Here is a 121,896-nt window from a genome sequence, read left to right on the forward strand (position 1 = left end):
AGATTCCTGGGGTCTCCCTGGCCCAGGGCCAGGCTTCCCGCCGACCAGACTCCATCATGTCCCACGTGCTCATCCAGCTCCTTTGGCTGTAATAGTTTGCATAGGAGTGAAAAGGCCTAATCTAGATTCTGAGTATGTTTCAGTGGACCCTCTGGTCCCCAAAGCCAAACAGGTTATGCCGAAAAAACCTGAGAAGTCTTAACTCCCTCAAAGGGGAGCTTCCATGCAGCTCTTTGTATGCGTTGCCGAGTTATTGTCTCCCCTGCATTAAACTAAGAAAGCTTTGTCCATAATTTTTATGTCTTTTTCCCCCACAGAAATCTCTTAATACTCATTCCTTGAATATCTTACAAGCCCATTTCCCCAGTCATGTAAATTCCTCAACTCAGCCTTTTAAAAGCCTTTTATATCAGATTTTAGTTTGACATGGAAAATTGTTTAAGATAGTTATTAACTGGCAGAGGTAACTGGGAAAAAATAATCAACACAGATTATTCAAGAGATACAGCAATAACATCTAATTTTTAATATTTCTAACTTCAACTGATATCACCTAAATTTAGTTCTCTAGTACATCAGTTCCTCTCAGTTGGCATACATTTTTACAGAATATAAAAGAAACATACTGAAACAAAAATGTCTCCTGACTCCCTGCTTCAGCTGGTGGTTTATAGCAGTCTGAGGGAGTAACAATAGAGCATCTGGAAGTTTTTCAATCCCTAATGATGGGTCTCCCCAGGATGGTAATTTATCTTCAAGTTCCAAATCAGCTACAAGATATGAGAGGAGAGTCACTCTGCTAGGAACCTGAGGACAGTGGGTGATTGGTGACTCTGACCTGCCCTTGAGATTAAAAGAGGAGAATGAAGACATGAGCAGAAAAGCTCTGAACCAAAACGCACACTGTGTGCTGCTAGAGTGATGCGCGCTCTGGGAGACCAGGAAATAGAGAGGTGGCTCCTGGCCAAGGGAATCTTGCAGGAGATGACAATCCACAAGGGGCCTGATGGGCTGGGACTGAAGTGGGAAAGGCACAGACAGGAAAGCTAAGTTCACACCAGGAAATGCAAAGAGAACACTTTGCTTGGAGTGGAAACTTTATGTCAGAGTACAGAGTGACCATGGTGTTTAAGTAACAGTTGTCCAGACAACAAGTTCTGACTGTATAGCACAGGGAAATATATTCAACATCCTGGGATAAACAATAACAGAAAAGAGTATAAAAAAGAATCTATGTATAACTGAGTCACTTTGCTGTACAGCAAAAAATTAACACAACATTGTAATTCCACTATACTTCAATTAAAAAAAAAACTAGTAAAAACAAAATAGTCGGCCCATCTCAGTATCAGTGAGCTCACCAAGTACCCAAATCCTGGTTTCTAATGCCATTCTGCAATCAGAGGAACCAAGGCTCCTGTTGGTGCCAGAACTGAGACATGTGTTAGGGAAATTAAATGAACAGTCTCCTTTAGGCCTCAGAGACAAAGCAGAGCAGACCTCTGACCTGGCTTCTAGCCTGCCTGGACACTGCCCTAACTGGGAGGGGGTGGGAGCAACTGCCTGCTGTGAGCGCAAAACTCGAAGCACCTTAGATAAGATGGGGGAGAGATCTTGAGATTGTTGAGACCCTGGAGGACTCCTGGCCAACCAAGACCCAGGCTTAACTGTATTCCAAGTTTCACAAGAAAAAACAAACAGCATTAACATGAAACCAGAGCTGTAATTTGGTTACAGATTGATGATATCAGCTTGCGACCATCCTGGGATTATAAACGGGAACCCAGAACGCCAATCTTTGAAGTCTCACCCATGGAGCGGATGTGTTGCCTGGGACCCTTTCCCAATTGGGACTCCAGACGTGCTGTGACACGGGACTTCCCAGAGCTGTTTAAGTCTGGATGTTGGTCAATACCCAATTTGGTGATGTATTCTCTGATCTATTTCTCTTTCCTTTTAATGTTACTATGTTGAAAGTAAGCTAGATAATTCTCTAGTAAATATCTGTATTATTTATTTGTATATAATGAGTGGCTCATTTTGTTAACAAATCCTTCGAACCTGAGACAAAAGTGAAAACTTTCAGCGAAACAGCAGGAAATACACGAGATGGACCCATTGCATCTCATCTTGTTAGAATGTAAAGAAGGCTGAAAACAAAACATGTACATTTTCATTAAAAAATACTTCATTGCTAAAAGACACTAACCATCATCTGACAAGAGTTGCCACAAACTTTCAATATGTAAAAAAAAGAAAAAAAAAAAAAAAAAAAAAAAACCTCAGTATCTGCAAAGCACAATAACTGAAAAACAATAAAACAAGATATACCCATATTTTATGTCCTGTTCCTTTCAGTACTCAAATTTTTATGTAAATATGTACAGCTGAATATCCCTTGATTTGTTTATCCTGGTGCTATGCTGGGGCAAAAGAACTGCCCCTTACAGCATAAGAAATTTAGAGACATCAGTTACTAACAGATTACGTGGAAGCAGAAGTGCTCCCAGATAGTTCCATTTTCTAGACAGAAAAAGTCAACAGATCAGAATGGAAAAGTTAATGTACACACCCCTAACTGCTGTCTCTGATGAGTTTTCCACCCAAAGCAGAGATGTTACACTTGCTGTGATTCAAATGCTGCTAAGTGTGCTATACCTTGAAACTCACTATCTCAAAATGGGAACATCAGCCTGCTCCTAAGCATCTGGGTCATCAACTGTGTCTCTGAGAAACTGGCCAGTCAGGCCTGACATGATCAATTTAGAGCATTAAAAACTAAAGAACAAAACAAAACCCTTAAACCATTAACATCGTAAGGTTGATTTTTTTTCTCTTTTCTTTTTTTTTTTTTCTTTTTGAGACCTCACCACTTAAATGGGTTGGTGACAACAGCCTACTAGATACTTGCTTGGGAACTGAGGCGACTCATCTCTCAGCAGACTAAATGCCTCAACATCCAAATTTCCAAGAGGCATTCTGTGTGGGTGGTATTTCACAAAGCCCCAGTCCACACCCCGTCTCCCGCTTTTGAGTTGTGCTTTCGAACAGGGCCACTTTGATGACCTTCTCCCCAGATGGGCGCACTTTGAGGGGAGGAATAGGAGGTCAGCGAGCAAAATGTAGTTTTTCAGATGTCAAACCGGTTACCATAAACAGTTTAGAAAAGAAAAGGGTAGTTTTCTGGGCCTGGACTAGGCACACAGAAGGGAGATTGAACAACGCTGCAAAGGTGGGCAGTAGCAGGAAGGCCAAGATCTGATTTGGGACAAAACCAAGATGCCCAGGGCAGGCTGCAGGCTGCAAATCATAGCCTTCATACTCCTCTAAGTCCCTCTTCTCCTCCCGGCGACTCGTTTCACAGGGGAGGAGGGGGAGTGATAGGTAGGACCGGACTCCGCAGGCACCCCAGCCTCCAACTGCCATCTGGCGCCCACAGCCCCGCCTGTTATTGTGCGCTGGAGGACCAGGAACTGTTCCCAGCCCTGCACATTCTGGAAATGGCAGTCAAGCAGCCCCACAAGACTGGGAGTTGACTGTGGCTCAGTTAAAGAATAAATTTTTCAAATTAAGAGATCTTCAGAAAACTCATTCCATCTGCTACATTTCATGAAATCAGCTGAGTAACAGTCAGGATTTTCTCCTTTCCTTTCTGCAAACCAATTTTCCAGGACAAAAAAAAAAAAAAAGGTATGATCCAGTGAAGACTCACAGCTGACTTGTGGCAGCAACTACGCCAAAGCTTAAGAGGAGCCTAGCAGCCACGGCTATACAAAAGGCCTAATTACAGATCAGCCCTGCAACCGCCATTCCACCTTCAACAAGGCTGCTAAAAGGCTTCCCCAGTCCCCACAACCAGAGATACTACAGTACTACCAGACAGGTGGGGGGATGCAAAAGTCTCTGTGCTCTCTCACCTCTCTAGACCCATCCATGCCAGGGTCACGATATAGAACCCTGCTTTGGGGAAACTGTCTCCTAAGGTGTCTGGTTACATGGGCCAGGGCCCTCGGTCTTATGTGCCCTCTAACAAACTAAGGGCACCCCAGCCGGAATCATGACTGCCCATCATGCCCTGCAATAGCGGGAGCCAACAGAAGAGTCACTTAAGGTCATTCACCTCACCCCTATGCCCTACCAAGGCACCCGGCCCCTAAACCAACCAACAAGCAAAGGATCTGGCCCCAAGTTGGCAGCAGGCCCTTTAGTTCGCTAAGGAGAGCAGGATAGCAACTTAAGGAGCAACTCCAGGAAGCCAAAGCCAGTGAAAGATGGCCAACCATAGCACGTGTAAGAGGCCGGGGCCAGAGGAAGTGTTGGGGGAGTGTGTAATTTCCTTGGTTCTGTTTCATCACAACAAAAATTTGAACCGACAGACCAGCATTGCAGCCCTCAGATGGACCAGCGTTAAAGCTCTCTGACAGACCAGTGTTACAGCTCCGTGTTACACCTCAGTTTTATTTAGAAAACAAAAAGGCGTGAGGGCATGCCGACCCAAAAGACGCGAAGACGAGAGAGAGAGAGAGATCCCTGGTCCTCTGACTCCTCTTTTTATATGTTTTTCTCCTCCCCCTGGGCCTGCCCTATGTGAATTGGGCTAGCCCTGAATGCTTTGTTTTACCTGAGGTTCTTACTCTGGTCCTTGGACCTTCAGTTCAGTTCAGTTCAGTCGCTCAGTCGTGTCCAACTCTGCAATCCCATGAATCGCAGCACCCCAGGCCTCCCTATCCATCACCAACTCCCGGAGTTCACTCAAACTCATGCCCATCGAGTCGGTGATGCCATCCAGCCATCTCATCCTCTGTCATCCCCTTCTCCTCCTGCCCCCAATCCCTCCCAGCATCAGGGTCTTTTCCAATGAGTCAACTCTTCACATGAGGTGGCCAAAGTATTGGAGTTTCAGCTTCAGCATCAGTCCATCCAATGAACACCCAGGACTGATCTCCTTTACGATGGACTGTTTGGATCTCCTTGCAGTCCAAGGGACTCTCAAGAGTCTTCTCCAACACCACAGTTGCTGAGCTGGGATGGTGAGGGGCATTGGGCCTCCCCCTCTTGCTAATCTCAGGCCACAGAGTCCTTATAACAATGTCCATCTAAGGGTGAGTGATATTTTCCATGGTCGGCTATAGTTTTATATATCCTTGTTGAACTGGCAATGCATGTTGTTGCTTGTTGACCTGGGCAGAGACAAAATGGGCTAGACAATTGATAATACATGGAGCAATCATAAGCAGCATCAATATGGTATAACAAGGATTAGTAGAGGCATTAGCCAACTCCAAATTCCCATCACCAGGAAGATTGTAGCCACCCAGAGAACTCTCCAGCTCATTCTTTGAGATCCTGTAGGGTCTGAATGTTTTTCTTGAGGACTGTGAGACTTTCTTTAACTTAGCTGGAGGTATTTACCCAGAAACAACACTTCTCATTCAAGATGGCTCAAGTCCCTCCTTGTTCAGGGATCAGAAGATCTATCTCCTGTCTCTTCTGGAGTACAACCCCTGCCAAGCTGTGTTGGCTCTTTAGAGCTGTCCTGAGAAATCTTATCCCCAGAAACTTAATTTTGGGGTGTTCATTAGAATGGCACTCATTTGTGGTCCTGAATAGGTATCTGAGATCTCCCAGGGGCTCACAGGTGTATTGAGTGTCCTCTTCTGTTTTCTTCCATGGCTTGACTGGTGAGTAGTGAATCCAGGAGTTGTGTCCTGGTACCTTGACTGCTGTGGGGGTAGAAAGTATTACAGAGTAGGGGTCCTTCCATGTGGGATGGGAGCCTTTGGGCACCCATCTTTCCGGACTTTAATAGGGCTTGAGTCCCTGGACCATATAGTAGTGACTCTTTAGTATCTTTTGGGTCCTGGTTGACACCCTCACAAGTGTATATCCTGTTGGAGTTGCCCAATGGCATGGTGTAAGACTGGCGGGTCTGAACCTCTGGATCTAGGAAGAGGTCACTGACATAAACAAAAGGTCTCCCATATAGCGTTCTATAAGGACTAAGACCAACCTGTTCCTTAGGGGCAATACAGGTGTGGAGGAGAGCTATCGGTAAAGCCTCCTTCCATCCCAGGGAGGTCTCCTGGGTTATCTTTTTTATCGCTGATTTTAAGAATTCATTGGCTCTTTCTACTTTTCCTGAAAACTGAGGCCTGTGGGCACAATGGAGATAATAAGTAATGCCCAATGCTTTATAGACCCCTTGGGTGACCTTAGAAGTAAATGATGCCCCATTGTCACTTTGTAATGACCTGGGCAGACCAAATCTCAGGATGATTTCATGGGCCAATTTTTTTACCACCTCCTCAGCCTTCTCAGTCTGGGTGGGAAAGCCTTCAATCCATCCTGTGAATGTATCTATCATGACTAATAGGTATTTATACACTTGAGAAACTGGCATCTGGGTGAAGTCCATCTGCCAGTCCTCTCCTGGGTAGGTCCCACATCATTGGATGGGCTGGGCCAGCTGGGGTCTTCAAGCTCCTTGGGGGTTGTTTAATTGGCAAGTGGGAGAAGAGGAGACCACCTGCCTTATAGTCGTTTGGAGGCCTGTTCCTCTGAAGGAACTTTCTAGGAATCTTTGGAGGGCCTTCTCCCCTAAATGAGTGGTGGCATTTAAGGAGTTAACCAACTTCCATTGAAGATTCTCAGGCAGAAAAAGGAGTCCCTCCTTTGGGAACCACCCCACATGATCTTCTTGAAAGCCCTCACTCTTAGCTTTAAGAGTCTCACTTTCAGTATATGAAGGAGTTTCTGGAAAATTAGTCTGTGCAACTAAGGTGGCAACCCCTATTTGGTCATGGTTCTGTAACGCTGCTTGTTTAGCTGTCTGATCAGCTGCTTGGTTCCCTCATGCCACTTCCATGCTCCCTTTTTGGTGTCCTTTACAGCGGGAGACTGAAACCTCAGCGGGCAGATGGACTGCTTCCAAGAGTCTAAGGATTTGATCACCATGTTTGATTGGGGACCCTCGGGTGGTCAAGTGGCCTCTTTCTTTCCAATAGCAGCATATACATGTAGCATCAGAAAGGCATACTTGGAGTCGGTGTAAATAGCTACTCTTTTTCCTGTTCCCAGCTTTAAAGCTCGAGTCAGGACTATGAGCTCAGCTAACTGGGTTGAAGTACCTGGTGGCAAAGGTTTAGCCTCTATGGTCTCAAAATTGTAGACTACTGCATATCCAGCTCTTCTTTTTCCATCTAAGAAGACAAAGCTGCTTCCATCAATGTACCAGATTTCCTCAGGATTGGCCAGAGGATCTTCTGACTATCCCTCTCGGGGTTTTGACCAGTGGTCCAAGGTTTCTAGGCAAGAGTGAAAAGGGAGAGAGCCCTCGGTGTAGGCAGGAGGGTGACTGGGTTAAGAACCTCAAAAGGTGATATAGTGAGGCCTGGATTTTCCATCAGCACTACTTGATATCTGAGGATTCTTTGATCAGACATCCATAAATGGCCTCTCCCATTTAGGAGTTTTTTTCACTTGGTGGCTGGTAAAAACAGTTATTTTACCCTCAAAAGAGAGTTTCAAAGCATCTTCTATCAAGACTACAGTGGCTGGTTAAAACAGTTATTTTACCCTCAAAAGAGAGTTTCAAAGCATCTTCTATCAAGACTACAATAGCTACAAGATTTCAAAGGCAGGGAGAGATTTCTTCCCAATAAAGGAGGACAGTCAGGGACCACTAGAAACTGGTGGGAAAATATTTGTCCATCCCAGCAACAAAGTGCTCAGGTGAATTTTTTGGTAATTCTTTTTCCTGTAGCACCCAAAATGGTAAAGGTTTGGGAGGAGAAGGCTCTGGAGTAGGAGATCAGGACAGAGTAGGTAGCCCCTGTGTCGACCAAGAAATTCTCGGACCTACCTGCCACATCCAGTTGCACCCTTGGCTCCAGCCCTGTGATGGTTATCTGTGACAGGCGGGCTGGCTAGAGCGGGCCGCTTCAGTCCTATTGAACCATTGTGAGGGAAGGCTTGGCGCTTGACCTTGAGGCTCTTGGGTCCCGAGGGCAGAATGCTGCCCACTGTCCCAGTTTATGGCATTTGTAGCAAGCCATTTTAGGTAACTTGTCATGGTTTTGGCACTCTTTGGCCCAGTGCCCCATCTGTCTACAAATTAGGCATTTGCCTGGTGCCTTGTCCTTCAAGGACTTGGGGTTTACCGTAGGGTTTCCCTGGAGGGTGGCCAGCATCTGGGCATACCTTGTCTCTTTCCTTCTGTCTCTCCTGGGCCTTGGCCTCCCTCTCCTGTTCTGTTATAAAAGGTGTTGGTGGCTGTCTGGACCATCTCATCTAAAGAGGCAGCACGGTCCTGCTGCTGTAGCTGTTGTAACTTTATTCTGATGTCTGATGTGCATTGGGACAGGAATTTGTCCTTTAAAATCACCTGTCCCTCGTAAGAGTCTAAGTCCAGATTGGTAAACTTTTAGAGGGCCTCTTTTAGCCTTTCCAGAAAGGTAATGGGGTTCTCATTGGGCTCCTGAGTTATTGCTGAGACTGGGCACAGTCCCACAAGTAATAGGCTTCCTTCTATTTCCAAGGGTGGATGGACTTCCTTAGGGGTGAGTCTTTCTGAAGCTTATCCTACCCAGTACTGTTGCAACCTGAGAGCTAGGCATTCCTGGATCAGGGTGCAGATCCCCAGGCAAGCCGAGATGTGACAGCCTCCTGGAGATGAAATCTCTGGGCAGGTTGAGGCATGTCGACCTCCTGGGACCCCTGGACTGGTGGATCCCCAAGTAGGTTAAGGCATGACAACCTTTCGAGGACCAGATTCCTAGGCAGGTGGAGGCAGGTAGACTTCCTGGGACCCCCAGACTGGAGTTGGGCATCCCCAAGGTCTCCAGCATGACCAGTGCTGGGTAGGATTAAGAGGTTGTAATTTTAACTCAATGCCAGTTTGTTCACCACAGATGGGAATAGATATCATGAGTAAAGCAATCCAAGCCTGTGCCCTGAGACTGGGAACCTGGTGAAACAGTCAGAAGCCTTATCCTCTTACTGCTCTGAGGGAATGTAAGTCACTGATTTCCTCCCCTAGTCCTCCATAAGAGCAGCTTAGCGTGTTTCAAATGGTAAACATTCCATTGTCATAGACCCACTTTAGGTAATAACATAAGTAATGACAAAGGAGTGGGTTATCTGGCCCTGTTGGAGGCATTTGAGTATTTTAATAATAGGCTGGGTGGAGCAATGCTGCCTACAAGGGGGGCAGGTCCTGGTTGTAGGAGTTAGTAAGTGGCTTAAGAACAAACTGATGAGAGGCAACAGACCAGATGTTCCATAAAAGTGGAGTGGAGATTTGATCCAGGAGTATGTGTGTAACTTTAGGAGAAGGGTGGTAAGGGTTTGGGCCCAAACGGCCTGCAGGACTAACTCCCAAAGTGGCAAACATTATCCCTGGAAGCCCAGTTGCCTCTGAAGGGATGCCAACACATGGACTTCTAGCAGGCATTGTGTGCCTGTCACCCGCCTGGTGCATTCACTGAGAGATGCTGATGTTGTACATGTAGGAAACATGGAAGATGAAAGCCTGAACATCTAGAGGGATTGGATATTATATAGTATTTCCCTCCCAAGGGCCAGCTATATTCTGGTTGTCCCTCCAGAAGATTGTAGAGGCAACATTGTGGGTCCAGATAGGACCCAGGGAAAGAGCATGAAACAGGAGGGAAGAGGGGCAGGGCACAAATTTTGAAAGAATCACATAGCACAAGGGCATAACATAAACCAATTAAAATCAAATGGGTCCAAAATGACAAGTCAAATTCAACTAAACTTTGATCCCCAATCCGTAAGCTAAATGACACACCCAGAGGTGGCAGGACAGCTCCAGTTCAGTTCAGTTCAGTTCAGGAGCTCAGTCCTGTCCGACTCTGCGATCCCATGAATCGCAGCACCCCAGGCCTCCCTGTCCATCACCAACTCCTGCAGTTTACTCAAACTCATGTCCATCGAGTCGGTGATGCCATCCAGCCATCTCATCCTCTGTCGTCCCCTTCTCCTCCTGCCCCCAATCCCTCCCAGCATCAGGGTCTTTTCCAATGAGTCAACTCTTCGCATCAGGTGGCCAAAGTATTGGAGTTTCAGCTTCAGCATCAGTCCTTTCAATGAACACCCAGGACTTATCTCCTTTAGGATGGACTGTTTGGATCTCCCTGCAGTCCAAGGGACTCTCAAGAGTCTTCTCCAACACCATAGTTCAAAAGTATCAATTTTTCGGCGCTCAGCTTTCTTCACAGTCCAACTCTCACATCCATACATGACTACTGGAAAAACCATAGCCTTGACTAGATGGAACTTTGCTGACAAAGTAATGTCTCTGCTTTTAAATATGCTATCTAGGTTGGTCATAACTTTCCTTCCAAGGGGTAAGCATCTTTTAACTTCATGGCTGCAATCACCATCTGCAGTGATTTTGGAGCCCAGAAAAATAAAGTCTGCCACTCTTTCCACTGTTTCCCCATCTATTTCCCATGAAGTGATGGGTCCAGATGCCATGATCTTAGTTTTCTGAATGTTGAGCTTTAGGCCAACTTTTTCACTCTCGTCTTTCACTTTCAACAAGAGGCTTTTTAGTTCCTCTTCACTTTCTGCCATAAGGCACTGTCAAAAGACAGAGGAGTGGGTGGTTCCCCAATGGTTGGAACGATCCTCCCACTTACTAGCATATGAATTCACGCAGCAAAAACCAGCCACACCACATCCCATGGCCAAAACATGTGCCCTCTGCAATGGCCCACACCCTGCAGACTGTGCTGCTCTCCGAATCCAAACAAATCCCCCTCTTACCTATTGCTGTGTCTCTGATTTTTTGCAATAAGACATCAGAGCCTGAGCCTCATTAGGTCCTGAAGCCAGGCACCATGGGTTTTGGCCAGGCTCAAGTCCTGGGAGAGAGGAGCTGAAGGACGGGAGGAAAAAGCAGCGGGGAACATGTGCTAAGGAATTCTTTTCAGAACCTGCTGGAAAATCTGCTAAATTCCTAACCTGTGCTCAGTTCTCACTGGCCTGATCCTTGGCACAAACAAGATTAAGGACAGAAGAACCCCTACCAGCTTGCAGAACAGCTACTGGGGCCCAGCAGATAGTGGAGCCTTTGGGACATACTGAGTGGGCCCTGCCATAGTCCCTCACTTCACACACTGCTGCTTGCCTGTTCACAGGAGGCTCGAGGAAAAGAGAAACAGGAGATTGTAAAAGAATTCAGATTTTTGTTAGGCATATGTCCTTCTAGCCGTAGGAGTGAGGACACTTCCTACCTTAACTGGAGCTCTTTTGGAATCTGAGCGTGAGCCACGTGAGCTTTCTGCTGAGTTTGTTTTTCACTGTTTCAGTTCCCAGCACTCTGGACTTCCTGTCACTTCCCCTCTGCTGGGTTTTCTTCGCGTTCAGCTTCCACTGTGGGAGCGTTCACTGAGTTGGGCTTGTGCTGAGCTTGGCATCTTCCTTGCGGGGACCATGCCGAGGTTGTTTCAGCCAGGTAAAATCTGAGAAAGGACACCACAGATGTCCGGGGAGTTTGTAATTTCCTCGGTTCTGTCTTGTCACAACAAACATTTGAAGCGACTGACCAGCTTTACAGCCCTCAGACGGGCCAGTGTTACTGCTCTCGGACAGACCAATGATACAACTCCATGTTATGACTCACTTTTTTTAAGAAAATAAAGGAAAATACGTCCTCTAGGCATGAGGGCATGCTGGCCCAACAGAGGTGAAGAGAAGAGACACAGAGATGCACGGCCCCTTGACTCCTCTTTTTATATGTTTTCTCTCCTCCCCATGAGCCTTAACTACCTAAATTGGATTAGCCAGTACTGTTTGTTCTACCTGAGGTTCTCATTCTCCTCCTCAGACCTCCTTTGTTCTATTTTCCCGGCTTTCCCTTCCTTGTCTTTAGTCACCATCATTCTGGACTCCTTTTCTCTATTATCATTACATAACAGAAGAGACGGGAAGCCAGGTGTAAGGAGAGAGAGACAGAAAGAGACCAAGGATCACAGACAGACTCCGAGACGGCAAGAGGGAGATGCAGACACACAGACAGACAGGCACACACAACGCTCGCGCGCGTATACACACACACACACACACACACACACACACACACACACACACACACACACACACGGAGGCGGAGACAGACAGAGGGAGACAGATCGACTGACAGACGGCAAACGGGAGACAGACACAGGAGAGAGGATGGCATCCGATCCGAGACAGACACACTGGCACAACCGTGACCACCTCAGAGAGAGGCCCTGCGGAAGAAGCCGCTTCCCCAAGGGAGGGGGCGTCCACCTTGGGCCGGGGCCCTGGGGCTGGCAGTCCCCCGTGGGGTCCCCAAGACTTCCTCGCAGCCGAGGTCTCAAAGGTCCCCTTCAGCTTGGCTCCCTAAGGCAAGACCCAGCCCCTACCCCCAGACCAGAGGGTGAGAGTGTGAGAATGTGTGTGTGAGTGTGTTGGTGGGCGAGGGTGTGGTCAGGCCGACTGGGGGCCGGGTGCATACCCACGATGGACGGGGGAGGGTGTGGAGGCGGGGGTTGGGAGCCTGTGTGGTCCTCTTGCTGTCTCTCTCTCCCTCTTTCTCAGTCTCCTTTACCTGTGGTTTCCGGCTCTTCACCTGTCGCGGGGAGGGGGGGGGGGGGGGGCGCGGTGTCTGTGTGTGTGCACGGTCGCGTATGGGGCTGGGGCTGAGGGTTGGGTAGCCCCCAGGATTGCCTGAGGTGTGCCGAGGGAGCCCCAGACTGGTTTCCTGGAAGCTGAATGTGGAGGGGCTCGCAGGCCGCGCGGAGGCAACCCAGGTCTGCAGCAGAAGTTGGAACCCCAGCCACCCACCCCGGGAGGGGTTGGGGCTGCAGGGGCCCAAGAGTTGGGACGCCGCTGCCTGCGAGGGACGCCTGCTGACTGGCCGGCCGGCCGGCTGACAGGCAGGCGACAGCTCTGAGCGCAGTGGGGTGCGAGGGGCCAAGGGCAGGTGGGGCTTGCGGGAGGCCGGGGGCTAAAAGAGAGGGGCGGCAAGAAGCCTACCGCACCCGGTATTCCCAGGCGGTCTCCCATCCAAGTACTAACCAAGCCCGACCCTGCTTAGCTTCCGAGATCAGACGAGATCCGGCGCGTTCAGGGTGGTATGGCCAGTAGAGGAGGCGGCTGCCGCTGGATGCCCTAATAGCCCTGCACTGTGCCTCCCTTTCGCTCTGACCTGCCGGTCGGGCCAGCCGGCCGCACCTCTCCACGGGCCTCGCGCTGTACTTGAGCCGCACGACCAGGGCCGGCAACCTGGCGGCCAACCAATGCAGCCCAGCCCCCGCACAAGGACACCCCAGGCCAGCAGCTGCCTGGCCCAGCCCGGGGTCCTGAGGGCTTCCGGGACCCCGAGCGCCGGCCGGGCGTGCGTGCGGGGGCTGGGGGTTGGGGTGAGGGGCGCGGAGGTCTCGGCGCCCTCCCACCCTGGGCCTCTCCAGGCCCGCCCCCGCTCGGCGCCCCGCCCCCCCCCCATCCCGTTCGCTGCTCAGGGCCACAAGGCCCCAGAGGTGTCTGGCTTCAGGGCCGCCGCTGCCCGCGGCCGGCGGTCCTCTGAGCCTCCTGGGGGCATGGGCGCAGCCCAGCCGGGGCCCTGAGCCCTCATCCTGCCCGAGGTTTCCCTTGCCCCCACGCCGTCTTGGAGTCTGCTTCTGAACCTTCGTCTCTTTCTGCCTGTGAGTCTCCTGACACCCGGCTTCTCACGGTTGCTATGGCTCCGGCTCTGGCTGACGAGCGTGCGCCGGCCGGCTGTCTCCCTTCGCCTGGGTGCGTGCGAGTGTCTGTGTGTGTCCGTGTCCGTGCGCCTGCCTGTCGCTCGTCCGCTCTCTCAGGAAGGTCCCGTGCTTGGCGGGCGGCGTGGGGACAAGGGGGGCCGCGGTCGGGCGAAGGGGCGGGGCTGAGGCGCTCGGGTGGACCGCGCTGGTGGCTCCCCGTGGGTTTGGGCCCCCGGCAGGTGCCGGGCAGGCCCCCCGCAGAAGCCTCAGAGGACCGCGGGGTTGTGGGCCGCGGCGGGCCAGAAGCCAGACACTTCCGGGGCCTCGTCGCCCCGAGCAGCGAAGGGGCGGGGAGGGGTGGGGGCGCCGCCGAGCGGGGGCGGCCTGGAGAGGCCCAGGGTAGGAGGGCGCCGAGACCTCCGCGCCACTCTTTTGAGTCGTGTCCGACTCTTTGTAACCCCATGGACTGTAGTCCGCCAGGCTCCTCTGTCCATGGAATTCTCCAAGTAAGAACACTGGGGTGGATTGCCGTTCCCTTCTCCAGGGGATCTTCCCGACTCAGGGATCAAACCTGGGTCTCCTGCATCGCAGGCAGATTCTTTACTGTCTGAGCCACCAGGGAAGCCCAGCTTATTTTTAAAGGAGTGTAAACAGCTGTGTTTTATGGACACACAACGTATACAACGTATGTTTACATTGTCATGTTTCTTTAAGAACATTTTACTATCAGTTCTGCTATCAGTTCCGCCTACAATATTAATGCCTTTATGATTCAAGTACTTCTTTAATAAATGATAGGACTCACTTTATATTTTGAATGGCTTTTATTTTTAGGTCAAAATCACATAAAATGAATAATTGTGAGAATTATTGTGATTTTACAATGTATAGAAATATCAAATTGTTGTTGTACAATTAAACTAATATGTGCCAATTATACCTCAAATTTTTTAATTAAAAAAAATTCCATGGCATTTAGCATATTCACAGTGTTGTACAACCACCACATCTACCCGGTTCCAACACATTTCCATCATCACAAAAGTCCACATTCGTTAAGCAGTTGCTCCCTTTTCCCCAACTCAAAACAACCTTGGCTACCACCAATCTGTTTCTATGAATTTACCTATCTTGGATATTTCATACTAGTTAAACATACAATATATGAATTTTTGCATCTGACTTCTTTCACTTAGCTTTTTTTTTTTCAAGGTTTATCCACACAGTAGCAGGTTTCAGCACTACATTGGAGCATTCCTTTAGTGCTTAGCTGCTGCTGCCAAGTCACTTCAGTCCTGACTGACTCTGTGCGACCCCATAGACGGCAGCCCACCAGGCTCCCCCATCCCTGGGATTCTCCAGGCAAGAACACTGGAGTGGGTTGCCATTTCCTTCTCCAATGCATGAAAGTGAAAAATGAAAGTGAAGTTGCTCAGTCGTGTTCATCTCTTACAAACCCCATGGACTGCTGACTACCAGGCTCCTCCATCCATGGGATTTTCCAGGCAAGAGTACTGGAGTGGGGTGCCATTGCCTTCTCCGAGTGCTTAGCTAGATCATTTTACAATCTCCTTAGCCTTCACTTCCTACTTGTGCTCAGCCCAGGGTTCAGCCAGCAGTGAACACTTAGGTCTTCTCAGGTCTTATCTAAGCATGCAGCAACTTGCCCTAAATATAGATTGGCTTTCTCAGTTCCCTAGTATACACTATTGTTTTTGAATAGCCTGATTTCCCTAGGAAATTCTCTCCCATTATTTCCTCTCAGGCTTTGGGCACACCTTTATTTACCTCAGCTGTAATCTTTTGCGAAACGTGGCAGCAGGTTATTTGCCTTACAATATTTTCGAGAAATGCCTACCATCTTCCAACCTGAGTTCAGAGTTAGCTGAACAAAGGAAAGTGCCTTGCTTCAGTCCTTCATGTTGGCCTAAACAGATTTCAACAACTTTTTGAGATTAAAACTGCCTCAGCTTCTTCAGGACCAGGGAACAAGGTCCCATTCTGAGAACCATGGGCTTCTGCCTGTCTTCAAGACTACCACAGAGCTGGAAAGGGGGATGGATCAGGGCAAGTAAAACACCAAAAGGCTTTCCTAATTTTAGGTGACTCTGTTCCTGATGCAAATTTGCTTGGTTCTATAAACTTCTGTTTTTCCAAGTTATGAAAAAATTATTTCTGAATGTTTTCATCTCTGAGGAGGAATGATGGGTCCTTGAAGCTACCTACTCTATTTTTGCTGAGGGTTACTTTTTGAGTGCTTCACACTGCTTATTAAAATGTACCAGGTTAATTTAAGGCTCTAGCTGTTAAAATTCTCCTGATTTCTTTTGACTTTTGTAGGCTGTTCAACCAGCTGCATTAGCATTCCTAGATAACCTTAGAACAGTTTGGGAATGAGATGACTTAAAGCTGGACTTCAGGCCCTGTGAGGGCCAATCTGTTTCTCCTTCATCTCACACTAAGGTGTAGCCCCGTGGAGTGCAACTGAAAGCTGGGATGTTTACCAAGGCCTTTCTTCCTTGCTAGTACCTGTGCAGAAGTTTATTTTAGGAGTTTTAATACAACTTGCTTAACTCTGTAAACATACCCACTGCAAAGTAAGAAATAATGAGACAAGCAAGTTAATGTAGAGATCAAGCTTATTAATCATGGATTTACCAAGGGTAGCTTATTTTTATTAGATATTATTCATAGCTAGCGTGTTGACATCTGATTTTGCAGAGAAATTATAAGATCATTTTTATTACGATAATTAATACTCTGCAAGGCAAATTGAATTCCTTGAAGTAGCACATTTTCTAATTCTTCAACAGGGTTTGGTTTTACTTAGTTATCAAAATCAAACTCTGAATTTCTACACTTAACTTGATGTGGGCACAAAATTTATTCTTTGCATATATTCTAAGTGCTCTGGTTCTTCATGCTGAAACATTCCGACTTCCAGAAATTTGGCTGCCAGATCAAAAAAATATCAGGGATCTTCAATTAAGGGTTAAGATTTCAGTAGAGAAAAATATATACACACATATTTTATTATATACAAAGAACAACAAAAAGTTTCACCAAGTAAACAAAAGAATATAAATTACACTCATAATCAATAGCTTCAAAAAGCCTTTAAATCGGTGTGACCTTTTGCACAAGATATAGGCCTCAAAATGGGGTCACACAGCCATTAATCAGAACTCAGGTTTTCCTCCCTTAATAGCAGTTATATTCTGGAGAGGGTGGCTTTCTGTGAACTCTGTAGGAGCTAATGTGTTAGGCTTCATAAAGGAATGAAATGCTTTTTCATATCTAGGGGAAACAAAAATATTGACCGGATATTTCCAGGGTTATGTTTACTGTTGACAGTGATTTTAGAGATAACCATAGAAAAGTGTCAAAGATTTCTAGATAAAACTCCAGCTATCTCATAACAATAATGGATAGATACCATTTTCTAGCTCTACAAATGGTTTAGTGACAAATAAAAAGGGAGAAAGTGAGCTGAGCAGGCAGAATGAAAAAGTCTAGGGAAGGAGGCAAGGAGAGATAAACATAATTCAATCATAGCAAGAAGAGAAAGGGTATGGCCTTCCTAAGACTAACTGCTGGTGACATTTACCCATATAAGTTCAAGCCTAAAAGAACACTGCAGCGTCTATCTATCTGCTGTTTAGTAATATACAGGAAAACATTTTTCATTTGTTCTAAAAGAGCTATTTTATATCAAAAGCTAGAAATACATATTTACTCCATGAAAATCCTAAATGAAATCCAACTACATTTGGATTTGGAGGGAACTACAGCAATGACAGAAAAATAGGTAGACAGTAAATTCAACTACATTTACAGTACTGCCTTGATATTTTCTACTCGTTTTTAATCTACACACAAGGCTCAAGTTCTGGGGTTACAGGTTTTATTTTTCATTCTCCTTAAAAAGTGAAATTACCAATCCTCAAGTTAACTAAAAATTGTTCTGGGCTCGTAGAGGTAATCTGCTCTTCATAACAGATTGCTCTGTGATTTCTTCTACTTTAGACTCTCCAGTGGGTTAGTGCCTCTAATTTCTTTGTCTTTTCCATGTGATTTTTTATGCTGTGGATTTAAGGGAGAAAATTAAATCAATATAAAGTAACGTGACACATATTAATCATATTCTGTTTTCAAAATTCTCTGGGATATAGGGAAGAAATTAGGTGTGGAAAACTTTAGAAATACTCAGCACAAATTTGAGCCAACACTGCCTGGAAAGTAGAAATGAATGCCTTCTTATTTTATCACCAAGTCGGGGATGTATGTGAGAAGGAAGTGTTAATTTTCTGTATGGTCTTCCAAAAAAAAATAATTACAGATTTTACTGTAGGGCCATGGTTATCAACAGGGAGACTTGTGCCTCTCGGGACATTTGCTTCTGTCTGAAGACATTTTTGGTTGTTAAAGCTAGAGGGGTACTGCTGGCTTCCAGTGGAGAGAAGCTGGGGAAGCTGCTAATTAAACACCACATAATACACAGGCCAGGTCACCACAACAAAGAATTAGCCAGCTCAAAATGTCAATAGTGCTGCTGCTAGAAATCTTGCTCTAGGGAAACAAAGATGGGCTATTGTACAAAAATGGCAATTCTGGGACTTCCCTGGCAGTCCAGGGGTTAGGACTCTGTGCTTTCACTGCCAGGGCCAGGGTTCAATCCCTGGTCAGGGAACTAAGATCCCACGGGCTGCAAGATGCAGCCAAAAAAAAAAAAAGAGGTAATTCTATTTTAAGCATAGGTCTATAGGCTATCTCAAGATACTTTTTATTTAACCTATATTTTATCTTTTAAAAAACTTACTTCATGTTTCTCATTTGGAAATACTTCATTGGAATCCTTGTACTTGCCCTTAGAGAACTTTAGGTAACTGATGACTTTCCTTTCAGACCCACTCATCAATTCTTAGACAAATTGTAAAGCAACTTTAGAGTTTCTAACCTAGAAAACTTCACCAAATCAGATAGACATGAGAGAAAAAAATAATTTCTGGACTTTAGCTAAAGGTCTAAAATCCAATCCCAAGTCTTTTCTGGTACTGTAGGAACTTCCTTGCTATAACTGAACCACTAAGCCTGGCCTTCAGAACATCATATGCTGTAAGAATGAAAGAATTTTCAAATAGGGATTAAGCAGTCACTAAAGTTTTCTTAACTTTCCCTCTTTTCTTAATTTTATAAGATAGAAGAGAGAGTTGAAAAACAGACATATATCTAGTGTTTTCTAATAGTAAAGAATAAAGCAAAAGGTAGGAAGATTTGGGGGATAAAATTGCCTTGATGCAGAGAGAGAGGAATTTAATAGACTCTGAGCTAGAAGTTTTAATAGCTTAATAGGAATGGAGAATCTTTAGATCATGATGGAAGCATAGACACATCATAAGCAGCACTTCAACTATATAAAATATAGACATCAACATCCTATGTAAGGAAATTCTTACTTCATACACTCTGTCTAGGCTTATGCCTTTAAATGAGTGGGAAATATTAGACAGTTTAGAGTGTCATACTCCCAAAAGTGGTGAAAAGGGGGAAGGAGAGGGCACAGGATGTAAATGCTCAAGATCAAGGCAGGTGAGAAGTGCAGGCTACCTGGGGGAATAGTTAATAGGAGAAAAGCCTCAGGCAGGAGACTCAGCCATTAAACTAGAGAGGCATTCAGTCTCAATTTAAATGTCTTAGCCTTCAAAGTCTGACTGTGGGCAGAGATAGGCTCCAGGACATCCACGTCAAAGGTGGAGGGAAGAGAGAAATGATTGCTTTTAGTATTATTCTGAGTATGGAGGAAGTGGAAAAGGGGTAAGGATAAAAACAGAAGATTACCAGCCAAGGATGGGAATAAGTCAAATTTTGCTTTTATTTATCCTACCAAAAAAACCCTAATCAATTATCATACTTGTGTAAATTCTTTAAACCAGAAAAGTTAACAAGCCATCCCAATAGAATGACTGAAATAGTTTTCCTGTTCCATCCATCAAGAGCAATGCCTTTATGCTGAATAGCAAATGACAGATTTACATTAGATGTGGAAAGGTTATCTAACAAGATACAATCAGGTACCTGGAAAAATGGAACCCCACCACTTGATGAACAATCCAAACTAGTATCTACAGATGGTTCCTGAGTTACAGGTTCTTCAACAGTGAGCACAAGAACCGCATTTTCTTCATCCAAGTCCTAAAATAAGAAGCTAGATGAAATGATAAATTCCCAGGGCTTAAAACTCTTCACATGGTGGGGGCGGGGTTAAAAAAAAAATCACACAAGGCAGTTTTATTCTTTGAGAAATAACACAATGTCCATTACTTAAAAGTTAAACCTCAACAAAATTAGCAGAAAGTCTACAAAATAGTAAAAATAATTCCTGTTATGTTTTCACATAGAGAAGGACCTATAATAAAGTGTTAAATGTGATAATCTCAGAATAAAGAGATTATAGCTTACTTTTTACTTTCTTCTTTGTTACTTTCCAATTTCCCAACTTTTCTATAATTACTATAGTTAAATGCACAGATTGTGGAGATTCTCTAGGTTCTACTTCCAGCTCCATCCTTGTGATTTGGGACAATGTGATTTAGTTTGTGATTTCGTTTCCGCACCTGTTAAAATGGAGATAGCACTAGCATTCACCTTATGGAGTTACTGAGAGAATTAACTGAGTAAATATATATATGTAAAATGCTCAGAACAATGTCAAGCACATGAATAAACACAACATAAACATTGTCTAGCGCTTCCCTGGGTGGTCCAGTGGCTAGGAGTCCGCCTTGCAATGCAGGGACACAGGGTGGATCCCTGGTTCAGGAAGATCCTGCATGCCAATGAGCAACTAAGCCCATGTGCGCCAGCTCTTGAAGACCATGCACCTAGAGCCTGGCTCTGCGACAAGAGAAGCCATCGCAACTAGAGGGCAGCCCCTGACTGTCACAACTGGAGAGAGCCCTCATGTAGCAACGATGACCTAGGACAGCCAAAATGAGTAACACAATAAATAAATAAAGGTAAATTAAAAAAAGTTTATGAGAGAATTCTAAAATTATGAGGCCTAAAATAAATCTTACCTGGCTAGTCTCTTTGTTGTTTTCTGAACAGTTTAGCGTCATTAACAGCTCAGGCTGTTTCATTTTCAACTGATCAAGGAGCTGTTCACAGGGCTGGGTTCTCACCAGTGTTGATGGGTATGCATAATTTTTCCTCTGTGGGGTCGTACCTTTAGTGGATATAAGTGGTAAAAATCGAAATGTGGCATATGAGTAAAGGTTGTTTTTAATTGAAAAATAACTTTTTATAATATTGTATTGGTTTCTGCCATACATCAACATGAATCAGTCATAGTTATACATATGTCCCCTCCCTCTTGAACTACTCCCAGCATTTTTTTTTAATGCTAAAACTTATACTTCCCAGTAAGTCTTTGTCTTCCAAAAATATAACCACTGCCACATAAGAGAATCAATTTTGTTATCTGTCAGGTATAGATTGCTTAAAATGTTTCCTAAATTGACAACTCAACCAATTGCAAGATCCAACCTATGCCAAAACATGAAATTTTCCACCTACAAAAGATGTATTATAGGCTCTAAAAGGATTCAGAGCATTCTGGAAAAAATGGCAATATTATTGGAATAAGACACAATTTTCTCAGCATGATCAGTTAGATAGGAATAATCATTTTACTGTAAGTTTGGCGGAAAGTAAATATTAACCAGTTACACTTCTTTACAATAATTCATGTTCTCATAATTTACACAGGCTCTGACCTTTTCCCTTAACACTTATATTCCTAATTTCATTGAAAAATGGATAATAAACATCAAGAGTCTTGGGGGAAAAAATTAACTAGCATCCATTAGTGCCATCTCCTTTTATAAATGCTTAAAAAAAAAAAAAAAACAAGAACAACTTTAAAGTATAATTTACATACTGCAGAAAAAACTCAATGATTTTTAGTAAATTTACAGAGTGTCACCACTACTGCAACCTAATGAATAACTCAATTACTCAGCCTGTGTTAAATACTTTGTTACACCTTCTTTCATGAAGGCTTCCCTAAATACATTATAGCTTATACTGCTGAGGTCCCAAAATGGTAATTCTTGAATGGCAATCTAAACGGTCCATGACAAAAGGAGAGGTACACATAAAAAATGCACAATGTGGTAAACCTTGCATTAAACTAGATTTATTGAATTACATTCCTCCATTTTTGGTATTAAAATGTCCTTTAAAAACAGTGCTAGATAGATGGTCGGCTTTCTTTTTGTGCTTTCTTTAGCACATTTCTAAAATATGCTCTCTTAATAAAGCCAGTTCCCTGAATGTTTGTAAACTTTTACTGAATTATGCTTGCCCAAATTTCTGGGAGCATATGCCATGTATATCATCTAATGCTTGATTAAACCTAGTTTAGGATTCCAGTTCTTCCATATTTGAGTTAATCAGCATGAGATGGTAAATCTGTGTCAGGGAATGGCAGGACCTAGTTTCCAGGAACAACTAGCACTGTATACAGTTGAATTCAACTTCAAAATCTTTTTAATTCAATTTCCCTTTAAAAGTACCTGTTGGGATATCCAGTTTCAGATCCTGTTGTAGAAAGCAGTTAAGTTTAGTCAAACCTATTTTTACAGTTTTATTAAGTTCTTGACTTCGTGTCATTAATTCTTCTTCATCAATAATTATCTGACCGAGAAAAAAGTTTTTCTGGTTCTCATCAGCTGCTTTATGCCCACTTAATTGTTGAGTAATCGCTAAACTTGGAAGTGTCACATCCTTGGTTCATAACCTGTAAATGATGCAAATGAGATTTCATTACTAAGATCAAAGTTGCCAGTCCTTTATGCAACATTTTAACTTCTCCTTACCTTGAAGTTTTCCATAACAGAGGTTTTAGAAACACACGTCAAAGTATAAATAGTAATACTAATAACCCCTTTATATTCACTACCCAGCCTCACTGTTTATTACTACATGGGATATAGATCAATTAAGACTGGCCCATTACTCCTGCTCTCCACCAAGACAGTTCTGAAGCAATTTCTGTATCATTTTGTCCTTTTACACTGCATACTTCTCTAAGAGTTAAGAACTTCTTAAGACCACTCTCACATCTAAATGGCATCACCAACTCAAGGGACATGAGTTTCGGTAAACTCCAGGAGTTGGTGACGGACAGGGACGCCTGGCATGCTGTGGTCCATGGGGTCACAAAGAGTCGGACATGACTGAGCGACTGAACTGAACTAAACTCACATCTAAAGAATTTAACATTCCTTTCTTTACATCAAATGTCTAGTTAGTATTTAAATTTCACGAGTTCTCTCATGTTTTTCAGGCTTGTTTGAATCAGAATTCATCATTAGATTTGGTTGATATGTCTTATCAGATTGATTATATTCTTTGCAGCCAAAGATGGAGAAGCTCTATACAGTCAGCGAAAACAAGACTGGGAGCTGACTGTGGCTCAGATCATGAACTCCTTATTGCCAAATTCAGACTTAAATTGAAGAAAGTAGGGAAAACCACTAGACCATTCAGGTATGACCTAAATCAAATCCCTTATGATTATACAGTGGAAATGACAAATAGATTTAAGGGACTAGATCTGATAGACAGAGTGCCTGATGAACTATGGACGGAGGTTCGTGACATTGTACAGGAGACAGGGATTAAGACCATCCCCATGGAAAAGAAATGCAAAAAGGCAAAATGGTTGTCTGAGGAGGCCTTACAAATAGCTGTGAAAAGAAGAGAAGCGAAAAGCAAAGGAGAAAAGGAAAGATATTCCCATCTGAATGCAGAGTTCCAAAGAATAGCAAGGAGAGATAAGAAAGCCTTCCTCAGCAATCAGTGCAAAGAAATAGAGGAAAATAACAGAATGGGGAAGACTAGAGATCTCTTCAAGAAAATTAGAGATACCAAGGGATCATTTCATGCAAAGATGGGCTCAATAAAGGACAGAAATGGTATGGACCTAACAGAAGCAGAAGATATTAAGAAGAGGTGGCAAGAATACACAGAAGAACTGTACAAAAAAGATCTTCATGACCCAGATAATCATGATGGTGTGATCACTCACCTAGAGCCAAGACATCCTGGAATGTGAGGTCAAGTAGACCTTAGAAAGCATCACTATAAACAAAGCTAGTGGAGGTGATGGAATTCCAGTTGAGCTATTTCAAATCCTGAAAAATGATGTTGTGAAAGTGCTGCACTCAATATGCCAGCAAATTTGGAAAACTCAGCAGTGGCCACAGGACTGGAAAAGGTCAGTTTTCATTCCAATCCCAAAGAAAGGCAATCCCAAAGAATGCTCAAACTACCGCACAATTGCACTCATCTCACATGCTAGTAAAGGAATGCTCAAAATTCTCCAAGCCAGGTTTCAGCAATACATGAACCGTGAACTTCCAGATGTTCTAGATGGATTTAGAAAAGGCAGAGGAACCAGAGATCAAATTGCCAATATCTGCTGGATCATCAAAAAAGCAAGAGAGTTCCAGAAAAACATCTACTTCTGCTTTATTGACTATGCCAAAGCCTTTGACTGTATGGATCACAATCAACTGTGGAAAATTCTGAAAGAGATAGGAATACCAGACCACCTGACCTGCCTCTTGAGAAACCTATATGCAGGTCAGGAAACAACAGTTAGAACTGGACATGGAACAACTGACTGGTTCCAAATAGGAAAAGGAGTACATCAAGGCTGTATATTGTCACCATTTAACTTATATGCAGAGCACATCATGAGAAACCCTAGGGTGGAAGAAGCCCAAGCTGGAATCAAGATTGCCGGGAGAAATATCAATAATCTCAGATATGCAGATGACACCACCCTTACGGCAGAAAGTGAAGAAGAACTAAAGAGACTCTTGATGAAAGTGAGAGAGGAGAGTGAAAAAGTTGGCTTAAAGCTCAACATTCAGAAAACTAAGATCATGGCATCTGTTCCCATCACTTCATGGGAAATAGATGGGGAAACAGTGGAAACAATGGCAGACTATTTTTTGGGGCTCCCAAATCACTGCAGATGGTGATTGCAGCCTTGAAATTAGAAGACGCTTACTCCTTGGAAGGAAAGTTATGACCAACCTAGATAGCATATTTAAAAGCAGAGACATTACTTTGTCAGCAAAGGTCTGTCTAGTCAAGGCTATGGTTTTTCCAGTGGTCATGTATGGATGTGAGAGTTGGACGGCGAAGAAAGCTGAGCACCGAAGAAATGATGCTTTTGAGCTGTGGTGTTGGAGAAGACTCTTGAGAGTCCCTTGGACTGCAAGGAGATCCAACCAGTCCATCCTAAAGGAGATCAGTCCTGGGTGTTCATTGGAAGGACTGATGTTGAAGCTGAAACTCCAGTACTTTGGCCACCTCATGCGAAGAGTTGACTCATTGGAAAAGACCCTGATGCTGGGAAGGATTGGGGGCAGGAGGAGAAGGGGATGACAGAGGATGAGATGGTTGGATGGCAGCACCGACTTGATGTACATGGCTTTGGGTAGACTCCAGGAGTTGGTGATGGACAGGGAGGCATGGTGTGCTGGGATTCATGGGTCACAAAGAGTCAGACACGACTGAGTGACTGAACTGAACTGACATGTCTTAAGTTAGTGACTATATAATTTCTCATCAAAACTGAGATATTCTAAGAGTAAAAAGGGCCATTAATAATAATTACCCCAGTGCAATAAATATCAACAAGGACTATCCTAGGCAAACCAGGGCTTAGGGCCCTCTAGGTCTTAACTCTCTTTTGATATAGGTTATCCATACTTTCTGCTTTGAAAGAAAATTTCATTGAAGAAACCAGGTATTTGTGCTCTACTGAATATCTCAATTATTAAATATGTTCAATGCACCTCTGTTATTTTCACATGTTCATTTGTCCTCTGTATTTTCTACAAATTAGTTAGATCTAAAGGCTTGATCTAGACCAGATTTTAACTTTTTGGCAAGAATATTTCATAGGTGGTACTGAAAGTACATCATGCCTGGTTGTGTCTCTCACGTTAAGGTTAATCGGTGTGGGAACTTCCCTGGTCGTTCAGTGGTTAGGATGCTGCGCTTTCACTGCCAAGGGCCGAGGTTCAATCCCTGGTCAGGAGACTAAAATCTCACAAGCTGCATGGAAAAAAATCAACCAGTGTGTTTGAGTATGGTCACCTTCTTAGTTATAAAGATCTGTCATCAGCTTTTGCTCAAATGGTGTACAGACTCACTAATGTCCACAAAGATTATTTCACTAGGGGTTTTGCAAGATGGAGGTATCCTAATTCTATCATTTCTTCTGCATTTTACTAGCCAGAATTCTCCTTTGAAACACTTTTCTTCATCCATTACCCTGCTAAACCAAGACAGAGTTCTTTCAGGAAAGTCAGATGACCTTTCAATTGTTTCCCTTCATTTACCACTGCTTAAAATAATTTACTGCTTCCCTAGCATGATCCAAAGGAGACTAATGAAATTTTTATGAATTTATCAATTTTAACGTATTTGATATATCTTAATCTATTGTAGCAATTATTCCTCATGATGCTCAAATTGTACCACCTCCAAATAAGGGAGTGTCTCAGGTTGGCTCCTAAGTCTTTTTGAGATAATTCCATTAATCTTTAACAGCATCTTTACTTTCTGGTATGACAAGATCTATAGGCTCATCTGGTATATTTCCTGCTCCAAACCTGAAATTACCTATTTCTCTACTAGTCATAGTTCCTTTTTGTGAAAATAGGTTATATAGCTTAAAACACTTAAGTTCTTTTACCTAATTTTTAAGAACAGTAATAAAATCCTTTCATTGCACAGAAGAAAAACCAACCCACAAAGGGCTCATGCAAATGTTAAGTGCAAGCAAACCCACAAACCTATCAGATATATTCTGAGTAACCAGAACAATATCCTAAGTACTTAAAGCAATAACAGGTTTGAATGTACCCAGACAAAAGTAAAAATCATTTATAAGTGAAAAGTATTATACACCAAAAGACAGCATGCTCTAAACCAAAGTAAGTAACAAACCGGAAACCAAAGATAGATATAGGACAGATCAGACAAATGTTAAATCATCTGGAGATCTAGGAAACATATATGTGAAACAAGATCATGTATAAGCATGCCAACTATTATCCTTACAATTTTAAGTAATTCATTATACTTTAGCATGTGTTTTGAAGCCGATACTTAGCCAAGACTATAAAATTTTCTGATGATCACCTGTTCTCCCCAAGGGAGGTTCCAGTTACAAAGTAATTACCTTCAATAAATTCTGAAGTTCCTCTTGCCTTTTACTTAACCAAGATGCCCACTGCTCAGAAAAACAAAGTGTGCTTGTGTTCAGAGCCTCGCATCTCTGTTCGGTCTCTTTAGAAATTATTTCAAGGTTGCTACTGAGTTTATCACAGTGTTTCTTAGACTCTTCAACCAATTTTCTACCTTCTTGGTTAAACTGTGAGTTCCTCTGACGAATCATCAAAATCAGCACAAAATTTTTCACCGTGAGAAGTTGTTTTTGCTAATTATATCTTTAGATTTCCTTTAGGAAAAGAGAATAACGCTGTTAAAATGAAAAACTAAGACTCAAAGGATACATATCTTGCCCAAGATCACACGGCTCAAAAATGGTGTATTCAAACCTAAGTAGTCTTATTCCTTGAACTTAGAGTTCAAGTTCTTGTGTTTTCACAACAGACTGATATCACATCTGTGACTAAATGACTTTTGAAAATATCTCTTTTCTTATAAAACCCTTTTCAGCCCTTTTCCAGATGTGACACTTTACTTCATAACTCTTAGAATATTAACTATATGGTTATTAAAATGAACTCTGCCTAAGTGTTTTACTCCTTCTGGGTTGCTCAGTAGTTAAGAATCTACCTGCAGTGCAGAAGATGAGGGTTCAATTCCTGGGTTGGAAGGATCCCCTGGAGAAGGAGATCCACTCCAGTATTCTTACCTGGAAAATCCCATTGACAGAGAAGCCTGGCGGGCTACAGTCCCAGGGGTTACAAAAAGGCTGGACACAACTTTAGCAACTAAACAACAGCAATTGAATTATGTTACTTAAGAACATTTCCTATTGCCTGTAGCCTTGAGATTATAGTCCCTAAACTGTCCATAATCAGTTAAGTCATTCTCTTCTTAAGCAGCTTTGCCTTGTCTATGACACAAAATAAATAATAAAAATTATAAATATTATAGAACAAAGTCAATTATAAAACTTTCTAATAGTTAAAAGACAAGTATATTGAGGTGTGACAAATTATACATATAGCACATATAATGCAATGTAACATAATGCTGATATGAAACTAATATCCCAGTATATATTTAAAATTCATCAATGGCTTCCTTCTCTCCGTAAAGTTCCCTATACTATCAATAGCATTCAAAGTCATCTCACAGGAGCAGAGTTAAACTTTGGGGAATGAAGATTACCCTCTACTACCACTAGATGGTACACCATGTGAGTAAATCAAGTGGGGAAGCAAATGTGCCCCAAACCAAAGTTCAGCTACAGATAAAGTGGAAATAATTGAAAAAGGGAAAGAGAATTAAGTGGTAAGCTTGCAGACTATTGACACAAATCCATCCCCTCAAGGAATCACAACCCACTAGAAATAAAAAGTGGGGAAATGCTTCCTAGATTCAGAATCTAGAAAGAAGAGTTCAGAGTGGAACATGCTATAATGAACAGGACCAACAACAGAATTGAAAAACTGATGACAGGAGTTAGTAGTAGGATAGGTAACATCCAGAATTCTAGAGCTGCGCCATTCAATAGAAACATGAGTCATATACACAATTTAAAAATTTCTAGAAGCCATATTAAGAACGAAAAACAATAAAGCAGAGAAACAATGTACTGGCTAACTGTAGCCTATGTGTAAGTAAAATACATGAACACAATGCATATGAGGTAGGAAGGAGGAATTGGGAATACACTGCTAAGGTCCTTTCATTATACACGAAACAGCAAACTATTTGGAGGTGGATTAAAATTATTTTAAAATATATATTATTAATCTTAGGAAAACCAGTTTTAAAAAGTAATTTTAAAGGCATAAATGACAAGTCAATGGGAGATAAAATGAAAATATAAAGATGCTTGACTTAAATTAGGAAAGGAAAAAAGAAAACAAAGCACAAATGATGCAACAAATAGAAAATGACAAAATGGTAGGTTTCAATACAACCATACCAATACTTAAATGAGAATGGTCTAATCACACCAGATAAAAGCCATACGTAGTTAGATTTGATTAAAAAAAAAGTAAGACCCAATTATATGCTGTCTATAAGAAATCCACCTTAAAGACTTATTTCCAAAGTAAAGAGATGGAGAAAGCTATATTATGCAAATAGCAATCAATGGAAAACTGACATGTTTGTATTGAAAGAAAGTGAAAGTGAAGTTGCTCAGTCCTGTCTGACTCTCTGCAACCCCACAGACGGTAGCCTGCCAGGCTCCTCTGTCCATGGGATTTTCCTCTGTCCATGGGACAGAGGCAAGAATACTGGAGTGGGTAGCCATTTCCTTCTCCAGGGAATCTTCCTGACCCAGGAATCGAACCCAGGTCTCCTGCACTGCAGGCAGACTCTTTACCATCTGAGCCAGAAGTTTTTGAATTAATTTCAGACAAAGTAGACTTCAAAACAATGAAAATTATCAAGGATAAAAAGGGATCCTATTAATACATAATGATAAAAGGTCAATTCTCCAAGATATATCACCCCTACTGTGAATGCATCTACAACAGAGCATCACTTATATGAGGCAAAAACCTGACAGAACTGAGAAGAGAAACAGACAAATCTACAATTAAAGTCAATTTCAATATCCCTTTATTAGTAGAACAAGTAAACAGAAATTCAGTAAGGATATAGATGACCTGAATGGCACTACCAATTGTCCTAAATGACATGTTTAGAACACTTCATTCATCAAACGCAGAATACAGATTTTTCTCATATAGGTAGCACAGGAGTGAAGCATGCCATAATAAAACTACTAGGGCTCTGAAAATTAAATTGTTATTGGAATCACAGCCCCAGAAGGTGGGCCAAGACCTTCCCATTTAAAAAAGATTTAAATAGGGTTCTGAATCACCTAACATAATCAACAAAATGTCAGGAAACAACTGAAAACCACTCTGGAAAATCACACCTCGAATGAGTGAAGACAACAGGTACCAACACTGAGATAATTCAAATGTTGGAACAATTTCGTAAGGATTTTAATCAACCATCATAAAAATGTTTTTAATGAGCAATTAAAATACATCTAGAAAAAAGAGAAAGAGAATCTTAATTTTCAATGAGCAATTAAAATACATCTAGAAAAAATAGAAGGAGAATCTTAACAAAGAAATAGAAGAGATTTTTAAAAAGAAGTAAAAGGAAATTATAAAACTGAAAAAAGCAGTAATTGAAATAAAACATCTCATTGAATGGGTTCAACAGTAGATTAAACAGGACAAAAGAAGGGTCAGTGAGCATAAAGTCAGATTATAGAATTTACTCAATCTTATCAAAGAGAAAATAGACTTTATATCTATAGTCTCAGAGAACTATGGGGCCACCAAAAAAAAAAAAAAAACCTCAACATTTGTGTCATCAAAGTTCTAGAATCAGAGGAGAAAAAATACAGTGCTGAAAAATGTTCAAAGACATAATGGAGGGAGTTCCCTGGTAGTCAAATGGTAAGTACTTGGTGCTGCTACGGCCTGGGGCTCAACCCCCAGTTGGAGAACTAAGATCCTGCAAGCTGTGTTCCAAGGCCAAAAAACCAATCGATCAATCTTGGTTTAAAAAAAAAAAGGATGAAAATTTCAAAGTCTGGTGAAATACATAAGTCTACAGATTCAAGAAGCTGCTGCTGAGTTGCTTCAGTTGTGTCTGACTTTTTGCGATCCCACGGACCATAGCCCACCAGGCTCCTCTGTTGATGGGACTCTGCAGGCAAGAATACTGAAGTGGGTTGCCATGCCCTCTTCCGAGGGATGTTCCTGACCCAGGGATCAAACCCACATCTCTTACCAGGTCTTTACCACTAGTGCCACTTTCAAGAAGCCTAGCAAACCCAAAGATGATTAAATCAAAGAAATACATAAGCAAACACAATATAATCAAACATTTAAAAACTAAGGACAAAGAAAATATCTTGAAAGCAGCTACAGAGAAACTGCCTATACATGAACAAGATTTGAATAACTATGGATTTCTCATCTCTTGGAGACCAAAAGGAAATGAAACAACATATTCCAGGTGCTGAAAGAAAAGACTTGTCAACCCTGAATTCTATAGCCAGTGAAAATATTGTTCAGGAATGAAAGGAAAATCAAGATATTGTCAGACAAAGCAAAACAGCATTTGTGGGAAGCAGACCTACCCTAAAGACTAAAGGAAGTTCTCCAAACAGAAGAAAGCTTGAAACTTCAGGAAGGAACAACTTAATGGGCAAAAATAGGGGTAGATATCAGAATATCCTTATCCTTGTGAGTTTATAATATCTACAGGCAAAAATCTTGACAAACCCCATCTCTTATACAAAAAATTAAAAACCAGATCATGAGGAATTCCCTGGCAGTCCAATGGTTAGGACTTCATACTTTCACTGCCAAGGACTCAGATTTGATCCCTGGTCAGGGAACTAAGTTACTGCAAGCCATGTGGTATGGCCAAAGTTTTTTTTAAAAAACTCATGAATTTAAATCTTACATAAAATTATAAAACTTCTAAAAGAAAACATAAGTCTGATTGAACTGTATGATAAGGATATGAGACTGGCACGCAATGAACTATAAAGTAACATTAAACACTATAGCAGGGATCAGTAAACTTTTTCTTTAAAATCCAGATAGCAAATATTTTAGGCTTACAAGCAGTCTTTGATATACTCTTTGCAGTGTAAAAGCAGCTAAATACAGCCAAAGGCAACACATAAACAAACTGGCAGATGGAGTAAACAAACATGATTATGTCCATAGAATTATCTGCAGTAGCAGGCATCCAGCCCAGAGTCATAGTTTGCCAAGCCCTGCTCTAATTAGTAAATATATATTTCATCATCAATTAGTAAATAATTGCAAGCGGGAGTGCTTGCAAACCGGCCTTTGGAATATGAGTTAGAAATTGTTAAATTACTTCATGTGCATTCTAAAATTGAGCAAACACGTAAATATATTGTGGATGAAAGCCAAGTTTCTCACAGTCTGAAAAAGCAGCATGAATATGGACTGAAAAGATACTTATGTGCACATATATGTACACACTCACACATATATTTCCAGCTATGTCCACCTGAGAAGCCTTAGAAGAAACGACATCCCAGTAGCAGTAAGAACATCTAGTGCCCCGATCTTGGTTTTGTTACTATGATTGTAGAGCTGGAGCTGAGAAAGTACAAGATTACTGGAACACCATGCTACGTGTGTGTCTGTTAGTTGCTCAGTTCTTCTGATTCTTGGTGACCCCTCAAAACAGTCAGATCATGTCAAAAGGACACAGAAGACCACTTGAAGAGGCTCTCACCAGTCAAAACTGGGGCAGGGCTCTCCCTGGCTGCCCGGTGGTTAGGGCCCCAGGCTTCTACTGCAGGGGCACAGGTTCGATCCCTGTTCAGGGAACTGAGATCTGACATGCCACGCTGCACAGTCAAAAACAAACAAGCAAGCAAAAAAACCCGATAACAACAACAGTACAAAAACCTGGGATAATTTAAGCATCAAAATAAAAACATAGTGGATGAAAACCCAGAGGATAGAAGAATCCATGAGTACGTGATAACATAAATGAATAAGAATAAATGGCAAGGGAAAGGGAAAGCTCTTCCTCTCAGTAGAATGCCAGCTAACACACGTAGAAGGAATGATGGGGTTAGAAAAAGATCTTTTGACAACCACTATCATAATTATTTCAGACATACATATCAATGGATTCTAAGAAGAACAGGATACTTATATAGTTTCAAAGTATCTCTCCTTAAGTTCTTTATTAATTGCAAAGGAACTTTACAGGGGAGAAATCTAGAGGACAACACTATACCCAAATTATCAAAGTTATAGTAAACCCCTTAATATCTGAGATGCACTAAGAACACACTACTTTTGTGTTATTCTTGACAACTCCAACTAACCATGAAGGCCACCCCAAATGAGGGACACTCTACTAAATAAATATTCTATGCTCCTGGAAAAAGAAAAGGCCACAAAAGACAAAGACTAAGCAACTGCTCCAGATTAAAAGAGACTCAAAGAGACAGGACAATTAATTGCAATGTGTGATTCTCAATTAAATCCTGGACCAGGAGGAAAATCTTTTTTTTTTTCTTATAAAAAACATTAGTGAGAGAATTGGCAAAATTTGAATTAGGTATGATATTAGATAAGAGCAGTTCTCAATTTAAGATAATTGTTACAATAAATAACTAATAAGAACCTACTGTATACACAGGGAATTCTAGTTAATATTCTGTAATAACCTACACAGGAAAAGAATCTAAAAAGAAATGGGATATATGTATATGTGTTCACTTTGCTCTACACGTGAAACTAACACAACACTGTAAACCAGCTATATTCCAATAAAATTTTTAAATAAAATAATTATTATATAAGATGGTATCTTTTGTTTTTAGGATATACACTGAAGTATTTGGGGGAAAGTGGAGATTACAAAGACCCTAACTTATTCAGAAAATTATATATATATATAGTATTATATATTATATAATATATAAATATCTGTATCCACTGTCACTCAAAAAATTGTTCATCTACAGGCAATATTATATAATACAATATACTAACTATATGGGCTTCCCTGGTGGCTCAGACAGTAGAGAATCCACCTGCAATGTGGGAGACTTGGCTTCGATCCCTGGGTTGGGAAGTTCCCCTGGAGAAGGGAACAGCTACTCACTCCAGTATTCTGGCCTGGAGAATTCCATGGACAAAGAAGCCGGGTGGGCTACAGTCCATGGGGTCATAAACAGTCAGACACGACTGAGCAACTTTCACTTCATGTCACTTCAACATACTATATAGTATTATATAATTATTTAATATAATGTATAATATTACAGAGACAGGGGGAGAGAGGAAATGAGGATGATAAAATGAACATAATAAAATATATGAGAAAATGGGTTGATCGTATTTGTACTATTTAAACTTTTTATTCAGAAAGAATTTCAGGTAGAGAAAAGCTAAAGTGAATTTAAAAACAGCTTACTGCTCTGTATTTTCTTGAACACTGCTAACTGGTTTCTGGATGTTTTTACACTTTTCCTCCAAATCACAGAATCTCTCCTCCCAAAGATTGAATAACTGGTAAAGTTCCTCTAAGAAAGGTGTGAGGAGGGAAAAGATTGAAATTATAATGGTTAAACTTGTTACTCCATACTGATATAAAGTATTTTCCCATAGGTGAGAATGATGCACATTACTGATAAGAGATCTTTAACTCCACCTCTCTGAGGAAGGTAGTAGAAGTGATGTTAAAGGAATAATCATATTACAGGCATTTTTTTAAAGTAAATAATTAGCAAACTTTTAAATTAGCAAGCTATTTTAACTATAAGTAACAAGTTTCTTTCAGTGTACCTCAGAACTAACCAAATTTACCAAAAAAAGAACCATTTTGACAGATACACATGGTTGCTTCCTAACTGATAACACTACTAGAAGGAAAAGTAATGCTGAAAATCCAATGAGTCAAGCAGTTCAGGGTTTCCCTGGTGGCTCAGAGGATAAAGCGTCTGCCTGCAGTGCGGGAGACCTGGGTTCGATCCCTGGGTTGGGAAGACCCCCTGGAGAAGGAAATGGCAACCCACTCCAGTATTCTTGCCTGGAGAATGCCATGGACAGAGAAGCCTGGCGGTCTACAGTCCACAGGGCCCCAAAGAGTTGGGCACGACTGAGCGACTTCACTTTTCTTTCTAATATAGCTGAAACATCTTATAGAACCTAGTTGGGTCATTTTAATGTCAAAAGAGCTTATCATTTTCTCATATGTGGCATCTTGAAACACATCTCTGAATAACACAGCAGCTGACAATACACATTTAACCCGTTGATTTTGAATAAAATGTCAGTATTTCTGCTAATCTCAAAGTAGAGGGAAATGCAAGTATTAGATTTATCTACATGTAAACAGGTTTGTCAGTGCTAACCTCAAGTTCTATTATATCTAAGAAACAGCTCAGTTAGTAAACCAGAGAGGTCAAGTCACTCATGCTAAAATACTTCTCACATCATAGGTGTTCGTCAGAATATATACCTAAAAAGATCTAGACAGGTTTAAGGAAAACACTCTATGAAGAGGTATAAGAAATTGCTGCAATTTCAAATTTCAAGAATATGTTCTAGAAACATACAGAAAAGTTCCTCCAAAAATGGATTCCTTTCAGGCAGTATAATCACTACCATAGCTTATAAGGGGGTCTAAATATTGTGAGATGTTCTCAAGGATTCAGTTTCCTCATTAGAAAACTGAGCTAGTAATAGAACCTGTATCTATGCTGGTGGGAGGAATAAATACATAGTGAGTTGCTCAATAAGTGTTAACTATTACTTGTATGAATTTCAATATTAATCTTTTGTGTAAAAAGTTTTATGCTTATCAGTTAGGGAAACAATCTTATTTTAAAGTTGCTTTAATTTTTTTTTTTTCATTCCATCCAAGAGGGGTGTTTTTGTTTTGGTTGGTTTGGTTCCTTTGGTCGCAGTGAGCAGCTCGTGGGATCTTAGTTCCCTGGCCAGGGATTGAACCCGGGCCACAACAGTAAAAGCGTGGTGGCTGAAGCACTATACCACCCCAGAATTCTCTCAAGAGGTTATTAAATGATTACACATGATAACACATGATTCACAAGCTTCACTCCCATCTATAACTTTACATGGCACCATAACTCAAGTTATGTATATTGCATAGGATGTGCCAACAATCATATTAGTAACCTAAAAACTCCATGACTTTGCTTGGGTGACCTTTTTAGCTGTGAACACCAGATCATAACACAGTAACTGTTAGTTCAACTACACCAAGCTTCCTGAAGACAAGGGCTTCTCCACCCAAGCAGGCTGTGAATAAATTCGGAACCCAGCATCACCCTGAAGAAAATCTGACTTCACACTGTTGGGGTAGTTTACCAAAATGGCTTCAGAGCAGACTGTTTTTAAAAAGACACATTTATTCAGTGTCATGATCAGACTATTACATTTAGCAATCAACAGAATAGGTGCAAAAAAATAAAATCTACATTAAAACCTTCTGTTGGAACACTTTACACTTTCCACAGAACAGAAACTAAAATAAACTGTTACACAATCAGTTACAAATATAGTCCTCAAGTTTTTCTGCCCATACACTTAGGTATTGTCTAAAACATGTCTTCTTTGAAGCAGCTAGGCTCTGCCAGCACTGTTCTTGGCTGAGTTCATAAATCTATTACAACCTATAGCTTTCCCTGTCACTTCTCTGACTCTCGTCTCCTGTTAAGCTTTGCTTCCTTCTGCCACGACTACAGCTACTGCTGCTGCCGGAACCACGCGAGTCACCTGGGTTATAACGTAGATACAAGCTCACTTTAGATGTTATAATCATTTTCTTCTAATTGTACTCCCAATGGTATATTTCTGCAGCTTCATCTTTCTTCTTGATATGAAGAAAGGACTGTCTTGTCTCACTGCACTGCACTCTGAATGTAGAAATCATCAAATATTAACTGATCAAGAAAAGTACTCTTGATTATTTCACATTAATTACTGTTATAAGCAAAAGTGCTGACAGTATTTTCCGGTTTCTAATTTAGTTATATAGCATTCAGTCTGTAACAGGGATCTAAAGATCATAAAGCTTTCTTTTTACACTCAAATCACCTATATACCTGTGAATGGATTTTCTTTGCTTTCTTCATGTCTTCAGTTAAGTTTTCACACAGCTTCTATGTTTCAGCCAAGGAAGAAACTGTATTTTCTTTTAGTTCATGTAGATTGTTACACAGTGTACCAAGAAAGCCATCCATTTCCTTATTCTGATCTTCTATCTTTGAAGAGAAAAGAAACAATTTTTTTTCTTTCTTTTCTTAAATGTCCTAGGGGCTTCCCTGGTGGCTCAGTAGGAAAGAATCCACCTGCCAATGCAGGAAGACACAGATTCGATCCCTGATCCAGGAAGATTCCACAAGCTGCGGAGCAACTGAGCCTACAAGTCACAACTATTGAGCCTGTGCTATCGAGCCCAGAGGCCCAGCTACTGAGCCAGCATGCTGCCACAACTGAAGCCCAGGCGCCCTAGAGCCTGTGCTCCAAAGTAAGACAGGGCACCACGATGAGAAGTCCACACACCACAACTAAAGAGCAGCCCCTGCTCACTGCAACTAGAGAAAAGAGCCCTTGCAGTAGCAAAGACACAGCACAGCCAAATATATATATTTTTTCTTAGATGTTCTAAGTTTATTTTTTATTTTTACTTTTTTGAATACATATAAAATAGAAAAGGTAGAAAACAGTATTGCAGAGAAAAGTCCCTTCCTTTCCCAACCAGCCCCTAGAACCCCAGTCCCACTGCCACCTCTGAGAGGGGATTGTTACCATTTTTAAACACATCTAGAGGTATTTTGGAGCTTCCCAGGTGGCCCTAGTCATAAAGAACCCATCTGACAATGCAGGAGATGTGGGTTTGATCCCTGGGTCAAGAAGATTGCCTGGAGGAGGGCATGGCAACCCACTCCAGTATTCTTGCCTGGAGAATCCCACTGACAGAGGAGCCTGGCAGGCTACAGTCCATAGGGTCGCCAAGAGTCAGACATGACTGAAGTGACTTAGCACGCACACAGAGGTATTTTATTATCCATATTTAAGCAGGTATGCATACATATGTATGTTCTAAAAGAGCCTCCCTCGGGAAGAAGAGGCAGCCACCTGGCGTGTGTTTGGAAGCCTCTATTTGGAAGGAACAGTTTCGCTTATACAATGGGAGACCTCCAGATCTGCTCAGAGGACCGAAGTTCTAGAGGCTGGGCCGTAGGGAGTAGCCTCAAACTCACAGGGAAAGGCAGAGCCACCTCCACACATCCCCTCTGTCCCCTTTGCTCTGTAGGAGAGCTCTAGTGAGCCTAGGTATATCAGGAACATTCTTGGCTTTTAAGGGAACACACTCTGTGTATGAACTTGCATACCCGACCTAGGGGCCACAGGGCACCTGTTTCACTCGAGTGGGCCCTGAAGCGGTGCAGCCTAGCAAGAGCTTGAAAATCTGTCCAGTTGCTCTTTTCGTACCTCTGACAGAGCTAGCTTTGCTCCATCCTTTGGCAGTGTGGAGGGAAGAGGGCCCAACCCCCTCCCCAAGGGGACACGGGGCCTACTTCGAGAGGAAAGGCCCCTTGAGGACCTGAGCGCACGAAGGCACCCAGTCATGTCAAATACAGTCCTGCTGCTTGCTTCTTCATGGGCAGTACCGCTATCAGCTAGGAATGTCTTTGCAAGGTTTGCAAAGGGAAGGGGAGATACATGGCCCTGCCCCTGGCACTTCGGTCCTCTGAGCAGAACTGGAGGTCTCCCGTTGTATAAGGGAACCCGTTCCTTCCAAATACAGGCTTGCAAACACACACCGGGTGGCTGCCTCTTCTTTCCTGAAGGAGGCGCGCTTTCCCCGCATCCTGCGAACTCCGCGTCCCAGCTTGCTGGAAAAGGGCTTCTTGGAGGTCCTTTCTCAGGGGCAGTTTCCTCTGAGACTGGGGCCGTAGGGAGGGGCCCCACACTCACAGGGAAAGGCAGAGCCACCTCCACACGTCTGCTCCGTCCCCTTTGCTCTGAAAACAGCTCTAGTGAGTTTAGGACTGTCAGGAAAAGTCTTGGCTCCTACGGGGACACACCCTGTGTGTGAACCTGCATACCAGGCCTAGGGGCCACAGGGCGCCTGTTTCTCTCGGGGGCGCCTGAAGCGGTGTGGCCTAGCAACAGCTAGTGAGCCTAGGTCTGTCTGGAACATTCTTGGATCATGCGGGGATAACACCCTTTGCGCACCCCTGGATACCGGACCTAAGGGCCAAAATTTGCATGTCCCTCTGGGGAGCCCTAACACGGTGTGACCTACCAACTGCTTGAAAATCCATCCCATTGCTGTTTTCCTCCTTCTGACAGAGCTAGCTTTGCTCCTCGCTTTGGGATATCTCCAGCAAGGGGCTCGTCCATAACTCCTTGCCTGGGAACCATTTGATGTGCAAGGTGCCCTCGACCAGGTGACCCCATCATGGCACCCGGCCCCCTCAGACACACTCCTGCAGCCCCCTTCCTCATGGGCAGCACCGCTCTGACCCAGGAATGTGTTTGCAAGGCTCGGAATGTGCAGGGAGACACACGGCCCTGACTCTGGAATTGAGGCCCTTGGAGCAGGCCTGCAGGTCTGACGTCTGAGAAGCAAAACACTTGCTGCAAACAGAGGCCTGAAAACACACTCTCTGTGGATGCCTTTCCTTCCTCCAAGGAAGATAGCTTTCCCAGTCTCCTGCGTGCTGAGTGTCACAAAGCTGGAATGCGCTTGCATGGAGGTCATGATTCAGTGGCAATGACCCCTGAGGCCCTGTGTCCAGGTAGTGCTCCCACACTCAACAGGCAAATCAAAGCAACTTCCAAATGAGTCAGCTCTTTGCATCTAGTGGCCAAAGTATTGGAGTTTCAGGTTCAATATTAGTCTTTCCAATGTATATTCAGACCTGATTTCCTTTAGGATGGAGTGGTTGGGTCTCCTGGTAGTCTAAGCAACCTTTGGGCATCTTCTTCAACACCACAGTTCAAAAGCATCAAATCTTCGGCTGTCAACTTTCTTTATAGTCCATCTTTCACATCCATACATGACATATGGAAAACCATAGCCTTGATTAGACGGATCTTTGTTGGCAAAGCAACGTCTCAACTTTTTAATATGCTGTCTAGTTTGGTCAACACTTTCCTTCTAAGTCGTAAGCATCTTTTAATTTCATGGTTGCAGTCAACATCTGCAGTGATTTCCAAGCCCCCAAAATAAAGTCTGCCACTCTTTCCACTGTTTTCCCATCTATTTGCCATGAAGTGATGAGACTGGATGCAATGATCTTAGTTTTCTGAATGCTGAGCTTTAAGCTAACTTTTTCACTCTCTTCTTTCACTTTCATCAAGAGGCTCTTTAGTTCTTCTTCACTTTCTGCCATAAGGGTGGTGTCATTTGCATATCTGAGATTATTGATATTTCTCCCTGCAATCTTGATTCCAGCTTGTGCTTCATCCAGCCCAGCGTTTCTCACAATGTACTCTGCATATAAGTTAAATAAGCAGGGTGCCAATATACAGCCTTGACATATTCCTTTTCCTATTTGGAACCAATCTGTTGTTCCAGGTCCAGTTCTAACTGTTCCTTCTGGACCTGCACACAGATTTCTCAAGAGGCAGGTCAGGTGGTCTGGTGTTCCCATCTCTTTCAGAAGTTTCCCCAGTTTATTGTGATACACGCAGTCAAAGGCTGTGGCATAGTCAATAAAGCAGAAATAGATGTTTTTCTGGAACTCTCTTGCTTTTTCAATGATCCAGTGGATGTTGGCAATTTGATCTCTGATTCCTCTGCCTTTCCTAAATCCATCTTGAACATTTGAAAGTTCACGGTTGACGTATTGCTGAAGCCTGGTTTGGAGAATTTTGAGCATTACTTTACTAGAGTGTGAGATGAGTCCAATTGTGTGGCAGTTTGAACATTCTTTGTCATTGCCTTTCTTTGGGACTGGAATGAAAACTGACCTAACAACCTAGATGTCTTCAATTGCATATGCTAAAAGAACTGGCTTTGCAGTTTCCAAGGGAAAAAAAGTTTCATTTTAACCAATTTTCTCTGAAGTCCAAGGAACATCATGGCTATCCTGCATCAAAAAGTCATCTTTCCTTTATGTAGTCATAGTTTCATGCCTAAATTATAGACCAAATAGTGCTCAAATTGACTCTGATATCAGGGGCAGATCAGCTGATAAACAGCTTGGATTGTCCCTCTGGAGGGAAGTGAGACCTTGGTCCCATGAGAAGAATCTGAGGGCTTAAGGCTTAAGGGAATTTGCAGGAGTGGGGAAAGCTTGGTCCATCCTACATGTACCATAATCTTAAATAATGCTTATTTACTTTACCGAAGTAAAAAACAGATGATAAAAACAAATATAAATCACTGAAAGGTAAAGAAATTCATCATCTGTGATCAAAAGCTGCATTCTAAGAAAAGTTTGTTCTCTTAACCTAGAGAGGAGACTAAATTCCAGTCTGGTACCAGCTTACCAGATAACAAACAAAAAATTGTTTAACAGGTAAACTTAGAAAAGTCTTTTCCACATATAATTTGAAGTAGCAGTATTTTTGCAAAGGCATTAGTGTGAAACCATAGAAGGCATGTTTAAAACCTGATTAGATAGAAATTGACAAAGTAGTCTGGTCACTGCTGTGACTTGAAACACTTTAATATGATAACTAGAATTATAACTGACAGCATTTTACCAGGACATATCAGATTTTCATGGATGTCACATAATTTCTAGGATACGTATATTAGTAACTGAAGGAGTCTTTGGGTCTAGAAAAGAAAACAACAGTCTCAAAGGCCCTTGCTGAATCATCTAACTTCGGAGAAAACAAAACCAAACTTTAGGTCCTGCCCTGAGGCTCCAGGCCGGTTGTATCTATCTGATGCCCAACTACAAATGCCATATCTCTCTCCTTCTTTTCTGCCTCGGCCCAAACTATACCTTACAGTAACATCCACCATATAATATAACTTGGGAAGATTCATCACTCTTTGTGACAGCACTTCCCATGTAGTTTAACTTGCCAAATGAACTCAGATTGTTTAATATCTCTCTTTGGGATGCTTTCAGAGGGGCCCTCTGAAAGCATCCCAAAGTTAGCTAGAAGTCAATTATTTAGGAAGGTTTGTTCACAAATATCAAAAGGGTTTATAACAGTCAAGTAGGATCACATAAGTCACAGTGAAACAATACTGATCCACTTAGCCAAAGTTAACAAAAGATTTCAAAAGTAAACCTAGAACAGATCACATAAGAGGTAAAGAAACTTAAAATCCATTAGCAAAGGCAGTTCAACATCTCAAGAAAACTTGTACTAGGCACAAGACTCTTTTCTGGGGGTCCACTTTCCATCAAACCTCCTTATCCCATTCTGTACCCATTCCTTTGCTTCTCCCATCCTGAAACTGCCACCTGTAAGTCAGAACTACTTCGTTTTCCTTCATCAAATGCAATTTCATTCCCCATACCTTCTTTAATAACAAGTCGTACATTTTCCTTAAGCAACCAAGAACTGACTTTTATATTGGCATTCTATAGATTGGTGAACATACGTATCAGTGATAATATCTAAAAAAAAAAAAAAAAATTGCTTTCTTACACTGAACATCTCAGGATGGCACCAGACACTATTCATGGATAGTCAAAATCTCTTTAGTTTCTGTGTAAGAAGAAGGTCCTGTCAAGTAGTGAATGTTTCAGAACCTTAATTTATCTGGAAATGACCTAGCTATTCAATACACTGTCATCACTTAGTTTAACACAATGACAGAAACTCAGGTAACCAAAATCTAGAGAAACTATTGTAAGTTCAGTTCAGTTCAGTTGCTCAGTCGTGTCTGACTCTTTGTGACCATGTGGACTGCAGGACGCCAGGCTTCCCTGTGCATCACCAACTCCAGGGGCTTGCTCAAACTCATGTCCATCGAGTCAGTGATGCAATCCAACCATCTTACCCTATGTCGTCCCCTTCTCCTCTGCCTTCAATCGAGACTATTATAGACAAGTATTTTAGAGTATAATTATTGTTAATAGTTTATCTAAAGGCTCATATCACATTTACATTTTTTAGGAGTTTTTTTTTGTCGTTGTTTTTAAAGGTACTTTCTTTGTTGACAAGCTTGTGACAGATATAACAATATAGCAATTTTTTAACTTATAATAAACCTGCTGCTGCTGCTGCTAAGTTGCTCAGTCGTGTCTGACTCTTAGTGACCCCATGGACTGCAGCCCACCAGGCTCCTCCATCCATGGGATTTTCCAGGCAAGAGTACTGGAGTAGGTTGCCATTGCCTTCTCTGTATAATAAACCTAGGCACTATGAAAATTTTGTGCTTAATGTTAATGACTCCTAGACATGTCTATAGTAGAGTAGTGAGAGAAAAAAAATACTAGATGTTTAGTATTAACTATTTCCCAGTTCACGTGAATCTGAAATTAATTTAGGTCAATTTTGTCTTGTATATACAACTGTTTGATTTGTAAGGGCTTCCTTTTCTTTAGACCATTTAAATAAGAACTCACAACTTCAGCAATATTATCAAAAAACAGAAGACTCACACTAGGACATACATAAATCCAGACAGACAGACAGAGATCTTCTAGTTTTCCACCTGAGATTTAAAGTATTTCTTTGAGTCCTCTCTTTTTTTGGGGGGGAGGGGCAAGAATACTGGAGTGGGTTGCCATTCCCTTCTCCAGGAGATCTTCCCTACCCAGGGATCAAACCCTGGTCTCCCACACTGTAGGCAGACACTTTACCATCTGAGCCACCAGGGAAGTCCTTCAAGGACCTGGAAAGAGTTAACTTCAAGTTTTGCCTTAGGCAGGCCTTTGTAACAAGCTAATTGTTTTGAATTGCATATGCAAAAGAACCAGCTTTGTTGTGACCAATTTTCTCTGGTTCTATAGAATATCATGGCCTTCCTAGGTCAGATCAACTTTCCTTTCTGTCAGTCAGTTCAGTTCAGTCGCTCAGTCATGTCTGACGCTTCCTTTTTGTAGTCATAGTTTTATCCCTAAATTGTAGACAGATCAGCTGATAAAAAGCTTGGATTACCTCTGAGGGGTGGATTTGCTCGCCAGCCATCATGTTTCACCTGGGCAGTAGCGAGGCCGAGGCCAGGGACCTCTCCTGGAAGTGGGCATGGGGCCGGGGCGCTCCCGGGTGCGCCTCCGGGCAGGAGGGCCAGGGAAACGGAGAGAACTGCTCTGCCACGTGGCTCACAGTCTCGGCTTTTGTGGTCATTGGGTTCCTTTCTGGCTTGTCTCTTGCCAGTCTTTCTGAATTGGGATCCTTCCTGGGGGCACACGCATCACTCAGCCGAGATGGATTCCAGAGAGGGGGATCCTGGGAAGTTGGTAGGACCTCTGGACTGGAGTCTCCCATCTCTTTTTGACCTCTCCAGAATCCTGGTTGGTGGTAGCTTGTGAGTTCCTTTTTCGTTATCAGAACCTCCTGTTGTAAGATGACTCCTGCAAGTGTTTTCTCTTCTCTGTTGCCTGGCAAGGGTGGGTGTTCAGTGGTTCATTTAACAGTTTGTCTTGTGGTTCTCTTGAATAAGGTCCTTCACAGAGTAAATGTATAAAATTGTAAAAGTAAATGTTTTAAATAATTTATATTCACAATTTGGTAAGTTGGCTTTTTTGTTGTGTGTTAGAACTCATCACCAGACCAAAGGCCATGTAGATCTTTTGTTGTTTTATAAAATTTTATAGTTTTTTAAATTGAATTACGGTGTTCGTTGCAAGGTTTGTGTTTCTGTTCATTTCATTCCGTTTTTTTTTTTTTAACAGTTACTTATTTTCAGTTGATTGATCATTGCTTTACAATATTGGTTTGATTGATTATACATCAACATGAGTTAACCATAGATGTATGTGTGTCCCCTCACTCTTGAATCTCCCTCCCACGTCCCGCCCATTCCCACCTCTCCAGGTTATTACAGAGCCCCAGTCTGAGTTCCGAGTCAGACAGCAAATGCCCACTGGTTGTCTAGTTACCAAGGTTGGTGTCCCTGCATCCGTGCTGCTCTCCCCATTCATCTCACCCTCCCCCTCTTGTTCCCCACCCTTGTCTGTAAGTCTGTTCCCTATGTCTGCATCTGCACTGCTGCTGCGTGAACAGATTCGTCAGGACCATCCTTCTGGAGTCCAGGTTTTTCTCTTTCTGACTGACTTCCCTGTTTAATACGCTCTAGGTTCATCCACTTCATTGGAACTGACTCAAATGTGTTCCTTTTTATGGCTGCATTCCATACAGGCTCTGATTGTTCCTTAGCCGTGTTTTGAGGAGGGTCACGGAGCTGTTCTGCTGCATTTGGGTTTGGGCTTCCAGTCTGAGCGCTCCCGCAGAGCTGCTTCTGGCTGAGCCCTCTGGGCTGTGTGAGCGCGGGGCTGCCCGCTCTTCTCCGGCGGCCCGCAGGGGGCGCCAAAGCTCTGACCCGCGGGCGCAGGACGCTTTGCCCTCAGACTGGGCTCGGTGACCAGCTGGCGGGAGCTTTCTCTCCTCAGGGCCGTCAGGGCTCGGGCTTCTGGAAACGGGGCTGCGTCCAGGCTGAGAGGAGCGGGCTTGCCTCAGCGCCCGCCAGCAGGGAGGCGCTGCAAGAGGGAAAAATGAGGACGAAGTAGGCGTTTCCTGTGTCCCCCTGAGCACTGACCTGAGGTCCATCTCAGGACTCCAGGGGAAAGAGCTCCATGTGCAAAATGGCAGGTTTTCAGTTAGATTTCTGTTAGATGATCTAGAGAATGACCAGGGATGTTCTTCAGTGTAGGTGGCCGGTTTTCCTGTCACTGTTTCTTGAGAAGACTGTCCTTTCCTCTTCACTCGTTCACGGTTTGATTTTCATGAACTGACCACGTACAAGTGGGTTCATTCCTGGGCTCTCTACTCTTTCCTCGAGTCCTTGTGTCTGTGTTCGTGCCAGCTCCTCACTGTGGTGGTTACTACAGCTCCGTGATGTACTTTGAAGTAGGAGAGGAAGATGCCTCCAGCTGTGTTCTTCTTTCTCAGAGTCTTTTTGGCTGTTTAAGGTCCTGTTCAATATTAGCAGCCTAATATTAGGAATATTTCTATTTCTGTGAGAAATGCCATTGAATATTATTTTGTGATTGCAGTCAGTGTATTTGTTGATGGCTTTGGTTAGACTTAACAGAAGCAAAAGATATTAAGAAGAGTTGGCAAGAATACACAGAAGAACTATACAAAAAAGATCTTCATAACCCAGATAACCACAATGGTGTAATCACTCACCTAGAGTCAGACATCCTGGAATTCGAAGTCAAGTGGGCCTTAGGAAGCATCACTAGGAACAAAGCTAGTGGAGGTAATGGGATTCCAGCTGAGCTATTTCAAATCCTAAAAGATGGTGCTATGAAAGTGCTATACTCAATATGCCAGCAAATTTGGAAAACTCAAAAGTGGCCACAGGACCAGAAAAGGTTAGTTTCCATTCCAATCCCAAAGAAAGACAATGCTAAAGAGTGTTCAAACTACTGCACAATTACACTCATCTCACATACTAGCAAAGTAATGCTCAAATTTCTCCAAGCCAGGCTTCAACAGTATGTGAACTGTGAACTTCCGGATGTTCAAGCTCAGTTTAGAAAAGGCAGAGGAACCAGAGATCAAATTGCCAACATCTGCTGGATAATTGAAAAAGCAAGAGAGTCCCAGAAAAATATCTACTTCTGCTTCATTGACTATGCCAGAGTCTTTGATTGTGTGGATCACACCAAACTGTGGAAAATTCTTCAAGAGATGAGAATACCAGATGCCTTCTGAGAAACCTGTATGCAGGTCAGGAAACAACAGCTAGAACTGGACATGGAACAACAGACTGGTTCCAAATAGGGAAAGGAGTACATCAAGGCTGTATATTGTCACCCTGCTCATTTAACTTACATGCAGAGTACATCATGCAAAATGCTGGGCTGGATGAAGCACAAGTTGGAATCAGGATCACTGGGAGAAGTATCATTAACCTCAGATATGCAGACACCACCCTTATGGCAGAAAGCGAAGAACTAAAGAGCCTCTCGAAGAAAGTGAAAGAGGAAAGTGAAAAAATTGGCTTAAAGCTCAACATTTAGAAAACTAAGATCGTGGCATCTGGTCCCATCACTTCATGGCAAACAGATGGGGACACCATGGAAACAGGGAGAGACTTTATTTTCTGGGGCTCCAAAATCACTGCAGATGATGACTGCAGCCATTAAATTAAAAGACACTTCCTCCTTGGAGGAAAAGCTATGACCAACCTAGACAGCATATTAAAAAGCAGAGACATTACTTTGCCAACAAAAGTCCATCTTGTCAAAGCCATGGTTTTTCCAGTAGTCTTGAATGGATGTGACAGTTGGACTGTAAAGAAAGGTGAGCACCAAAGAACTGATGCTTTTGAACTGTGGTGTTGGGGAAGACTCTTGAGTCCTTTGGACTGCAGGGAGAAACAACCAGTAAATCCTAAAGGAAATCAGTCCTGAATATTCATTGGAAGGACTGATGTTGAAGCTGAAACTCCAATACTTTGGCCACCTGATGCGAAGGACTGACTCATTTGAAAAGACCTTGATGCTGGGAGACATTGAGGGCAGGAGGAGAAGGGGACGACAGAGGATGAGATGGTTGGATGGCGTCACCAACTCGATGGGCATGAGTTTGAGTAAGCTCCAGGAGTTGGTGATGGACAGGGAAGCCTGGTGTGCTGCAGTCCATGGGGTCACAAAGAGTCGGATACGACTGAGCAACTGAACTGAACTGAGTAGGCTGAAGTGATCAGGCAGTAACTGTGGTGCCTGAAGTGGTGGAAGATAAGGTTGGAAATGCAGATATTGACCAAACTCTGAAGTGCTGAGGGATGTTTACTTCCCTGGTTTCCTAGAAAGTTTTTTGAGCATGGATGTGAAGTTAAATTTGATTTGGAATGCACTGCTGGTGGCATGCTGTGGGATGGGTTGCAGAGCAGAAGAGCTGAAAGTAGTGATAAAGGTCAACTGAAACTGTAATGGAGAAGCAGAAAGTTGAGGAGAATTCGCAGGCACAAAACTGCCAGGAGTTGACTTGGTGGGTGATGAGCTGGCTAGAGTTGAAGATACCAACCAGAATTTTAAACTTAAGTAACTGAGATGATGGTGTTACCCTTCACTAGAGTGGAGAGGAGTTGATGTGAAGTCATAGGTGAGTTTTTTCTTGAACATATTAAATAGAAGGTGAATGAGGTAGTCCTGTAAATATCCTGGGTCTAGAGCTGGAATTTGAGCTAGAGACATTGATAGTTATCTCCCTAGAAAAGATTGTTGAATTATGAAATTAACAGTGAAAAATAAACTGAACAGGGAATTCCCTGGTGGTCCAGTAGTTAGGACTCAGTGCTTTCACTGCAGTGGCCTGGGTTCAGTCCCTGGTTGGGGAACTAAGATCTTGCAAGCTGCACAGTACAACAAAGCAAAACAAAAAAACCCACTAAATGCATTAAAAAATAAACTGAATGCTTTGAAAAGGGGTGTAGCCACCGAAGGCCAGTGAGGAGCTATGATCCTACACATTGGAAGAGAACCTAGAGAAAGACAAGGCTGCCCCGGGGGGCGCTGTGGTGGAGAGTAGACTTCAGAGGGGCTGTGCAGTGAGTGCTGGCAGTTACGCAGCACCCACGTCACAAAAGGAAAACAGGAAATGAGTTGGAGGGAGCACGTGTCATTTACTTGTGGATAGGTTTGCCAATAGTGGCTTTAGGGGGGAAATAAGAGTTGTGGGAAATTTTCTAGTCAGTTGATCTATTCACATATATGAAAGTTATAGAAGCTTGATATTTAAGAATAGAGCAAAACATACAAGGGAACAGAAACTGTTTAGAATCTTTTAGCCTTCTCTTCCACCCCCCACCCCAACATACACACACATCCAATCTCCATTTACCAGTGGAGATAGTTATCTAAAAGTTGAGTGATTCGAATCCCAGACACTGAATAGGCTTTACTTTTGAAGGATGGCAGTCTTACTTTAGTCTAGCATGGTAGTTCTCAAATTTGTATGTGAAAGTTACTGTATGTGACACCATTAAATCCTGGCAAGGATGCAGAAAAACTAGATCACTCATCCACTGCTGCAGGTAAAATGGTACAGCCACTCTGGAAAATAGTGTGGTGGTTTCTTATGAAGAAACACATACACAGAGATTAATGAGTGTGAGTAAAACTGGGGAAAATATAAATAAAAATTAATGGGTGACAGCAACATCAATATCCTGCTTGTGATAGGGTGCTGTAGTGATTTGCATGTTGTTTTTTGAGAAAGGCACTGGATCTCTCTGTATTAATTCTTAAAACTGCATGTGAATTCTGTATCTCAAGTTTTTTTGTTGTTTTTTTTTTTAACAAAACAGGAAACAGACCAAAAGATTACTGTATGAGTTGCATATGCACAACCATGTAAACCGCTTTATGGGCATACTCAGTTTGGGAGGTCATTTTGACTGCCTGACTTTTCATCTCACAAGTGAACGCAAGTGACTCTATTAGACCAGAGAAATTGAGATTCAGAGTCCTCATGGAGGAGCCAGCCTTAGAAAGGAGAGAGGCACGATTATATCTGAAGCTGAGAAGAGGGAATAAGGAATCCTGCAGAGGAAGTTTTGGGGAAAGTTGAGCAATTGATAGAGCAGTATGACTGATGATGAAGCCATCTAAGATGGCAGGACGTGGATGGGGTGACTTCGGGGAGGGCAGAGGAGGTTTGACACAGATGTGCAGATGAGTGGCATGGGCCCAGCTAAGGCTGGCTGCATAAGCAGTGTGCTCTTCTTCCCATTCTTAGGGCTCTCAGACCTGGAGATCCTGGATTCTGCGCCCGGGCAAGGGTCCCCATGCCCTTGAACAAGGACTATGTTGTCAGGCCCAAGTGGAATGTGGAAATGGAATCATCCAGGGTAAGTAATCAGCCCAGGGACAGCAAGGTGGATCTAAAATGCAGATTACTGTCTTTTACTTCATGTTTGAGAACTCTTAAGCAGCTCTTAAAGTTTATCTAATTTGAAGAGAGCTATTTTCTCTTTTATCTAGCCAGATAAAGACCATTATTACTGGTGAGCATTACTTCAGATTTTAAGAAACATTATCAGTTGGGAAGTTTCTTCATATTAACTCCTTTTATTTCAACTGAACCTTGAAGGCTAGAGTGTTTTGGTATAGTCTTTTTTTTTTAGAACCCTGAGAAACAGAACTCACCTGCTTTTGCAGCCTACCCCTCCCTTCCTGTTTAGCTGTTTTTAAGTCAGTCTGTTATGAAGTGTTTAGGGTAGACACTGTCACCATCGCTGTAAATACTACTCGGTGATCCTCATTGCTGCTCAGTAATCTTTCTTTATTCTCCATTCAAACTACTCTTTCTAGCCTGGTATTCTTAAAAAGGGCCTAAGCCGATTGGAAAAGCATAAGAGGAGATTTGCAGAACAGAAATGACTCAGCAAAGTGCACCGTGCTGTCAAGTTCAGCATTGAAGGCAACAGGATGCCCCTGTAGGCTGGGCCCTGCCAGAGCGTTACCTGGGAGGTATCCCCAAGGAAGCATGCTCTGCATGGGCTTGAGCAGCTAGAGTGGAAACAAGTGTGTGCGTGCTTTCCTAACCAGAAAAGGCCAGGACCTCTTTAGTTCTGAAATAATGACCGTGCCAGGCACCCAGTGACATTCTAGTCGTCCTGAATATTTAGAAATTGATTTGAGGTTCCCTTCCTTTATCAGTCGGAGAAGGCAATGGCACCCCACTCCAGTACTCTTGCCTGGCAAATCCCGTGGATGGAGGAGCCTTGTAGGCTGCAGTCCATGGGGTCGCTGAGTTGGACACGACTGAGCGACTGCACTTCACTTTCCTTTATCAATACCCCAGTACATAATTACCTCACTGATAGATATTTTGGTCTTTCTGCCTGGTACCCTTTTTATTAAAAAGGTTTTTGTCAGGGCCCAGAATCAGAGTGGCTGGTCTGCCTTACAGGCATATAAGCTGGTTAGTAACATCCAGGTGGAAGGGCGGTGGCTTCCTGTTGTCAGTGGCTCAGTAACCTACCTTTGAGGGCTCATTGCATAAATCCTGACACTGAATACTTAGGAGATAAATTTAACTGATATACAGTTGGTCCATGGCTGGAAATGAAGACGACCTTGGGACATTCACAAAGCCAGACCCGCTGACCTGCTGTGCTCCCGGGTTACCAGCAGCACTCTGCTGCAGTGAACAGTTGAGAGTCTAAGTGTGTGGTCTGCCCTCTGTGACCCCTGCTTGGGCAGGTGTTTCCACAGACACACTCACTTTCCTGCAGGTTCACTTTGCTACTGTCAAGACCAAGCACACAGTCTTATTTATTGAGAATAAATAAAGGGTAGAAGAGCACTGGTTCTGTGCTTAGAATTCCTTCATCTCTGCTTCCTTCCCTATTTTCTCCCCACTACCCCTCCTTTTGGTCACACCTTGTGGCTTGTGGGGTCTCAGTTCTCTGACCAGGAATTGAACCCGGGCAGTGAAAACCTGAAGTCTTAACCATAAGACCACCAGGGAAGTCCCCTCCTTCCCTTTTCTCTTCTGTCTATTTCTGTTTCCCTTGATATCCCTCCTTCCCCTCCCCACCACCCATGTTTTTCTTTACCTTTACTATTCTCACTGTCTCTTCCTTTCTTTTATTCTTCTCTTTCATACTATATTTTCTTCCCCAGCACACTTATTTTAGAAAATCAGGATCTACAATAGGGCAGAGAAAAATGTAATAAAAAATCGTAGTGGCCAGTCTTTTTTGGAAGGGCATGTGCCTGTCTGCTGGTGTTGATAGTTTGGATCCCACCCTCCCTGTAGGTGTTGGGGAGGTGGGAAGAGGTGGCCCGGCCTCCTGCTAGACTGAGACATGACCAGCATGAGGAGAGGGAAGTTCAGAGTTCTCCTTTGTCCAACATTCCCAAGATCAAAATGGACTGTTATTTATCTTGGCCTGTCTGGCTTTTAGAGCTCTGTCTGAAAAATAATAATAAAGCATGTTTTGGGAGCTGGTCTTGTAGCTCAGTTGTTAAAGGATCTACCTGGAATGCAAGTGACCTGGGTTCGATTCCTGGGTTGGGAAGATCCCCTGGAGAAGGAAATGGTAACCCACTCCAGTATTCTTGCCTGGAGAATCTCATGGATGGAGGAGCCTGGCAGGCTACTGTCCATGGGGTTGCAAGAGTCAGACACAACTTAGCGACTAAACTACAAACCACCACATCCCATGTTACATTTCAGTAAATTGTCCTGACACTGTTTCCCTATTAAGATTCCTTACATATTCCCTCAAGACTCTCACACTGTACAGACACTAATGAATATTACTGGAAAACATGCTTCCTAAGAGAAAACTGGAGTGAATTAATGGCTTTCATATGAAATTCTTTTTGTTTTAAGTGTAATTTTATTTTTGAAATTACATGAATAAATATACTGTAGAATAACCCCCCTTCCCCAAAGTTCTATTCTTCCTCCATGTAAAGCACCACTGTTAACAATTTTGATGTATTACATGTATTTTCAGTAATATTTTAAACTTAGTTTTTCCTGCTTATAATTAAAAATTTGAGATTATAAAAAGAAAAATCACTCACCACTCAAAAGCAATTTGACAAAAATTTTGGCTTGTTTTCTATTGATATTTTAATATAATTAAAATTATATTTATATAATTTTGATCACTTCCTCTCAGTAAACCACCTTATATATTTATCATTTGTAATGGCTGCATAAGTCTGTCTATAATGTAAAAATATATTAGTAATTTGTTAATTTGTCTATAGTTTCTGATTTTTCACTTCTAAATAATTTAATAACATGCACTACATTGTATGTTTATATGCTAATTTATTCCATGGAATGCTTTTAAAATAACATTAAAATGACAAAGCAGTGCATGTTTTTATATAAATCTTTAAATACAAAAAGCACAAATAACCCAAAACAACAAAGTAAATAGCAACGGGACCATACCTATCAATAATTACCTTAAATGTAAATGGGTTAAATGCCCCAAACAAAAGACAAAGACTGGCTGAATGGATACAAAAACAAGACCCCTATATATGCTGTCTACAAGAGACCCACCTCAAAACAAGAGACACATACAGACTAAAAGTGAAGGGCTGGAAAAAAATATTTCACACAAACAGAGACCAAAAGAAAGCAGGAGTCGCAATACTCATGTCAGATAAAATAGACTTTCAAATAAAGGCTGTGAAAAGAGACAAAGAAGGACACTACATAATGATCAAAGGATCAATACAAAAAGAAGATACAACAATTATAAATATATATGCACCCAACATATGTAAGGCAAATGCTAACGAGTATGAAAGGAGAAATTAACAATAACACAATAATAGTGGGAGACTTTAATACCCCACTCACACCTATGGATAGATCAACTAAACAGAAAATTAACAAGGAAACACAAACTTTAAATGACGCAATGGACCATCTAGACCTAATTGATATCTATAGGACATTTCACCCCAAAACAATCAATTTCACCTTTTTCTCAAGTGCACACGGAACCTTCTCCAGAATAGATCACATCCTGGGCCATAAATCTAGCCTTGGTAAATTCAAAAAAATTGAAAGCATTCCAGTCATCTTTTCTGACCACAGTGCAGTAAGATTAGATCTCAATTACAGGAAAAAAAAAAAAAAACTATAAAAAATTCAAACATATAGAGGCTAAATAACACACTTCTGAATAACCAACAAATCATAGAAAAAACAAAATATGCATAAAAACGAATGAAAATGAAAACACAACAACCCAAAACCTATGGGACACTGTAAAAGCAGTGCTAAGGGGAAGGTTCATAGCATTACAAGCTTACCTCAAGAAACAAGAAAAAAGTCAAATAAATAACCTAACTCTACACCTAAAGCCACTAGAGAAGGAAGAAATGAAGAACCCCAGGGTTAGTAGAAGGAAAGAAATCTTAAAAATTAGGGCAGAAATAAATGCAAAAGAAACAAAAGAGACCATAGCAAAAATCAACAAAGCTAAAAGCTGGTTTTTTTTAAAGATAAACAAAATTGACAAACCATTAGCAGGACTCATTAAGAAACAAAGGGAGAAGAACCAAATCAACAAAGTTAGAAATGAAAATGGAGAGATCACAACAGACAACACTGAACTACAAAGGAGCATAAGAGACTACTACCAGCAGCTCTATGCCAATAAAATGGACAACTTGGAAGAAATGGACAAATTCCTAGAAATGTATAACTTTCCAAAACTGAACCAGGAAGAAGTAGAAGATCTTAACAGACCCATCACAAGCAAGGAAATCAAAACTGTAATCAGAAATCTTCCAGCAAACAAAAGCCCAGGACCAGATGGCTACACAGCTGGATTCTACCAAAAGTGTAGAAAAGAGCTAACACCTATCTTACTCAAACTCTTCCAGAAAATTGCAGAAGAAGGTAAACTGCCAAACTCCTTCTATGAGGCCACCATCATCCTAATTCCAAAACCAGACAAAGGTGCCACACAAAAAAAGAAACCTATAGGCCAATATCACTGATGAACATAGATGCAAAATTCCTTGACAAAATTCTAGCAAACAGAATCCAACAACATATTAAAAAGATCATACGCCATGACCAAGTGGGCTTTATCCCAGGAATGCAAGGATTCTTTAATATCTGCAAATCAATGTAATACACCACATTAACAAATTGAAAGATAAAAACCATATGATTATCTCAATAGATGCAGAAAAAGCCTTTGACAAAATTCAACATCCATTTATGATTAAAACTCTCCAGAAAGCAGGAATAGAAGAAACATACCTCAACATAATAAAAGCCATATATGACAAACCCACAGCAAATATTATCCTCAATGGTGAAAAATAGAAAGCATTTGCCCTAAAATCAGGAACAAGGCAAGGGTGCCCACTTTCACCACTACTATCCAACATAGTTCTGGAAGTTTTGGCCACAGCAATCAGAGCAGAAAAAGAAATAAAAGGAATCCAGATAGGAAAAGAAGAAGTGAAACTCGCATTGTTTGCAGATGACATGATCCTCTGCATAGAAAACCCTAAAGACTCTACCAGAAAATTACTAGAGCTAATCAATGAATATAGAAAAGTTGCAGGATAAAAAATTAACACACAGAAATCCCTTGCATTCCTATACACTAACAATGAGAAAACAGAAAGAGAAATTAAGGAAACAATACCATTCACCATTGCAACAAAAAGAATAAAATACTTAGGAGTTTATCTACCTAAAGAAACAAAAGACCTATACATAGAAAACCATAAAACACTGATGAAGGAAATCAAAGATGACACAAATAGATGGAGAAACATACCGTGTTCATGGATTGGAAGAAGCAATATTGTCAAAATGACTATACTACCCAAAGCAATCTATAGATTCAATGCAATCCCTATCAAGCTACCAACTGTATTCTTCACAGAACTAGAACAAATAATTTCACAATTTGTATGGAGATACAAAAAACCCCGAATAGCCAAAGCAATCTTAAGAAAGAAGAATGGAACTGGAGGAATCAACCTGCCTGACTTCAGGCTCTACTACAAAGCCACAGTCATCAAGACAGTATGGTACTGGCATAAAGACAGAAATATAGATCAATGGAACAAAATAGAAAGCCCAGAGATAAATCCACGCAACTATGGACACCTTTTCTTCGACAAAGGAGGCAAGAATATACAATGGAAAAAAGACAACCTTTTTAACAAGTGGTGCTGGGAAAATTGGTCAACCACTTGTAAAAGAATGAAACTAGAACACCTTCTCCCATCCAAGTACTAACCAGGCCCGACCCTGCTTAGCTTCCGAGATCAGACGAGATTGGGCGCGTTCAGGGTGGTATGGCCGTAGACTAGAACACTTTCTAACACCATACACAAAAATAAACTCAAAATGGATTAAAGATCTAAATGTAAGACCAGAAACTATAAAACTCCTAGAGGAGAACATAGGCAAAACACTCGCCAACATAAATCACAGCAAGATCCTCTATGACCCACCCCCCAGAATATTGGAAATAAAAGCAAAAATAAACAAATGGGACCTAACGAAACGTAAAAGCTTTTGCACAACAAAAGAAAGTATAAGCAAGGTGAAAAGACAGCCTTCAGAATGGGAGAAAATAATAGCAAATGAAGCAACAGACAAAGGATTAATCTCAAAAATATACAAGCAACTCCTACAGCTCAATTCCAGAAAAATAAATGACCCAATCAAAATATGGGCCAAAGATCTAACACACATTTCTCCAAAGAAGACATACAGATGGCTAAGAAACACATGCTCAACATCACTCATTATCAGAGGAAAAAACCTCAGTGAGGTACCATTACACGCCAGACAGAATGGCTGCTATCCAAAAGTCTACAAGCAATAAATGCTGGAGAGGGTGTGGAGAAAAGGGAACACTCTTACACTGTTGGTGGGAATGCAAACTAGTACAGCCGCTATGGAGAACAGTGTGGAGATTTCTTAAAAAACTGGAAATAGAACTGCTATATGACCCAGCAACCCCACTCCTGGACATACACACCGAGGAAACCAGATCTGAAAGAGACACATGTACCCCAATGTTCATCGCAGCACTGTTTATAATAGCCAGGACATGGAAGCAACCTAGATGCCCATTAGCAGACGAATGGATAAGAAAGCTGTGGTACATATACACCATGGAATATTACTCAGCCATTAAAACGAATTCATTTGAATCAGTTCTAATGAGATGGATAAAACTGGAGCCCATTATACAGAGTGAAGTAAGACAGAAAGATAAAGACCAATACAGTATATTAACGCATATATATGGAATTTAGAAAGATGGTAATGATAACCCTATATGCAAGACAGAAAAAGAGACAGATTTATAGAACAGACTTTTGGACTCTGTGGGAGAAGGCAAGGGTGGGATGATCTGAGAGAACAGCATCGAAACATGTATATTATCAAGTGTGAAACAGATCACCAGTCCAGGTTGGATGCATGAGACAAGTGCTCGGGGCTGGTACACTGAGATGACCCAGAGGGATGGGATGGGGAGGAGGTGGGAGGGGGGTTCAGGATGGGGAACACATGCAAATCCATGGCTGATTCATGTCAATGTATGTCAAAGACCACTGCAATATTGTAAAGTAATTAGCCTCCAACTAATAAAAATAATTGGGGGAAAAAAAGCACAAATAAACTTAGTGTCACTTGTAATCCCACCACACCTTATATTAACATTCTGGGTTATTTCTTTAATCCTTTATATATGTGTGCATAAAAGTCCAGGCTGATGTGTAGAGCTGCTGGGGGTTGGGCAGTGGGCAGAGATCTGAGCAGATAAGGCTTCCAGTGTGCACTGACTGCATATACTAAAAATTGGGGCACATTTTCTGAAAGGAAGTCAGATACTTGGGACTGTCCAGAAATCTGGGGTATTGCATAGGGCGATAGTTCTTTCTCGTCTGATAATGAATTTTTACACCCCCTCACAGGGCTAGTGCCAAATACTAAAATTGATGTTAATATAATATTTGTAATTGGGATGTACATAGAAAATCTAGGATGGATATCAATGTAGCTCTTATTCAAGAATGATATATTAGAGATCCTTGCTTATATCTGAGGTAGAAGCTGAATCTAAAGGTGAGATAAGCCTAGGAGGGGTTCCCCAACTCAAAAGAACTTCACCACACTAGTACCAGCCCTAAAGTATCTCCTAATCTCTACCTTATTTTAGCATTCTTTGGATTAAGCTTCACAGGCGATTCAGTAGTAAATTTCTGGGGAAAAGAACTAAAAGACCTCATCTCTTTTTAACTACTCAGCATTCATGAAGATTGGGATTGCTGGCATTACTGTAGCAAACAAGAGGTGTTTGCCGTGATCCAACATAAATGGCAGACCTTTTCAGCATTTCTTAAAGGTGTCAACTTCTTGGAGACCACACTTTTTCGAGACCTAACAATCTTTTCAAAATACAGAAAAAGTTACCTAACAACAAATCTTTAACCATAAAAGGGCAAGTAGAAAGAGAATGCAAGAAGTAGGAAGCCCCTTGGATCAAGAGGCTTAATTTACTTTTCTTTTTGTGTCAAACTGATTGCAAAGTGGTAGTAATAGTAGTCGTAGCTGATGTTTATTTTGAGCCCTGATTGTGTGCTTGTATTTGTTATTATTACCTGATTCACTTCTCCCAGCAGTCCTGGAAGTCGTTCAGACAAGGGGCATCATTTGCACAGGGTTATAGAACCCTGACTATTTCTAATCTGAAACTAGAGCTCCAGCAAGCACTTAGCAGTTCTGATCTCATTCGTTACGCTTAGGGTTTTTTTGTCGATGACTTTCCTTGCCTTAGAAGATCATAATTTTTTACGCCAACACTGTTTGAACTTGTATATGTCAAATGGTCACCTCCATATGTGGTCTTTGAAAGGGAAAAGCATACAGTCAAAATGTAATCTGATGAATTAGTTTCATTCCTCCCCCGTTTCTCTCTCCTAGCAAATTTCTGTGGACTTGAGGCAAAACTTAAAAATACGGCACAGATAACAACAAAATTATTCTTCTCTGAGAGAGCTTAAGCATTTCTGACACTGCTGTGTATACTTGCTCTGTTGTTCCTGAGGTCACCAAAGCTTATTCTGGTTATTCCAGAGCTGGGAACTCTTCAGTCTGATGACTTTCAGATAAAAGAAGATTAAAGACAAAACTAAATGTATGTATGTATCAGTAATTTGCTGTTTAACTTTTACCCCACTCTTAGTTTCAGGGGACCTCCAAGAAGGGTATCAGTCGACTGGATAAACAGATGAGAAAGTTCACAGACATCAGGAAAAAAAGCAGATCTGCACACGCAGTAAAAATCAGCATCGAGGGCAATAAAATGCCCTTGTGACTGCCTGGGAGGTTCCCCATCGCTACTCTTAGGAAATGCGCAATGGACTCTTTGGAGAAAGATGATATTTTAAAGACTTTTTTAGTGTACCTGTAAATGATTCAGCTTGTATCAAATGTCATAGGATTCGCATTTCTCTCAGTTATATTTAAAACCATTTGTTGTGCACTTTGTACAGAAGAATAGTAGTCATACTTCTATAAACTTTACACAATAAAATTCCATTCTGGTTTTGGGGGGCTGTCTCTTCATTGTCTTCAAGGGTGCATTCTCTACCGGGGTGAAAATTGGTTCTTGGTGAGTGAAGAAAAACTGCAGCTGTTACAGAGGTTTGACCCTTCAGAGTTCAACCTTCCAGCTCCGGTATGGTGTGGCCTCCGTCCTTGTTCCTCACCGTGCGCTTCTTAAGACCCCTGGGACTTCCTGGGTACTAGGAATGTCTTTGTGTTGCTAATGAGGCGAGTCATGGTAGACCCCTGGATAACGAGGATGGGGGCTGGTCACCAGAAAGGACCTACCACAGAGGGTTGGAATTTGGGGCAGGCCCCATGGTGGGTGGGTGGGGACCCTGGAGATTGACCTGACCTAGTTGTAATGCCCCATGTTGTAATCAGTCGTGCCCAAATAATGAAGCCTCAGTTAAAAACTCGAGACACTGAGGCTCAGTGGAGCTTCGTGACTAGTGAACACTGATGTGCTGCAATGGCGATGTGCCTTGATTCCACAAAGAAGGTGCAGAAGCTCTGCGTTTCCTCCCAGACCTTATCGCACTTCCATGTGTCTTCATTTGGTTGATCCTCATTTGAATCCTTTATAATAAAACTCATTATAAGGACTTCCCTGGTGGCTCAGATGGTGAAAGCGTCTACCTTCAATGCAGGAGACCCAGGTTCGATCCCTGGGTCGGGAAGATCCCCTGGAGAAGGAAATGGCAACCCACTCCAGTACTCTTGCCTGGAAAATCCCATGCACGGAGGAGCCTGGTGGGCTACAGTCCATGGAGTCACAGATTCGAACACGACTGAGCGACTTCACCTTCTCTTCACCCATACCCCACCCCTTGTTTGTTGAGAATTTTTGAATCTGTATACTTCAAGGATATTGGTCTGTAGTTTTTCTTGTCCTGTATAATCTTTCTCTGTTTTTGGCATCAAGATAATGCTGGCCTCAGAATTTGGATCTTGGAAGTGTTCCCTCCTCTTCAGTTTATTTTGGAATCATTTGAGGAGGATTCATGTTAATTGTTTTCATGTTTGATAGGATTCACCAGTGAAGCCATCTTGTCATGGGCTTTTCTTTGTTGGGTGTTTTTTTTTAAATTACCATTTCAATCTCTTTACTAATTACAGGTCTATTTATATTTCTGTTTTTTCATATTTCTATTTTGGCCCATTGTGTTTCTAGGAATTTGTCCATTTTTATCTAGGTTATCCTGTTTTGACATACAGTTCATAGTACTCCCTCATAATTCTTTTTATTTCTGTAAAGTTAATAGTAATATCCCTTCCTTGATATCTGATTTTAGTTATTTAGAGTCTTTTTTTTAGTCAGTCTAACTAAAGTTCATTTTGTTGATCTTTTCAATGATCCAACTCTTGTTTTGCGGTTTTTTTTCTTTTTTTCTATTATAAATTTTATCTCTGCTCTAATCTTCATTATTGCTTTTGCTCTAGGTTTAGTTTGTCATTCTTTTTCTAGTTTTTTAAGGTGTAAAGTTAGGTTACTGACTTAATGTTTTTTAATTAAAAATTTACAACTATAAATTTATCTCAGCATTACTTTTGCTGCATCTCATAAGTTTTCATATGTTGTGTTTTCATTTTCATTTATCTCAAGGTATTTTCTAACTTTGAGGATGATTTCTTTGACCCATTGGTTGTTTAAGGATGTACCGTGTAAATTCCACATACTTGTGGAGCTTCCAGTTTTATTCTTGCTATTGATTTCTTTAGTTTTATCCATTATGATTAGAATAGATGCTTTGTATGGTTTCAGTCTCCCTGGCAAATCCCATGGATGGAGGAGCCTTGTAGGCTGCAGTCCATGGGGTCACTAAGAGTTGGACACGACTGAGCAACTTCACTTTCACTTTTCACTTTCATGCATTGGACAAGGAAATGGCAAGCCACTCCAGTGTTCTTGCCTGGAGAATCCCAGGGATGGGGGAGCCTGGTGGGCTGCCATCTATGGGGTTGCACAGAGTTGGACATGACTGAAGTGACTTAGCAGCAGCAGCAGCAGCAGTATGGTTTCAGTCTTTAAATTTTATTAGGACTTGTTTGTGGCAGCCTTACCTATCATCTACCCCAGAGAATATTCCATATGCACTTGAGAGCTATTGTTCAGTAACACATTTTTGTATTGTCTGCTAGGTCTAATTGATCTCTAGTGTTATTCAAGGCTTCCATTTCCTTATTGATCTTCTATCTTGCTGTTCTATCCATTATTGAGAGGGGGTTTTGAAGTTTTCTTCTATCTTTTTAAATCTATTTCTCCCTTTAATTTTGCCAATAAGAAATTATTGCTTCACACATTAGGAGCTCTGATGTTTGGTACATATGTTTATAAATGTTTTATCTTCTTGGTGAATTAATTAATTAATGTCCTTCTTTGTCTCTCAGGACAGATTTTGACTTAAAAGTCCATGTTGTGTATGAAGTGTGTGAAGGTTCCCTTTTCTCTGTATCCTTACCAACACTTGTTATTTGTTGTGTTTTTGATAATAGCTTTTCAGGTGTGTGGTGGTGATATCTCATTGTGGTTTTGATTTGCATGTACCTGATGATTAGTGACATTGAGGATCTTTTTGTGTGACTGTTGTCCAGCATGGTGTTTTCTTGGCAAAAGTGTCTATTCAGATCTTCTGCCCATTTTTAATCACATTGGGTTTTCTTTTTTTTTTTTTTGGTTAAATTTATTCCTAGATATTTTATTCTTTTTCATGTGGTTGTAAATGGAATTGTTTTCTTAATTTCTCTTTCTGATAGTTTGTTGTTAGTGTATAGAATTTCAACAGATTTTTCTATATTAACTTTGTATCCTACAACTGAATTCATTGATGAGCTTTAGTAATTTTTGGTGGTGTCTTGAGGGTTTTCTATGTATCATGTCATCTGCAAACAGTGACAGTTTTGCTTCTTCCTTTCCAATTTAGATTTTTATTTCTTTTTCTTATCTAATTGTTGTGGCTACAACTGCCAATACTATATTGAATAAAAGTGCCAAGACTAGGCATCCTTGTCTTGTTCCTGATCTTAGAGGAAATGATTTCAGCTTTTCATTGTTGTGTATGCTGTTAAGCTATGAGCTCATCATATGGCCTTTATTTTGTTGAGGTATATTCCTGCTGCACCCACTTTTTGGAGACTGTATCATAAATAGATACTGCGTGTGTGTGCTAAGTCACTTCAGTCGTGTCCTGACTCTTATGACCCTATGGACTATAGCACACCTGGCTCCTCCATCCATGGGATTCTCCAGGCAAGAATACTGGAGTTTATTGCCATGCCCTCCTCCAGGGGATCTTCCCGACCCAGGAATCAAACCTGTCTCTCTTATGTCTCCTGCAATTTTTTTCAAAGAATCACTCTTAGTTTCATTTATCTTTTCTAGTAATTTTTTAGTCTCTTTTTCATTTATTTCTGCTCTGATCTTTATCATTTCTTTCTTTATGGTAACATTGGGCTTTGTTTTCTTTTTCTAGTTTCTTTAGGTGTAAGGTTAGGTTGTTTATTTGAAATTTTTCTTGTTTCTTGAGGTCAAGGCTTATACTGCTATAAACTTCCCCTTTAGAACCACTTTCATTGCATCCCATAAATTTTGGGTCAATGTGATCTCAAATAAAAAAAACAAATTTTTATTTGTTTTCAATTGTTCCCAGGTGTTTTTTGATTCCCTCTTTGATTTCTGTTGTGCTTCATCAGTTATTTAGTAGCATATTGTTTATCCTAAGTGAATGTGATTTTTCCAATTTTATTCTTGCAGTTGATTACTAGTCTCATAGCATTGTGGTTGAAAGTGATGCTTTGTATGGTTTCAGTTTTCTTAAATTTACTGAGAATTGTTTTGTGACCTGGCATGTGATCTGTCCTGGAGAATGTTCTATGTGTACCAAAATGTATCCTGCTGCTTTTGGATGCAATGGAGTGTGTGTATATATAATGTGTGTATCTGTCTGGAATAATCTGTTATTTGAGGCCAGTGTTCCCTTAATTGATTTTCTGTGTAGATGATCTGCCCATTGATGTAAGTGGGGTTTTTAAAGTTCCCTTCTATTATTGTGTTACTGTCAATTTCTCCCTTAATGTGTATTAATATCTGCTCTATATATTCAGATGCTTCTATTTTGGGTGCATATATATTTGCAATTGTTATATCTTCTTGGATTGACCCCTTGAGCATTATGGAATATCCTACCTTTTCTCTAGTTACAGTTTTTGTCTTAAAGTCTATTTTGTCTGATACAAATATTGCTATCCCAGCTTTCTTTTTGTTTCTATTTACAGGGAATACCTTTTTCCATCCCCCTGCTTTCAGTCTGTTTCTGTCTTTAGCGCTAAAATGAGTCTCTTATAGATACTGTACATATACCTTTTGTTTTTTTATTCATCCAGCCACTCTGTATCTTTGATTGGCCCATTTAGTCTATTTACATTTAAAGTAATTATTGATAGGCATGTACATATACCATTTTGTAAATTGTTTTGAGGATTTTGGGGTTTTTTTTCTTTTTTGTTCTTTTGTTTTCTTCCTTTGTGATTTGATGACTATCTTTAGTATTATGTTCAAATTCCTTTCTTCCTGTATCTATGTCTATTACAAATATTTGCTTTATGATTACTGTGAGGTTTATATATCGCAATCTCTACACAATATGTGGTTGTTTTAAGTTGCTGATCTCTTAAGTTCACATGCATTTTTAACAACCCTGCATTTTTATTCCTTATCATGTTTACTGTTTTTGCATCATGTTTTGTTTGTGATTCCCTACTTATCATGGATATAGATGCTTTTACTCCTTTTGTGTTTAACCTTTTAGCTTTACATGTGTTGAGGAAGACAGCAAATTAGCCAAGATGGTGTGTTCAGACTCTCTCGCTCCATGTTTTGTAAATAATGACTGTGTAACAGTTGAGATCACTTATTACACTGCACATGCATGTCATGAGGTACTCGCTTGGTCATAAGCTACTTTGTGCTGTAGGGATAGGAGCTCCACCTAGAAAGTGGTTTCATTCACTGCTGCGTTATAGCTGTGTCCATGGGGTCACTCACGAGAGAACAGAATTCCGGTACGGCTGCTGTGCCAGCCAGGAGAGAATAAACGTAGTTCTGTCTGTAGTTCCTACAGCTCTTCATGTCTTCTTCCAGCCTCTTAGTTCACACCTTGCCTACCCTGGGTTTAACAAACAGTGTGGACAGTGTGAGCAGCAAGACTGTTGGCACTGTGAGCAGGATCAGCAATACAGTTTGGTTGATTTACTCCCTTTACATATATTTGCATTTACCAATGAGCTTTTTCTTTTCATAATTTTCATGAATTATGAAATCATGAAAGACAGGCCTTTTCTTTTTCACTTAGAGAAGTACCTTTAACATTTTTTGTAAAGTTGGTCTGGTGGTGATGAACTCTCTTAGCTTTTGCTTGTCTGTAAAGCTTTTGGTGTCTCCATCAGATCTGAATAAAAGCCTTGCCAGTATTAGTTGTATTTTTTTCCTTTGCATCTCTTTAACCATATCATGCCACGCCCTTCTGGCCTGCAGGGTTTCTGCTGAAAAATCTGCTGACAGCCTATGGGAGCTCCCTTGTATCTAATTTAACTGCTTTTTCCCTTGCTGTTTTTACTATTCCCTCTTTATCTTTAATTTTTCCCATTTTAATAGCAGTGTGTTTCTTTCTGTGTAGTCTTCTTTGGGTTGATCTGGTTTGGGACACTGCTTCCTGGATCTGGATGTCACTTTTCTTTCCCAGGCAAATTGCCTATCTCCACTTCACTTAGTTCTTGTATTTTATCCTGTGCCTTCATTTGGAATATATTCCTCTGTTGTCTCATTTTGTCTAATTTTCATTTTTATCTCTATGTATTTGGTAGGTTTTTTAAAGTCCCATAAAGGATAAACCCTAGGAGAAACATACCAAGACACATTTTAATCAAACTAACAAAAGCTAAATACAAAGAAAAAATATTAAAAGCAATGAGAGAAAAGCAAAAAAATAACATACAAAGGAATCTCCATAAGACTGTCAGCTGATTTTTCAGCAGAAAATCTGCAGACCAGAAGGGAGTGGCAAGATATATTTAAAGTGATAAAAGGGGATAACCTACAACCAAGGTTACTTTACCCAGCAAGGATCTCATTCAGATTGAATCAAGAAAAGCTTTACAGACAAGCAAAAGCTAAGAGAACTCAGCACCACCAAATCAGCCTGACAACAAATGATAGAGGAGCTTCTTTAGGCAAGAAACACAAGAGAAGAAAAAGACCAACAAAAACAAAATCAAAACAATTAAGAAAATGGCAATACATATTGATAACTACCTTAAAAGTAAAGCATTTAAAAGATATAGACTGGCTGAAAGGATGCAGAAACAAGAACTGTGTATATGCTGCTCACAAGAAACCCACTTCAGACCTAGGAACATATACAGACTGAAAGTGAGGGGATGGAAAAAGATATTCCATACAAATGGAAGTAAAAATAAAACTGGAGTAGCAATACTCATATCAGACAAAATAGAGTTTAAAATAAAAACTGTTAGATAAGAAAGGACACTACATAATGATCAAGTGATCAATCCAAGAAGAACATATAACAATTATAAATTATACACCCAACATAGGAACACCTCAGTACATAAGACAAATGCTAGCAACAATAAAAGGGGAAACTGACAGTAACACAATAATAGTAGGGGACTTTCACACCCCACTGAAACAGAAAATCAATAGGGAGACACAGACCTTAAATGACACATTAGACCAGATAGACCTAATTGATAGCTATAGGACATTCCATCCAAAAGCAGCAGAATACACTTTTTATCAAGTGCACACAGAACACTCTCCAGGATAGAAAAAGTATCAAACAAACAACCTAACCTTATATTTAAAGCAACTAAGAAAGGAATAACAAATACACCAAAGTTAGTAGAAGTAAAAAAAACTCATAAGGATCAAAGCAGAAATAAATGAAGAAAATAATAAAATAAAAGCTGGCACTTTGAGAAGATAAACTAAACTGACAAACCATTAGCCCGATTCATTAAAAATAAAAGAAAGAAGACTAAAATCAATAAAATTAGAAATGAAAAAGAAGTTACAGAAGACAATGCAGAAATACAGAGGCTCATAAGAGATTTGTATGAGCAACTATTTGCCAATAAAATGGACAGCCTGGAAACAAAATGGACAAATTCTTAGAAAAGTACAATCTTCCAAGACTGAACCAAGAAATAGAAACTATAAATAGACTGATCACAAGCACTGAAACCAAAACTGTGATAAAAAATCTTCAAAACAAAGCCCAGGCCCAGATGACTTCACAGGAAAATTCTATCAAACATTGAGAGAAAAGCTAAAACCTGTCCTTCTCAAACTCTTCCAAAAAATTGCAAAGGGAGGTACACTCCCAAACTCATTCTATGAGCACCATCACCCTGATACCAAAATCAGACAAAAATCAGAAAAAAAAATAATAATTACAGGCTAATATCACTGATGAATATAGATGCAAAAATTCTCAACAAAATACTAGCAAATAGAGTCCAACAACACAATAAAATGATCATACGCCATGATCAAGAGGGGTTTATCCCATGGATGCAAGGATTCATCAATATACACAATAATGTGATACACCATATTAACAAATTGAAAGATAAAACTATATGATAATCTCAACATACAGAAAAAGCTTTCAACAAAATTCAACACACATTTATGGTAAACTGTAGAAAATAGGTGTAGAAGGAAACTACCTCAACATAATAAAGGCAAACCCATAGTAAACCCATAGTAAACATTATTCTCGTGGTGAAAAACTGAAAGCATTTCCTCTAAGATCAGAAACAAGACAAGGATGATCACTCTTGAAACTGTAATTCAACCTAGTTTTGGAAGTCCTAGCCATGGCAATCAGAGAAGAAAAAGAAATAAAAATTCAGATTGGAAAAGAAGAAGAAAAATCCTGTTTGCAAACATGATACTACCTTAAGATACCATCAGAAAATTACTAGCCCTAATCCATGAATTTAATAAAGTTGCAGTATAGAAAATTAATACACAGAAATCCCTTGCAATCCTAAACTAAAATGGAAAGTCAAAAAGAAATTAAAAAGTCAATCCCACTCACCATTGCAAGAAAAAGAATAAAATACCTAGGAATAAATGTACCTAAGGAGACCGAAGACCTGTATGCAGAACACTATAAGACACTGATGAAAGAAATCAAAGAGGAAGTAAACAGATGGAAAGAATATATCATGTTCTTGGATTGTAAGAATCAGTATTGTGAAAATGACTATACTACCCAAAATAATCTACAGATTCAATGAAATCCTTATCAAATTACCAATGGCATTTTCCACAGAACTAGAACAAAAATTTTTACAATCTGCATGGAATCACAAAGATCCCAAATAGCCAAAGCAATCTTGAGAAAGAAAAATGGAGCTGGAGAAATCAACAATTCTGATCTCAGACTATAGTACAAAGCTACAGTCATCAAGACAGTATGGTACTGGCACAAAAACAGAAATACAGTTCCATGGGACAAGATATAAAGCCCAGAGAAAGACCTACACATCTATGGGCACTTTTTCTTTGACAGAGGAGACAAAAATATACAATGAAGAAAAGACAGCCTCTTCGATAAGTGGTGCTAGAAAAACTGGACAGCTCATGTAAAAGAATAAACATAAACACTTCCTAACATCATACACAAAGATAAAATAGATTAAATATCTAAATTTAAGGCCAGAAACTATAAAACTCTTACAAGAAAACATAGGCGGAACACTCTTGATGTAAATCACAGTAAGATCCTCTTTGACCTACCTCCTAGAGTAATGGAAATAAAAACAAACAAATGGGACCTAATTAAACTTGAAAAGTTTGCACAGCAAAGGAAACTATAAACAAGATGAGAAAACAACTCTCAGAATGGGAGAAAAAAATTGCAAATGAAGCAAGTAACAACGGATTATCTCCAAAATATATGAGCAGCTCATGAAGCTCAACATCAGAAAAACAACCAAATCAAAAAATGGGTGGAAGAGCTAACAGACATTTCTCCAAAGGAGACATACAGATGGCCAACAAAGACATGAAAAGATGTTCAATATCACTCATTATTAAAGAAATACAAATCAAAACTACAATGAGGTATCACATCACACAGATCAAAATGGCCATCATCAAAAAATCTACAAACAACATTCTAAACCAATCATCAATTGAGAATAAATAAATATTTTTAAAATCTACAAACAATAAAGACTGGAGAGGATGTGGAGAAAAGGGAACCCTCTTGCACTGTTAGTGGGAATGTAAATTTGATATAACCACTATGGAGAACAGTATGGAGATTCCATTAAAAACTAGGAATAAAACTACCTTTGACATAGAAATCCCACTACTGGGCATATACCCTGAGAAAACCATAATACAAAAAGACTCATGTATCCCATGGGACTTCCCTGGTGGCATAGTGGATAAGAATCCACCTGCCAATGCAGGGCACATGGGTTCAATCCCTGGCTGGGGAAGATTCCACATGCTGTGGAACAGCTGAGCCCATGCACCACAACTACAGAGCCCATGCACTAGAGCCCACGAGTGACAACTGCTGAGCCCACATGCTGAAACTACTGCAGCCTGCATGCCTAGAATCTGTGTTCCACAACAAGAGAAGCCACCACAATGAGAAGCCCGTGAGCCACAACAAAGCAGCCCCTGTTTGCCTCAACTAGAGAAAGCCTGCACAAATTAACAAAGACCCAGCATTGCCAAAAATAAATAAATGAAATTACAAAAAGACACGTGTACCACAATATTCACTGCAGCACTATTTACAGTAGCCAGGACATGAGAGGAACCTAGATGTCCATCAACAGATGAGTGGATAAAGAAGTTGTGGTACATGTACACAATGGAATATTGTTCAACCATAAAAAGCTATGAATTTGAGTTAGTTGAACTGAGGTGGGTGAACCTAGAGCCTGTTATACAGAGTGAAGTAAGTCAGAGAAAAACAAATATCATATATTAACAGGGTTTAGAAAAATGGTACTGATGGTACTATTTTCAGGGCAGGAATAGAGACACAGAGAGAATGGACTTGTGGACATGGCAGGGGAAGAAGAGGGTGGTACAATTAAGAGAGTAGCATTGAAATATATACATAACCTTATGTAAAATAGATAGCTAGCGGGAAGTTCCTGGATAACACAGGGAACCCAGGCTGTGATGACCTAGAAGGGTGGGATGGGGGTAGGCTTGGAAGGGGGGCTCAAAAGGGAGGGGATATATGTATACTCATGGCTTATTCATGGGCTTCCCAGGTGGCACTAGTGGTGAAGAACCCACCTGCCAAGGTAGGAGACATAAGAGATGTGGGTTTGATCCCTGGGTCAGGAAGATCTCCTAGAGGAGGGTATGGCAGCCCACTCCAGTATTCTTGCCAGGAGAATCCCAAGGACAGAGAAGTCTAGCAGGCTGCAGTCCATAGGGTTGCACAGAGTTGCACACAACTGAAGTGACTTAGCACACATGCACACGCATGGCTGATTTACGCTATTATACAGCAGAAACCAACACAACATTGTAAAGCAATTATCCTCCAACTTAAAAAGACACAACAGATACCCTAATTCTCATTGCAGCACTGTTTACAATAGCCAGGACATGAATACAGCCTAAATGTCCATCAACAGATGAATGGATAAAGAAACTGTGGTATATATATATATATATATATATATATGCATGCATATATATATGTGTAATGGAATATTGCTCAGCCATATAGAGGAATGAAATTGCGTCATTTGTAGAGATGTGGATGGGCCTAGAATGTGTTATATAGAGTGAAGTAAGTCATAAAGAGAAAAACATATATTGTATATTAACATATATATGTGGTATCTAGAAAAATGGTACAAATGAACCTATTTGCAAGGCAAGAAAAGAGATGCAGACATAGAGAAGGGACATGTGGACATGGGTGGGAGAGGAGGGTGGGATGAACTGGAGATTAGGATTGACATATAAACACTCCCAGATATAAAAGAGATGACTAGTGGGAGCCTGCTATATAGTACAGGGAGCTCACTCGGTGTTCTTTGATGACCTAGATAGGTGGATATGGGGGTGGGAGGGACGTCTAAGAGGAAGAGGATATATTTATACACATAGCTGATTAACTTCATCATACAGCAGAAACTATCACAGCATTGTAAAGCAATTATACTGCAATTTTAAAAAGATTAAGTGTAAAACACTTACCACAGTGCCTGTTGATATTAGACAAATTCAATAAACTTATTATGGAGAAATTAGATAATCAATTCTCTCCAAAATTGATCTATAAATTTACTGCAATACCAATAAAAATACTAGCAGACTTTTTCATAAAATATGATAAGCCAATTCTAAAACCTATATGGAAATGAAAAGCCAAAATACTCTGAAAAATAATGTTGAATTAATTTAGCTTTACAGTAATTACATCATTTAAAGGCTTATTATAAAGCTACAATAATCAAAACTGTGGTATTGGCATAAAGAGGGACAATTAGATCAATGGAGTGAAATAGACTCATGTATGATTTTTGGCTAGGGAATTCAATGAAAAAGGGTAAGCTTTACAAGAAATAAATCTTTGCAAGAAATCTTTTCAACAATTGGATATCCCAAAAATTAAATCTCTTGCTTTACCTCACTACCACATACAAAAAGTAACCCAAAATGGAAGTGTAGAACTTCTCCAGATCTTCCCAACCCAGGGGTCAAGCCAGGATGTCCTGAGATTGTAGGCAGGATTCTTTATTATCTGAGCCACCAGGGAAGCCCATAGATAATCACTAAAACTACAAAACTTCTTGGAGAAAATTTTAGTGACCTTGAGTTTGGCAAAGATTCTTAAACCTAACACACACACAAAAACACACTGTAAAGGAAAAAAATCAATAAATTGGACTTCTTCAAAACAACTTTTGATCTTAAAAAAAACATCATTAGTTTTCAACCTGGCATGTAAGAAGTTTGAAAGTCATCATTGCTGACCTCAAGAAAAAAATGTGAACAAACAGGAAATCAAAAACTAGTCTCAGATCCAGCAGAGTTTCGAGGTCACGACCTCTGCTCACAAAATTAAAGCGACAGGCAGGTACAGAGAATCATAACTTATAGGAGCAGAATCTCTAAGGAATTAACACCAGGGCAGGAAAAGCTAAACTGTAATTGGTTTGCTGGAGGCTAAGTGAAAACAGTTTGAGAATTACCGCCCACCTGTCCCTTCAACGCCACCCCACCAGTTTTCTGAGGTTCTTCTCCAGAAACTTTACCAAGCCCTCAGAGAAAAAAAATCCCCTCATGCTTCTGGCAGACAGAGGGGAAATGACCATTTTGCACTTGATATTGGTCGAAAGGATGAGAAGCAATGAAAATGGCCATTTTGAAGTATGCAAAGAGCCCTCTGTCCTAAGAAGGCCTGCCCTCCAGAGAAAGTGGTTTAGCAGAGCTCAGCTGACCTGGAGTAAGGGAAATACCTAACTACAGCCTCCTCTAAGCTTCTGTCTGGGTGAAGAAGAATACCCAACTTCAGCCCCCTCCAGCCTTCCTGTCTCTCCTAATAGCGAAAAAAGTGACTGGAAAGCACTTGTGAAGATCCCAGTCCAGGATCACAAGCCCATTAAGAGGCTGACACATAATCACAGTCCTATAGGACACTCCCCTCTTTCCACACTGTACAACCACGTCAATAGAGATCCTGTTTAATGACAGGGAATACAACTAAAAGAAGTGGGTCTCAGATGTAACCTAAGACGGCTCCCAGGAAACCCAAAGGCAACTGGGGAGACAAAGCAAAGACTCCAGAGGGAGTTTTATCCTTTGACACCTACGTCTGTGTGTGTGTGCGCTCAGTTGGGTCTGACTCTTTGTGACCCCGTGGACTACAGCCTGCCAGGCTCCTCTGTCCATGGGATTTCCCAGGCAAGAGTACTGGAGGGGGTTGCCATTTCCTTCTCCAGGGGATCTTCCCCACCCAGGGATCAAACCTGAGTCTTTTGCTTCTCCTGCATTAGCAGGCAGATTTTTTTACCACTGCACCATACAGCCTAACCCATAAGTAGATAAACATAAAGCCTCACATAAAAGCCCATTTACTTCAACTGACCTTCAACAAAAAATTACAAATCATACTAAAAGACAGGAAACACATTTTGAAGAGACAGAGTAAGCATCAGAATAAAATTTGGATATGACAGAGATGTTGAAATTACCAGGTTGGAATTTTTTTTAAATTTGATTCATATGCTAAGGATTCCAATGAGAAAAGGGCACAACATGCAAGAACAGATATGCAATATAAGCAGAAAAATGGAAACTAAGAAAGAATCAAGTGGAAATACTTGGAATCCAAAAATCTGTAACAGAAGTGAAGAATGCTTTTGACGAACTTATCAATAAACTATACTAGCCCAGGAAGGAACCCAGAGATTAAAGATTTGTCACTAGAAATTTCCAAAACTGAAAAGCAAGGAAAAAAAATAATGGAACAGAATATCCAAGAAAGATGAAACAGTTTCAAAAGGTGTAGCATGTGTAATTGGAATACCAGAAGAAGAAAGAAAGAGAAGAAATATTGGAATTAACAATGACTGAGAATTTTCAAAATTAATTTCAGACAACAAATAACAGATATAGGAAGCCTAGAAAACACCAAGTATGATAAATACTGAAAAAAACAAACAAACTAAAAAAACCCTACATCTATGTATAGTATATTCAAACTACAGAAATCAAAGGCAAAGAGAAAAGTTGAAAATCCAAAGGGGGAAAGCACATTACCAATAGAGGAACAAGGATGAAAAATTACATCAAAATTCTCTTCAGATACCATGTGGGCAAGAAGAGAGTGATGTAAAATATTTAAAGTATTGAAAGAAAAGCCTAGAAAAACCACCAACCTAGAATTCTGTATCCAGAAAATTATCATTGAAAAGTGAAGGGGAAAAAAAGACTTTCTCAGGGAAAAAGAGAGAGAGGGCTTCCCTGGAGGCTCAGTGGTAAAGAATCTGCCTGCCAATGCAGGAGACACGGTTTCGATCCTGGTTGGGAAAACCCCGCGTGCTGTGGAGCAACTCACCAGGCGCAGCACAGCCGTCGAGCCTGTGCCCTGGAGCCTGGGAGCCGCACCCACAGCCCACGTGCCACAGCTGCTGAAGCCTGTGCTCCACAGCCAGAGAGGCCACGGCAACGAGAAGCCCCTGCGTTGCAACAGGGAGCAGTTCCCACTTGCCACAACTAGAGCAAAGCCCATGCAGCAGTGAAGGCCCAGCACAGCCATAATTAATTAATAAAGTTGAGGGAAACTGTTGCCAGGAGATCGGCCTTGTAGGAAATGTGAGAAACAAATTTTTCAAAGAGAAGCAAATGTATATACAGGTCAAAAACTCATATCTGGGACTTCCCTGGGGGGTCCAGTGGCTAAGACTCCATGCTCCTAATGCAGGAGGCCAGGTTCGATCCCTGGTCAGGGAACTAGAACCCACATGCCATAACTAAGAGTTCATATGCTGCAACTAAGACCTGGCACAGCCAAGTAAATAAACAAATATAAATATTTTAAAAACTTAGATCTGCAAAAGGAAGAGAAGAAATAAAGGTAAATTAAAATATTTGAGCTTTCTTTTTTTTAATTGATCTAACATTTTGTTCCAAATAGTAATAGTGATTATAGATTATGGATAAGTGAAGTGAATGACTGCAGTGTTATAAAAGATGGAGAGAGAAATCAGGAACACCCTATTATAAGATATTTACTTGCACTATCCATAAACTGGTATAGTGTTAACTTGAAAGAAGACTTAGATTGGATGTAAATATATATTGCAAACTCAAGGGAAACAAAAATTCTAATTTGTTTCAAAAGTATAGTTAATATGCTAAGTGGGTCACCAGCCCAGGTGAGATGCATGAGACAAGTGCTCGGGCCTAGTGCACTGGGAAGACCCAGAGGAATCGGGTGGAGAGGGAGGTAGGAGCGGGGATCGGGATGGGGAATACGTGTAAATCTATAGCTGACTCATATCAATGTATGACAAAACCCACTGAAAAAAAAATAAATAAAGGAGAAATTGGAAAAAAAATATGCTAAGTGGGGAGAAGAAGAAGAATATAATAGTTAAGACCAGATAAGTAAGAAAATGTTGGAAGAAAATAAATAACAAGGACAATGAATAGAAAACAGGAGTCTGCATAAAACATTAAGATACAGATAGATTAAAGGAATGGAGAAAAATACACCATACTAACACTAATCAAAAGAAAGTTGGAATAGTTATGTAAAATTCAGACAATACAGACTTCAGACCAAGAAAAAAATATCATGTTTATTGTGAATAAAAACTAGTATAGCTACTTCGGGAAGACAGCTTTGCAGTTTCTTACAAACTAAACATAATCATGCCATACAATCCAGCAGTCATGTTCTTTGGTATTTTTCCAAATGTTAATTTATGTTACCATAATTTGAAAACTTACATTCATACAAAAACCTGCACACAGATGTTTACAGCAGCTTTATTCATAATTGCCAAAACCTACAAGCAATCAAGAGGTCATTCAATACAGAAACAGATAAACCATGGAACATCCAGACAATGACATATTATTCAGCAATAAAAAGAAATGATTTCTCAAGACATGAAAAGATGTGAAGGAAACTTAAATGCATATTGTCTAGTGAAAGAAGACAATCACAAAAGGCTCCATACTGTATGACATTCTGGAAAAAAAGGCAAAACCATGGACATAGTAAAAAGATCAGTGGTTGCTAGGAGCTTGGAGGAAGGGAGAGAAAGATGAGTATGTGGAACATGGGATTTTTAAAACTGAAAATATTTTGTATGATGTTGTAATGTTGGATACATTTCATTATATGTTTGTCAGAACCCATACAAAGCAAAACACAAAGATTGAGCCCTAATGTGAGTTATAGACTTCAGTTAATAATGGGCTGCCCTGGCAGCTCAGATGGTAAAGAATCTGCCTGCAATGCGGGAGACCTGGGTTAATTAATAATAATGTGTCAGTGCTGACTCATTAGTTATAACAAACATATCACACCAAAGCAAGTTGTTAACAATAGGGGAAACTGGTGATGGTGAGGGGGTGGGGGGAATACGTGGGAACTCTGTACCTTCCATTTAATTTTTCTGCAAAACTAAAACTGTTCCTTAAAAAGTCTATTAAAATTGTAAGTGTAGCAGCCATTCTGCCCCTACCCCAGCTCCCACCCCAAAGAATTTGCTGATTAAAGAGACTAGATCAGTTCTGTCACTCAGTCATGTCTATGACTCTTTGTGACCCCGTGGACTGCAGACGCCAGGCTTCCCTGTCCATCACCAGCTCCCAGAGCCTGCTCAAACTTATGTCCATTGAGTCGATGATGCCATCCAACCATCTCATCCTCTGTCGTCCCCTTCTCTTCACAACTTCAATCTGTCCCAGCATCAGGATCTTTTCCAATGAGTCAGTTCTTTGATCAGGTGGCCAAAGCTTCAGCTTCAGCATCAGTCCTTCCATTGAATACTCAGGACTGATTTCCTTTTGGATTGATTGGTTTGATCTCCTTGCAGTCCAAGGGACTGTCAAGAGTCTTCTCCAACACCATAGTTCAAAAGCATTGATTCTTTGGCATTCAGCTTTTTTTTTAGTCCAACTCTCACATCCATACATGACTACTGGAAAAACCATAGCTTTGACTATATGGATCTTTGTTGGCAAAGTAATGTCTCTGCTTTTTAAAGATTAAAGAGACTAGTGGGGTTCTAAATGGTGGAGCATAGTCTCCCTTAGTCTTAGGTTCTAGGAGACAAACTTCTCACCAGAAAAAGGGCCTGCCTCTAACAACCTTCCAGTCTCCTTCTTAAGATATTTGCTAAATTTGGAAGGCACATTGGTGGGAGTAGCAGTGGGGAGAAGACTGAAGAGAAATTTAAAATTGCCAAAGGGAACAATAACCTCCTGCATCTTTGGGGTGGACAAGACAGACCTGTCAGGCTCTCAGTCCAAAGCTGAGAGTGTCTCACTAGGAAGTATTTGAAATCTGATGGGCTCTGATTTTAACTAAAGCTGCCGTCCAACTTCATCACAGCTTAGTTCTTCCTGCTCCTCTTCTTTATTTCATTGAAGTATAGTTGATTTACAATGTGTTAATTTTTGCTTTTTAGCAAAGTGATCCAGTTAGATAGATAGATTCATTCTTTTTCATATTATTTTCCATTATGGTTTATCACAGGATATTGAATATAATTCCCTGTGCTATAGAACAAGTAGGACCTTGCTGTTTATCCATCCTATAATAATAGTTTGCATCTTAAGCTTAGTTATTGATTAACTAGAAACGGAAAAGATTTTCTGATAGGAAAAAATAAATTCTTCAGTTGCTGGTTCCTTTACAAACACTTTTCAGCATAGTTTTAAAAATTATGAGACAGACAAAGAAACAGGAAATGTAACCAATAATCAAGAGGAAAAAAAGCCAATATATGTAGACTCATCAATCATCCAGATGTTGGGACAGATGACAATGATTTAATGTGATTATAACAATCTAAGACAAAAAAAATTAATGAAAAGATGGAAAATTTTTTCAGAGAGATGTAATATGCAAAGAAAATCATACAGATGTTTTAGAATGGAAAACTTTGATATCTGCCATTAACAGTTCATTGGATAGTTTTCACAATGATTGTACACAGAAGACAGAATTAATGAACATGAAGAAAGAATAATAAAATCTACTCAAATCAGCACAGAGGGGGAGAAGGGAGTAAATGAGAAATTGGATGGCAGACGATGACAGCTCATACTAAGCCCGTTGTACTAGGTGGTTGTTTTATCATGTGCGTGTATAATTTGGGGTTTTTTTTTAGCATGTGTGACAGCATGTGCAACATGCTCCTGCCTGAGGAAAGGCCCTGTGGGACCTCAGTGCCCACACTCTGGTCCTTACATTCATAGTACAAACAGCTGGATTTAGAAAAGGCAGAGGAACCAGAGATCAAATTGCAAACATCTGTTGGATCATAGAAAAAGCAAGGGAATTCCAGAAAAACATCTACTTCTGCCTCATTGACTACACTAAAACCTTTGTGTGGATCACAACAAACTGGAAAGTTCTCAAAGAGATTAGAATACCAAACCACCTTACCTGTCTCCTGAGAAACCTGTATGCAGGTCAAGAGACAACAGTTCGAACCAGACATGGAACAAAAACATATTGGTTCAAAATTGGGAAAGGAGTACATCAAGGCTGTATATTGTCACTCTGCTTATTGAACTTACATGCAGAGTACATCATGAGAAACGCTGGGCTGGGTGAATCACATGCCGGAATCAAAACTTCCTGGAGAAATATCAACAACCTCAGATATGCAGATGGTACCACTTCTATTGACAGAAAGTGAAGAGGAACTAAAGAGCCTCTTGATGAGGGTGAAAGAGGAGAGTGAAAAAGTTGACTTAAAACTCAGCATTCAGAAAACTAAGATCATGGCATCTGGTCCCATCACTTCATGGCAAATAGCTAGGGAAAAAGTGGAAACAGTGGCAGATTTCATTTTCTTGGGCTCAAAATCACTGCAGACGGTGACTGCAGCCGTGAAATTAAAAGATGTTTGCTCCTTGGAAAAAAATGCTATGACAAACCTAGACAGCATATTAAAAAGCAGAGGCATCGCTTTGCCAATAAAGGTCCATACAGCAAAGCTATGGTTTTTCCAATAGTCATGTATGAATGTGAGAGTTGGACCATAAAGAAGGCTGAGTGCTGAACAACTGATGCTTTCAAGTTGTGGTGCTGGAGAAGACTCTTGAGAGTCACTTGGACTGCAAGGAGATCAAACCAGTCAATTCTAAAAGAAATCAACCCTGATTATTCATTGGAAGGACTGATGCTGACACTGAAGCTCCAATACTTTGGTCACCTGTGACGCAAAGAGCCAACTCACTGGAAAAGACCCTGATGCTGGGAAGGATTGAGGGCAGGAGGAGAAGGGGACGACAGAGGATGAGATGGTTGGATGGCATCACCAACTCAATGGACATGAGTCTGAGCAAATTTCAGGAGATAGTGAAGGACAAGGAAGCCTAGCATGCTGCAGTCTGTGTGGTTGCAAGGAGTTGGACATGGCTTAATGGTTGGATGGCATCACCAACTCAATGGACATGAGTCTGAGCAAATTTCAGGAGATAGTGAAGGACAAGGAAGCCTAGCATGCTGCAGTCTGTGTGGTTGCAAGGAGTTGGACATGGCTTAATGACTAAACAACAACAAACTGAGCAGGTGCAGGGGGAAGAACATGGGCTAAAAACCAGGGTCCTGGATTTCAGACCTAGCTCTACCACCAACTTGCAATGTGATCTGTGTTTTCTTGCCTTTCAAATTAGGGACAGCTGATGACTGCAGTGGCCCAGTGGGGTGAAATGACTGGCCCCCAAACAAAACAGGAGCCGTTAGGCTTGTTACAACCCAGTTACTACTATCTAGTTCCAGCTCACATGCCTTATCTCAGGAGATCTGTTGACTCTGTCTCCTACACCTCACTTTGTGATAGAATCAGAACTCCATCTATGGAGACCACACAGCAGGGACATGTCAACCATCAGGACCCTGCCCTCCCAGGGCTGGTCCCACTGAGCTCCAGCCTTTGTATGTGGAGCCCCACCTGCCCTCTGCACCCTTCCCCAGTTCCTTATTCTGCTGAGGGCTCTCCAGGACTGACATTACCTGAAAAGTCCTCGCTTGAAGTCAGAAAACTTGGGGGCAGATCCTCATTCTCTCCATACTCACTGTGCATTTCAAAAGTAATTTCACTTCTCTGGGCCTCAGTTTCCTGAGATAGGTAAAATAGGAGTGCATATGTCTTTTAGAATGGCTTATAGGGGTTAAATCAAACAGTGCATATGAAGGGCCTAGAATAGTCCTTGGGCTTCCCAGGTGGTGCTAGTGGTAAAGAATCCACCTACCAGTGCAGGAGTTATAAGAGATGCGGTTTTGATCCCTAGGTCCTTGGAGAAGGAAACAGCAACCCACTCCAGTATTCTTGCCTGGGCAATCCCAGGAACAGAGGAGCCTGGCGGGCTACAGTCCATAGGGTTGCAAAGCTGGACACGACTGAACACACAGAACAGGCCTTGGCCGTTAGCACAGGTCAAGGTGAGCATAGCACTAGAAAGATTCTGATGTGCTTTCTTTCCCCACATTTGTAATTTAAAATAAAATAATACTAAACCACAAAATAAGTGTAGTAAAATCTGTCAAAATTCTGACTTTCCTACGACAACTACTTTCGAAGACTTTTTTTTTCACTTGAGAGGGTCTTTTCAAACTCATTTCCCCAACTGATTTAGCACCCTAATCACATGTTTATTTAGCCCCTAAATCAACACTGTAGCCCTGTGGGTAGGGACAAGGTAGGGAACCACCTATCATGGGAAGAATTTCCTGATCAGAGGGTGCTCTCACCTGCCTGCTCCTCCATGTCCAATCCTGTTGAAGCCCCACGGAGCCCCCAGCAGGCAGGCAGGATGGGACTCGGGGCTGCAGTCCCCAAGGGCTACAGCCAGGGCCAGGTCTGGCCCAGCAGCTGCCTGAGGAGAGCCTGCCAAAAAAGAAGGCTGAGTTGGTTAATGATTGAACCATCCCAAATATTGACAGAACCCAGGTCCTGCCACTGCCCAACCACAAATGACTCCTCTTTCCCCTGCGACCTGGCTCCATGTCACTTAGAGGGAGCAGGGACTTTGGAGCCAGGCACACCCCCAGCTGGACTCCCCCAGTAGGACAACTTAGGCATCCCCCTCGAGCCTCCTTCCACCTCATCAAAATGGGGAGAGTCAACAGTTCGCCCCTCTGGCTTCTGTGAGATTTCCATCACACAGTCAGCTGTAGTGAAGGTGTTCAGACCAGCCATTGTCACCCTGACCTATAGTCTACCCCAGGACAGCCCTGGGGCCCATCTCACTGCCCAGCCTCCCTTGGCCTCCCCTGAGACTTGGCCTGCCTGTTCCTGGAACTTAACCTACCAGCTCCTGCCACCACCCACCACCTCCTCCCAGGTCATTCTGGTCCTCTTGGCTCAGTTTAGTTAGCAGTTTCCCATCTGTCCTTCCAGGTGAATTTGGGAGGAGAGCTCCTCAGGAGGCAGCACCCCAACCCCTCACCCCAGCAGCCCCAGCATGGGGCTCTCTGCCTGGCCAGCTTCCACTGGAAAACCGAACTTTTCTGCTTTCACTGATCTCTGTGTCTGTTTTTATGCCAATTCTGTATAGTTAAAATCAGGAAGTATGATGCCTCCAGGTTTGTTTTTTTCCTCAAGATTGCTTTGAATTGTTTGGGTTCTTTTGTTGTTCCATATGAATTTTAGGAGCTTTTTTTTTTTTTTCCTATGAAAAACATCTGTGAAAAATTTCTGTGAAATTCCTATTGGAATTTTGATAGGAATTTCACTTTGATAGGAATCTGTAGATTGCTTTGAGTAGTATGAACATTTTAACAATATTAATTCTTCTAATTCATGAGCTAGCTCAGAGTATCTTTTCATTTACTTGTGTCTTTAATTTCTTTCATCAGTGTCTTATAGTTTTCAATGTATAGGTCTTTCACCTCCTGTGCTGTGCTTAGTCGCTCAGTTGTGTCTGACTCTTTGAGACCCCATGGGCTGTAGCCTGCCGGGCACCTCTGTCAATGGGGATTCTCCAGGCAGGAATACTGGAGTGGGTTGCCATGCCCTCCTCCAGGGGATCTTCCCAACCCAGGGATCAAACCCAGGTCTCCTGCATTGCAGGCAGATTCTTTACTGTCTGAGCCACCAGGGAAGCCTTCTGGGTTAAATTTATTCCTAAGAAATACTCTTTTGATATACTGTAAATAGGATTGTTTTCTTAATTTCTCTTTCTGATAGTTTAGCATAGTGTATATAACTGCAACAGACAATTATGCTAATTTTCTAGTCTGCAACTTTATTGAATTTGTTGATTAGTTTTAACAATTTTATTTGGTAACGTTTTTAAGGTTTTCCATATATAATATCATGTCATCTACAAATAGTAACATTTATAATTTTTCCTTTCCAATTTGGATACACTTTGTTTCTTTCTCTTGCCTAATTGCTCTGACTAGGACGTCCAATGCTATGTTGAATAGAAGTGATGAAAGTGGGTATCCTTGTGTTGCTCCAAGTCTAAACAAAAAGCTTTCAGATTTTCACCCAAGTATGACATTAGCTGCAGACTTGTTACATGTGACCTTTATTATGTTGAAGCACACCTGAGAGTTTTTATCATAAATAGATATCAAATTTTGTCAAATGCTTTCTCTGCATCTATTAAGATAATCATTTATCCTTCATTTTGTTAAAACATTGATTGATTTGTAGATGTTAAACCATTCTTACAACCTAGTATTAAATCCCACTTGGTAATGGTGTATGCTCCTTTTAATGTATTACTGAATTCAGTTTGCTGATATTTTATTGAGGTTTTTGGATCCATGTTCATCAAGGATATTTGTCTGTAACTGTCTTCTCTTGTGGTGTCATTGGCTGGTTTTGGTGTTAGGGTAATGCTGACCTCATGCAATGAGTTTGGAAAAGTTCTTTTCAGTCTTTTATATGAATTTCAGATGGATTTGTATTCACTTGTCTTTGAGTGTTTGATAGAGATAACTTAGAAGTCATTTAGTCTTGGACTTCTCTTTGTTGGGTGAGTGTTGATTACAATTCAATCTCCTTACAAGTAATTGGCCTATTCATATTTTCTATTAATATTTCTTCATCAGTCAGTCTTAGTAGTTTATATGTTTCTAGGAATTAATCCACTTCTATGAGTTGTCCTGTTTGTTATGGAATAACTGTTCACAGTAATGTGTTATGCCCCTTTGTATTTTTTTTTTTTACTTTGGATGATTTCTTTTATTTTGCGTTTCATATATTATCCAGTTTCACATTCTCACAGGCTCAGCAATTACAACAGCCACCTCGTCTCCCAAGTCTGAAAACGGCAAGATGGCCGCGGCCGCGGCCAAAGGCGAAGCACTAATGTGCTCATGAAACAAAAAATTGCACAGTTTTTCCTTCATTTTTCTTAAACTAATGGCTGACGCTAAGGCTCACTGCTGGAGAACGGAAACCCTTTTCTTCTTCATGCCTCAAATGAAAACGTTAAACTTATCTGACAAGGCGGACAAGGTCTCTTCAATAATTAATTGCACACACACACGAAAAAATCCTTTATGTTGCATAAATATTTTGTTACACAGGGTACAAAAATACTTTCACTTTTTTGGTTGGTTTCAAAGTTTGGAAAGAATGAGGAGCCATGGCAGGGGTGGGGTGTGCCGGGGAGAGGTAAGCAAAAGGGGCAGAGAAAGGATTTTCTTAATGGTTGTTCGCCCATCTGAGGAGGAGAAAACAGAGGACCCTGATTTGAAATGACCAAGAAAATGTTCTGTCTTGGCTGGGTGGTCCTTCCTGTTCAGCCTGGAAGTGAGTTGGGTGGTGGTGGTGGTGGTGGTGGGGTGCCAGCCGCCGGGCGGAACTGGCTGCGGGGCTTGGTCCTCACTGAAGCCGGGTGGTGCAGGGCAGGGGTGTGGGGAGAGGGACCTGGAATGATGAGCTGTTAGTGGCCAGGCCTTGTTGTCATGGTGACCCAATGTGAGAACAAACTGTACACTCACATATACACAAGTTTAAGTGTCTTAATTCATGCCGGAAAACGTGCAGAATTAAACGCCTCATGTCTTTGAGGTGGGGCTACGGAAGCAGATTTGGACTGGAGGCCGGGCCTTGCTCAGTCCCCCAGGGAGGCCTCCCCGCTGGGCCTGGGGGGTCCCAGCGAGAAGGCCCCTGAATCCAGCTGTGAGGCCTTGGAGTGGGGCTGCGGGACAGGGCAGGGCTGAAGAGGAAGAGAGGAAGCAAAACAGTCCACTGAGTCAGGCTTAAAATTCACAGTCTTTGGAGGGCAGCAGCAGCAGCTCTGCAGGGCCACCTGGGGACAGGGGGCGCTAAGGGCGGCTTCCTCCCCCCCGGGGCCTCGAGCTGTGGTGACAAGACCTGGAGGGAGGGGGGAGAGACGGGGCTGTGAGCAGAGGGGGAGACTGGAGCAGGACCCAGGCCCACCCCCTTGCAAGGAGGCTGCCAGGTGGAGGGTAGGGGGTGGCAGGGTTGGGGGAGTGGGGAGAACCAGCCAGAGTGCCCCCGGTGCAAGCTCAGGTCGGGTGAGCACCAGCGAGCCCCCAGGACTTGGGCAGAGGAGCCGTGGCCCTGCAGGAGGCCGGGCTCTGGGAGGCTCTCTGTCCTGGTCTCAGAGCCAGCACTTACTGAAGAACTAACAGAACTGCCGATATTTCCATCCTGGCTGGGTGGTGTCAGAGGAAGGGTACCAGCGCACCTGAGCATGCAGGGCGGCGGCAGCAGCAGTGGCGGCTGGGTAGGTGAACGCAGTATGTGAGATGGCTGGGGTCAGCTCCGTAGTGTACAGAGGGTAGGGGGCCCAGGCCTCTGGGGATGCGGGGATCAGAGCAGCCCCCATCAGGTCATAGGGGTCCCGTGCGATGAAGTGTGCTCCAAGGGCAGGGTGAGCATTGGTGGGATTTGGTGTAGCCATTAGCTTGTTCTTGGCCATCTTGGTGTTGGCTTTGGCAAACTCTAGCCTCAGGGTCTGCGGGTTCTCAGGATCAAAGTGAATACCATTCAATGCGTTCTTGGCTGCTTCTGCTCCTGCCCGGCTGTCAAAGATCACAAAACCAACAGGCTGTCTTGATGTGAGCTTTATCAGGGACCCTTCATACCCTTTGAATGGCCTGAAGAGCAGGTAGAGTTCTCTGGGTTTAATATCCACAGGGAGCCCACTGACGAACAGTGTCCGGACCTCGAGCTCCGGGGCATCCCGGCCAGAGGCTCGGTCGAGACTGCCCCTTTGTATTTTTATGGTAGCAGTTGTAACATCTTTTCTTTAATTTCTAATTTTATTTATTTGTATCCTCTCTCTTCTTGGGCAGTCAACTAAGGTCTGTCAAATTTATCTTTTAGAAAACCAGCTTTTACTGGCTCTTCAAGAAGATAAATAAAATAGACAAACCATTAGGCAGACTCATCAAGAAAAAAATGGAGATGAATCAAATAAAAAATAATTAGAAATGAAAATGGAGAAATCACAACAGACAACACAGAAATACAAAGGTTCATAAGAGACTATGATCAGCAACAATATGACAATAAAATGGACAACTTGGAAGAAATGGACAAATTCTTAGAAAAGTATAACCTTCCCAAACTGAACCAGGAAGAAATAAAAAATCTTAACAAACCCATCACAAGCACGAAAATCAAAACTGTAATAAAAAAAAAATCTTCCAACAAACAAAAGCTGAGGACCAGATGGCTTCACGGGTGAATTCTACTAAAAATTTAGAGAAGAGCTAACACCTATCTTACTCAAACTCTTCCAGAAAATTGCAGAGGAAGGTAAACTGCCAAACTCATTCTATGAGACCACCATCACCCTAATACCAAAACCAGACAAAGGTGCCACACGCACACACACAAAAACTACAGGCCAATATCACTGGTGAACATAGATGCAAAATTCCTTAACAAAATTCTAGTAAACAGAATCCAACAACATATTAAAAAAATCATACACCGTGACCAAGTGGGCTTTATCCCAGGGATGCAAAGATTCTTCAATATTTGCAAATCAATCAATGTAATACACCACATTAACAAACTGAAAGATAAAAACCGTATGATTATCTCAATAGATGCAGAAAAAGCCTTTGACAAAATTCAATACCCATTTATGATAAAAACTCACCAGAAAGCAGGCATTGAAGGAACATACCTCAACATAATAAAAGCCATATATGATAAACCCACAGCAAATATTATCCTCAATGGTGAAAAATTGAAAGCATTTCCCCTAAAATCAGGAACAAGACAAGGGTGCCCATTCTCACCACTACTATTCAACATAGTTTTGGAAGTTTTAGCCACAGCAATCAAAGAAGAAAAAGAAATAAAAGGAATCCAGATTGGAAAAGAAGTAAAACTCTCACTGTTTGCAGATGACATGACCCTCTACATAGCAAACCCTAAAGACACCACCAAAAAATTACTAGAGCTAATCAATGAATATAGCAAAGTTGCAGGATAAAAAATTAACACACAGAAATCCCTTGCATTCCTATACACTAACAATGAGAAAACAGAAATTAAGGAAACAATTCCATTCACCAGTGCAAAGAAAAGAATAAAATACCTAGGAATAAATCTACCTAAAGAAACAAAAGACCTATATATAGAAAATTATAAAACACTGATGAAAGAAATCAAAGATGACACAAATAGATGGAGAAATATACCATGTTCATGGATTAGAAGAATCAATATAGTGAAAATGAGTATACTAACCAAAGCAATCTATAGATTCAATGCAATCCCTATCAAGCTACCAGTGGTATTTTTCACAGAACTAGAACAAATAATTTCACAATCTGTATGGAAATACAAAAAAACTCAAAAAACCAAAGCAACCTTGAGAAAGAAGAATGGAACTGGAGGAATCAACCTGCCTGACTTTAGACTATACTACAAAGCTACAGTCATCAAGACAGTATGGTACTGGTGCAAAGACAGAAATATAGATCAATGGAACAAAACAGAAAGCCCAAGATGAATCCATGCACCTATGGACACCTTATCTTTGACCAAGGAGGCAAGAACATATAATGGAGAAAAGACAATCTCTTTAACAAGTGGTGCTGGGAAAACTGGTCAACCACCTGTAAAACAATGAAACTAGAACATTAGTTTCTAACACCATACACGAAAATAAATTCAAAATGGATTAAAGAGCTAAATGTAAGACCAGAAACTACAAAACTTCTAGAGAAATAGATAGGCAGAACATCCTCTGACATAAATCACAGCAGGACCTATGACCCACCTCCCAGAGTAATGGAAATACAAGCAAAATTAAACAAATGGGACCTAATTAAACTTAAAAGCTTTTGCACAGCAAAGGAAACTATAAGCAAGGTGAAAAGACAGCCTTCAGGATGGGAGAGAATAATAGCAAATGAAGCAACTGACAAAGAATTAATCTCAAAAATATACAAGCAACTCATGCAGCTCAATACGAGAAAAATGAATGACCCAATTAAAAAAATGGGCCAGAGAACTAAACAGACATTTCTCAAAAGAAGATGGCTAACAAACACATGAAAAAATGCTCAACATCAGTCATTATCAGAGAAATGCAAATCAAAACTACAATAAGGTACCATTTCACGCTGGTCAAAATGGCTGCTATCAAAAAGTCTACAAACAATAAATGCTGGGGAGGGTGCAGAGAAAAGGGAACCCTCTTACACTGTTGGTGGGAATGCAAACAAGTACAGCCACTATGGAGAACGGTGTGGATATTCCTTAAAAAACTGGAAATAGAACTGCCATATGATTCAGCAATCCCACTCCTGGGCATAAACACCAAGGAAACCAGAACTGAAAGAGATACATGTACCCCAATGTTCATTGTAGCACTATTTACAATAGCTAGGATATGGAAGCAACCTAGATGTCCATCAGCAGATGAATGGATAAGAAAGCTGTGGTACATATACACAATGGAATATTACTCAGCTATTTAAAAGAATGTATTTGAATCAGTTCTAATGAGGTGGATGAAACTGGAGCCTATTATACAGAGTGAAGTAAGTCAGAAAGAAAAACACTAATACAGTATATTAATGCATATATATGGAATTTAGAGAGATGGTAATGATGACCCTATATGCAAGACAGCAAAAGAGACACAGATATAAAGAACAGACTTTTGGACTCTGTGGGAGAGGTGAGGGCAGGATGATTTGAGAGAACAGCACTGAAACATGTATATTACCATATGTGAAATAGATGACCATCCAAGTTCAATGCATGAAACAGGGCACTCAAAGCCAGTGCACTGGGACAACCCTGAGGGATGGGATGGGGAGGGCAGTGGGAGGGGGGTACAGGATGGGGGACACATGTACAACCGTGGCTGACTCATGTCAATGTATGGCAAAAACCAGTACAATATTGTAATAAACCTTCAATTAAAATAAATTAGTCAATTAGAGATAAAAAACAGCTTTTAGTTTCATTGATCTTTTCTATTATCTTTTTAGTATCTATTTCAGTTATTTCTACTCTGATCTTTGTTATTTTCTTCCCTTCCTTCTACTAAGGAAGTAGTAGAAGGGCTACTACTACTAGTAGTGGGCTTTGTTTGATTTTCTTTTTCTTGTTCCTTAATATATAAAATTAGTTATGAACTTCCACTTAGAAGCTGCATCCCACAGTTTTGATGTTTTATTTCCATTTTCATTTTTTTCAAGGTAGTTTTTGCTTTCTCTTTTGATTTATTTAACCCACTGGTTGTTCACTGGCATGTTGTTTAATCACCACATAATTATGAATTAGTTTTCCTCTTCAAATTAACTTCAAGTGTCATATCATTGTGGTTGGAAAATCTGCTTGGTATGATTTAAATCTTCTTGAATTTATTAGGACTTGTTTTGTGGCCTAACATATGATCTATCCTGGAGAATGTTCACTTGTACACTAGGGGGAAAATGTGTTTTCTATTGCTTTTGCATGGAATATTCTGCAAGTATCTGTTAAGTTCATCTTGTCTAATGTGTCATTTAAGGTCAATGTTTTCTTATTGACTTTCTGTCCAGAGCATCTATTACTTTAATGAAAGTGTGGTATTAAAGTTCCCTACTATTATTTTATTGCTGTCTTTTTCTCTCTTTTGGTCTGTTAATATTTGCTTTATATATTTAGAACATCCAGTGTTGGTGCAGAAATCCTTATAAATGTTATATCCTCTTGTTGGATTGGCCCCTTTACCACTATGTAATTACCTTTTAAACCTCTTATTACAGCTTTTGTCTTAAAAGTCTATTTTGTTGGGAATTCCCTGGTGGTCCAGTGGTTATGACTCAACGCTTTCACTGCAGAGGGCCATGGGTTCAATCTCTGGTCAAGGAAATAAGATCCCACAAGCCAAGCAAGTGCAGCCAAAAAAAAAAAAAGTCCATTTTGTCTAATATAGTAAAGCTACCCCAGGTTTTTTTGGTCTCCATTTGCATGGAATATCTTTCCATCCCTTCACTTTCAATCTGTGTTATGTCTTTAAAGCTGAAGTGTATCTTGTAGACAACATATAGATGAGGCTTAAATTTTTGTCCATTCAGGAATAGCTACATGACACAAAATAGACTTTAAAACACAGACTGTAACATGAGACAAAGAACGTTATGTAATACTCAAGGGGTCAATCCAAGAAGAAGATATAACAATTGTAAATATATATGCCCTCAACTTAGGAGCACCTCAATATATAATGCAAATGTTAACATACAAAAAAGAGAATTTGGCAGTAAAACAATCACAGTGGGGGACTTTAATACTCCACTTATAGCAATGGACAGATTATCTAGACAGAAAACCAGTAAGAAAATATTGACCTTAACCAATATATTAGATCAGATGGACTTAATAGCCATATACAGAAAATTCCATTCAAAAGCAGAATAGACATTTTTTTCAAGTGCATATAGAAAATTCTCCAGGATAGATCACATGCTAGGCCACAAGACAAGTCTCAATGCCTTTAAGGAAACTGCAATTATACCAAGTATATTTTCCAACCACGATGCTATGAGGTTAAAAATCAATTTAAAAAAAAAAAGCAAAAATATACACATGTGAAAACTAAACAACATGCTCACCAATGGATCACTCAAAAAATAAAAAAAAGAAATTTTAAAATACCTGAAGTCAGATAATCCAAAATCTATCCACATAAAGTTTCCTCAGTTGTACCCAACTCTGTGCAACCCCACAGACTATACAGTCCATGGAATCCTCCAGGCCAAAATACTGGAGTGGGTAGCCTTTCCTTTCTCCAGGGGATCTTCCCAACCCAGGGATCAAACCCAGGCGTCCCACACTGCAGGCAGATTCTTTACCAGCTGAGCCACCAGGGAAGCCTAAGAATACTGGAGTGGGTAACCTAAACCTTCTCCAGCAGATCTTCCTGACCCAGGAATTGAACCAGGGTCTCCTGCATTGCAGGCAGATTCTTTACCAACTGAGCTATCAAGGAATTCCACAATCTATGGGATGCAACAAAAGCAATTCTAAGAGGGAAGTTTATAGTGATACAAGCATACCTCAGTAAAAAAAGAAAAATCTCAAATGAGCAACTTAACCTTACACCTAAAGGAACTAGGAAAAGAAGAAGAACAACAAAAAAAAAACCCCAAAGTTTCTAGAATGAAAGAAATAAAAAAGATCAAAGCAGAAATAAATGAGACTTAGAAAAATAATAAATCAATGAAACTAAAAGCTAAACCTTTGAAAAGATAAATAAAAGATAAAAAAAAATAAAAAAAAATGAAAAAATAAATAAATAAATCTTTAGCCAGACTCATCAAGAAAAAAAGAGGGTCTGCATCAATTAAAACTTTTTATTAATTTCTATTTTCATTGCCTTTTGTCTAGAGGATATGTTTTATATCATTCTGAACCCCTGGAATTTATTGAGGCTTCCTTCATGGACCAGTAAATTTTTGTGAATGTTCTTAGTGTACTAATCACTGCAGATGGTGATTGCAGCCATGAAATTAAAAGACGCTTACTCCTTGGAAGGAAAGTTATGACCAACCTAGATAGCATATTAAAAAGCAGAGACATTACTTTGTCAACAAAGGTGCGTCTAGTCAAGGCTATGGTTTTTCCAGTAGTCGTGCATGAATTTGAGAGTTGGACTATAAAGAAAGCTGAGTGCTGAAGAATTAATGCTTTTGAACTGTGGTGTTGGAGAAGAGTCCCTTCCGTGGACTGCAAGGAGATCCAACCAGTCCATCCTAAAGATCAGTCCTGGGTGTTCATTGGAAGGACTGATGCTGAAGCTGAAACTCCAATACTTTGGCCACCTCATGCGAAGAGCTGACTCATTTGAAAAGACCCTGATGCTGGGAAAGATTGAGGGCAGGAGGAGAAGGGGACGACAGAGGATGAGATGGTTGGATGGCATCACCAACTCAATGGACATGAGTTTGGGTAAACTCCGGGGTTTGGTAATAGACAGGGAGGCCTGGCATGCTGCAGTTCATGGAGTCCCAAAGGGTCGGACACGACTGAGTGACTGAACTGAACTGAACTTAGTGTGCTAAAAAAACCAAAAAGCTTATTAATTTTATTGCCCAAATCTTCTATATATCCATTTACTTTTAATCTGTTTAATTTTTTGGTTTTGAGAGAATTTGTTGAAATTTCCAAGTACAATTGCTTATTTCTCCCTGCACTTCTATCAATTATTGGGTTATATATTTTGAGATTATATTGTTAGAGGCACATTTTTTTATCATATTATATATTTATACATGATTGATTCATCATTATTTAATGTCCATCCTTTTTGTTTGTGATATTTTTCATTGATTTCTATTTTATCAGTTATTAAAATCACTATCTTAGCTTTCTTTTCATTCAAATCAATGAAGAATTTCTAACATTCTTTATTTTTAGTCTTTCAGTGTTTTTTGATTTTATGTTGTCTGTAAATAATATATTGTCAGGTTTATCTTTTATTCTGAAAAAAAAAAAAGTTTTCTTGTTAAAAAAAAAGTTCTTCTAATTGGTAAGTTTAACCCAGTTACATTATCTTTATTATTTCCATCTTACTCCATAGTTTTCATTAACTATACTTTCTTCTTGTTTCACTTTACAGTTTTTATATTTAAGTCCATACGGAATTAATTTTTGTATATTTTTTCTGTGAGACTTAGATTGGGGTTATTTTTTAGCCTAAGGGTGCCCCATTGTACCAGTACCACATGTTGACAAAGGTCTCCTTCCTCTAACAAATTGCTTTTGTGCCTTTGTGAGAAATCAGACAGCCATGGCTATGTGAGTCTATTTCTGGATTCTCTTCCATTCCATTCATCTATGTGCCTCTCCCTCCACCAATACCACACAATCTTAATCACTGTAGCTAGATTATCATCCATGGCACTGGGTAGAGTGACTTCTCACTTTTTCTTCTTTTTATAAAGTATTTTAGCTATTCAAGGTATTTTCCATTCACACACACACACACACACACACACACACACATGAAATAGTAAGCTTGTTTACAAAAAAAACTGTTCAGATTTTTATAGGAACTGTGTTAAACCTATAGCTTAACTTTGGGAAGACTGACATCTTCACTGTACTGAGCCTTCTGTTGCCTCTCCGTGCATTTAAGTCTTCTTTAATTTCTTTCATGAGCACTTTGTAAATATCATTACACAGATCCAGTGCATGTTTTGTTAAATTAATATCTAAGAGCTTCATTTTCTTTAGAGTGATTGAAAGTGGTACTGTGACTTTAATTTTGGTTTCCACATGTTCACCATTAGCATGTAGAAATACCATTAATTTTTACATGCTGCTCATTTACTTTTATTTTCCTTCTTTGCTTTCTATGGACAGAACAAGTTTACTCATACTGGTTTAAAAGCTGCAATTTTGTTTTTGCTTTGTTTGCCCATAGGGCCATTTCTAGAAACTTTAAATGTTTGTTTTAATAATTTTCACCAGTTTCACTATCGAGCAGGTCAGCAGGTCACCTCTGGCTGGGATGCCAGTTCTCTCTACCATGCTAGTTAACCACCTTGACAGGAGACTCACCTAGGAATTCATGCTGTCACTCTCCCAATCTGTCATGTCCCACTGAGAGTGTTGGGAACACTTGCCTAAAGCACTAATCAGCAGATGGTTCCAGCCCCGGGCCAGGCATCCTCCTACCCCCAAGCAGTCCCACCTACCCTTCCCCGGGTCCTAAGGAGATGAATCCTACAGGCCCCTTCTCCACCACACTTCTTTCCTTGTGTTTCACACAGAGAATTCAGTGGGTCCTGGTGTCCCTTCTGGTCTGTATGCAGCAGCTGTGATCCTGAGAAGCGGGGTGTAATCATAAGTCAAGTTTTCTTGTACCGTTGACTGATCTGTGCTGTACTGTTTTTTGTTTTTATTGTTTCTTTTCTTTTCTTTTTTTGGCTGTACCCTACGACTTGCAGGATCTTAGTTCCCTGACCAGGGAATGAACCTGGGCCACTGTAGTGAAAGCTGAGTCCTAACCGCTGGACCCCTAGGAAACTCTCTGTGCTGAACTTTCTTTATATTCATTGGCCCTGAGGATCATGGCACCTACCCAAGTAGGTAAGGTCTTTAAAGACCATCTGGTCAGTGCCTTTCAACCCTAGTCACACATTAAAATGAGACCTGAGGAGCTCTAAAAATATCAGTGTCTTAGTTCCCCATCTAAATCATCTAAATCAGAATCTCTGCAGGTGAAATTGGATGGATGTGTCTTTCAAAGTCCCCTAGGGGATTCAAAAGTACAGTGAAGGTTGAGAACCACCACTGTCAATCTAATCTTCATTTTACTAATGCCCAGAAAACAGAAGTGACTTGCCTGAGGCAGACATAGAGTTAGACTAATCTGATGACTTTAGACTAATTCTTTTGGCTTTATCTCACCACTATCCCTTTTCATTGGATGCATCCTAACTTACTTCTGTGTCTCACTCAGGTACGCCTATAAGGCCAGGTCAAGACAGAGCTTCTTCTTTATTGATTGTGTGACACTGTTCTTAAACAGCTTCACAACTTATAGTGTGAGCTCATTCTGGACTCAACCAACCCCTCTGGGTCTCTGGCTCCTCATCACACCAGGCCAATGCTGGCCTCCATAGCCAGCAGGAAGAGAGGGGGACAGCCAGATGGAAGTCAGACCTAGTTTGGGTCTTGGCTTCACAAAGCAAAACTTCCTGAACCTGTTTCTTCCCCTACAATATGAGCTGCAATCTCTACCTTCAGAGGTGGGTTTACTCTGGATCAGGACCCCTGATTCACACAAACTCCTTCCAAAGTCCTGGAAGGGGCTCTCAGTTTTGTAGTCCCATTTTGTATTCTTTTTCATTAAGCAAGCTCTCCTACATGTTACCAGCTTCAGATGCCACAAACCTCAGATACGCTCCTTCCTACCCCAGACAGGTGCTGTAGGAGTTAAATAAGACTCTGTTCATAAAGTGTGGGGCAAGCAGGAGATACTCCAAAAATACTTCCCTCCAGAACAGCCCAGAAAAAGGTTGAAAAGACAGAGCCGTAGCTGGTGTGCTTGCAGCAAGCCCTTTTTAATGTCCAACATCTGCCATTCAACAATCCAGCCCCTATCCAAGGATGTCCTCTGGGGTCCAGACACAAGTGATGGGGGATGCTAAGGCACGTGGCTCTCAAGAGGGGCCTCCTCCGCTTTGATGTGGCCATAGATCCAATCAAGGTAACGGCTGACTTTGGTGTAAACGCCATAGTTGTAGAGGCGCCCACAGCCCTCGCCCCAGCTCACCAGGCCCACCAGGAACCAGGTGCCACGGAAGAAGGCGACCATAGGCCCCCCGCTGTCGCCATCACAGGCATCCCTCGAGTCCCCGAGGATACCGGCGCACAGCATGTTCTCAGAGATCTTGTTTTCCATGGCGTGGACGCATGCATTGTACGGGACCACGGGGACCTTGATGAAGTTGAGGACGAAGGTGCGGTTTTTCTTGACCTCATCACGGTAGCCCCAGCCTGTCACCACAGTCTCCTGGCCGACCTGGGTGAGCTTGCGCTCAGAGAGGCCACTATCTGGGAGGCAGATGGGCACAATGGTCTGCGAAAGAGTGGCAGGCTGGGCCAGGCGCAGCAGGGCGATGTCATTGTCACTCGTGCTCTTCGTATAATTAGGGTGGATGATGACCTCCTTGATGTCCAGGTCCACCTCCCAGCTCTCCCAGCGCCGCATGTCATACTCTCCTGCAGGGCAGAGGGGCTGTCAGAGTGAGCCTGAGGAAACTTCCTTCCCCAGGGGCCCTGATGAAGCTAGCAGGACTGCCCTGCTCCTGCAGGCCCTCGTGGATGGCAGGGAATGGGTCCACAGTGGGAATGGTGACCATGCATCCCTGGCAGGCCCTGGGACACAGGGCTATCCCTCAGGTCCCTATCAAAGTTAAGAGCCCATGAGTGTCCATCCTAAAGGGGCAAACACTGGTCTGAATTCAGGACTGGCTCAGAGATGCAGCAGTGAGGCTTGGGCAGTGACCAGCAGTGGGCAGTCAGCAGGGAAGCTTCCTGGAAACCTGGGACATAGACCAGAATCTCAAAGAGAAAATGGGGTGCCTGCTGAGGTGGGGGCAGGGCAGGAACAGCAGGACCCAGAGAAGGAGGGCCAGCTAGACACAGGCTCTAACCAGGGAAGAAAGATCTAGATCACACACAAGACACAAGGTCTTCTCAGGCAAAGCAGATGGCTCCTGGTAAGTGGGGGTGGGGCTCTTATTCCAAGCCCAGCCCCACGGGAGGCCACTGGCCTTTGGTTGTGCTGGACATAATGGCAGAGAGCGAGGGTCTGGTCAGTCATTCTCAATACATATCTTTTTCCTTCTTTTTGCATGATGGTTGGAGTGAGAGCCCCACCCCCAGGAATTGATAGAGTGGGGCCCAGGCTCGGGGAGCCCTGGGCTGTTGCAGGAGAGCGACTGGCTACTGTGGCAGATGCCAGGGTCCCAACGGCACAGTCGGTCCCTGTCAATCTGTGTGAAGCGTGGCCCTGAGACCAGGCCCTGTGGATACCTTCTGGGTCTCTGCACCCAAGGATGCTGTAGATACATACACACAGCCTGCTCCACACAGTGAGAGTGAAGACACAAGTATGTGCGTAACCCCCTCACTTGCAAACACACAAACGTAAACACCTGGCCACCAGATTCAAAGAGAACCCCTTATGTGCAAACCGAGCCTGTGTCATGGTGTCTAAAATCCCACCATGGGAGGGGCGGGCTGGGAGCACACAGCCCTCTTCCCACCAGATGCCTTCTGCGTGGGTTCAAGCCCCCCAGAGACCAGGCTCCCCAAACCCAGCCACCCTCCCGCCTGCTTCCAGCCCGCACCGAGCCTGACGATGAGCTTCTTGCGGTTCTCCAAGCAGTGGGCCACCGTTAGCACCCAGGAGATGTGGATTAGCACTGCCCCACAGACCAGCTTCTTCTTGGAGTCCAGCAGCACTGCCTGGAAGGTGGGGGGGGAGGGCAGTGACATCACAACACAACTTTCTGACAGCTCCACTCAGGCCTCCGGGGTCTTGGCACAGCCCTAGGTATGGTTCTCAAGCTCAACGCACTGGCTGCATAAGTAGGTCTTTCCTGGGTTCCCTGGTCACACAAGCATGGACTTTTGGGCACTTTCTCCTCTGCACGTTTGATAGAGTTTGCCTGTTCCAGGGTGTCTCCCCACGTTTGCCCATGCTGTTCCTATAATCACCCTCAGCAGCATGCAGAGAGTTCTTCCTAGCCTTGATGGCTAAGGCTGGGCCTTGAGTCCTCTGGGTAGCCTTTGAGGCCCCTGGGAGGCCTTGGGGGTCCCCCTCCAGGTTTCCTCCACCCCTGTCCTACCAGCCATCCCAGCTCTGATCCCTTTGGGTTGCTGTGTGTTTAGGATCCTGACCCTCCTGGGGGTGCGAGATCCCCAAGACCTACCAGTCCCCAGGTTATTGATCTCTGGGGACCCTAACCCCCAGTGCCTGGGAGTCAGACATCAGGTAAGTGTGAGTCTCCATGGGGAAGCTGGAGAGGGACTCAGGGGTCAACCCTCCCTCCTAGCCTTTTGCTATGCAAACACTTGTTCCCCTCAGCCAGGCCGGTGCCTGGAACACCACCAGCACAGCATTATCTCTCCAGCTGCTTTTAAAGCCATACTTCTTCCTGCTTGCTCCACCCCAGATCCCGCGCCCACTCCACCCTGCCCAACTGCCCCTCTCTCATCAGGTTAGCGCCGTCTTTCCCTGGGACCCTCTACCCTTAGCACTGCCTCCCCCACCCCAAGCAAAGGCTCACTGCCCTCCCCACTGGTGCCTCCAGAACAGGGACTGGGCTCAGTGACCCCTGACCCAGACGGTGAGCTGCCGCCGCTCCTCTCACCTGCCAGGGGCTCTCCCCCCATCCAGCCTCCTGCCCGTTGACAATCCGTGGGCCCAGCTGGTCTTTTTGCTCTACTTGATTTGTGTCACGTTTCAAGGTCTTGCGTTTCTTCTCCGTTCGCTTCCCTAGCCTCCCACAAGGGAACGTCACTGAAGGCAGGAGAAAGCAGCTGAGTGCCTGCCAGGCACTGCTCCCAAGACTGCCCCCCATGTCTGTCCACCTCCTGCCAGCAGCCTCATTTGCTGCCTTGTAGGATAAATGATGCTTAGACACATAGTTCTATCAAATTGCACAGCCCCTCAGGTCAGTCAGCCAGTTAACAAACAGTGCCACTTAATGGCAAGAGTCAGGCCAAGCAGCATCTCTACCCAGTGGCCTGGCCTTGGGGCCGCTTGTTCAAGTTCTGGGGGTTCAGCGCACCCCAGGGCTGTTGGGAGTAATCCCTGGGACGCGTGGTGAGGTCTCATGCTGGGATGTTACCAAGCTCCTAACAGAGGTAAGAACTTATGGGCAGGAACAGGTGGGCACTCCTGGAGAGCCTCAGAGTGGCTCTGAGCACAGTTGTGAGGTCCTCTGCCAGGAGGAGAGAGCACAGAGCAGAACCAAGGCCAGGGCCCTTCACACTGGGCTGAGAGATTCAGACTGGCAGGAGCAAGGGGAAGCCACCAGCAGGGAGACTGGACAGTGACAGAAAATGGAGATGAGACAACGGCAACAAAATTCCAGAAGCTGAGGGACATGGTGGCTGACTTGGTTGTCTGAGAAAGCCGAAACCTCAGCCAGGAGTAGGAGATGCAGTAGCAGGCGGCTTAGCCCCAGAGATACCCAGGAAGCCTCCATGTGTGACTGAGGAAGCTCTGCGGGTAGCATGGCAGGAGTGTTGAGAGTTTGTCAAAGAAACTGCTAGAGCCCTAGGCTTCTGTCTTGACCCCTCATCAGTGACCTGACTCTCCTCTCTGACCCCCACAGAAGAACCTAGGTGTATTCTCTGAAGAGGGGGAACCAGAGATTGTGAGCTCAGGACTCAACGGAGATGCCACAGGAAAGACTGACACTCAAGGCTGACCAGAGGAAGTCACGCAGACATCTGCAGACCCGGCAAATGCAGCTCCTCCCCCCTGCACCCCCACAAGGGGCTGCAAGCCAGGCTGGGACCACCCTCGCATGAGTTCGGATGATTCCTCTCAGAAGATGGCCGAAAGACCTAAGACTCTGGGCAACAGGGTTCTGTCAGTGACTTGAGCCTTCAGATGGTCTCACAGAAAAGCCCACTGGCCAACAGGCTCACCAGGCGTTTCTTTGAAACTCCCTGTGACTCTAATTACTTCAAAAGAAAAAGTTAGATTTTCTGTGTTTTTGTTTTGTTTTTTTTTTTCAGTAAAAGGACTGGACTATAAGTCGTGGTAAGTTCCCCGAAAGAAGAACACAGAATCAAAGAGATGGAAAATAGAAAGATCGTAAAACTGGAAAATCAGCCCAGGGGAAAGAGATCTGATTCGAAGATGCAGAAACAGAGAACAGAGAACGCAGGAAGGTCAAGCCATCAAGGAAAAGACTAAAGAAACGTTCCTAGAAGTGGAAGATGTGAATTTCCACATGAAAAACGAGCTACACAGTGAATGAAAGATCCACACTGAGGAACAACCTGTTGAAATTCGTGTTAAGAGTTGCCAAACTCCGAGTGTTGTGTAAGTATATAACTCTGATAGAAATTAAAATGTATAAAGAGGAAAACAGAAAACAAGGTTGCTCTCTCTCTTCAGAGAAGCCAGAGGTAAAGGGGGATATAAAGCCATCCAAGATGGTGGCTCAGCTGGTGAAGAATCTGCCTGCGCATGCAGGAGACGCAAGAGACTCCGGTTCAACGCCTGGGTTGGGAAGATCCCCAGGAGAAGGGACTAGCAACTCGCTCCAGCATTCTTGCCTGGAAAACTCCAGGGACAGAGGAGCCTGGTGGGCTACAGTCCATGGGGTCGCAGAGTCAGGCACGACTGAGCACACACACGATAGATGTGGAGGGTGCTGGAGGCGTGCCCTCTACATCCGCTCAGCCGAGGAGCTACCTCTGTGCTCCTGCCCCAGGGGGCGTCCCCAGGGTGAGCGGTGGCGCCCGGAGAAAGGCGGGCAAGCGAAGGAAAGAGCGGGGAGGACGCCCGCGACACCCGTCGGGGACGCGCTCCTTCTCCCATCTCCCTTGCCCAGGCCTCAGCCCGGTGGCTCGCTCGCCGGCCGGGGATCCCGCGCGGTCCCCATTGAGGGAGCTCACCCTTGGCCTCGCAGAGCTGGTGGTCGTCCTCCAGCCGGTAGCCGGGCGCGCAGCTGCAGTGGCGCCGGCCCTCCTCCTCCCTGCAGTAGTGCGCGCAGCCGCCGTTGTCCGCCGAGCAGTTGGAGAAGCGCACCTCTGGGCAGACACGGAGGAGGGCGCCACCGGGGCGCGGTGGCTCTAAGCGCCCGGCCGGCTCCGGGCCCGGGAGGTCCCCGCCCCGCCGCCCCCGCCCCCGCCCCCGCCCCCTCACCGTGCAGGCAGAAGCGGCCCTCCCAGCCCTCCGCGCAGTCGCAGCGGAAGCCGCCCAGACCATCGATGCACTTGCCGCGTCCGCAGCATGGGAGTTCGCACGGGCTCCCTGAGGGCCGGTGCTCGCACTGGTCCCCGTCTGCGACGAGGGGTGAAGAGGGCGTCACCCGGGCCGCCGGCCCGCTCCCGGTTCCCCCAGCGACCCAGAGACCCCCGAGGGGCACAGGTATGGCGGCCCGAGGTCTGGAGCGCACTCACCGCTATACTTGGACCAGAAGGCCACCTGCGGAGAGAAGGGGCGGCATCAGGGGCCATCAGCCCACCTGTGTAAATGGGGAGCCCCTGGGATCCCTCCCCGGGCTGGCCCAGGTCCAGCAGGGCAGCATCTAAAGGGGCAGGGGAGCGATTATCCCATACAAGGAGGGGTCAAGACCCTCAGCCGGGGAGGAGCGGGGCCGGGGGTTGGGGGCGGGTAGGCAGCTGTATTCTGAGAAATGCCAGGCTCCTCCTTGCCTCTGGCCATCTCCACCTCACATCCCATACCTGACCCCCGTGCCCTGGAAGCTTGCTCTGGGTGCTGGCTGCCACCAAAGCAGCCACTGCAGCAGAAGGGACCCAGAAGCTCCCCCACCCCCGACTGCCTGCTCTGTCTCTTTGCAGCCCCCTCCCTCCTTTCTCAACCTGTCTGGTCTCCCTGAGCGGTTGTGCTCAGAGCTGAGTGATCCCAGGATGTTGTAGGTGAGACACAGCTTGCTAGTTCAAGAAGTCTGCTTTTGTAACCAGGTTTGGGCTTCCCTGGTGACTCAGTTGGTAAAAAAAATCTGCCAGGAATTCAGGAGACCCAGGTACGATCTCTGGGTCAGGAAGATCCCCTGGAGAAGGAAATGGCAACCCACTCCAATATCCTTGCCTGGAAAACCCCATGGACAGAGGAGCCTGGCGGGCTACAGTTCATGGGATCGAAAGAGTCGGACATGACTTAGTGACTGAACCACCGTCCTGGTGGCACTTCTGCTGTCCTGGTGGCACTTCTGCTGCTGGGCTGGGACCACCATTCCCTGAGATGGGCTTGATGATGCTGGGCTTGATGCCCAGGCCACAAGCCCCACTGCTGGAGACCCGTTAGGTGGGTGTGATGTGCCCAGGCCATGCCTGCAGAAAGCCATCTAGGCGTCTGCAGAGGAGGCCATCTGAGGAAAGAGTCCGTGGGGATCTAGTCAAGGAGGTGGTGGAGGAGGGCAAGAGAAGAAGCCACCCAGAGTTCCCCCTTCAGCCCTGAAAGCCCTGGATGGGAGGGCATGCCTACAGACAGCTTGAGGGGCCCCCAGGTGGTGGCACAACCCCCAGGTCCTAGAAGCTAAAGTGAGCTCTTGAAGCTGGAGGGGGTCTGAGCCTTCTATCAGGAAGCTACCTCTCTTAACGAGTGCACCCTACTACCTCAGGGTCTCCACCAGGAAGCTCTGGGGGCCAAAGAGGACAGACCCTTTCCTTAGATCCCATGAGCAACCAGATTTCACTCCTGGAGAATCTGAGGCACAGAGTGAGTGTGTGTGCAGAGACATCAGAGGCTTGGGTCACCCGAAGAGCAGGTGCAGCGTGGAAGCAGAGGTGGTGGCCTTTTGGTCACAGGGAGAGAGAAGAGGGGAGGCAGTGGTGGCCAGTTGTCGGTGAACTGTGACTGAACTGCCTCCAGTGGAACTGAGTGGGAATCCCAGCCCTAAGCTTCCCCAGACTCTTCATGCTCATTGCAGAGTTCTGTTTCTTGGACCTGTGTGCCCTGACCAAGATCTTAAGGCTATTTACTCCGCGGCTGCACCCCCCGGCAAGCTGGGAGTGTAAGGGCCTGGTGTCCACTGCCCCCCTCCCAAGGGCCCCGGGCTGCTCCTCCAGGTCCCACCCCTAAGCGTCATGCTCTACACCCAGTCGGGCGGCCTTACTGTGTCTTCCTTGTTTTGGAAAATCTCCCGAGCTTCCTCGAAATCACAGACCTCCTCTAAGCACTCACGCTCCACGCTGCCGGGCCGCAGCTCCTCCAGGAAGGAGTTGGCACGTTTGCGGATCCGCAGCACTTGGTGGGCACGCTGGCTGCTGGAGAACACTGAGTCTGGGATGGGGATGGGGAGCTGACTTTGGTGGGGGGACTGCCATGAGGGGCCCCCACTGGGGAGAGACCCTGGGGAGGTTTGCATCTTGGGTCCCCTCCTCCTCTGCTCTCCTCCTTCTCCCGAAGTAGGTGACAAGTCATCTGAGGATAGGACACTGACCATTCAGGGTGCGTGCGCTAAGACAGGCAGACCTTCGGAACCCAACCCAATCTCCATGTGACCTTGAGCCAGCCTTTACCTCTCTTCACTTTGGTTTATTCATCAAAAACTGAGGATGAGATAATCATGTAAAACACGTAGCACAGTGCCTGGCGCAGAAATGAGCAGCCAGTGACCAATGCCATGTGCTACTTCTATCACTGGGCTTCCCTGGTAGCTCAGCTGGTAAAGAACCCGTCTGCAGTGCAGGAGACCCCGGTCCCATTCCTGGGTCAGGAAGATCCCTGGCGAAGGGAAAAGCAACCTACCCCAGTATTGTGTTCTGGAGAACTCCACAGACAGAGGAGCCTGGCAGGTTATAGTCCGTGGGGTCACAAAGAGTCTGAGGCTACTGAGCAACTTTCACTGCTCTCGGTATTGTTCAAGTGCAGAGTTAAGTGGGCCTCATTGTCCTCCAAGTACCCCTTGTGGCACCCAGTCTTGACTGCCTCCCTGCAGCCTCCCTGCCCTCTCCCCCCCACCCCCCATGATGAATTCCCCGTGCCCTGCCCCTTGGGTGGGAACACCTGAGCAGCAGTGCTGCCACCCAGGGAGCACCACCATATCCCCCAGGTTCTGAAAGGTGTCTGCCTTGGATGCAGGGGGATAGCTGGGGTGGAGGGACCAAGCTGGGGAGTGTGGAAGAGAGGCTCCAGGATGCCGTGGCCTGGAAGGGCATCCTCAGGGAAGGAAGATGTGCTGGAACTGAGTCTAGCCTTAGGAGACACATGGACCAGGGGTGGGGGTGGGGAGGAAGGCACCCCAGGCAGACCAGCTGCTCAAGAAGAGGCAGAAATGTAAGAAACAGCCTGTTGTGACTCCAGGGGATGGGGGAATGGCCCACCTAATAACCCAGGTAGCTCACTTCCCCCACAGGCCTCCCCTCCCCCTGCATTCTGGCCTCCGGTTCTCGGCTGACCAGGCGGTTCTCGGCTGACCAGGCGAGCAGCTGGGGCAGGGCAGCAGATGAGAATTTTAGGAGGAGAGGCTGCCCTGGGGTGGTATGGGTGGCAGCTGGGCCTGGAGTTTACAGTTGAGGGAGTGAGTAGTGGAGAGGGAAAGCGGGGGGGACTGTGTGACCACCCCACCCCCACCCCACCCCGGGGAGGAGGAAGGGCGTGCCCCCAGGGGCTCCCGGCCACCAGCTCAGTCCTCAGGCCCCGGGTGCCCTGCTGCTTCTGCCCCCAGTCAGGTCCACCCTGCTCATCTCACCTCACCCTGAGGCTCAGAGGAGGTGGCGAAAGGTATGAAGAGGGTGCCAGGGAGCGGGGAAGGGGAGCACGGCCTTACCGGGAGGAGCTGGTGTGCTGGAAATTCCCCAGACGGTCACGAACAGTAAGAGGCTTGTAAGCTGCCACATTCTGAAGCTGCAGCCACCTGTCTGAGGAGGACTTCTGAGCTTCCAGCAGCCCCACCGGCCCCCACTCCACCCACCACCACCCCCTCCCCCCACCGTGGGCGCTGAGTGAGCAAGCCTCCCGTGCGTGTGTGTGTGTGTGTGTGTGTGTGTGCGTGTGAGTGCGCGCGCGCGCGCTGGTAGCCAGGGCAGAAGCTGGGGTCAGGGGTCCCTGGTCACTATTCCGTCCGCTTCTCTATACAGAGCTGAGGTCACACGACCTGAGTCTGCAGGGTGAAGAGAGGAAGTGGGAGGGGCAGCAACCTGGTGAAGATCAAAGGGGCTGGCACAGAAGGGTCTGTGCCCTCCCCTGATGAGGGTCTGGGGGTGGCGCCCCTGCCGATCTACAGGCCAGGCCGAGACTAATAACTAACGTTTATTGGACACCCATGGTGCCTCTCAAGCCATTTGTACCTGGTTCAGAGGGCGGGTCACCAAGTCAGAGCGAATCCCAGCTCCAGGACAGGGTTGCTGGGCAAGACCCCTTAGTGCTCCTCGGTCTCCTCGTTTGTAAAAGGGATGGGAAAACTGTGTTTCTGCCTTATATGGTTCTTGTGAGAATTAAACGAGTTAATCTACATAAAGCTGTTGAATAGGTTTGCGAATAGCAAATGCTCAGTAAGCACGGGCTCCTATTATCTCAGCTGAGGCTCACCACCACTCAAGAGGTAGGTGTTCACGGTGTCACCCCATTTCCCAGAGTGGGGATTGAGGCTCACAGGAGAGAAATCACGCATCAAACACTCCCAACCAGCAAGTGGAAGAGCTAGTGCTCGAGCTCAGGCCTGCGTGGCTCCAGGCCTGGAACTTTAACCCCTGCCCCAAACCACCAGGCGTGCCCCAAGGCCACAGACGTAGCACTTCAGGCCAGAAACCTAGGCGCCCCACTGCCCCCCAGGCTGAGGGGGTGCCCCGCCAGCACCCCCTCCCTGCTGACCTCCCACCTTCGCTGACTCCCTCTGAGGCTAGTTCTGACTTTTGTTTAAAGGGTTTAGAAGTAGAGGTGGGGGTGGGGCGGGCACCCCGGGGCTCCAGGCTGCCTCTGGTGATGGCGCTGAGGTTTGGAGGCCCTCGGCCAGCTCCCGCCTCCCTCAGAGTCTGCAAAGAAGGCCCCTGAGAACCATGGCACCCAAGCCCAAGGAAGGCCAACCAGAGCTTTGGCCTGGCTGCTGGCAGAACTGCAACTTCTTACGCCAAGCTCCAGCCAGCTTCTCAAACCCTGGCGAGAAGCTCTCACCGTCAGGCCGGCTCACCCTCCTCCAGCCCCTGTCACAGACCTGCCTCGAAGGGGACTTACTGGGGTGGGCCACGGAGAAACTGCAAGGTTGCCCTCCTGCCGCCATGACAGCCTGGAACTTGAGTTAATCCATAACCACAAATATTTACTTGGCCCTCGGTGCAGAGGCCTCCCTCTCCACAGATAAACAAACAAGCTCCCAGCTCAGGACAGCCCTGTTTGCCCCAAGCCCCCTCTGCCCCAGCAGTGGGAGGGAGGTGAGGGGCAGGCACCTCAGGTGTGGCCTCATTTTAACCTCATAGCAGCTGGCCAAAGGAGGGAGCCTGTCCCCTTTTGGCAGGTGAGGACATTTTTACCCAGTGATATTGCTGTTTGCCTCAGATCAGCACAACTGATACTGTTATTTCACCAATTCTAAGATGCCATTGGGCTTCCCAGGTGGCGCTAGTGGTAAAACACATACACACACACACACACACACACACACACACACAAACCTGCCAATGCAGGAGACATAAGAGATGTGGGTTTGATCCCTGGGTTGGGAATATCCCCTGAAGAAGGATTTGGCAACCTACTCCAGTATCTTTGCCTGGAGAACCCCATGGCGGGCTACAGTCCATAGGGTCACAAAGAGTCAGACACAACTGAGCAACTTAGCATGTAGGCAGGATGCCATTAGTTATAAGATGCATCTATTTTATGTGTCAGCATAAAAGAAACATTGCTAATTACTCAATGGCCTGCCATCCTGATAACATCATGATATGATGTAAAAACAGTAAAAGATTTGCCTCTCAGGGTCTCTACCACATGGGTGCCAATACTCGGCTAAACCCTCACCTCCAGCAGCTTCTACAACTGCCACTCTCTCCTACCACACACAACTGCACACCACTATTTCCATAACCTCAATTTTGCAGATGTGGACACTCAGAAACCTTTTGTCATTGGGCCAAATTCACGGAGCCAGTAAATGGCAGGTCTGGATTAGAGCTCAGGTCTTTCCAGCACTTCTGGCACCTCTCACCTACTTTTGTGAGCAAGTGAGAAAAGTCAACAGAATTTGGGGAAGTCTGCAGTCAGTTTGTTACCAGTATGTCAGAAAGGGCAGGAGCAGAAGTGAAGGGTCTGACCTGGAGCCTCGGCCCTGGCGCTGTGGGCCATCAGCCCTTATCACGCATCTCCCTTCCTGTACTAGAAATACCCCGCTTCTTCCAAACCCCACTCCCTCCTTGGAGGACTTGACCACACTCCTCAGAATCCCACCCCTTGCACAGCTTATGTGACTCTGCCCTGCTGACCTCTGGTGACGGCACCAGGAAGTCCCTTGACCCAGGGGTCAAACAGATCCTCTCCCCCAGCCCGCAGGAGTGGGGCCTCAGTCTTACTCCTCTGAGCCCAGGACTCACAGGGTTTGAAGCCAGAGCCTCAAAACGCACGTCTCGGCCTAAAGCAGAGGAGGCTGATGAGGAGAAAGATGTGGATGTACAGAGAGAGGCTGAGACCACGAAGACCTGGAGAGTCTGGGCGAGGGAGCAGTAGCAGCCTCCTTCATCATGACTGGGGCACACCCTGTGTTTGGCTTCCTAGGGGTCTCCCTGCCCTCGTGGGAAATCCCCTTTCCTTAAGTCTCCTTGCAACCAGACACCTGGGGTATAGCACTGTTCCCGGCTGTGGAGTACAAGGCCCTTATGCTGCCCACTCAGCCCACTGGAGAAAACCAGAGGAACAGGGTGAACGTCTAACAAGGTAGACACACTGTGCAGAGGCCAAGTGGAAGGTGCAGATGATGATGCTTATGAAATTCCAAGGAGAGGTAAATCAGCGCAAGTAGGGTGATCAGGGAAGGCTACCTGAAGGAGGCAAGGCTTCAGCTGGACATCAAAAGGCAGGCAGGACCCAGGTAAAAAAGGAAGGGCCCTCAGGTGGGGAGGAGGAGAAGACAGTTTGAGATGGAGCCTCTGGCAAGTGGGGAGTCAGTGGCTGTTTGTTAAGTTCTGGGGCTACTGCTTGGAAAAAGGAAGTCATGGTCCTGATGACTTGGGCAGGAAGCACGAAGACCATGTGCCAAACCACACAAGAGGGGCGGCTTTCACAGCCAAGGAACGTATAAAAATGCCTCCTGCACCCCTATGCTAGCTCCAGGGTCCTCCCCCATGAGTCTGCAACATCCCTCTACCCCACAGCCTGCTGTCCCCCATTTCACCTTCCAAGTGCAAGGCACTGTGCATGCCATCTCCTTGCCTCCTGCCTGCTCCCCAGCCGAGCCCAGGAGATCAGCTCCGTGTGAAGTTTACTTAGGATCCACCACAAACCCTGACCAAGAATAAGGGACTCTGCTGGAGGCGCCCACCTCCAAACCAGCGGAGATGCCAAAGCATAAGCACCAAGAAGAGCCAGGCCACCTGCCGTGGGGGAAATGACTAGTGCTAGGGTCCACTAAGGTGGACCAGAGACGGTCAGGAGGGTTCCTCTTGCCCTTCATGCCTGTGGGCCTGCTGGGATGCTGCAGTGGGAGTGCCTGCATCACAGCCTCCACATTGGCTGCCAGCGCAGGAGACTTGGGTCACCTCCCTGAAGCAGAGAAGGTCAGTGCCACCAGCTCTTGCCAAGTTCTGCTGACTCTGAAAGGCAGGCATCACCTGGAGTGTCCTGGGGAGTCCAGGTATGCGGCATCTCTGCGCGCTTGCGACAGCCTTCCAGCAGGGGGCGCTGCCCTGGTCCCGCGGAAGGGTTCCGGCCGGGGCTACTAGGTGCAGCCTCACCCGGCGTGGTGGCCATAGTCTACTGACCTTGTCTGTCCCTGGGGTTGCTCTTCCTAGGTGTGAGTCACCCCACATTGGTCCGATTCAGTCAAGTTCACTCAGATGCTAGAGCAGAACTCAGGCATTCCAGCTAGAGATGATTGAGAGACAGGAAGGAGCCTGTGTGCAGGGAATTCCCGGAATTTGTTTGTTTGATTGTTGTTGTTGTTGTTTTTCATTTATTTTTATTAGTTGGAGGCTAATTACTTTACAATATTGTAGTGGTTTTTGCCATACATTGACATGAATCAGCCATGGATTTACATGTGTTCCCCATCCCGATTCCCCCTCCCACTTCCCTCCCCATCCCATGCCTGATGCGGGAGAAGGTACGGGAAGCAAAGGTGTGAGGTTAAAAACAAAAGCCAGAATTATCATGTGACACTCAGCAGTGGGACGTTCAAAAACCTCATCTTTGGGATCAGGCTCACACGGGTTTAAACCTCATCTTGGTTCCTTCCTGGCTGGGTTGCTTAACTTCCCTCTGCCTCAGTGTCTACTCTGGAAATGAGGCCAAGAAGAGTATCCACCCAGGTGGTTGTTATGGGGACCAAATAGTGTGTGTGTGTGTAGATACATGATACATATGATATTATATATGTGTATATATAATTTATTTCTGGCTGCATGGGGTCTTTGCTGCTTTGTGGAGGCTTTCTCTAATTGCAGCCAGTGGGGGCTACTCTTCACTGCGGCACACAGCTTTCCATTGTGGAGACTTTTCTTGTTGTGGAATGCTTGGGCTCTAGGGTGCATGGGCTTTCAGATCGTTTCTACAAGGTGGACAGGGCCTGGGACTTAACAAGTGATTGATTGAAAAGTCAAGGTGTTAGTCGCTCAATCGTGTCCCACTCTCTGTGACCCCATGGATTGCAGCCCGCCAGGCTCCTCTGTCCATGGAATTCTCCAGGCACGAATACTGGAGTGGACAAAAAAAAAGAATACTGGTTGCCATTCCCTTTTCCAGGGGTTCTTCCCAACCCAGGGATCAAACCTGGGTCCCCTGCATTGCAGGCAGATTCTTTACCCTCTGGGCCACCAGGAGATCTCAGGTGACTGGCTAACTGACCATCTTCTCTTCCCCGCTCCCCAACTATCCCAGAGAGAAGGAGAGGATCAAAATCCAGCGGGAATGGGTGTCCCCTTTCACAACTGCCTGTGGAGGCGGGGAGGGGGTCCTGAGGGGGCGATTAGCAGGAGAGGAAGGGCAGCTGCCATCTGTGTTGCAGGTTACCAGCCATCAGCTCTGAATGCTGAGTCACCCCAGATCCCTGAGGTCTGGAGGGCATGCCTATCTAGTATCAGGCCCGACTCTGGTAACAGGTGTCAGAACCCAATGTGAGCTCACTTACTGGCCAGAGTGATTAGAGGTGGGAAGGCTTACATGGAGCCTCTGCCCTCACCCCCTGCCACTCCCCTTGCCTGGTGTCCATTCGTGTCTTCTGGAGTAGAAGCCAGGCTACTCAGGGCTCACCCTGGGAAGGGTGAAGAGAGGAGACGGTCCTGGGTGGCTGGGTTCCCCGTTAAGAAATGGAGATGAATAGATACAGTCCAGTGTCAACAGCACAATGGCACATTGATTCTTTTTAATTTCATATTGGAATATAGTTAATTCACAATGCTGTGTTAGTTTTAGATGTACAGCAAAGTGATTTAGTTATACATATTCATATATCTGGGCTTCCCTGGTGGCTAAGCTGGTAAAGAATCTGCCTGCGTGCAGGAGACCTGGGTTTGATCCCTGGGTTGGGAAGATCCACTGGAGAAGGGATACTCCAGTATTCTGGCCTGCAGAATTCCATGGACTGTATAGTCCATAGGGTCTCAAAAAGTTGGACATGACTGAGCATCTTTCACACATTCATATTATCTTTTCTTTTTCTGATTGTTTTCCCATTTAGGTTATTACAGAGCATTGAGTATAACTCCTTGTGCTCTACAGTAGGTCCTTGTTGATCTGTTTTCCTTTTAGCAGTGTGCATATACCAATCCCATCCTCCCAATTCATCCCTCTCCCCACCTTTCTCCCTTGACAACCATAAGCCTGCCCTCTAAGTCTGGGAGTCTGTTTTTGTTCTATAAACAAGTCCATCTGCACCATTTTTTTAGATTCCACATATAAGTGACAACCTTTGATATTTGTCTTTCTCTGACTTACTTCACTTAGTATGGTAATCTCTAGGTCCATCAATATTGCTGCAAATGGCATTATTTCATTCTTTTTATAAAAAAATAGGTGTGCAGTATAATTTACAAGTAGTAAAATTCACTCTTCTTGAATGAACAGTTCTGTTTTGACAAATGTATGTAATAGTGTAACCACCAGCACAAACATTAAATGGGTCATTTTTAACACCTTCACAAAGTTACCCTGTGTCTCATCCCCAACCCCTAGCAATCACTGATCTGATTTCCATTATTTTCTATAGAATGATATAAACATAGAATCCTTACAGTATGTAGCCTTTTAAAACTGGCTTTTTCATTCAACATGAAGCTTTTCAGATTTATCCATGTTGATGTGTATATCAGTAGTTTCTTTCTGTTGCTGAGTAGTTTCCATATACAGAAGTACCACATATTGTTATCTGTTTGCCTGTTATAGGCTATTATTAAATAAAACTGCTAGCACACCACACACAGGGTTTTGTGTGGGTATATGTTTTCTTTCCTTGTAGGCAAATATCTAGGAATGGGATTGCTGAGTCATATGGTAAGTACATGTTTACTTTAAAAAAAAAAAAAGAGTGAAAGCAAAACTGTTATCAAAAGTGGCTTATACCATTTTGCATTCCCACCAGCAACATTTTGTTGTTATTGTTCAGTTGCTAAGTTGTGTCCGACTCTGCAACCCCGTGGACTGTAGCACACCAAGCTCCTCTGTGCTCCATTATCTCTTGGAGTTTGCTCAAATTCATGTCCATTGAATTGGTGATGCTATCTGACCATCTCATCCTAACAGAAGCAGAAGAGCTTAAGAAGAGGTGGAAAGAATACATGGAAGAACCATACAGAAAAGTTCTCAGTGATCTGGACAACCATGGTGTGGTCACTCACCTAGAGCTGGACATCCTGGAGTGTGAAGTCAAGTGGGCCTTAGGAGGCATGACTACAAACAAAGCTAGTGGAGGTGATGGAATTCCAGCTGAGCTATTTAAAATCCTGAAAGATGATGCTGTGAAAGTGCTGCACTCAGTATGCCAGCAAATTTGGAAAACTTACAACATACACGTGTTCTAGTTGCTCTGCATCCTCCCCAGCATTTGGTGTGGTCAGTTCTTTGGGTTTTGTTTTTTAACTTTCAGCTATTCTAGTAGGTGTGCTGCAGTATAACATTGTAGCATGAATTTTTACTTCCCTAATTACTAATGATGGTAAGCATCATTTTCATGTGCTTACCTGACGTTCATATATCTTCTTCTGGTTATGTGATGGTTTAAATCTTTGACCTATTTTTTATATTGAGTTTTGAGAATTTTTATACATTCTGGCACTAAGTCTTCTGTCACATAAATAAAATTTTCTTTCTGTCAATGGTTTGTCTTTTATTACTTAACAGTGTCTTTTCATGAGCAAATGTTTTTAATTTTGATGAAGTCCAATTATCAACATTTTTTGTGATTTTTGTTTTTGTATCCTACCTAAGAAATCTCTGCCTCAGATCATGTAGCTCATAAAGGCTTTCTCTTATGTTTTCTTTTAGAAGATTTATGGTTTTAGCTTTTGCATTTGGATCTCCAACCCATTTGGAATTTATTAATTTTTATATATAGTGTGAGGCATGGATTAGTGCTTTAATTTTTTTTTTCTCTATATGGATATCAAGTTGTTCCAGCAGCATTTGTGACAAACTCTATCACTTTCCCATCAGTGTCATCACTTGGTATTTTGTTAAAAATCAACTAACCATATATACATGTGTCTATATCTGCACTCTATTCTATTTTTTAAAAAGATTTTATTTACTTTTGTCTATGCCAGGTCTTTACTGCTTTGTGTGGGCTTTCTCTAGTTGTGGCAGGTGGTAGCTCCTCTTGTTGCAGAGCTCCGACTTCACTTAGTTGCAGGACGTGGGCACAGTAGCCCTGCAGCGCGTGGAACCCTTTCACACCAGGGATCAAACCCATGTCCCTTGCACTGGCAGGCGGATTCTTATATACTACGCCACCAGGGAAGTCTACATTTTATTCTATTGATCTATCAGTTCCTCCTTATGCCTGCATCATATTGTCTTAATTTCTTGGTCACTGTTACAAGACTACTGAATGATGAAATCAGGTAGTGTAAATCCTCCAGCTTTGTTCTTTTTCAAAATTATTTTGGCTATTGTAGGTCCTTTGTATTTTCACACACATTTTAGAACCAGCTTGTCAATTCCTATCTAAAGAATGCTTGCTGGAATTTTGAATGGGGTTGAGTTGGCTCTATAGAACAATATGGGCAGAAGAGACATCTCAACACTGAGTCTTCTGATCTATTAGCATGGTATTTCTCTCTATTTTTTTAAAGGTCTTTGTTAATTTGTTGCAAAAGTTTGATAGTTTTCAGTGTACAGGTCTTAAATATATTCTGTTAAATTTATCCCTACTTAATTCATGCTTCTTTTAAGATTCATTTATTTTCGGCTGTACTGGATCTTTGTTACTATGGGCTTTCTCTAGTTGCAGTGTGTGGGCCTTCACTGTGGTGGCTTCTCTTGTTGTGGAGCATGGGCACCAGGGCACCCAGTTTCAATCATTGTGGCTCATGGGCTTCCCATGTGGCTCAGACAGTAAGGAATCTGCCTGCAGTGCAGGAGACCCGGGTTCAATCCCTGGATTGGGAAGATCCCCTGGAGGAGGGCACAGCAACCCACTCCAGTATACTTGCCTGGAGAATCCCCATGGACAGAGGAGCCTGGTGGGCTACAGCCCAAGGGGTCGCAGAGAGTTGGACTCGGCTGAGCGGCTGAGCGCAGCACAAAGCACATGGGCTTTGTGACACACAGGCTTAGTTCCCCTACAGCATGTGGGATGTTCCTGGACCAGGAATCAAACCCCTGTCTCCTGCATTGGCCGGTGGATTCTTAACCACTGGACCACCAAGGAAGCACTTATGTTTTTAAAATGCTATTATAAATGGAATTCTAAAGATTACCATTTGCAATTGTTGGTTGCTACTATATAGAAATACAATTGATTTTTTATTTTATTTTTTATTTTTTTTTTTTCCCAAAAATATATTTATTTTTAAAAACAAAAATCAGACAAGTTTTACCGAGTCATTTTCCAGAGACAAACCAGAGTGTGAATTTCAGCTTTCAGAGTGAAAGTTAAGCATCCGTAATCTCATGCAGAAGTATTTCTCTGCAGGAGATAAAACATTCTGCCTGACTGAGAGCACTCCATTCTCTAAATCTTGTTTGCGTTTCCGCCATCATTGTACTCCATTCCAGGGCTCTGGCACGCAAGATAATCCACCTCTAAAACTCAAAATTTCCAAATTGAGATGAACGACTGTTGGGCTTTGGTTGGGGTTTATAACCAATTCGATCATTAATCATTTGTTCCCGGCTCTTGGGATCACTGCTGAGTCCAATGGCACCTTCTCCATCACTGCCTCCTACAATGTCCACATCTTCCTTTTGTTTCTTACGGGTCTCCAGGTCCTTTCGAATGCTCTCAAACTCCTCAATATCATCAAGTTTCAGCTCCAGGCGGGTTGGTTTTCGTCGCAGCATAATGAAATCAACACAGCTCACAGGGTTATCCTCAAGGTCTAAATAGGTCCTCAATGGATAGGTCATTCATTCAACAAACAGTTTCCTGTGCTCCAGCTACTGAGTTAAAAGGCATAGTCACAGTCTCTTTTCAGGCCTTTTCAGTCTCTTTCCGGAACCTCGGCGACCACCCCGAATCATCCGCTAAGCCAACTGGACTACACTTCCCACACTGCCTCTGAGTCTCTCTCTTCGCAGAACCTTGTCCTCCGCGTGCTATTCTCGGAAGCTCTACGGATCACATCTCTCTCAACTCGCCCAGACTCCCTCCTACTACGATCCAATTGATTTTTTAATATGGAGACTTTTTTTCAGTTTTATTGAGATACAGTTAACATATAACATCATATTAGTTTAAGGTATACAACATGATCTGACATATGTATGCAGTACAAAATGATAACCACAATAAGTTTAGTAACCATCTATCACCCCATCTAGTTATAATTTTTTTCTTGTGATGAGAACTTTTAAGATCTAATCTCACTGCAACTTTCATACATGCGATACAGCATTGTTAACTATAGGTACCATGCTCTACATTGCATCCCCAGAACTTATTTATCTTATAACTGACTTCCTTCACCCATTTCCACCCCCATTGCTTCTGACCAACCTGTTTCCTTAATCTGTGAGTTGTTCTTTTTTAATTTCACACATTATACAGTATTTACCTTGAAGCTGAGTTCTTGATCCTGCAAGCATTTGCTATTGTGAACAACCAACCCAGTTTGTCCAGGATTCTCCTTATTTTTGCAGTAAAAGTCCTACATCAGGTAAACTGTTCCCTGGGATGAGAAAATTCCAAGTTTTCAGTAACGGGCACGAAAGGTTGGGGGAAAGGTACAAGCCCCAAAGGTGACCCCAAAAAGAGAGGCTGAAAGCCATACGGGTTTTAGTACCAAATGGACATGGCACTTTCCCTAGTTTTGACTGCTGCTGATGGCAACCACAATTTGCAGTTCCTGATAATGGATCATTCATTATAACCACCCTTCCCAACCCAGGGATTCAACTCAAGTGCACTGTAATCTAAGGCATGAACATCCACTTTGCTTGTGAACTGACTGTTGTGATTTGTGTTGAGACAGTGCTAGTTCAATTTTTAACATGGTGAATATTGTGTCCATGTTTTTTAATAGTTCAGTTGATGAAAATGAGAATGATGACAATACCAATCAGTGCCAGCAGGAATCAGACATGATGATCATTTAGAAGTCTAAACAACTGTAATGTTTGGCTGCACTGGGTACCAGTTGCTCTACACGGGTGCTCTAGTGCAGTGTGCAGGCTTAGTTGCCCCACGGCATGTGGAATATTAGTTTCCTGATTGAACTCACATCTCTTGCATTGGAAGGTGGACCACCAGGAAAACCCCATAACTGTGTTACTTTACTGACTACTGGCATAACATATGCAACTGGTTTACGGTGGTAAATCAAAAGGGGCATGCTTCACAATATGCAGAAAAGAATTTGAGGTTGGGCATGGTTGAGAAGGGCTTCCCAGGTGGCTCAAGGCAACCCACTCCAGTATTCTTGCCCGGAGAATCCTATGGATAGAGAAGCCTGGTGGGATACAGTCCATAGGGTTGCAAAGAGTTGGACAGGACTGAAGCAACTAAGCATACATGCAAGCACATGGTTGAGAAAGGAACGTAAAAGTAGAAACTGATATTCACAACTCTTCAATGAGACAGCCAAGGGCTTCTAAATTAATCAAAATCATTTTTTCAGTGTCCCCCAACCAATTCGCAGTTGGATATAGTGGCCACTGGAGGAAACACGCTAAGTTAAGACTATACTACAAACCTACAGTAACCAAACAGTATGGCCCTGGCACAAATATAGACATAAATCAGTGAAACAGTATAGAGAGCTCAGAAATAAACCCATTCACTTATGGTCAATTAGTTCTTACCTGCTGAGTGTCTTGCAAAATTGTCCACAGCACAACTATTGGAGTGTGGTTGTTTCCTGGGATACCAAGGCTTTCATGATAAAAGGTGTGGTGACTTCTGTTTCCTAAAAACATGCAAAAGCATTTAATAAGTCACTTGAGTTTCTAGAAATGGAAGAAGATGATCTTCTGCAGACATGTGCCTGCCTACAAGACAGCTCTCACTGTGGTCAGTCATAGACCACAGTTAACCTGCCATAGATGTGAACAGGTTTATATAGAAGGGATCAACAACAAAGTCCTACTGTATAGCATAAGGAACTATATTCAATATCCTGTGATAAACCATAATGGAAAAGAATATGAAAAAGAATATATATATAAAACTGAGTCACTTTGCTGTAGAGAAGTAATTAATGCAACATTGTAAATCAACTATACTTCAATTTAAAAAAAACTTAGTCTTCTACAAAACCATCTTTTCAAAGTGTGGGACAAGAATAATGACCTTCTCTAACATGCGGATAGACTGAGAATGGGGAAAAGGGTTGCAAGCAGAAATCCCTAAACTGTTCTCTAAAACTGTCTGATCTTTGAAGAGGCCATTCAGACACCAAAAATGGGTGAGCTGACTGCACCTGATTTGCTCAATGTGATATGTAGGTAGTAACAAAAACTCATATAATGAAAAATGACTCAGTTTGGGGGAATTAAAACAAACATCACCAGAAAAGGACAGCCAGTTTAAGCCGGACTTGATCATTTCTGTACTAAAACTGGAAATTATTTGTAATTTCCCAAGTTCAGATATCATTGGGCTTTAAAACCATTTTTCCTAAGAATAGAGGTTTAGCTTATGACATCCAGAGTGCTTCAAAATGTTTAAAAAGAAGGCTATTTTAGACATGGATGTCCTACATACTGAATTTATAGATGTAAAGAAACTCATAAACAGCTGGTCTACCAAAATCAGCCTGTAGGTACAAAGTGGATGCACATTTTTGGAGAGCTGGAAACTAATCCCTACAGTCTAAAAACCTGCTGTTGTTAGTAAGACCCTAAGTATTCCACGCTCAAATGATTTGGTTGAGAGGATTGTTAGCTTGATGCCATTACATTGGACTGACAGCCGGAATCAGCATAAAGTTGGCTTAATAACAGCAGAGTTGCAAGTCAAAGAATTTTATGTTTAACCGCATTCAGTTTGATCACTACATAAAGGAAGTGTTCCCTAAAGGCTGCAGGCAAGGACGTAGAGGTAAAAAAAGGCTTTGTATCATAGGACAGCAATGTCACTGTTATTTTTTAAATTAAATATTGGTAATTAGTCCTATTATATTTGCTTTCTCTTTTTTAAAAGTCTTATATGTATCTTTTTAAAAAAAATTTATTTTTGTACAGCAGTTTTAGGTTCACAGCAAAATCCAGGGGGGAGTACAGGCACTCCCATATACCCCCCACCCCCACACATGCATAGCCTCCCCCATTATCTACATATCGGACATAGTGGTACAATTGCTACTATGAACCCACATTGACACAACATCATCAGCTAAAGCCCAGAGTTTACATTAAATTCACTGCTGATGTTGTGCTTCACTTATTCATCCCCGTCACTAGCTCCACCCCCAACTCCTGGAAGCTACTGATCTTTTCATTCTTCTCATAGTTCTGCTTTTTTCCAGAATGTCATAAAGTTGCAATCATACAGTACATAACCTTTCATATATATGTATTTTAACACAAAATCTAAGTAACCCATAATGGGTTAAAATAAATTGCCCTATCAGAGGACGGAAACATTCTAAAACTATTTGTATATTTCTTTCTCAGACATATTACTTGTTTAATTCGTCCTACTATGAATTATTGCCATTGTGACTAATCCTATTGTTTAAACAATAGCGCTTATGTAACAGAAAAGTAAATACAGCATATATAACTTCAAATTATCTATATTCATATTTTTCATATTTTAATAATGTGTAATTCTAATATGTATCATTTCAAATAAATGATTTGGTCATTTTCTATATTAATACACAAAGCGTAGAATATTTTTACATATTACTAAAGTGAAAGTGAAGTCGCTCAGTCGTGTCCGACTCTTTGCGACCCCATGAACTGTAGCCCACTAGGCTCCTCTGTCCATGGGATTTTCCAGGCAACAGTATTGGAGTGGGTTGACTATGGGTATAAAAACGGCATTTTTTACCTATTCCATTATTACGGGTTTGGGCGATACCTGGTACGCCTGTGCCCCAGGTGGGATCACTAAGGCTGGTTTGCTCCACTATAAGTCTACCTCCTCCGGTCCCCGGGCGCTGTTTAAACCCCAGGGATCCAGAGCCTTCAGACACCTGGTCGCTGCCCCCCAAGGGCTCACAGTTTGGTGACGAAGCCAGACACGAAACAGGCGGAGAAGGTGCCCGGAAGGGTGCCCTGGCCACCTTGGGGCGGACCCTGACTAGCTCCTAGCAGGCCCGGTGGGAAGGCTGCCTGGAGGAGACCAGCCGGGGCTGCACCGCGGGGTAAAAGGCCGGGACGGGGGCGTGCGATCCGGTGGGCGGAGCCGCCGCCCGAGCCTCTCCTCACCCAGGACTGGCTCCACCGGACCTGCGCAGCAGGGGTCTCCCTCCGGGTCTGCGACCCGTGCGCTCTGGGTGTTACGCGCCTGAGTCGCGCCAGGGGGGGGTCGTAGTCCTTCCGGGCCCAGGCTCTAGCGCGGCCACTGCGCCCGGCCACGCGGGTTGCCCGGCCCCACGGAGGTCAGGATCCTGCAAAGCTGCTCCTGCGCCCCGGCCCGCGCCGCTCCCCTACCTCCACCGGCCGTGCCGCCCGCCCGGCGCCCCGCTGCCGGGCCGAGGCGTGTGCTGGATGCACGCCTGCCGCTGAGTCAGCCCGTGAGTCAGCGCCCCCTGACCGCCGGCCGCTGCGTCTGGGCTGCAGCTGGGGACCAGCGCGGGGAGCCGGGGAGGAGCGAGGGATGGGGGAGGGGGAGAGAGCGGGAAGGAGAGCCGCTTCCAAAGCGAGGGTCTGCAGCCCACCGCCTGCAGGCTGTCCCGTGTTTTTGTTCAACCCAGAAGCTAAAAATGACTTTTACATTTTTAATGGTTTTGAAGTACCGAAAAAATGATTTATTTTGTGACAAACAAAATTACATAAAATTCAAACCTCAGCGTCCGTGAAAAGTTGTATTGGACCAGCAGTGCGCATTTGTTTAGTATTGTCCGTGGCTGCTTTGCACGTAGCTGCAGAGCTGAGCGCTCGTGAGGCGCTGCGCTGCCCCCAGAGCCAAGGCTCTTCACTCTCCGCACCTTCACAGGAGGCGCGCTCAGCCCCGGCTGTTGAGGTCACTTGGTTTGCAGAGAGAGCAAGTCCTGGGCTGGGGGTGGGGACGGCAAACTCAGGCCCGAGGGGGATTACCACCCTGGGAAGCTTTCCAGACCAGCTGAGCTGCCTTAGGGTTTGTCAGCAGGCGGGAGAGCCTCCAGACCTCTGTGGTTGAACTTGCTAGGTTCTGGGACAGAGGGCTCCCGGCTGCAACCCTGGAAACCAGGTTTGTCCCACACCACCCCTGCGAGCCCTAACTGCGCTGTAGCAGGGTCCCCCGTGGGGCCACAGACTCCCAGCTGAGTGGTTTTTGCTCCTGGTTACCCATTAACTGGCTCGTCCTCACGTAAAATTTCAAGGAAGTCAGGCCTGCATGTTTATTGCCAGGTGGATCCCTGGTGATGACCTACCCTATCACTTGCAGCCTGGGGAAAAGAGTCTGGGTGAACCTTTATGACCGATGTGGCTCAAGGCAGTGTTTTTCAAACTTAAAAAAAAAAAACCTCAACCCTCAGTAAGAAACATATTTTACATGGTAACAAGTTTCACAAAACTACCCTTTATACAGTGATGCATTCTTGCCATTTTCAATTCCTTTCTCTCTTCCTCCATCCCTCTTGAAAGAAAAGCTTCCTAGGAGTTAGATATATTTTTACAGAGACTATTGAGGAAAGTCTCAAACACAGAAAAGTAGAGTAATATAATCGGCTTTCATGTACCAGTCCCTGAACTTCAAGAGTAAAGTTTTGTCCAACTTGTTTCATCTCTTCCCCTCCTTTTTCCCCAGAATATCTTTCCTATTTTTCAAAAATTATGATCATGAAAAACAAAATGATCACGAAACACTAAATTGATTTTTTGACCTACTAATAGGTTGCAGCCTGTTGCATGTTGGTGCAAGTCCCTTCAGTCATGTCCAACTGTTTGTGACCCCATGGACTACAGGCCACCAAGCTCTTCTATCCATGGAATTCTCCAGGCAAGAATACTGGAATACGTTGCCATGCGCTCCTCCAGGGGATCTTCCCGAACCAGGGATTGACCTGCATCTCTTACATCTTCTGCATTGCAGGTGGATTCTTTACTGCTGAGTCACAGGGGAAGCCCTGCAACCTCTTAGTGCAACATAAATGTGTTTGATGGCATCCAGACATATCTGTCTCTTCTCTTTTCAGTTCAAAACACAGCAGCAGGAAAGGTCCTCCTTCACCTACTGGAGGAGGCTTCTGGCTCTCAGTCTCCATGACCCTCCTTGACTTCCTTTGACCGAAGTCAGAGCTCCCAGCCTCTATGGGCAATAAATACACGTACCTGTTTGTTATTATCTGATGTGCATTAAATTCTTGGTAAATAACTGTGATAACCTGGGAGGGCAAGGATTCCAGAAATACATTTGCTTCATTGACTATGCTAAAGCCTTTGACTGTGTGGATCACAACAAAATGTGGAAAATTCTTAAAGAGATGAGAATACCAGACCACCTTACCTGCCTCCTGAGAAACCTGTATGCAGGTCCAGAAGCAACAGTTAGAACCGGACTGGTTCCAAATCATAAAGGAGTACATCAAGGTCAAGGCTGTATATTGTCACCCTGCTTATTTAACTTATATGCAGTGTACCTCATGCAAAATGCCAGGCTGGATGAAGCACAAGCTAGATTCAAGATTGCCGGGAGAAATATCAATAACCTCAGATATGCAGAGGACACCACCCTTATGGCAGAAAGCAAAGAGAAACTAAAGAACCTTTAGATGACGGTGAAACAGGAGACTGAAAAAGCTGGCTCAAAACTCAGCATTCAAAAAACCAAGATCATGGCATCCGGTCCCATCCCCTCATGGCAGATAAATGGGGAAACAATGGAAACAGTGACAAATTTTATATTCTTGGGCTCCAAAATCACTGCAGATGGTGAGTGCAGCCATGAAATTTAAAGGTGCTTGCTCCTTGGAAGAAAAGCTCTGACCAACCTAGAAAGCATGTTAAAAAGCAGAGACATTAATTTGCCAACAAAGGTCTATGTAGTCAAAGCTATGGTTTTTCCAGTAATCATGTATGGATGTGAGAGTTGGACTATAAGGAAAGCTGAGCGCGGAAGAATTGATGCTTTTGAACTGTGGTGTTGGAGAAGACTCTTGAGAGTCCCTTGGACTGCAAGGAGATCAAAGTGAAACCGTTTACCTCAGATTAGCACATGAACCCAGCCAAAACCCACGATACCTGGTTTCAGGACCTAATGAAGCTCATATTCTTGATGTCTCATCGCAGAAAGAATTCAGTGAGAGACAAAGTAATAGGTTCAGTTCAGTCACTCAGTCGAGTCCAACTTTTTGCAACCCCATAGACTGCAGCAAGCCGCCTTCCCTGTCCATCATCAACTCCTAGAGCTTACTCAAACTCATGTCATCCAATGATCTCAACCTCTGTTTTCCCCTTCTCTTCCCACCTTCAATCTTCCCCAGCATCAGGGTCTTTTCCACTGAGTCAGTTCTTTGTATCAGGTGGCCAAAGTATTGGAGTTTCAGCTTCAACATCAATTCTTCCAATGAATATTCAGGACTGATTTCCTTTAGGATGGACTGGTTGGATCTCCTTGCAGTCCAAGGGACTCTCAAGAGTCTTCTCCAACACCACAGTTCAAAAGCATGAATTCTTCAGCACTCAGCTTTCTTTATAGTCCAACTCTCACATCCATACGTGACTACTGGAAAAACCAAAGCTTTGACTAGACGGACCTTTGTTGGCAAAGTAATGTCTCTGCTTTTTAATATGCTTTCTAGGTTGGTCATAGCTTTTCTTCCAAGGAGGAAGTGTCTTTTAATTTTGTGGCTACAGTCACCATCTGCAGTGATTTTGGAGCCCAAAAAATAAAGTCTCTCACTGTTCTTACAATACACAGAAGTGATAGGTAGGAAGTGGATTTATTCAGACTCAGAGAGAAGCACATTCCACAGAGTGTGGGCATTGCAGAGGGTGAGTGTGGCTGCAAAATGTGGCATGGTTAGGTTTCATAGGCTGACTAATTTCATATGCTAATGAGTGGGAGGATTAGTTCATCTATTTTGGAAAAGGGGTAGAGATTTCCAGTAAAAATGGGCCATGGCCCACTTCTTGGTCTTCTGACAGTGACTTAGAATTGTCCTGGTGCCTCTGGGCGTGTCATTTCCCTTGCTGATTGAGGATCAAGGTCTAGTCTTGTCTGCCATCTTGGTTCCATTTGATTCCAATCCATTTATGTTGTGTCCTTGGGCTATGTCATTCTTTCAAAAAGTTGTTTCCTTAAGGTTACAAAGTCAGTCAATTCCTAAAGGAAATCAATCCTGAATATTCATTGGAAGGACAGGTCCTGAAGCTGAAGCTTCAGTACTTTGGCCACCTGATGCAAAGAGCGAACTCATTAGAAAAGATGCTGATGCTGGGAAAGATTGAAGGGAAGAGGAGAAGGGGACGACAGAGGACGAGTTGGTTGGAAGGCATCACCGACTCAATGGACATGAGTTTGAGTAAGCTCCGGCAGTTGGTGAAGGACAGGGAAGGCTGGTGTGCTGCAGTCCATGGGGTCAAAAAGAGGTGGACATGACTGAGCAACTGAATAACAACCTGGGAGGGAGGGCAGGGAGGTAGGGTTGGGGGAGGAAGGAGCTGGGGATAGGAAGAAGACTTTTCACTGTTGTGTTCGAATTTTGTTGCATGTATATACTTTAAAATTTTTATTTAAAGATATTTCAAAACTACACAAAGGTGTCAGGAACAAATGTAACACCACTAAGTCCATATACTCAGCCTTCCTCCCCTCCCCACAGACAACTCCAGCTAGCCTCTGTACTGCCCAGTGGGAGTGGATGAAGCCAAAGAAATAGCCTTCAGGGCAGCCCTGAGTTGAAAGTTATTTGCTCTCTTGTAGGCTGCCCCCTCCCAACACTGTCTGCCAGCACCCAGTCTTTTTATTTTGAAAATCCCACGTGTCATTTGCTTGTCATGTCTCCTTGGTCTCCTCCCATCTGGGACAGTTCCTCAGTCCTTGTCCCTGGGGCAGTTATTTTGTAAGATATTCCTCATTTTGGGTTTGTCTGATGGTGGTTTTTTTTTTTTTTTCGTTACTAGATTGAGGTTATGCATTTTAGGCAAGAATACCACAGAAGTGATGGCGTGCCTTTCTCAGGATACCACATCAGGTGTTGTGTCTAATTATTGCTCTTTGCTTTTATTGTGCTTTGCTTATGTTGCAATTTTGTTTTTAAACAAATTGAAGGTTTGTGGCGACCCTGCATCAGGTACATCTGTTGCACCATTTTTCCAACAGCATTTGCTTACTTTGTGTCCCTGTCTCACATTGTAGCAGTTCTCACTTTTTCCGTATTATATTTGGTATGGTTGTCTGTGATCAGTGACCTTTCATGTTCCTACTACCTCTCACTGAAGGTTCAGAAGATAGTCAGCACTCTTTACAATAAAGTATCTTTAAAGTAAGGTAGGAACATTGTTTTATTAGACATAGTGCTATTGCAAACTTAATAGACTATAGTGTGAACATAACTTTTATAGGCACTGGGAAAATAAAGTGTGACTTGCTTTCTTGCAATGTTTGCTTTGTTGCAGCAGTCTGGAACCCAACCCAAAACATCTCCCATGTATGCCTGTACTAGTCATGGTAACTTTAACTTTGATCACTTAAATGTCTCCTTGAGCTTTCTCCACTGTTACTGTTTTCCTTTGTAATTAATAAACATCCTGTGGGGAGAAGGTTTATGACTATGTAAATATCCTGTTTCTCATGCTACTTTTCCCCCTCTGAGTTTAGATTAGATCATAC

General features: G+C 43.1%; 3 protein-coding genes, 1 long non-coding RNA gene and 1 pseudogene across 4 annotated transcripts; 1 reads left to right on the top strand and 4 right to left on the bottom strand.

Annotated features, from left to right (window-relative positions):
- Window positions 1-13,020: 13,020 nt before the first annotated feature.
- Window positions 13,021-13,138, bottom strand: LOC133051305 (5S ribosomal RNA; annotated as a pseudogene).
- A 631-nt stretch (window positions 13,139-13,769) lies between these two features.
- Window positions 13,770-58,724, top strand: LOC133050791 (uncharacterized). The gene is made up of 3 exons (XR_009691696.1): window positions 13,770-13,785; window positions 49,376-49,487; window positions 58,356-58,724. It is a non-coding gene; the product is annotated as an uncharacterized LOC133050791 (long non-coding RNA).
- A 23,788-nt stretch (window positions 58,725-82,512) lies between these two features.
- Window positions 82,513-90,671, bottom strand: LOC133050749 (RNA-binding protein with multiple splicing 2-like). The gene is made up of 3 exons (XM_061135002.1): window positions 90,667-90,671; window positions 83,099-83,694; window positions 82,513-82,673 (listed from the first exon to the last, which is right to left on the bottom strand). Exons 1-2 carry the CDS (start codon window positions 90,669-90,671, stop codon window positions 83,106-83,108), a joined length of 594 nt encoding a protein of 197 aa, XP_060990985.1. The 3' UTR covers window positions 82,513-82,673; window positions 83,099-83,105.
- Window positions 90,672-92,978: 2,307 nt separating this feature from the next.
- PROC (protein C, inactivator of coagulation factors Va and VIIIa) lies at window positions 92,979-102,030 on the bottom strand. The gene is made up of 8 exons (XM_061135245.1): window positions 101,944-102,030; window positions 100,288-100,454; window positions 98,609-98,633; window positions 98,352-98,489; window positions 98,102-98,236; window positions 95,836-95,984; window positions 94,810-94,927; window positions 92,979-93,676 (listed from the first exon to the last, which is right to left on the bottom strand). The coding sequence occupies exons 1-8, from the start codon at window positions 102,011-102,013 to the stop codon at window positions 93,099-93,101; spliced, it is 1,380 nt and encodes a 459-aa protein (XP_060991228.1). The 5' UTR covers window positions 102,014-102,030; the 3' UTR covers window positions 92,979-93,098.
- Window positions 102,031-111,293: 9,263 nt separating this feature from the next.
- On the bottom strand, window positions 111,294-116,511 carry LOC133050919 (anaphase-promoting complex subunit CDC26-like). Its single transcript, XM_061135225.1, has 3 exons — window positions 116,346-116,511; window positions 113,772-113,875; window positions 111,294-112,639 (listed from the first exon to the last, which is right to left on the bottom strand). Exon 3 carries the CDS (start codon window positions 111,876-111,878, stop codon window positions 111,555-111,557), a length of 324 nt encoding a protein of 107 aa, XP_060991208.1. The 5' UTR covers window positions 111,879-112,639; window positions 113,772-113,875; window positions 116,346-116,511; the 3' UTR covers window positions 111,294-111,554.
- Between the last annotated feature and the right edge of the window lie 5,385 nt (window positions 116,512-121,896).

This window comes from Dama dama, chromosome 33 (assembly GCF_033118175.1).
Source record: "Dama dama isolate Ldn47 chromosome 33, ASM3311817v1, whole genome shotgun sequence".
Taxonomy (NCBI): Eukaryota; Metazoa; Chordata; class Mammalia; order Artiodactyla; family Cervidae; genus Dama; species Dama dama.

Coding starts and splice junctions, on each gene's coding strand:
- PROC (XM_061135245.1), bottom strand. CDS start 102,013: ATGTGGCAGCTTACAAGCCTCTTACTGTTCGTGACCGTCTGGGGAATT. Junction 98,490..98,608: donor CTTCTGGTCCAAGTATAGCG/GTGAGTGCGCTC, acceptor CCCTCGTCGCAG/ACGGGGACCAGTGCGAGCAC. Junction 98,237..98,351: donor GGGCCGCTTCTGCCTGCACG/GTGAGGGGGCGG, acceptor GTGTCTGCCCAG/AGGTGCGCTTCTCCAACTGC.
- LOC133050919 (XM_061135225.1), bottom strand. CDS start 111,878: ATGACCTATCCATTGAGGACCTATTTAGACCTTGAGGATAACCCTGTG.